We start from the raw sequence: 144179 nt of genomic DNA, 5'->3' as shown, positions 1-144179 counted from the left end.
GTGGATCAACAACTGCGCGGACGAACTCGCCCCTCTGAGAACCCCGCCCAGCAGACCCGGCAGCAGAAAAACCCCATGGTTCACCGACGAACTCAAGAGCTCCAAGAAGAACTGCCGAGCCCTCGAGAAAGTATGGAGAAGGGAACCAACTACGGACAACATGACCACCCTCAAGCTCGCCACCCGGAAACACCACCAACTGATCCGCGCCACCAGGAAAAATACATACAAGGACCGGCTGGACAACAACGCACACAACTGCAAGGAACTCTTCAACATCGTGAAAGAGCTCTCCAACCCCAACGCCGGAAACAATGACATCACCCTGTCGCAAGACCTCTGCAACTCCCTCGCGTCCTACTTCCACAACAAGATCGCGGACATACACAACAGCTTCAGCAACCAACCAACGCACGCCACAACCGCAACAACGCCACCCACTACCACCCTCCGCACCTGGACTCCGATCAGCACCGAAGACACCATCCGCACAATGAACTCCGTCCACTCCGGATCTCCGACTGACCCCTGCCCTCACCACATCTTCAACAAGGCCGACGCGGTCATCGCACCCCACCTGCGGGACATTATCAACACCTCCTTTGACACCGCCACCTTCCCGGAGAGCTGGAAGCACGCAGAGCTCAGCGCTCTTCTCAAGAAACCTACAGCAGACCCCACCGACCTCAAGAATTACCGTCCCATCTCGCTCCTCCCGTTCCCGGCCAAAGTCATCGAGAAGACCGTCAACAAACAGCTGGCCGCCTTCCTCGAGACGAATGGATCCCTCGACCCCTCACAGTCTGGCTTCCGAGCGAACCACAGCACCGAGACCGCCCTCATCGCTGCCACCGATGACATCCGAACCCTGATGGACAATGGAGAAACAGCGGCCCTCATCCTCTTGGACCTCTCCGCAGCTTTCGACACTGTCTGCCACCGCACCCTAGTACAGCGCCTCGGCAACATCGGAATCCAGGAGAAGGCACTGGAATGGATCACCTCCTTCCTCAACGGAAGAACACAGAGAGTCCGCCTACCACTGTACAAGTCAGAGGCCACCGAAGTCATCTGCGGCGTCCCTCAAGGATCCTCGCTGAGCCCCACCCTCTTCAACATCTACATGAGCCCCCTCGCGGCCATCGCACGCCAACACAACCTCAACATAATCTCCTACGCCGACGACACCCAGCTGATCCTCTCCCTGACCAACGACCCCGCCGCCGCCAGAGCCAACCTGCACGAAGGGATGAGAGATGTAGCCGAATGGATGACGACCAGCCGCCTGAAACTGAACTCAGACAAGACGGAGGTCCTCATCCTGGGCTCCTCGCCCTCCGCCTGGGACGACTCCTGGTGGCCCCCCGCCCTGGGCACCGCACCCAAACCGACGGACCACGCACGCAACCTGGGCTTCATCCTGGACTCCTCCCTCTCCATGACCAGACAAGTCAACGCCGTCTCCTCGTCATGCTTCAACATCCTACGCATGCTACGGAAGATCTTCTGGTGGATCCCCACCGAGACCAGGAAGACTGTCACCCAGGCCCTCGTCACTAGCCGACTGGACTACGGCAATGCCCTCTACGCCGGAACCACCGCCAAGCTCCAGAAGAGACTCCAGCGGATCCAGAACGCCTCAGCCAGACTCATCCTCGACATCCCACGAAACAGCCACATCTCCGGACATCTGAGAGACCTGCACTGGCTCCCCGTCAACAAAAGAATCACCTTCCGTCTCCTCACCCACGCGCACAAAGCCCTACACGACCAAGGCCCGAGCTACCTCAACAACCGGATCAACTTCGACACTCCCAAGCGCCACCTCAGATCAACCAGCCACGCCCTCGCCGCCGTCCCCCGCATCCGAAGAGCGACAACAGGAGGAAGGTCCTTCTCCTACCTGGCCGCCAAGACCTGGAACTCACTCCCGACGACCTGCGCCTGACCCAAGACCACCTCTCCTTCAGGAAGAAGCTCAAGACCTGGCTGTTCGAGCAGTAACGGCACCCCCCCCCCCCCACCTAGCGCCTTGAGACCCTACGGGTGAGTAGTGCGCTCTATAAATGACTTGATTGATTGATTGATTGAATGCGGTTCCTTACTCTCTCTTTTCTCCTTCCGTTTACTTGTTACTCCGTGAAATGGATCCAAAAACGAAAAACACATTTGCTGGAAATGTCTTTTTCGGACATTTTTCTATTCCAAAGTGCAGGCTAGGGACGTAGAGAAATAAATGGTTGGAAATGTGAAAAAATAACTAAAAAATATTGCTTTATTTTATAGGCGCTTCAAAGAGATCTTAGAGACTAAGAGCACCAAAATGTAAAATGAAGCACTGGCCAGAAAGCTAGACTTGGAGCCTGGTCGGTGCATCACTGCTGCAGGGAGAACTCTAGGTGACTTGTGGCTATGGTTTGGACTCAGTTCACCTCTCGAGGGAGTCGGGAGTTACATAGGCCAGCTCCTTTCCACTTTCTCCTTGCGCTACAGTTGCTACTGTCTGTTAAAGAGGTTCTCAGCGAGACCCCTAACATACACAGGAGAAAAACTGGCTTAGTCAGAGATAAAAGTATACATAATAACAACAATAGCAGCAATGACTACAATAATGATTATGACTATGACAAAAAAGTCCAAGTGTTACCCTAAAGTCTGCTGATGAAATACATATGCTTATTGTTGGGACTCTGCATAGGACGCTCTCACATCTGTGCGCCGTATTACACCTGATCTCCCAAACATGCATGCTTACAGGATCGGACAAAAATGGGGGGAGGAGGGTTCCTCAGTGTGTGAGCACCACTTGAAGACTAGCCTCACATCTCAGAGTAGGCGCTACACCAAACAGCTGAATGAATACATTGCAGGTTTTATAAGGAGGCTCTACTATTTCAAGAACACTGAGGTCAGGAAAAGTGAAGCATGTTTCAAAATCAGCCCAGGAAACAAATATAACAGCTTATCTCTAAGGAGTCACAGGACTCTCCCAAGACTTTAAACGGTGGCCGCCACTGTAAACGCCTGAAGTTCCTTGTTGTCCATAGCATCCTTGCTAAGGCATTTGTGATGCATGGTTGCTGCAACGGTGCAGATGTTTGGAATTTAGAATTTGTGTATCCTGTTGGTCTGAGAAATCATCAAAATACATGCCTGGAATCAGAGAAATATTCCCATATAAAACTAGTTTAAGGATAAAGATTTGTATTTTTTTTTATTTTCACAAGGAGTCATCTACAGGATTGCAAACTCACAGGATTATCGGCAAATATATTATGTTTCTAAAAGCACTTGCTGCCTCCTTCCTGCCCTCCAGCAATTTTCAGCAACAATAAAAATACCATAATAATACTGGTGATAAATGTTATTCCTAGAGAGAGATGGAGTTTTGTCAAGTGGAAGTTTTGAGTCATTGAAAAGGAGCATAGAGGTTTAATGTGCCTGCTGCAGAGACTATGTACCATGCAGATCACAAACTGAACATTATGTAAATAGGTCAGTGGATTAACATATAACAGTGAGCTATTAACTGTCATCTAGGAGCTGAATATAAACTGCAAGGAATAAATTAGAGAATTATTTTTTCCCAGTCTTTGATTGTCCTAAGGTTGCAAAAATGGTTCATTTGGATATAAATCAATTCTGGTTATTAAAGAGAAACCCCAACCATGGTGTTGCGTTCTAAATACAGAGTTTGTGTTTCTCCAGACCAGCCACTATTAAACTATACTGCCTACCAGTATAGTTGACATGGGACTCCTACACCTTGTAGTCCTTTGTCTAATGGAATATATCATATATAGTGATTTACACATGTATGATTGATTGTCTCTGTTTAATGTGTGTGATGTAAAGTCCTCTGACAACCTACACTGGTATCAGGGGTGCTGTACATCAAATTAAATGCATCTGAGAGAGAGAGTGTGGTCATGGAGACTTGAGGAGCACTGTTAAATGGTGGTAGTGAGGAAATCAGGGGCGGCTTTAGGGTGGAGCGACCGGTGCAGCGGCACTGGGTGCTGACTTGTTTGGGGGGCACTGACCTCAGGGGGGGTGCAGTGTTTAGCAACAGCTTACAATTTAAAATCATTTGCTGCAGAGTTCCTTGTGCCTCCAGCTTTCAGGCACAATGAAAATGTCATGATAACTCTTGTAATTAATGTTCCTGCTAGAGAGACTGAGATGGAGTTTTGTCTAGTGGCAGTTTTGACTCGTCTTAAAGTAGCAAAGCAGGTTTATATGCCTGCTGAAAGAACAAATCTATAGTTTATGTGGATAGGTGAGTGGATTAGTAAAGCCAGCCTTCACCAGCACTTTAAAACAAATGAATTGTATGTGAGACAGGGTCTATGGAGAGATAAAGGCATTTTGGCCAGATAGTAGTGAGAGAATCCAAGGAGGAGTTCATGGGGAAGAGGGGCACCAAAACAGATTGTTGCACAGCAGGGTGCCACCAGCGCTAAAGCCGGCACTGGAGGCAATCCATGACGGAGGTGGTCATTGGGGGCAGCATATTTTCTGATACTTTATTATTTTGATATTTCTTCACATGCTAACAGTCTCTGCGAAGATTTTGCCTTATTAAATTAGTACCAGTGGAACATACAATTGCAGTAGAGAGAAAGGTGACCAGTCAACCTTTTAAAGGGCCCTCCACTTCTCAGAAACAGAAGTCACATGTTTTAGTAACTTTTGATCCGTTTGAGCTACAAACGAATTATTGGTTAAAATTGTCAAATTATGCAGCAGATGATGCATTATGTGGCAAATATTGCATAGCCATCATTATATAGTAAACATTTGCAAACTAGGATATTTTGCCATTCATGTTTGAACTGCTCTTGTAGAAAATGGGAGAAGTGTTGAAGACAGAAACTCCATGCTTGGAGACAAATGGCTTGTGATTCCACTTCTAAGCGTATTTGGGGCATTTTGTGATTGGAACCATATCCCACTTTATGAATGTCAACAACTCATATTATACCTTAAATTGCCGTGTATTCATTGGTTGAATTAAAAAGCATAATAATCTGTAACTGGGTAGTGAAATGCCAAAAAAAATTTAGAATGATTTGCTCTTTCTGGCCACACCTCTGACTCTGCTCACTGACCCAATCCTTGGGTTATTCCCGCCCTTTAATTCTCCGCCCACAGTTCCCCTACTTTTTTTCCCCCACTTCGACCACTGGGTCGCATGCTATTGTATTGAAAGTGTTGTTATAACTAAGAGTACACAAGATTTAAATTACACCGGTGTAATTTCAGGAATTTCACGGTACACTTGCTACGTGAAATTCCAGAAACTTTCCCATTATGGCATTTTAATATTACGAGAACATCATGAACAACCAAAATTGGGGCAAATGTGTTTTTTTCTTGCTATTTTTTTGTCAAAAATTGCGACAAGCATAGATTTTGCGCTAAAATATAGCACAAGATTTGCATTTTGCTTAAATATGACTGTTTTCTTGATATTTCGCATAGTTACGCAAAAGAAAATTATGCTCACCCCTATATTCCAAGGTTGCACTAATGACTTCTCCAAATAGCCTCTTTCACCGAGGACTTGCTGCACATGACAAGGCTGAGACAGGATACTACACCCCCAGCATTCTCCATATCGCCTGATAGTAGAAAAAGTCACCCGAGTGCCGTAAAAGGATCAGATGCGTCCAGCAGTGTGAAACGAGCACGGGCCATGTTGGGCTAAGACCAGGCTCGCCTGTGCCTGTCCACAGCTGGATGTGGCTGGGCTGGCCTCCACTCTTGCTTCTTCAACGCGAAAGAATTTGGTGTAATTTGTGGTGGCAGTGTGGTCCTTACATTGGAGACAGCTTATGAAGTATGTCCCTGCCTCCTATTTTACTTTCATTTACTGTTGTCACTCAAGAGAAATGGTTGCTGCCCTTGGTACTGCTGGATATAATATCGACAGCTACACCGGCTGTGGATCCTATTCACTCTACCATTGACTACTTTTTGGCTAAAGTGGTGGTGGTCATCTTAAAAGAAATTTATCTGGCAGAAAGGCTCTTATCCTTGGGACTTGGTGGCCCATCTCTTCCATCGGCTTTGGAGGATCTGCTGGTGGTTTCCTCAACTGAACATGGAATTCCTTTGACAATTCAAGATGAAATTGCCTATCTCCGCTTGTGTGGTATCTCTCTCCAGCGCTTCCACTGGTAGGGTGTATGGGGTTTCTTTGCCTACTACCAACATGGTACATTTCCCGTGCCCCAAATTGAAATGAAAAGCTAAAAGGTCTTACGAATCTCTGGTTGTGCCAAGGGGTCTATTGGTGCCAAGCATTTGCAATCGCACTTAGGAAACTGAGGACTTTTTGGTTCCGGTTTTATAGAAGCTAACAGATATTTTCACTGCTCTGTGACCCCTCTTAGGCAGTAACTTGACAAACTGGTAGTAGACACTAGTGAAAGTTAAGCAGATTTGAGGGACTATTGGCTCCTGTTGTTAATGACCCTTCACCCTTGATACCCTCGGCTACCAAGACAGGTACTATCTCCAGTGTTGACCTAAGGCCCAACCTGTCTCGTACCTGTACATCCACATTACCAGGTTCAATGGGTTTAGTTGCTGATGGTCAGTATCAAAGAGAAGAAACAGGGAAACCCTACTCACTAAGGAACCAGGGTAATAGTTATATAGGAAAAACAGTGGTTCCTGTGGAATAATATACTGTATACCTATAATACAAAAGCACAATCACAATATAGAGGGTTAAGAAATGACAGAGGGCGAAGGAACCACTAACACAATAGATTCAGTGTAACATTTTGTAGATTTAAAAAAAAAATAGCTATAAAGATTGTTGTCAATCAAAGAAACATTTGTGCATTGTGTCCCAAGTGAGAATGGAAACCTAAACCTAAGTGAAAATGTGAGTCTTATATACAAGGGTTCCACAATTTGTACAAGTCGTCCATTATCAAAAACGATTCTATGTGAACAGCAGCCATATACAGTGATACGCGTTGGGAAATGGTTCGCTTCTTCTGTTTGTCGACGACGTTTTGACCCTCTAATCAATGTGGGGTCTCTTCAGGACTATTGAGGAAGGGACATCTGAAAATGTAACTGCGCAGCCTCGCGAAAATGATGTGCCACACGTGAAGACTAAAGGAAAAGAGGTTACCCGGACCCGTCCGGGTACTCAGTGTGAGGGAAGACTGCCAATATGATAATGTAGGTCGGCCAAGGAGGCTCTGTGAATATTACGCTACAGCCGTAGTGGTGGGAGATCCCTTTGTGGGTGATCAGTTGCAATGCACTGGGGGTTTCAGGATCGATGATAGGGAAACGCGGGACAGTGCCCCGTGTATGTGTTCTACAAAGCCGCTTCAGTCAGCTTTGTCGGGTACAATGGTCAGTATCAAGGCAATTCTTCTAGCTGTGAATCTGCCCCTTGAACATTGTGCCCCCCTATTTCTGTCCCTGTTTCAGTGGATCGCACTTCCCGCAATGCTGATAATGGTTCCTTGCTACCAGTGTTTGATCTTGTTCCTGCTTGCTGCCCCAGTACTGAGGTTCTGGCTGGGGTTCCCCATACTTTCCACTCCTAATTCTGAGAGGGATATAAAACCTTTTTCTGTCCCGCAGTAGAGTCATCTTCGGGGAGGGCTAAGAGAGGTTTAATTATCTTTGTTGCTTTGGAGCTTTGTGGCTCCATTAAAGATCTTAAGTGGGACTCTTGTTTTCCAGGGTCTTAAGATGCATTTTGTGAGATCTACCTCTCTCGCCTTGATCAACTATCATAATGCAAAATGGGGGATTTGAGGGATCTCTAATCCCACAGCTTTAAATAGTGCTATTGACTTATTGTTGGGGGTGCCCTTTAAGAGGAGAAGCTTGTTTTAGTAGGGGACTTTAACTGCTATCTGTGTTTTAACCCTCTAACATCTACTCATATTAACTCAAGATTCAAGATTATGGATGGTCTTCACATGAAACACGCTCTTGAAGGTTCTGTATTAAACAGTTTCTTACATATCCATAATCTGGTTTTTACCTTTGATGATCTGAAAAAACTCGTCAAACCTGCAGTTCCCACTCACATTCTAGGGGAGGGGCAGGGCTACTATAATTGATTTTATTTTTAGTTTCAGCTCTCCTGAATGTGTCCACTGTGATCTTTAACATTATTCACAGTCCTTTCAATGACCATAATCCCTTGTCCCTTGTAGTTGAGGGGATGAAGAGTGGGCTTGGGTCCTCCCATAAGATGCTAAGCCCACTCACCCTATCTGACCAGGGGGGGCAGTTGAGGTGGTTGCAGATAGATACTAAGGCCTTTAACCATTCACCTTTTTCAGCTTGCCAGCAGGAGATAATTACCTGCCTAGATCTCTCAGTTACGGGGAGAGATATTCTAAGTTCTGTTGCAACAATCTCACAGAAGGTTTCAGCCTTGCTAATTGTTCAGAGGGTAGGGGGACACTCAGACAGCCCCTATCAATGGTTTGATAGTGAGTGCTCAAGGGCCCTTTCCCTTGTGAAGTCAGCTCTTAAGCAGTCTCATTGTGACAAGGTGCTTGTGGCTACTTGTCGTACGCATTTTAAGCGGGCACCTAGGAAACGGAAGCAAACTCTTCAGATGCTGGCCTGCGAAGATCTTATCCAAGGTAATGAGCTGAGGGATAGCGTGCTTTTTTGGCAGGTTATAAATAGGCCTTGCTTTTTAGAGCCTTTAGAGCCAGCCTTATGCCACCATATCACCGCGCAGCTATGGATAGAACATGTTATGGGTATGTATCATTTTGGACTCACCAAAGGGACGGAGAAGGAGGCAGACCTGCTTTGAGGAGAGCTAATGTTACTTTTTCTCTTGAGGAAGTTTGTCAGGGAATCCAGGTTCTATCCCACAACAAGGCTCCAGGCCCTTATGGTATTCCACCGGAATCTTTTGAGACAACATTGAGGTTTGGGGTCCAGATTGATCCTGGGTCTAAATAAAGAAGTAAGGGAGGATGTTCATTTATTGTACTCTTCTGCCAGTATAGTTATGATTTTCAATAAAGGAGACAAAGATAATCCACAGTGGTATTGTACCATTTATCTAATTTATGCTGTCATTAAGGTCCTTGGTAGGGTTCTATTAGATAGACTGTTGCTATGGGTAGACATTAAAAAAATATTAACAGAGGCACAGTATGATTTCTGACCAGGTAACTCAAACATTGATCAGTGTCTAAACCTCTACCTAATAGTTAATAAATATACTGCGGCCCAGCTTGGCTCTTTGTTTTTAGCATTTATGGACCTTACCTCCGCTTTTGATAGGGTTAATTGGAAGAAGTTATGGGAGTTGCTCCTTTCATTGGGTGCTGACCTGATATTGTAATTCTACTGAAGAACATCTACGCTCACAACACAGCAGTGGTTAGATACTCACAGGGGGTGGGCCTTACAGAACAGTTTAAATGTGTCAGGGGCATTCATCAAGGGTGCATACTTGCACCCTTCCTATTCAGCTTGTACATTAACAGCTTAGAACATGCTCTTCTATCGGTACAGGCCAACTGCCCTAGAGGAGGTGCAAAATCACTGCCAGTTTTACTGTATGCAGACAATGTGATGCTTATGGCCTGTACAGCAGTGGATTTGAAAGCTTTAATAGACAGGTTTACCTCTTTTATGGACAGTTTGGATCTGATGGGCAACTTCACAAAATCATATGTTTTGGTAGTTGGCCCTCGGTCAACTAGTTCTAAAACGTTTTAGGCAGGGAGCCATAAGCTGGCTTAGGTCCTGGTTTTCTCTTGTCTGGGAATGTTTTTTGAGGTTAACTTGAATTTGACAACTTTGGTAGAGGGAATGTTGTGTGATATAAACAAGACAATGGGGGCCATAGCAAGCTATGCCCGAAGTCTGAATTCTTGTTCGCCAAGTGTTCTAATAAGGCATTATCACTCCAAATGGCTTTCCAAGGTCCTATATAGCAGTGAAGTGTGGGGATACACTTGTGTGCATAAGATTAAACTTGCACAAGTTTTTACAGCAGACCCAGAGGGTTCCCCAAAGCACTCCGTTCTTCTCTGTCCATGAAGAGCTTGGCGTCAAGTATATTTCTGACTTGGTGGCCTTAAAGCCTCTACTGTGTTGGATCGTGATATGGTCCAGGGATGGCTCCCAGGTAAGTTGTTTGTTCCTGACTATTTGTCACTTGACAATGCGCATAAAATTCCCTGGATATCTTATGTAAAAGTGTCTTTCACTAGTTTAGGCAGGACGGATATTTTTTACAATATTGATTCCCAGCATTCTTGAGAGCTTAGGCCTGTGAGGGACTTGTTTTTTAAAGCACGCCCTTTCTCATCGTGAATAAGTAGAGCTTGTGAAGCCTGCAGTGCATGGGCATTTATTGTTGAAAACTCTGTAAGGAATGGAAACTTACATTTCTCTTCTAAGTAGCGAAAAGAATAGGTTTCTGGTGACTCATTTCAGGTTTAACCAGCTAAACCATCTTCTGACCCCTCCATCTGGCTGGTTTCAATCAAGTATGTTAGGGCTCTGTGGCAGCGACCGGAGATCTCCACAGGATACACTGCATTTTGTGCTCCTTTGTTAATATTTTTTCCGGCCTAAGAAGCAGTTTCTGTGGCCTCTCCAAAAAGCCCTGAATTTTACCCAAGCCTGTGTGGCGCTCATGCATTTGAAGCTTCTGTCAAATGAGCCCACCCTTTTTGCAGTATTCTCCTGTCTTCGGGCAGCTTTGAGGTCAAGACAATTGAAACCCCACTGATATTATGTGATTGTATACATTTACTGTAAATTGTTTTAAATGTGATTTTATATTATTTTTATTGGTATTTATCTATGATACTTTATTTAATGTATCGGCTCTGTGAGTTTATCTTTTATAGTTGTGTTTGCAACCAAATAAAGACTGATTTGATTTCACTGCTCCACATAAATTTGTAAGAATATCCTTTAAACTCTCTGGCAAAGTGAAGTAGAATTTCGCAGAAAGGCTAGCTCCCACAATCTATATTGTAACAGCTTCTGTTTTTTTGCATTCAGCTTCATCCCTCAAGTAAAACTTGGTCACTCGTTTATAGGGGTGAAGGTTTTTTTTTTCTTGTAAACTACACAACATTCCACGAAAACTTTATTGACTTCCTAATTTTTTAAACTGTATCACAACTGAATGAGAATTGTGACTTCTGCACAAATTTACCTCGCAAAAGGTAATTTGCAGAGAAAAAACAGCACACATTTTACATCTTGGATTCACTCCATCAGAGCAAAATAATTTCAAAATGAGATGACAAAATCCTTCCAAGGCACTGAAAAATGTTTGCAGGGCTAACGCGAACGTACATATTTTATTATTGTATTAAATGTACATTTCATTAATTTAAAATTCATGAAAACTCATTCCAATCTCAGTACATACTTACTGTACTTAATACTAATTTTATGGTTTATATTGTACAGTGCCCTGACGCCTCTTCAGAGCTGGCTTGTGCTAAACAAACCCCTAAAGAAATAACGAGCTCTCTTCTCTGTTACCAGAGCATGAAATGGCTTCCTACCTGCGTTGGGGGATCCATTCCCGCTTTCACTTTTATCACTTTTGTTGAATGTCTGTCACTTGTAAAGCACTTGTCTTTTTTCCTGCCAAACTTTCTCCTTCCCTGCTGGTAAGAGAAATTATAACAGCAAATAAGCAGATATTCCGTCTCGTAAAAAGACCGGCGTTTTATTTCTTGCACCAATAGGATGTACGAAGCATTTATTGTTCTCATGAGAGTCTGTCACTGCTAGATAATCTATATTTTTGTCCTCCATGTTAACATGACTGATAAGCCAGAAGCTGAAACTATGTTTTTTAGATAAAAATGTCTTGTTAGTTTAAAGAAAATCAAAATGAAAATAATAACAATTCAGGCAAATTTGGCTCTATGACTGGGAATGAAAAAACTCATAAACATGTTTGGCGCGGCGGGGGTCTGGGAGGGGGGGCACGGGGAAGGGACGGGGCCTGGTTGGGGGCGGGCGGATGGGGTGGCATGGGGGGCTGGGACTGGGAGGGTGGGTAGGGCGTGGGGGGCGGAGGGGTTCCCTCGAGGCGCGGCGGCCACTCAGCAGGGTGGGGGTGGGGGGCGACGCTGGGATGGGGGAGTGGGGGAGTGGGGGAGTGGGGGGTGGGGGGGTGCGTGGGGGGGAGACAGTGGGTTTTTCCACCCCGGTATGCTGAACTCCACCTTCTTTCTCTGGCAGGAGCTGTTTGCGAGGCGCTCGGGTGAGCAGCTTGCGGCTCCACACCACAGAAAGGATGGGCCGACTCTGTCTGGTGCGGGCGGCCGCGATCCAGCGAGGGACCTGGCAAATGAGCGCGGCAACTGGCGGCGGGAGTCATTCCCGCCGGCCCCCCCCGAAGGGTTGTCACGGCTGCCGGGGGCAGGGGAATGAGGATGGACGCACATGATTCCGAGTTTGATACGGGTGTGACTGAATGGCGTGGGAGTGTGGATTTGGGTTACTTGATGCGGGTGTGTCGGGAGAGAGCGGGTTTGAGCTGGATGGACCCCCCAGTGGGGGGCCGGGAAGGTGTGGAGGTGGCGGATGGTGAGTCCGCAGAGGAAGGGGAGATTCGGGAGGAAGGGGGGGCGAGTAATGTTGTTGGCAGTATCTTACAGGTGCCGGTGAGGCGGGAAGTGCCCAGAGTGACGGCCCCCTCAGCTCCACTGGTTAGGCGGCGGGTTCCGGCAAGGACGCCGACCTTGACGCCAGTTAAGACGGGAGACGGAGCGGGGAGTGGCAAGCGGCGCTGCATGCAGGTCTCAGTAGGGACTGGGGGCGAGGGGGAGGATGGCTGGCGGCTGGTGCAGGGGCGGTACGTGCTGGACGCGGGGGTAGGCACGGACGGCGCGATTGAAGGCGGGACAGGCGCGCGGAGCGGGTCAGCGGCGGTTGCCGGCACGGACTCGGCCGGTGGGGGAAAGGGGAGCTGCGTGGTGCCGGTGCGTAAGTTGCCGTACATGGGGCTAACGAAGCCGCTAGGGGCGCACCTGTCGTTGGCAACAAAAGAAAAGATATGGAAGGGGGAGTACATTGACATCTTGAAGCTTCTCCACAGGGAGTTGACGTCGAAGGAAGGGTCAAAGGAGGAGGAGCAGGAGTTGGCCAGGCGCCCGAAGGTGCCGCTGACGCTGGACAATTGGTCGGCGGCTTTCCTCATATACACGAGTGTGTATTGCGAGAAGTTTCCGGACCGTTCAGTGGTGCTTTTCAAATACATGGATGTGGTGCGGAGAGCGCAGGTGACGTACGGCGATTTCGCGTGGTCGCACTATGACGAGGAGTTCCGGGCGCGCATGGCGGCTGACCCGGAGGCGCTATGGGGGAGCTGGATGCGGACTTAAATCAGCAGACGATGGGCGGGGCCAAGTTCGGCCGCACCATTTACACGGCCAGCGGTTTGCCGCATGGGCCGCCCCCCTTTGCCGTGCGCCCCACCCGGGGGGGGGGGTGGGGGGAGACCAGCGGCCAGGCCACGGTCGGGCCTGTTGGGACTTCAACAGAGGAGCGAGCGGGCAGGCGGCATGCCGTTTTAGGCATGAGTGCTCGACATGCGGAAGGCGGCACCCAGCGCTGCGGTGCTGGGGGCTCGGGGGCCCACCAGGCCAGCAGCCCGTGCAAGGAGATCCCCAAAGCGGGGGGCAGGGTGGTGGGAAGGGTGGGGTCAGAGGGGGAGGAGCCGGATAGAGAAGATGGAGCCCTGGTTGGTGGCGTATCCGTGGGCAGAGGATGCTCCGGTGCTGTGTCGAGGTTTTCGGGAGGGGTTTCGGCTGGGCTATGAGGGCCCCCGGATTGCCCACTGGGCGGACAATCTGAAGTCGGTGAACGCGCACAAAGGTATTGTGCGGGAGAAGTTGTTCATGGAGGTCAGAGAAGGGAGAATGGTGGGCCGGTTCACTGAGCCGCCGATGCCTGGCTTGATCATCTCCCCCATTGGGGTGGTGCCCAAGAAGGAGGAGGGGCAGTTCCGTTTGATACAACATCTGTCGTGGCCAGAGGGGGAGTCCGTTAATGCCTACATCTCAGCGGATCTGGCGTCGGTGACATACTCGTCGGTGGACATGGCGCGGAGGCTCATTACGGCGGCGGGGAGGGGCGCACTGATGGCGAAATGCGCTGTCAAGTCGGTGTTCCGGCTCCTTCCGGTCCACCCGGCGGATCACCAGCTGCTGGGGATTCAGTTCGAGGGACTCATATTTGTGGATAAGGCGCTGCCGATGGGGTGTTCCATCTCATGCTCGCTGTTTGAGCGTTTCAGTTAATTCCTGCAGTGGGTTTTTTCCAGGCGCACAGGCTCGGAGTCAGTGACGCACTACCTGGATGACTTTTTCCTGGTGGGACGGCCCGGGGCGGCGGACTGCCAGCGGCAGCTGGATGGTTTGGCCGGGTTGATGGGGGACTTTGGTGTTCCCCTGGCGCCAGAGAAGACGTACGGTCCCAGTACGGTGTTGTACTTTCTCGGTATTGAGCTCGACTCGGTCGCCATGGAAGCACGCCTACCGGACGACAAGAAGTCGGCGATGCTGGCGCTGGTGGATGAAATGCTGGCGAAAAGGAAGGTGACGGTGCAGGAGGTACAGGTGCTGTTGGGGCACTTGAAGTTTGCCTGTCGCGTGGTGCGGGCGGGTCGAATTTTCTGCCGGCGTTTGGGGTTGGCATTGTCCGGGTTGTCTTTGCCTCACCACCATGTGCGAATGTCGGTGGGAATGAAGGAGGATCTGTGCATGTGGAGGGCGTTCTTGGAACGGTTCAACGGAGTGCCCATGGCGCCGGCGGAGGATTGGGAGTGGGATGTCACCATGTACTCTGATGCGGCGGGTGTCGGCGGCTTCGGTCTGTACTGGGATGGAAGGTGGTGCGCGGAGCAGTGGCCGGAGCATTGGCAGGCAGGGGGGCGGAGCATTGCATTTTTGGAATTGTTCCCGTTAGTGGTGGCGGTCACGGTTTGGGCCGGGGAGTTGGCGCACAAGCGGGTGTTGTTTCGGGTGGACAACATGGCGGTAGTGCAGGTGGTAAACAGGCAGTCAGCCAGAGACCCGCAGGTGTTGAAGTTGATGAGGGTTTTCGTGCTGCGCTGCCTAGAGAATGACATCCTGTTTCAGGCGCGCCACATCCCAGGTGTGGACAATGACATTGCGGATGCTTTGTCTCGTTCACAGTGGGAGAAGTTCCATGGGCTAGCCACGGCGGCGGCGGAACTCAGGACGCCGGTTCCGGGAGAGATGTGGTCGGTCGGCGAGCCCGGGTCCTTCAGCTGGTGAGGACATCAGTAGCGGTGTCCACGTGGAAATCGTACGAGCAGGCCTGGGAGGAATTCCTGCTGTCTGGCGCGGTAAGGCGGGGGGACCGGTGGCGGCGCGAGGAGCAGGTGGTGCGGTTTATGTTGGCGCTCATGGACAAGGGGTTGTCGTGGGTCACAATCGTGGGCAAGTTGTTGGCAGTGGCGTTCATGGGGAAGTTGTGGTGGGGTTACTCCCCGTCGGCGGGGGAGCTGGGGTCCCGGTTGCTGGAGGGGTGGGCAAGAGAGTGGGGCGCTTCGGTGCGTTTGCGGCGGCCCATCACGGTGGTTTTGTTGGAAGGAATCATTGGCGCGCTGCCAGCGGTGTGCAGGGATGGGGGCGAGGCGGTGCGGTTTTCGGCCCTGATGTCTTGGCTGTTTTATGGAGCGTTTCGGGTGTCGGAGCTGCTGGGCACGAAGGGGGTGCCAGGGGTGGTGTGGGAGGATGTGGACTTGAGAGCACAAGAAGTGGCGGTGCGGCTGCGTTGCTTGAAAACTGACCAGAGGGGGATCGGGACGTGGGTGGTCCTGGGCCCGAGTGTGAGGGGGGGTGTGTGTCCCGCGGCGTGGGGTAGAAGGCTGAAGGCGGCACAGCGCGAGGAAGAGGGGGAGGTGTTTGGGTAGGGGTGCCGGAGTAACAGCGGCACAGGCGTTGTGGGTTCTGCGGCATGCCCTGCGGTGCATGGGGGAGGACCCTCTAGCTTTCAGGACGCATTCCTTCCGGATCGGGGCGGCAACGGAGGCGGCGCGTAGAGGCTGGGGGAAAGAGGAGATACAGAGGCTGGGAAGGTGGAAGTCGGATTGCTACCGGACGTACGTGAGGCTGCAGGAGGTGGATGGGATGTCCTTACTTTGAGTCCGAATTCTGATATGTGTTTTTTTGCAGGTGCTGTGGCGGGGCCTGAGGTGGCGGTGTTGAATGTGTATATGGTGGGACACTCATTTGTCAAGCGGGCGGAGCAGGCGGAGTGGGAAAGGCATTGTGCACTCAATTTGGGATTGGATACAGGATTATATCGTTGTCACTGGAGGGGCAAAGGGGGTATGCGTTGGCATGAACTGTTGCCTTTGTTGAATACGGTAGTCGGGGGGGGGGGTGCCCGGATGTAGTGGTGATTCACCTGGGTGAAAACGACTTGGTGCAGTGCAAGGGGCTGGCATTGGTCAAGCAAATGAAGAGGGATCTGAGGGAAATCAAGCGGCAATGGGCGGGCTGTCATGTGATCTGGTCTGAGTTTATCCCCTGGGGGGTGTGGAGGGGGGCGGAGCGCCCAGGAGCTATAGACAGGGCCCGGAGGAAGATTAACCGGGAGATGAGGGATTTCTGTGTCAGAGAAGGGGTGGGGAGAATGGAACACCCGGAATTCTGCTATGGGGCGGTGTATTTTTTCAGGGAGGATGGGGTACACCTCTCAAGGTATGGCATGGAACTGTACATAGTGCAGTTGAAGAAGGCGCTGGATGGAGCTTTGGGGGTGCTCAGGTATCCCAGGGGGCAGGAGTCCTAGTGGGGGGGTCGGAAGTTGTAAGCGGCTTCCGAGTGGCGTTTTCCTAAGAGAAAAGGGGGGTATTTGCAGGAGGCCTGGGGCTGTATGGGCAGAGGGGGAGCGGAGGTCGGGAAGGTCAACGAGGACATGACAGCGGGGTAGGTTGCTGAACGGAGGAGGACACTTGGCTGCATTGTTGGGAACGGATGTGGATACTTTGTTGCATTGTTGGGGATACATTTAGGGGTGGGGGCGCTGTCAGGCAGTTGCTATTTAGCGTGCATAAGTTTTGTTCGGCACAGGCCAGGTGGGTGTTGTGTAGGTGCACCTGATTCCAATAAAGCGGCCTTTATCACACTAATTTGGTGTTTGTGTCAGTGCTTCCCCCCCACCTACTGGTGTGCCCCAATGGGGATTTGGGGGGGCAGCCGACCATCCGGAGGCTTGCCCACCCGGGGAAATTTGGGGCAGCAGGGGGGGGATGGATAGCGCTGTGGGGCTTCCATAGTTGGGCTGGCTTTGGGATGTTTTGGGCTGGTTGGGCTCCCTTTGGGCTTCTTTTGGGCTCCTTGGGCTTGTCGGGTTTAAAACCGGACATTTTGTGTGACTGATCACCATTTGAGGTGCAGTGACACGGCAGCCAGGGTGGTCCAGTAAAATTTTGTCCCGCCCTCCCTCCCTTTGTCTGATGGGGTGGGGGGTCTGTTTTCGCTGTGGCAGGTCTGGGTAGGGTCTTGGGTTCTGGAGGGGCATTGTTGGTTGAGGGTGCACCAAGAGGTTAGGGCTCAAGAGTTGTGTTGTCGCTGGAACAGGTGCTGGGACGGGTGGCGTTTTCCTAAGAGAAAAGGGGGGTATTCGCAGGAGGCCTGGGGCTGTATGGGCAGAGGGGGAGCAGAGGTCAGGAAGGTCAATGAGGGCATGACAGCGGGGTAGGTTGCTGAATGGAGGTGGATACTTGGTTGCATTGTTGGGAACGTATGTGGATACTTTGTGGCATTGTTGGGGATACATTTAGGGGTGGGGGTGGGGGGGCTGTCAGGCAGTTGCTATTTAGCGAGCATTAGTTTTGTTCGGCACAGGCCAGGTGGGTGTTGTGTAGGTGCACCTGATTCCAATAAAGCGGCATTTATCACACTAATTTGGTGTCTGTGTCAGTGCTTCCCCCCCACCTACTGGTGTGCCCCAAATTCCAAAGAACGAAGCAATTCCCCAAGTAAAATGTGCGTTCAAAACTGTGGTGGAAAAGCAATGAAATCAAACAAATTATGGACAGGTCTAGGAGCATAAGACCAGTTTGTGTGCATGCATGCTCTTACAATGACTTACCAAGGCTAAAGTTTTCTAGTACGTTAAATTCGGAAAGGCAGTGCAGCTGACTTGCGAAGTTACTCAAAATACCAATTTGCAATGTAAATTCCAAACTGTCATTGCAAATTTAAATGTACACGTTTTGATCCCTGAAGCGTAGCAAGAAGGGGGCTGCAAAATGCTCTGTGACTGCTCCTGTGGCAAAGCATTTGGAGCTATATTTATAATTTTTCATGTAACTCAAAGCAGCAAGACATCTTGTTGCTGAGTGCTACGTGAAAGGGAGAGGGCAGGCAAGCGCAAAATCTATAATGATTTATGGTGCATACCTGTTCTCTGCCGGCGCTTGCTGCCTAGCACCAACGCAGGCACCCTTGCTTCATGGTGCAAGGGTGCCTGCCTGCATTTTAGGCAGGATTTTTTTTGTGCAGGAAAGCACACCTTTCGGGCCAATAACAACCCTATGAAGGAATTTCCTCTTTTTTGTGTGTGCTGAAAAATGCAACACACGTACAAAGAGGAAAGAACGAGAAAGAAAGAAACATATTTTTTCTTGTTATGTCTTCCCTGGGGAGGCGTAGCATTTTGATGCATTCCCAGGTCTTAAACTAATGGTAAATTTGGGAATGCAGCAAAATCCATTAGTGGATGCATGGGAACACCGAAATCCACCCATGGGATGCCTCCCTGGGGCAGAGTTATGCAAGGCAGAGGCTTGTTCTGCCTTGCGATAATCCACTTTTTTTTAAGCCATGCAAAGCCATGGAAGGTGGCCTTGCATGGTTTGGTAAATTTCATTCTAGGTTTTGCATCACCTTGCGCTATCTTGCGCGATGCATGCGTGACGCAAAACCATAAAAAATGTGACCCTTAATTGGTACCTCTAGCTGTGGGTAGGTGGAAATATTACAAAGTGCAAGCAATCAATTCCTAACATCATGCATCCTGTGGTGGACGCTTCACACATCAGGGGCGGAGAACAGTCCTGTGGACTGCACCATGCTCTCCCTAAAGTCCAATGGTGGTAGGTGTTTGAAATGTAACACACTGTAGAGGGGGGACTGAGAGCTTATAGAAAGGATAGGTCCAGTGACAGTGCTCCCGAAGTAAATGTAGTAATCACTAGGGGGTAACTGTTCTTAATAGGAAAAGGAAGAGAAGCAGACCTATTTGGTAGCTAAAAGAGACTTGTGAGTCAACACTGCTCACAGTAAAGGTTGGATTCTGATTAAGATTGGGGGCTTCCTCCTTTAGTAAAAAGTGCCCTCACACAGCCATGCGGGTGTCATGCTTCAAAATCGGACGTTTGCTCCTCGTGGGGGTGGCGCTGCTGTCCCCAAGGGCCCCACAAGAGGTCTCTTTGTTGGAGATCTTTTAAGGAGTGACGCCGCAGTTGTGAGTGCAGGTGTGGGTTTTTGTATAATAGACTGCTACACTCACCATGGCACTCAAGCCTTAATTTGACACACAAGAGAGGCATGTCCTCTTTCATAGTAGATCAATGACAAGAATGAGAGGCATTGAAACACCGGGTTATCCACGACGCTTTGGTTTTATTTTGAAGTGCCACTTCCTCCTGTGACAAACAAATCTGAACAGGTCATACATGTGCAGCGGTAATTTCACGCACTGCATGACGATCATTGGTGACAGGCATGTGTTTGATGAAGCATGCCTCCATGTGCACGACTCATTCTCTATTCAACCACAAGTGAATGAGCACTGTCATCCTATTATCAGAATATTCTCTTTTTTGTCACTAGGTTGGAACCAGGAATGCCTACAAGACGTTCAAATAGGCACATTGATGCCTAATCACCTGAATCTAGGTACCATAGGAATATAGAGTGTCACTGTCTCTGATTCCTATTTTTCCTGTTTTACACCTCCGCCACGGTCCTGATGAAGTGCAACGGGATACACTAGGGACCCAACCCGAAGCGGCAAACATGTTGACCTAATGTACTCACTATCACCTGCACTTACACTCACAGACAAGAGAACAGCAAGAAAATACTCACTCCTCTGCAATATTTTCAAAGAGGTCTTCCTTGTCTATTGTTTTTAATCTTACCACTCAGACCGTCAAAGAAAGCTCTGTTTCTGGGTACCGAGGGGGTAACTTTAATTCACTCGCTCATTTTCTTTCCTACACACCCACACTCACAACTGCAGTGTCACTCCTTTAAAGATCTCCGACAAAGAGCCCTCTCGTGGGGCCCATGGGAACAGCAGCACCACCCCTACGAGGAGCAAATGCCCTATGATGAAGTATAACAACCGCATGGGTGTTTGAGGGCACTTTTTCCTAAAGGAGAAATTAACACATCTTCATCAGATTCCAACCTTTGCTGTGAGCAGTGTTGACTCACAAGTCTCTTTTAGCTACCAAATAGGTCTGCTTCTCTTCCTTTTCCTATTAGGAACAGTTACCCCCTAGTGATTACTAGGTGTAAGAAATGCTAATAATGCTTACAAAAATTGTCAACCGAAAAATACATTTTCAGACATGAAAAGTTATATATTATGCCAAACACAGTGAAATATTATCAGAAATTAATTTTCCTTTCAAAGGACTAAAATATGGATCGTTAAAAATAGTTACAGCTGTGTCGTTGAAATACCCTTTGAATATTTTTTCAATTAAGCTGTCCTTTACACAGTTGGGCAATTATTTTTTTTTGTAGCTCAGAGAACATAAATGGTAGAAAATTATTTTAAATGCAGTAAAGCAGCAATTGTAAAGCAGGCAATGAAATGGTATTCAGTTTTGGTCTAATCTAATTTAGCTGATACTCGAACAAATTCACATGAACAGCGCTAACTTCTTGAAAGCTTCAAAGCAAACCTTGGAAAATCACAGCGCTGCAACTCTGTCCATCACTTCTCAGGTCAAAGAAGTTTTGTTATAAATTGGGCTACATTTTTCTTTTATTCAGGGAAAAATGGATAGTGGTGTGTATCTCACACATTGCATGTGATCCCTGTTTACATAGGAATTTCCCCAGCATGGTGTACAATTGTGTTTGCATCTGAGATCCTGGTTTTTGGTTTTGGCCCCAGCCTCACACTAATCTAGTGTGCACACAGAGGCTTAGGCCTGTGCCTTGTCATGAGTGGGGTTCTGCCCCCTGAAGCTGTACACCAATTATCCTCTCATTTTCTGACAGTGGGCTACTATCCCTGTTGTGAGTTTAGTATGCCAAGTGGTGATGGCAGCATTCATTATTTTGAGAATCCATAGTTGTGATCAGACCTTTCTACCCATGTCACTGGAGTGGAGGCCTACTTGCTTACTCATATAAAGTTCTGCTTCGATGTGCCAAGCCACATCCTAGTGCTAACATCCCATGTGTGTTTAAATGTGGCCTATGTGGTACTTGCATGGTGTTTTGGTGAGAGTCAGAGTAATGGAAGCCTGGAAGTTTCATTTTGGAAGCTCTTGGCCTGTTCTTGTGCATAAGCTGGAGATACAGTTGTTTTTCCTGACAGTGGATGTTTTTTCCACAATTGTGGTAATGTTGGAGACTGAGACACTGACTTGAGAACAAAGGAGAGATGGCTCCTATAGATATTCATGTTTATACCTTGATGGGACAAGCAGTTCTAAACCCAGGTTGCTACGATATAGAACTCCATCCCCAGGGCTCACCATACCGCCTCAGTCTTGGTAGGCTTCATTAAATCATTTAAAGGACCATCTGGTGAATGTTGTCACTGCAGGACTCAAAGAAGCCTCATGAAACAATATACAATTCTGAACAGCATATATTTGGTGGATGGTAGAGATTTAGGGCTTGGTAAAAATGGGTGTTTCTTTACAATAGATAGCCCCATTAATGAAAGTCCTCTTCTAATCGGGTTGCGGGTTCAATGACTCCTAGAACCTACAGATTCCTTCCAGGTAATCTGTACTAAATAAATATGGTCAGTAGTAAAAATGATGACTGAACTGACTATCACATGAAGACCCTTACTGTAGCACCACAGTCCCAGTTGAGGCCATGACAGGAAAAGATTATTTATTGTTGTGTATTTAGCCAGATTCATTATACTAAGGGAAGGGCTTGGGCAGGTGTCACAGCACAGGCAACCCTCATAACTACATGTAAGCCATACATATTAGTTTCATGCCACTCTTACATACAATACACATGGAACCATCTAGGCAAGTGAGTCCGATAATAGTGACTCAAAGAGTAGGCTTCCAGTATCTGTATATCCAACTCACTAATTCCCCCTAATCCATATGTCATAACAAAAGCTGCAGCTTTGAAATTTACACACATTAATATATATATATAAAATCGCTAATTGAAGATTAGCCAAGCCTTTATATATATATATATATATATATATATATTCACTGAAAAAACCATAGGTTTCACACCAGTTATAGTTAGAAATTAGCATTTAAAAAACCTATTAAATTCACTGAAAAAACCATAGGTGTTACACCAGTTATAGTTAGCTGGAAGTTTTACTCGCATAAAACCATTGAAATTCCCACGTTATAGTTAGTTGGACTCACTATAACTTGCGCGTGCAATGCACTGCTGATGACGTCACATATTACATCACTCATGACATGGTCAGTGACATCACTCATGACATCACTGATGACACCATCCAGTGAATGTGTGTCTTTCTGAAAAATAAATATATGTTATATATGTATATGTTATTGAATATATTAGTGAATACATATATTAGTGAGTAATGTTTAAATATTTAAATATATGTATTAGTGTTTCAGTTTGTTTTAAAGTGGCTGCATGGGTTGGTGAGTAGCTAAATTTGTATGTATATGGGTTATTAGATTTTTTTAATATCAGTATGAGTGTCTATATGGTTTGGTGGGGGTATTACTTAGCACATAGATGCATGAATGACTGACTCTCTCTTTGTATGTGTTTTGAAGACAGCATATGTGCAGGACTGTATGGGTGGATGAGTGTGTATGTGTGTGTGTTAGTGAGTGAATGACTGTCTCACTAGTGTCTTTATCAATAACTACATATGTTTTAATCTACTATATGTGAATATTAATATATATAAGTGAGTATATGTGAGACTGAGGCATTGTAAGAGTTCCTGTTTAAATAAGTATGTTTTTCTATAAGTGATTGTTTAACAGAGTAACTATATATATGTTTTCTCAGAAGTAAGGTGGTAGTGTGTGTATAGCTGTATATGGAAATAAATGGATGTTCAATAGTTTATTTGCATGTGTGAGTATGTGTGTGAGTAACTTTTGGATGACTGTTGGTGTGTAACAGGATATATAGGTGTATCACTACATATGATGAGTGAGTATATGTATGAGTGACTAGTTAGAACTGTTGGTGAATGAGTGGATGTGTATATAGATAGTGGAATTACTTAATTGGTTGTTGTAACTGATATGGCTATCTCCATTGTTTTGAAAAATTTAGTTTCTATTTTATAATATATGTTCAAGGGTTACATTACAGTGAAAGGAGATGGGTCACTCTGTCACTAGGATAGTGTCATTAGTGATGTCATGAGTGATGTCACTGACCATGTCATGAGTGATGTAATATGTGACGTCATCAGCAGTGCATTGCACGCGCAAGTTATAGTGAGTCCAACTAACTATAACGTGGGAATTTCAATGGTTTTATGCGAGTAAAACTTCCAGCTAACTATAACTGGTGTAAAAGCTATGGTTTTTTCTTTGAATTTAATAGGTTTTTTAAATGCTAATTCCTAACTATCACTGGTGTGAAACCTATGGTTTTTTCAATGAATTTCATAGGTTTTTTAATAGCAAATATCTATAGGTATGAAAGTAATAATTTTTATAACAAATTTTAAATTGTGTGAATAGTTTTTATATTTTTTATTGTTTGCCTTGGTACGCACCCCAGGGCGCTCCCGGGGCGCGTACCGGTGAACGTACGGGTGAGCGCAATGCTACGGAGCGCCCCGGGGTGCGTACCGGGGAGCGTCCCGAGAGCGCTATTCCCGTGAACGCAAACAACATCATGACGTTTCGCGTAGTCGCGTGATGCGTCATATGACGCACTGCGTAAGCGCACCCGGAAGCACGCGATCGCATACGATCGAGCAACGTCTCGATTCGCTTACGCGACGCGCCCCGGGGCGCATAGCGTAAGCGCGTCGGGTCATGTGATCTGAAAATAACACTTTTCATTGGTGCAGATTAGTTTTGGTTTCCAAATGATGAAAGCTTGGATCATGTGACTTGAAAATAACACTTTTCATTGGTCCAGAACACTTTTGTTTTCCAAATGATGAAAGCCCCCTCCTTTTTTCCTTATTCTGACTTTGTCCTCTGACTGAGGAAGACCTGTGTGGAGATCTGTCTCTAATCTTTTCCACTTTAAAATGGCTACAGTAGCAGCAGCAGCTGGAGCATCTGCCCCACCACCACCATCAAAAAGACCACCAGAAGATTATATTGGTGGTGAACAGGAAGAGGAGGAGGATGAGGAAGAAGAGGCACAAACAAGGGAGTTCCTGCCAGAAGATAAACAGCCCTACAAACCCAAAGAGCACTTTGTATGGCAGTTCTACAAACTCCCAAGGGGTTTTTAAAAAGTCAACGCAGCAAAGGTGACTTGCTTAATTTGTGGTGCTGAGCTATCCAGGGGAAACCCTCACAAAAAGTATTCCTTCGGGTATCATACGATGATTTGCCACATGATGCGTTGGCATCCAAACAACCTCTGAAGTAAACTACCCCCATCAACGTCTCGACGCTCAACATCAAAAGAACCCACTCCATCGGGTTCGGGGGCAAGAGACACATTGGCTACTATCCAACCAAAGTTTAATGATTACAAGATTTTATGCAAATATTGTAACAAGTTACTTGCTTATGGTGAGCAAAGCATTGAGCTTATCATGGTTTCTGGTGATAACCATAAGTGTCCAAAAAAAACAAATTTTTCCTGATTTTTTTCATGCTCCAGTTGAGCCATTTACAATTCCCTGTTTTTTGTTTCTCCCCATAACAAATACAAAAAATATATAAAAGTGTTCAGAAAAGCCAAAAAAGTACAAAATGTTAAAAAAAACATTAAAAAAATATAAAATAACAAAAAGAAGAAAAAACAGTTCTTTTTAGAACTACCTTTACTTTATAAAAATAAACCTATATTTTTAAAGAATCTGTGTCAATCTTTTTTCTGCAGGGTACGCGTACCGGTACGTGCACCGGGGCGCGCACCGGGGAGCGCACCAAAAAAGAAAAAAAAATTAATGAAGGAGTTAGCATGAGGGAAGAACACAAAGAGAGTAATGTTAAGATAAAGAGAGCTAGAGGGAGAAACACAGAGGGATTGTTTACTACATAGTTAAAAACAGACAAAGTGTAATAGGGTGAAAATTAGAAAAGTAAAATCACTAAAGGAGCAAAAGAAGGGAAGAGAGAGGAAGAACACTAAACTAGAGATAGTGGGAGAATGTGAGTGGGTGTTGAAAGAAAAAGATAGGACAGAAAAAAATTGAGAATGAACGGTAATGGCGTAACTGGGATAAATGAAGAACGGCGAGGGAGGGTAAGAAAAGACGAGTTAGTATAAGTAAAGAGGGGTGAAAGAGAGTGAAAAATTGAATTAGGATAAGAGATGGGGAGTGACAAACGCAAAGGACAGAGAAAATAAAGGTAACAGTACCTGAATGGGTTTGAGTGAAATAGCAAACAAAGATAAATAATGCAGTTTGTGTGAGTTATAGGGAGTCAGTGGGTGTAGGTCGGGGTGTCGGTGTGTAAGGTGTTTCTGTGGTTGTGGCTGTGTGGGGTGTTTCGGTGTGGGTAGAGGTGAGGGTGTGTGAGATATGTGTCAGGGGTGTGTGGGTGTGGGGGTATATGTGTGGGATGTATGTGTGTGTATGGAATGTGTGTGTGTTTTTGAGGAGTGTGTGTGGGAGGTTTTTTTGTGTGTATGAGGTGTGTGTGTGGTGTGTGTGTGGGATGTATGTTAGAGGTGTGTGTATGTGTTGGGAGGGGGATGAGGTGTATGTGTAGGAGTAAGGTAAATAATTAAGAAAAAGAGAATGAGTGAAGAAGCAAAGGAAGGGAACAGAGGGTAAGTGAAGTAAAGAATAGGGATCGAATGAAGTTGAATATGAGATGGGAAATCGGAAAAGGGGAGTAAACATGTAGAATAAGAATAAGTGAGTGAAGCAGAGTAAAGACACGGGAGTGTGGTAGATTAAGAAAATGTTAGTGAGCTTAAAGCAAAGGGTGATCACAAACTAAATTTTTTTAGTCATACTTACCATATAATAAATACATTTTTTAACTACACTTTGTATCTGTGAAAGAGAGAAGAAAAAATAAGTTATAATTAGTAAAATATGTATTTTAAATTAAAAGATCCAAATGAAGAGGTTAAAAACTCATAACGCTCTATTTAGAAATAAAGTTAGAGTGAAGAACACAGAAAGGGAAATAAACTAAGGTAGAAGGACAAAAAGAGGGAAAAAGAAATAGAAGGAGAGCAAATTACAAAGAGTAAGGCATATAGATTCACTGAGAAAAAGAGAGAGAAGAACAGAGAAATGAATTGAAGGTAAGAAAGATACTTAAACAATGTGAGTTACCCAAACTAAATCAGGAAACAGTAGTAAGTAAAAAGATAATGACTGAGACAGAATACAGTCTAATTAAGGATGCATTTAGAAGAATGAGGAATAGAAGATAACTGAGAGTAAGTGAAGAACACTCATAGAATGAAAGGATGAAGGGAGAGATGATAATATACAACGATTGAGGGAAATGGAGTGAGGAAGTCAGTAGAGAGACACACTAAGAGAAAAACTGAGTGAGGTGGAGTACAATGAGTGAGAAAAGGAAATGAGTAAGGGAACAAAAAAAGGAAAGAGAGGAGAAGACGACTAAAACAGTGGTACTGAGAGAAAATAGTTTGGTGATGACAGTAAAGAGAAGGACATTGAAAGAAAGGAAATGAGGGATAGTAATGGAACTAGAGTAAAAGAAATGGGATGAAGAACGATGAGAGAGGAGCAGTGAAGTTGTCGTAAAAGAAATGATAGAAGGTAGATAAACACAAGTGAACATAACACAAGGAGAGTGAGGCTCTGAGGACATAGAAGTAGTGAACGAAAAATAGATAGAAAAGGTCAAAAGTAAGGAGCAAACAAGGATAAGCGAGGGAGAGTGGGTGATTTATAGTGATAGAGTGCGATAATACTGCTGAGTGAGTAAACAGGAATTACTAAAAGAGCAAAGGAGGAAAATACGGAAAAGGGAAGTAAAGCAGAGAGACTGAAAGCTGAAAAGTTATGCAAGGGAGAGAGGGGATGCAGACAGTTGAAATGAGAATGAGGGCTTGTCAAAGAAGTGGAGTAAAAGAACAGGGGTTACAGAGAGTGAGAGAAATACATTACAAGTGAGTTAAAAGAGCTCAAAGAGGATGGAAAAACAAAAGTGAGTGTCAGAGAATGGGAATACAATTTAATTTACACAATCCAAAGTATAGAATAACTTGTACAACATGTTACATAGTTTATTTTTGCTGTTCTCAGAATAGACCTATCCCTCCTGAGGCGAAAAGCCGGGAGTCGCTCTACCCTTTTTAAAATTGTATTATTGTGCTCACTTGTGTGTGTTGTGTCCGGTTTTTAAAACACTTCACTCGCCACCACTCGCTTCGCGTTGCAGCCAGCACCCCGCACAGCTGATTGGAAGCTGTCGCGGAGGGAGACACGCCCACTCAATAGGCCACGCCCCCTCCGACCACTACAAAAGCGCGCGCTGACTGGAAGCGGCGCTTAGACAGACCTATCCCTCCTGAGGCGAAAAGCCGGGAGTCGCTCTACCCTTTTTAAAATTGTATTATTGTGCTCACTTGTGTGTGTTGTGTCCGATTTTAAAACACTTCACTCGCCACCACTCACTTCGCGTTGCAGCCAGCACCCCGCACAGCTGATTGGAAGCTGTCGCGGAGGGAGACACGCCCACTCAATAGGCCACGCCCCCTCCGACCACTACAAAAGCGCGCGCTGACTGGAAGCGGCGCTTAGACAGACCTATCCCTCCTGAGGCGAAAAGCCGGGAGTCGGTCTACCCTTTTTAAAATTGTATTATTGTGCTCACTTGTGTGCGTTGTGTCCGATTTTAAAACACTTCACTCGCCACCACTCGCTTCGCGTTGCAGCCAGCACCCCGCACAGCTGATTGGAAGCTGTCGCGGAGGGAGACACGCCCACTCAATAGGCCACGCCCCCTCCGACCACTACAAAAGCGCGCGCTGACTGGAAGCGGCGCTTAGACAGACCTATCCCTCCTGAGGCGAAAAGCCGGGAGTCGCTCTACCCTTTTTAAAATTGTAATATTGTGCTCACTTGTGTGTGTTGTGTCCGATTTTAAAACACTTCACTCGCCACCACTCGTTTCGCGTTGCAGCCAGCACCCCGCACAGCTGATTGGAAGCTGTCGCGGAGGGAGACACGCCCACTCAATAGGCCACGCCCCCTCCGACCACTACAAAAGCGCGCGCTGACTGGAAGCGGCGCTTAGACAGACCTATCCCTCCTGAGGCGAAAAGCCGGGAGTCGCTCTACCCTTTTTAAAATTGTATTATTGTGCTCACTTGTGTGTGTTGTGTCCGATTTTAAAACACTTCACTCGCCACCACTCGCTTCGCGTTGCAGCCAGCACCCCGCACAGCTGATTGGAAGCTGTCGCGGAGGGAGACACGCCCACTCAATAGGCCACGCCCCCTCCGACCACTACAAAAGCGCGCGCTGACTGGAAGCGGCGCTTAGACAGACCTATCCCTCCTGAGGCGAAAAGCCGGGAGTCGCTCTACCCTTTTTAAAATTGTATTATTGTGCTCACTTGTGTGTGTTGTGTCCGATTTTAAAACACTTCACTCGCCACCACTCGCTTCGCGTTGCAGCCAGCACCCCGCACAGCTGATTGGAAGCTGTCGCGGAGGGAGACACGCCCACTCAATAGGCCACGCCCCCTTCTACTCCTCCTTTCCCTTATAGCCATGTGCAACCATAGGACGCGCAGCGGACGAGCGCAGCGGGCGCGCCGATTGCGCGCCGAAGGCGCGCTTAAGGCTAGCTCGTCTGCGCTCGTCCGCGCCCGGCCGGGCCCAAGGGCCACGTCCCCTGGCTCCCCCAGAGGCGACAGACTGGTATACAGCTCAGACCTTCTATGCCAGTTACGGCCACCTATCTCTCCTAAATGCGGCATCCCGATACACCCCTTGGAGATTCCTCGACGCTGTAAGTACTGCAATTTAGACCTATGCATTTCAAACATCAAACCAACAGGCGAGTTAATGAACTACTCCATGCTTCTTTTAAACTGTAGGTCCCTCGTAAAACACTGCCTAGAGATCTCCCTATTGCTAGAGGAACACTCCCCAGATGCAATGTTCCTGACTGAGACCTGGCTGAACCAAGACTCTCAGCCAGACCTAGCACAAGCTATCATCCCAGGGTATCAGATAGCACGAGCAGACCGACCACAGGGCAGAGGTGGCGGCCTCGCGATCATATATAAAGAAAGCTACATCTGTCGTCACTTATCGGAAGACATTGAGGACTGCGAAAACCTCTCTTTTGCCATCGAATTTTCTCCCAATGCCTGCTTCACCGGCATTCTCATCTACCGCTCTCCCGGTCCCATAGGACAATTCAATACTTCCTTGCTCTCTGTGACCTCTCAGTCAGTTGTCTCCCCCTCCAACTTCTCCCTACTTGGAGATTTTAACATTCATTTTGACAACCACTAGACCTTTCGGCACAAGAGGCCCAGTTAAGCTTGGCCGCATATCAACTCGAGCAACGAGTTCCATCTGCCACACACGAAAAGGGACATCTGCTGGACCCTATTTTCAGCAACTGCGACCAGCTTAAAGTGGGAAACATAACCAGACTTCCCTGGTCAGACCACTTCTTAATAGCCTTCAACTGGACCACAAGTAAACCACCCTCTTCCTCATTTACTATTAGGAAAACTCGTAACTGGTCCAAACTCCCCATTGACAACTGGGCACGAGCTCTATGCACCATGAGACCCTCCCTCTCCCAAGACCCAACTGTTAACAACAAAAAATATGAAGAATGGATAACCACCTCTCTGGACCAGGTCCTCCCAGAACACGCACCAAAATCTAAGAGACACAGCAAAACAGCTCCCTGGTACACAGAAGAGCTCAGGAACCACAAATGTCTCTGTAAAAAACAGGAGAGAAAGTGGCGCACTTCATACAATCCTGAAGAAAAAGCCACCTACAGGGAAATGATCAGGAACTATAAATTGGCTATTAAATCTTCGCAAGCTGCCTTCTACAATATTAAAATAACCACGTCAAAATCCAAATCCAAAGAAATCTACCGCATAGTCAACTCCCTGATCAAACCCCCGCCTCCGGTCATAGATAACAACAACTCACCGACTAAATGCAATGATCTGGCGGAATTCTTCTTCCAAAAAATTAATAAAATTTATCTCTCTTTCCCCAATCCTCCCTCTGACTCCCCTAGTCAGAATCCACACCTGACTTCAAATTCGACCAAGTGCCTGGAGTCTTTTCCCCTGATAACACTGGAAATCGTACAGACACTGACACAACAAATAAAATCCGGCTCCCCGTGCGACCCTGCCCCCCCCAGGCTCACTAAACCTTGTCAGTACTGCTATTTTTCCCACGCTCCTGGAGCTCATGAACTCCTCCATAACCAGTCGGACGGTCCCCTCAACATGGAAGCATGCTATGGTGCGGGCCCTGCTGAAAAAACCTTCCCTAGACCCGGCCAACCCCAGTAATTATCGTCCGATCTCGTTACTCCCCTGGGCATCGAAAATTCTGGAGAAACATGTCAATACCACTCTGACAACGTTTTTTGAGGAAAACCACCTCCTCGACTCCTCCCAAACAGGTTTTCGTACCAAACATGGGACAGAGACGGCTTTACTGGCTGTGACTGAGGAGGCAAGACGGCTCCTGGATCGAGGAGGATCAGTGGCAGTGATCCTCCTCGATCTAAGTGCCGCATTTGATACGGTACATCATAAAATCTTGCTAACCCGCCTTGCCGACTTAGGAGTGACCGGAGATGCCCTGACATAGTTCAATTATTTTTTGTCCGACATAACCTTTCAGGTCTTCGATGGCACATCACGCTCATCCACTCGTCCCCTGGGATGCGGAGTCCCCCAGGGCTCCTCCTTAAGCCCTACGCTCTTCAACGCTTACATGAGGCCACTGGCTGAGGTTGTTCGTCCGCATGGTGTAAAGATCATCTCCTATGCGGACGACACCCAGCTGGTGGTCTCCCTGGCAGAGAAGAGCGGCCTCCAGGCGCCACCAGACCTAGCGGCTTGTCTGGAGGACGTAAAGAAGTGGATGATGAGCTCATGCCTAAAGTTGAACGATGATAAAACTGAGCTGATGATCCTGGGCACAGCCTCCCCCGTCTCCATAGAGCCGATCTGGCCATCAAGCATGGGAGTGGCCCTACCCCCCAGAGACAACATCAAAAGCTTAGGCGTCTGGCTTGACAAGTCTCTGAGCCTTAACACACAGGCCACTAAGATCTCAGCCACCTGCTTTGGCCTCCTTAGAGTGATCAAGAAAGTCCTTCCCCTCCTCTGCTTCGAGGCCAAACAGATAATTATACCGGGCCTTATCCAATCCCGTTTGGATTTTAATAACGCCCTATACCTGGGAGCCCCGGATTACACCCTACAGAAGCTCCAACGCACACAGAATTGTGCTGCCAGAGCGCTGCTGGGCATCCCCCGGAGGACCTCAGTGAGAACCAGCTTAAAGACCCTGCACTGGTTACCTGTCAGGGACAGAGTAAAATTCAAATCGCTCTGCATTGCCCACCAGACTTTCTGGGAAACGGGCCCAGACATCAACCGGCCCCTGATTTCTCCCTACAGGCCTAATAAATCCCTCCGCTCTTCTACAGCATCCCTGGCCGAGATCCCCAGAATTCGCAGAGCCAGAGCGGGAGGACGCTCCTTTTCGTATAATGTTTCCAAACTCTGGAACTCCCTCCCTCTGCAGCTGAGGAACAACCCCAATCTGACTACTTTTCGCAAACAGCTAAAAACCCTGCTGTTTAATGCCTAATAAAGTAACCTCAAGAGGGCTCCATCTGTTTTTAGCGCCTGGACGCCTCAGGGCAACTGTAGCGCTCTACAAGTCACATTTTCATTTCATTTCATTTCACTTAAAACAGTGAGTTCAAATTACTCATCATATGACAGCGGGAAAAAAAAACACAATCTAAAAGATTGTGTTTTTAAAAAAAACTTAAATACTGACAAATGACAAATGTACACTAATCTTTGATTGACTTACTTTTCCTTGAGGCCAAATAGTATATCATGGAGGTCCTTTTCTCATTGCAAAGTACTTTGCTGTTCAGTAAAAAATCCATGTCATCGACTTTCTAAAAGAAAAACTCCAGGAACATCTGAAATATTTTCAATATTTTCATATACTCCTTTTTTTCAGTCATGACTCTTTACTCATTCCTGCACCTTTCCATTTGGCCAATTAGTGTCAGATGTATGAGTATATATCAGTACTCCTCCCGTCTTCATAGGCCAATTACCTTTACCTAAATTTTGGCTGTAAAAACACTAGGTATGAATTTATAAAGCTAAAAGGCAAACGTTGTTTGAAAGTCAAATGAGTGTCGTTACATTGGGTCCAACCTTTAGAAGTTTTTTAATAGCATGTGTAATGCCCTGATGTTGTAGAAGGACCGTCATGAAAAATAATAGCTACAGTTGCAAAGGTTCTTCCTGATATCGATAACTGAGAAGCCACGAAATTTTTAATAGAAGTTGTCAATTTAGTTCCATCAGGTCTACATCGTTGGAACATTAAAATAACATAGTGACCATAATTTTGTAGAAATAATGTGGACAGCATTGCAGACTTACATTGGGTACACACCATATTGTGATCCGCTGATTTAACTAGATTATTAAAAGGCACTGATTTGCAGTCTGGTAAAGTCAAATATATAAATCTTTCAGAGTCTATTCTAGTAGTACTTGATGAAGCACAGTTATCACAGTCATGTTGCCATTGATAGGAAAGGTTAAAAAGATTTTTTATATCTACTCCTTCATCTTGCAATACATCAAACATATACAATAAAAATTCCTGACAATCCTGCTGAATATTCTATGAAAATTGATTTTGACCTGAACATATGTCTAGAAGATTTCTAATTTCTGAAATACTTTCTATTTTTGCTCTATCACTACTACATTTCTCTAACACAGAATTCAATAAACAGCACAATGTTTGTTCCCGATTTTCGACAATCTGTTTTTGTAAATTTTGAAGAAAAAAAACAACATTAACTACTACATTAGCATAGCAGTTGACACCAGAACTGTTGTCAAACTGAAATCCAACAACATCCTCAACAGAATCCTTTTTCCTTCTCCTTACAATTACAGTTTCATCTACTTTTTGTCTTTTTGCTACTACCTCACTGCAATTACTCTCATTTCTTCTTTTTCGGCCTACCACACGTTTTTCAATCAGAGGATATTGAGGCAAATGTGGAGCATACTCTCTTCTTAACCTATTGTATTCTTTAACACAATCTAGATCAGCACAAATCTTTGTTTCATCACACTCAATCAAGTACAATCTAAACACAGAACTTCCAATGTTCACCAAAGCACTATCTACACTTAAACCTTGAGATTTATGAATTGTCACCGCATATGCCAAACAAATAGGAAACTGTTTTCGGCGAACATATAAGTCTTTCACGAGCAAAAATCTAGCTGAACAACGACAAATTTGTTCTATTTCATCAATGCCATCAAATTTAATTTTTAAAATTTCAATTCCATCTCTATTTTTGTAATTCACAAAAACAACAACATGACCCATTGCTCCATTTATCAGACCTCTTTCAACATTTAAATTCCTTCTCAAAATGACACTACAATTCAAACACAGATTCAGAGTCTTTTCAAAACCAGCAGTTTTAGATATACTCTTCTCTAATGAATCCAATTTTGATTTCAAATTTTCAGACAAAACAATTGTTGCTTCCATATGCTCTATTTTATCTGTAGCTTCCAGTTTCACTATCTCTTCATTTTCTAAATTTAACATTTTGTTGTTGAACATGGAGCATTCTTTCAGAGTTGGCATATGGCAGATTTCCTCTCGATAATTTTCTTAAAAATATTCTCTGGAAGAATGTTTTCATTTGGGTACAAATTTGAAATTAACCGTCCATGTAAAGCTTCTTTCCCTTGCTGACTTACTTTTCCAATCCTTACATCTTGTAAAATATTTTTATAATCTTCATCCTTTGCCTTCCGCATATTTTGAAGCAGTTCTGCATATTTGAAGTTTAACCATATATTAACGTTTCCAATGCTTCCTAAGCACTTCCTGGTATCTTCATGTGTGAGCATTTTGAACACAGGTTGTCCTTTCACTGGAGTCAACTGCAGAAAATCTCCAAAAACAATAATATGTTTTCCTCCAAATAAGACATCATAGTCTGTTCTAAGAATTTCTTGCATTCTCAAATGCACAAAAGCAAGCATTATATTTGACACCTTGCTTCCTTCATCAATGATAAGAAGTTTCATTTTCTTCAGGACTCTCGAAACTTCGGAACACGCATCTCCAGATAGCTTGTGATACTCCAATTTGTTATCATGCTCCACTGGCAGCATCAGTAAACGATGTAAAGTAATCCCTTTAATGTTATGTGCTGCCAGCCCAGTTGGAGCGGTAATAACACAAGACAGCGGTGATTCAGTCCTTTTCTGCAAATAAGTTGCAATTGCTTTAATCAGAAAACTTTTTCCAGTTCCTGCTTCTCCACTCATGTACAGTTGGACAGGCTTAAATGATGTACATGAGCACTCTTTTTTCTCATGACTGAATCCATGTTCAATCTGTTCTGTGACTTCGTTATATATCTGTTTCTGCTCAAGGTTTAGTTGTTTTACCAAATCTTCTAAGTTAACTTCATCATCTTGAGCTTGTTCCATAGCTCTTTCCACCTCATCCATGGCAGTGGCAGCTTCATTTTGGATAATTGGTCCTCCAAGTGGATCCTGACTCAATGAAGCAGAACTCTGACTGTCTTGGGAACTGTCTCTAGCAATCTCTGCAGCAATTGTGGCTTCTTGCTCTATTTCTTCGTTCAACATTTGCAGATAATTTGGAAAAACAGGACATTCTATGGTATCCTTGGTTGCATTCAAAGAATCTTCGTAACAGAGAAAATCTCCAAGTAGTTCCTCTTCTGTACGCCATGGCTTAAAGAGTTGCAAAAGAGCCAAATAGTAAAATTCCCTTTTCTCTGCTTTTTTGCAACTCAATTTTCGATGATTAATCAAATGGCATTTTTTCTGTCTCACTAGACATCCTTCACACCCAATGATAGCATATATTCCATTATTAATATCTTCTCTGATGGTTCTCTTATAAATATAGTTTTGCAGAACTTCATACAAACAAACTTTCTCAAGATGACTACTTCTATTTGGATAGTATGTATCCAACATGTTGGTCTTCAAAATATCTGTACTTTCTGGTTCTTTCTCCGCCAAATACTCTATTTCTTGTACAGATTTCAAAACTCGATTTCGTGTTGCAGCAAGACCTAGACTCACCCAAATGGTGGTTCTAGATTTGGCATAGAGTTTTGCTGATGACAATCGATCAGAACATTCAGATGCTCCAATTTCTCGATGCAACAACATCTTCAGACTGTAACTGTATAATTTCTTGCTTAGACTCTTTTCATGTGAAATGTCCTCCCACATTTCCTTCAGTTCTGTCTTTTCTTTTTTTGTGATGTAAGACGTCACATATAGAGCCACAGCAATAGAGTTGTCAGCAACAAATTGAATATCCATGTTAGCATTCCACATGGACAAAATCACTGGGTTGTAGTCGTTGATGTACTTGGACTTTTTGTTTCTTTTTAAATTGTATGTATTTTTTGGTGATTTCCTCATAACACTATGTCGCAGAGAAGACATCAAATTATTTACTCTTCCTTTAGAAATCACTGGTCGTGGAAAGGCGAAACGACATTTTGTGTAGAACTTGTCTTTGTTTCTGAATTTTCAACGACAGTACTTTCCACAACGATGGGATTGAAAGCGTAAAACTTGTTGCCTTAAACTATTTTCTTCGGTAGTTTTCGGAACAGCACATGTTGAATACTCTTCAATGAAGCTCATCACTGTCTCATCCGAATCTGTTCCAAATTTGGGTGCATCTTTAATCCACAACAACATATGTAAATGAGGAGCACCTCTCGCTTGATACTCCTTTCTCCAAAAGAAATCCAAAACCTCTCCAAGGGGAGGATTTTTTTTGTTGGTAATAAAAGACATCATAGCTTCAAATCTATGATTGAAATATCTGCATACATTCACTGGATCCAAAGAACACAGTTCTCCAGGTGTTTTGAATTCTATATTTTGTATATTTGCATTTGCCTCTTGTAGAAATTGGAGTAAGTCATCCCATGCATACTCGGCACAGCTAAGAGTGAGGAACCATGTAGGAGTTCCTAAGTTTCTTAGCATAATTTTCAATTCCCCATGACGATGGTACCAATACTCGTTTGTACCACGCTGACATGCCATGAGATTGATTAGATGAGATTCCAAAATATTATCTTGCAGATTCACTTTCTCCATAAAGTCCCTCGCCGAAACATTTTGCAGATGTGCTCCACTTTTCAGTATATCGTTTACTGCATAAGAAAGCCCAGACAAGTCACTTTCATACAGTAGATGAAACAAATAGGGAATGCATTGACGAAACCTTGGATCTTCAGCATATAATCTTACAGTTCGATATTCAGATGCAGGAATTTGAAGTGGTCGATCGTCATATCGTCCACCTCGACCTGTTGGAAATAGCTGTGGAAAACAACGAGCTTCCAAACTTTCTTCCCATACACTAACGGACTTCCTTTTGCTGCTTTCATTTGAAACAATTCAATTGCATTCCCCATTACTTCTTTGGAATGCAAAGGATGAACAGTATAATGTTCATATATTTCTTCACTTCTAGAGACATCAACTTTTTCAATTTGGCCACCTGAACAATCACTGTCTTCATCTGCAGCTGTTTCCTCTGCTGCAACATAAACATGTTTGTAATACTCATTGTTTTTGACTAAATACAACGTTGCCTTTTTGACCTTCCTAACATCCACTAAATCTTGCCAGATTTTTTTACTCTTTGTCGGAACCCCATTAACTAGAATAACTAAAGGTTCCTCTTCTACTTTTTCTATACCAATTGTATCAATATTTTTTTTGAAATCTAGAGGCAAATAAACAAATCTTCCATTTAATCCTCTCTGCAAATCTGTAGGAGGCAATTTCCCTATCTTAGGCTCCATGCGAACAATTGCCTGAAAAGGGTGGACACATTGAATCAAAATAGACTCATATGTATTTAAATCCATCAATTCAGGGGGAATGTCTACCAACTCCAGATTATTATGAACAGCTCTAGCAGGCATTCTGTTTTGATTTAATTTATCATAACAATATTTACAAATGCGCTGATCAGAACTCAAATCAAAACAATTCTCCACCCACAAATAAGTTGCAAAATCTTTCCACTCATAATTATTCACCTTTTCACTTTTTACGTATAAATCAAATAATCTAGTTTGATGCTTATAATGACTTTGTCGACAACACACACAAGTAAAATTCGGCCTTTCACTTGATTTCACCTTAAACCTGGTAATTTCCTGCTCAAACTTTTCTGTACTTGAAATCTGTACATTGTCTTCCACATTACCTTGAATTGCTGTGTCAATTTCTACACTATCCTCTTTTTTATCAAAATAACAAATCTAAATTTCTTCACAAATCTTCTTCACATCTAATTCAGTTCCATGCAAAAGAGCACTGTTTAATTGTTTAAGCTTAAGTGCTGGACTTTTTGCATAATACAACATTCTCACTAATTTCCTCATTTTGGTATGATGCACTGCTAACATCCTAAAATGATGAAAAACACTCTGACAGACTTTTCTAGAAAGACAAGCCAGTGAATGGCCTTGCAAACCTGTCTTTTCTCTCACTCTGCAAGGATCTAAGTCTTGCAACAACTTCATTTTCTGCTTTAGACTTTTCTTACTATATGTACGTAAGAAATTACAAAACAAATCAATTGATTCCTGTCGCACACTACAAATACGACTACACTTCCAAGTGTACACTGGACCCTTAGTACGTCTCCCTTAAACTCCATCAGATAACACCTCTTCTGGTTCTCTAGGCACAAGTTTCTCTTTTTCAATCGGACAACCGTCTTTCACTTCATACCCTCGACCACTGGTGTCAACTGCATGCACTAAATCATTCTCCTGGAAGTAACTCTCCTCATTAAAAAATGGCTCACAACTTGAACTGTGCATCCATTCTCCAGAAAAAACTTTACAAAAATTAGTCCGATTAATTACTCTTTTCCATCTACTGTTTGATTTGAAAACATCAATTGTCTTGTTAAGTGTCCTAATTCTATTGATTATTAAAATAAATAATTTTTCCTTAACTTCAAAAGCCTGATCAACAATCTTCTCTACACTTTTCTTTTTCTTATAAAAAGCAGCTCTCTGTTTACCTTTCCTAATGTTTTTTAACAAATTTAAAACCACTCTAATGCGAAACATTCGTCTACGAATGTCTCTAAACTGATTCTGCCTTCTATTCCTATACATATTATTCTCTCCTGCTCCAGTTTTAGGATTCTTTGAAGTTCTCTCCTTCCTTTTCAATTTTACTCTCGCATTTTCTTTTTCTACATGCTGTCCATCATTTTTTTGGGATGTACATATGTTACGTAAAAAAGACTTAGTTGTCTTACCAGGAGCTTGGTTCCTGTTTTTTGAAGTATTTGTTGTGGAAGAGTGCTGTAATTCCGTTGCTGTTTTTGATTTTTCCCGGTTACGTTGTTTTCTTGTCCTTTCCCTCGTGGGCATCTTTGCTTACTCTTGAAATAACGATTTCAATCTGTGTAAAAGAAAAAAGTAGCACCTTATAGACCACTATTACCAAACAACAAAGCAATGACAAAAAGCAAACGATCTATTCAGGGTTACAGATCAGGTGAGGATTCTCCAGGGATGCACAAAACGTGAGGCCTGTATTGAAGATTATAGTGGAAGACAGCTCTGTCCACAAGTACAAAGAAGATGAGACCTGTGTATAAGTCCACTGCACTCTTATACACACGCTTCACCACCTATGCTTCCCGAGAAAGGCCTCTCTCCCAATACAGTCTTGATCATAAACCTTACCTCCTCTGTCCCTCTGGACATGTCTCACCTCATCTGCACAATCTACTTCCTAATCTCAGGTAACACAGATGACATAATTGATCCTCATTTATAAAGCCATGCGTCAGTTTTGCGCTACTGAAGCGCCACTTTTTGTGACGCATTGGCGTCATAAAACATGGGCCTTGTTGCACCATATTTAAAAAGTGACACATGTAGGTAGATGCGTCATTTTTAAAACCTTTTGCACCACATTATACCTCTGTCAAGTGTAATGTACAGAGAGGGGTCATTTCTCCACAAAAAGCCTCGTAATAATGACGCAGTAAAATCTATGAGATTTCACTGCGTCACTTTTAGGACACTGTTACATCAAAATCTTGCACCTGCCTCACAACAGGGATAAGACTGAGGCAAAAGCTTTCACATGGAGCTTCACAATTTTACAAAATGCAATTCCTCTATGCAAACAAACTCAATATGCTTCCTACACTGAGTTAACATAGGTAACATCATTGTAAAGAGTCAAATTGACACCTGTGTCTATGAGTGCAGACAGGGATAGGCTTCATGGAGCCTAGTCCACTGCACTCTTAGACACAAGCCTCACCACCTACGCTCCCCAGGAAAGCCCAAACATGTACCTTTTTGCACCACATTTAAAAAGTGACACATGTAGTTAGATGCGTCACTTTTTAAACCTCTGCGCCACATTATACTCAAAAATGTAAAAACCAGGGATAAGACTGAGGCAAAAACTTTCACATAGAGCTTCACAATTTTACAAAATACAATTCCTCTATGCAAACAAACTCAATATGCTTCCTACACTAAGTTAACACAGGTAACATCATTGTAAAGAGTCAAATTGACACCTGTGTCTATGAGTGCAGACAGGGATAGGCTTCATGGAGCCTAGTCCACTGCACTCTTAGATACAAGCCTCACATCCTACGCTCCCCAGGAAAGCCCAAACATGTACCTTTTTGCATCATATTTAAAAAGTGACGCATGTAGTTAGATGAGTCACTTTGTAAACCTCTGCGCCACAATATACTCAAAGATGTAAAAACCATTCATTTCCCCCAAAATAGCACATATCCTATGTACAAGCATCTGCCTCACAGCAGGGATAAGACTGAGGCAAACGCTTTCACATGGAGCTTCACAATTTTACAAAATACAATTCCTCTATGCAAACAAACTCAATATGCTTCCTACACTCAGTTAACACAGGTAACATCATTGTAAAGAGTCAAATTGACACCTGTGTCTAAGAGTGCAGTCGGGGATAGGATTCATGAAGCCTAGTCCACTGCACTCTTAGACACAAGCCTCACCACCTACGCTCCCCAGGAAAGCCCAAACATGTACCTTTTTGCACCATATTTAAAAAGTGACACATGTAGTTAGATGCGTCACTTTTTAAACCTCTGCGCCACATTATACTCAAAAATGTAAAAAACATTCATTTTCCCCAAAATAGCACAGATCCTTTGTACAAACATCTGCCTCACAGCAGGGATAAGACTAAGGCAAAAGCTTTCACATAGAGCTTCACAATTTTACGAAATGCAATTCCTCTATGCAAACAAACTCAATATGCTTCCTACACTGAGTTAACACAGGTAACATCATTGTAAAGAGTCAAATTGACACCTGTGTCTAAGAATGCAGACGGGGATAGGCTTCATGTAGTCTTGTCCACTGCACTCTTAGATACAAGCCTCACCACCTACGCTCCCGAGGAAAGCCCAAACATGTACCTTTTTGCACCATATTTAAAAATTGACGCATGTAGTTAGATGCGTCACTTGTTAAACGTCTGCGCCACATTATACTAAAAAATGTAAAAACCATTCATTTTCCCCAAAATAGCACAGATCCCATGTACAAACATCTGCCTCACAGCAGGGATAAGACTAAGGGAAAATGCTTTCACATGGAGCTTCACAATTTTCCAAAATACAATTCCTCTATGCAAACAAACTCAATATGCTTCCTACACTGAGTTAACACAGGTAACATCATTGTAAAGAGTCAAATTGACACCTGTGTCTAAGAGTGCAGTTGGGGATAGGCTTCATGAAGCCTAGTCCACTGCACTCTTAGACACAAGCCTCACCACCTACGCTCCCCAGGAAAGCCCAAACATGTACCTTTTTGCACCATATTTAAAAAGTGACACATGTAGTTAGATGCGTCACTTTTTAAACCTCTGCGCCACATTATACTCAAAAATGTAAAAACCAGGGATAAGACTGAGGCAAAAGCTTTTACATAGAGCTTCACAATTTTACAAAATACAATTCCTCTATGCAAACAAACTCAATATGCTTCCTACACTGAGTTAACACAGGTAACATCATTGTAAAGAGTCAAATTGACACCTGTGTCTAAGAGTGCAGTTGGGGATAGGCTTCATGAAGCCTAGTCCACTGCACTCTTAGACACAAGCCTCACCACCTACGCTCCCCAGGAAAGCCCAAACATGTACCTTTATGCACCATATTTAAAAAGTGACGCATGTAGTTAGATGCGTCACTTTTAAACCTCTGCGCCACATTATACTCAAAAATGTAAAAACCAGGGATAAGACTGAGGCAAAAGCTTTCACATGAAGCTTCACAATTTTACAAAATACAATTCCTCTATGCAAACAAACTCAATATGCTTCCTACACTGAGTTAACACAGGTAACATCATTGTAAAGAGTCAAATGTATTCCTTTAAACATGCACACATTCTTTATTCCTTTTAAAAAATGTAAAAGCCATTCATTTTTCCCAAAATCGTTTTTGACATCCCATTTAAAAAACACAGCACAGGTCCTATGTAGAAGCATTCCATGTCACTACTAAAACTTCACAATTTTACAAAATACAATTACTCTATGCAGTAAAAACTTTTTACCAAGCATTATCAAAAAGCATGACACAAAGCAACATTAAAAAACCACAATTTTCTTCCAAATATTCTCCATAGAGTATACAAGTCTCTATGTATATTAAATAAATCATAACTCACCTTTACAAATATTTTAGGAGATTCAGAGCAGTGTCAGATACACACACCAATATTTCTGTAGCAGAGCAAAAGGTATGTTCTCCAGGCACTGCAAACCATAAAGGCACAGAAACCCTCTAATTCTACACACATATTGCTCATGGTAACCAATCAAATCTCTTCCCTCTGTATTTTCATACCAACACCCTTCCCCCCCTCAGCCCTTTCTACCTGTTACCAAAGCAACTCCCTCCTCACTGAGCTCCCAGGGTTAAACGTTTATTCTACAATGTTGCAAATCACCTCAGCAAGGATGTTTGACCTGCGAATACACCAGCTTTTCTGGTGCAAGGTTTCTTTAAATGACTTTTTTTTAACCATTCAAATTACTTCTTACACAGAACACAACCATGCAGCCTAACTTTCAGTTTTCAACTATTTCATTCTACCAAGCACTGAAACTCCACAGGTTTTTTTTTTGCAAACTCCTATTGTTCCAACTGCCATTTCTTTTCCACACTTCATCTGACTGCATCAGAATCTCCTCTCACCATGTATTCTGTCTGGATTATTGGACATAGCTATATCCACTGGGCTCAAAGGTATGCAGCTACCAGAAATTTTCACAACCTTGACTTACCAAATGTGAAGATTAAATGGATTGGCCAGAGAGGATTGAAATGTCACCAATTGATACCATTGGTGAAAACCTTTTTGCATTTGCCACACCCTGACCTTTCAATTGTGCACTGTGTAGGAAATGACTTGGGCACTTTGACTGGGGTAGGTCTGGAAATGCTTTTAAAGGACACCTTTGATCAATTTATGGCATTTTTTCCTCAAACTGCCTTGGTATATTCCAATATATGCCAAAGGCAGAAATGGAAGTGGTCCAATCAATTTTGTCCACAATTTGAGAAAGCACGGAAACATGTGAATAAATCTGTTTCTGCTTACATGAGAGACTATGGAATGGGTTCAATATACAATAATAACTTGCGTTACAACATGCAAGATATCTACAGAGGAGATGGTGTGCACTTTTCAGATGAGGGGAATAGAATATTCCTCCTGAATTTAGGACTGTGCATTGGTACCTACTTGTAGGTACCTAAATCAGCCACAGAACCCAAAAGCCGTTTTCAGGGCTACCCTATCTCTGATCATTCTAAATGATTATCTTTTTCTAACTTTTTTTCACTATTTTTCACCAAAGTACGCTCCCCGGTACGCTTCCCGGTGCGCGTACCGGGCGCTCCCCCCGCGAAAATTTGAAAATAATGTGTTTTTTTTTTGGTCTATATGGGCCTCCTAACACCCCCTCAGAAAACCTAGGGGGTCAGGGAGTGCCTACCGTGCCCCCTTATACCCATTCCCAACGTTGTTTGTCCTCCATTTTCTGTCTCAAATCTACCGAAACACAAAATGGAGGACTCCCGTAGCGCTGCCGGTACGCGTACCGGGGCGCGCACCGGGAAGCGCTCCCAAAAATGTTAAAAGTTAATTTACATAAAAACCACTGGAGACACTTTCACCAAATATAGAATAGTTCATACTACATACCAGTCCCTACCATTTTCCCAAATTTGGTGGAATTCCATTGAGCCATTTGAGCTGTAGCACTGTCTAAATATCCTGAGGTAAATTACATGACTAAAACACATATGAAAGTGTTAGAATTTGCAACCAATGAAAATGTTACTTTCATTTTGTATTTTTATGTGCTGACATTTCATTGGTTATGAACATGAATATATATGAAAAATGAGAGGGAAACACGGCCATTTTGAGTACTACTACCTGAGGTACATTTATAAAGGATTTCCTCTGAAAACATCAACTCCTTTCTGAAAGGTAATTTGTTAATTTTTAAGGGGAACTATGTTCTGCACTTTAAGTTAAATTGGAAAAACGTTTTATGATAGTTTTTTACTGTCCCTCTGTTATAGTTATAGATTCAGATAGGGTTCTCTGTTATAGTTATGGATTGATTTAGGCTTCTCCAGTATATTTATGAATTTACTTAAGCTTCTTCACAAGCACTTTTTTATATTTCTACTTCCTGCCTGATACCATACACTGCCCAAAGATAACTTCACTGTTAAAAACTCAAAAGTACCTCTCTGAACTTAAACCCAACAGTGCCCTATCTCTACTGATATATTTATTTTTTATGCAATTTACAGCAACATAATGGAAGGAGATCAAAATAAATGTAATATTTCATTCGAACTTGATCTTCGGGACAACCCAGAGGAAGAGAATAACGATTCAGATTTTTTGGATCAGTCTCTCGATGAAGAGTTTCTCAAATATGTGGAAGAAATGGAATCATGTAATCCAAATGAGGACATTCCCGACGACATAATGTTGGAAGTCTTATTAAATTTTGAAAAATCAGAGCAATACATTTATATTTAATAATTAAAAATTGTTCCAGACATTATTCCTTTTTATATGTAATCAATGAAATAGTACCAAAATGAATATAATATAATGTGAGACTTATAGTATACTGTGCACATTTTTTTTGTGATACATAGTAAGTTTGCTCATAGTTACTTCCTTTCTCCCACTATATTATCTCCAAAGTGTATTTGACATCTGTTTTTCATCTCCTGCCTCCTTTCTCTCACAGTCTCTAATGCACGATATCACCGCCAATTTTCTATACATATAGAAGAGATTAAATGTAATACTGGAAAACATCATAAGGGAGCAGGATAGACTACCTCTGATCCCCTAGACCTTCTCAGGGTGTGCTTAAAGGATCTGTTTCTACTTTCCTGACAGACTATGCTATGGATTCCATATACCACAATAACTTCTGTAACAACATACAAATTATCTACAAAGGAGACGGTCTACATTGAATTTAAAACTCTGCATTGGTACCTACATGTTGGTACTTAAATACGCCACACAACACAACAACTCTATTCAGAGCTACCCTACCTCTAAGCACTTTAAATTATTATTTTACTGTTTCACTGAGTTTTCCCCATGTGTGGAGGGGAGGAGGTGTGTGTGGGGGATGTGTGGGGTGTGTCTGTGAGGTGTGTGTGTCTGGGGGGGTGAGGTGTATTGGTGTGTGTAAGTGTGTGGGGTATGTGGGTGTGGGTGGGGGTGTGGCTGTGTAAGCTGTGTGTGTGGGTGTGGGTGTGTGGGGTGTTTGGGTGTAGGTGGAGGTGTGAGTGTGTGCGGTGTGTGTGGGGGGTGTGTGTGTGTGGGGGATATGTGTGTAGGATGTGTGTGTATGTGTGGGATGTGTGGGTGTGTCTGTGAGGTGTGTGTGTGTCTGTGGGGGGGAGGGAGGTGTGTGTGTGGGATGTGTGGGGTGTGTCTGTGAGGTATCTGTGTGTGCGTGTGTGTGTGTTGGGGGGGTGAGGTGTGTGTGTGGGTGTGTGGGGTGTGTGGGTGTGGGTGTGGATGTGTAAGGTGTCGGTGTGGGGGTGTGGGGTGTTTGGGTGTGGGTGGAGGTGTGCGTGTGTGAGGTATGTGTGGGGAGTGTGTGACTGTGGGGGTGTGGGGTTGTGTGCATGTGGGTGTGGGTGTGTGTGGGACGTACTTGTAGGTACCTAAAACAGCCACAGAACCCAAAAGCTCTTTTCAGAGCTACCCTACCTCTAATCACTCAAAATGATTATTTTTCACTACTATTTTCACTATTTTTCACCAAAGTACGCTCCCTGGTACGCTCCCCGGTACGCGTACCGTGCGCTCCCCACGCGAAAATCGAAAAAAAAAAAAATAATAATGTTGTCCCGCGGGACCCTTTTATGTCCCCCACATCAAACCTAGGGGGTCAGGGGGGTCTACCCTGCCCCCTTTTGGTTATTTCCCCCTTTGTTTTTGCCACCTCTTGTGTCTCGATCCTGCCGAGACACAAGATGGCGGCCGCTCCAAACAGTTTGGAATGTTTACAGACACCCGAGAGCCAATCATCTTTCCGTGCGCAAGTCGCGTGGCGCGCCCGGAGCACGCCCCGGTGCGCGTACCGGGGCGCGCTTACAGATATATACATTTTTTTTAACCTAAATTACTCAAAATCCTCTGGAGCACATATCTTGAGACATAGCAAAGGCACATCGGGCTACCAGTCCCTACAAATTCGCCAAGTTTGGTGAAAATCCATTCAGCCGTTCGAGCTAAAAGTGCGACAGACCGCCCTATGGAAATTAACATGGGGAAAACACGTTTTGGGACCCCCCCTTTATCTCGGCCCCCGCTTGACGGATCCCCCCCAAACTTTGAGAGAAGGAGCGGAGAGCCGCGAGGCAAAGTTGCTGAAAAAGTCAGGCAGATTCCTCAACCGGTGCCAAAGTTATTCCCAATAACTTGTTGCGATTTCCCTATGGAAATCAATCCTAACTATAACTACCTACTGGCGACCGCCAGTAGGTAATATGTATATATATATATATATATATATATATTTTTTTTTTTTTTCACTGGAAAAAAACATAAGTTTCACACACTTTATAGTTAAAAATTTGCATTTAAAAAACCTTAGAAATTCACTGAAAAAACCATAGGTTTCCCACGTGTTATAGTTAGCTGGACATTTCACTCATACAAAACCATTGAAATTCCCCATTATAGTTAACTATAACTCACGCGCCCGCAATGCACTGCTGATGACGTCACATATTACGTCACTCATGAAATGGTCAGTGACATCACTCATGACATCACTGAAGACATCTCAAATGACATCACTGATTTTTTAAATGCTAATTTTTAATTATAACGCGGGAGAAACCTATGGGTTTTTCAATGAATTTGAAAGGCTTTGTAAATGATAATTTTTAAATGTATTAATTATTAAAATAAAACTGTTTTCATTAAATTTCCTCATTTTTATAATACAAATATTTACATATTATTTTGTTTTATTTATATTTCATATTATAATGTAACATACTAACAAAACTAAATACAAAAATATTTTTTTATTAATAATTTTTTTTTACAAATATAAAAATAAAATTTTATATTATTCCTTTTTATTTTAGAAAGTCGCACCGTACGCGTACCGTAAACACACCGTTATTTGTACTGTAAATTGTACTCAGCACGCACGCACACGTCACAAGTGCGTTTTGACGTTACGCGGCGCATCAGCGCTTCCGTGTGACGTCATCTATGTTTGTACGAGCCCCCGTACACGCACCTTCGAAAGTTTTATAATGTTAAAAACAATATATTTATGTATTTCTTGTAAATTTTAAAGGTAGACATTATCTGGGATAATCAAGAAAATGTTTTTTGTTAACTTTTAAGAACTGTATATTACTTTTTAAATTACGAACATCGCGATCGTACGTCCAGCGTACACGCACAGCAAGAGCATCGGAAGCGCAGCGTAAGAGCTCCGTAAGTGCACCGGAAGAGTACGTACAGTCATGTGACATTAAAAGAAGAGATTTCATTGGTTCATAATACATCCAAGTGCAATTGTTGAAAGACCCCTCCCATTTTGTTCATTCTACTTGGACTTTCAGACAAACAGGATCTTTTCTTTGAAGGTGAACTTTTGTGCAACTGTTCCTTATTATCATGGCTGCTCGGTCTTCATCTCCATCGGATCACTCATCAGATGAAAACACTTATCTTCCAGAGCCTCCTCAGAAGAAAAAAAAGGAGACTTTTATTTGGAAATGTTTCACTTTTCCAGAGGGGGAGAAGAAAGTAAAAGCTCCAAAGGTCACTTGTAACATCTGTCAAGTGACACTGTCCCGTGGTGACCCAAACAAAAAAAATTATTTTGGGACTGCAAGCATGCATCGGCGTGTAAAAATCTTGCATCCCAATAACTATGCAAGAGAAGCCACATGCAACCGACAAGATGATGTACCACCTGCAGTAGCGAGCACCTCCACTGCATCCCCTTCAGGAACCACTCCTACAGATGTGATTGTTCCCCAGTTTGCTGAAATTAAGTTCCTATGCAAACACTGCAATGAACTGCTTTGCTATGGGGAACAGTCAGTGAACCTCATTGTAAGGAGGCAGGAACATCACCAATGCCCCAAAAAGTATTTTTTTCTTTTTTTTATAGAGGTCCACAGTTTTTTGTTTGGAGAAGTTCTATTTTTCTAGTTTTTGTTTAGAAATTTTTTTTTTTTAAACTACAAAAAAAATACAAAATAACAAAGAAAAAAACCAGTGCTTTTTAGAACTACGTCTTCTGGTCAAAAAAGAACTATATTTCTATGTTTGTCTGTAAAAGTTTGTCAGAAAGAATGTGTAGTTCATAAATTAATGAATGAATGAATATGAAAGTGCAAAACTATAAGGATGTGCTACAGCATAAATCTATAGGGTGTTTACATATAGTATACTGTAGTACCTCCGAAGCACTTGAATGTAACATATGTTTATAAATATGTTACAAATCTATGCTTCAATTTGCACTATTGGTGAAAGTGTGTGGATGAATTTGTACGTATTAAGGACGATTTTACAACCCCCTTGTGCCTCTTTTACGCAACCGTTGTATAACATTTGTCATGCAGCGGTGCTGCAAAAGATGTACCATGATATATGCTATTTACAATCTGACGTAATTGGAAGGTGCGTCACATTGTAAAGCCGTGCGCCAAAAGGAGGCTTTCTTGCATAGATAGGGGATGTTCTGGTGCACGAACACCTCCTAAAAGTAACTAAGTGAAATGTATAAGATTTCATTCCGTCACTTTTGACCTTATACTGCGTCAAAACCCTGCACTTATTTCAAGCAGGTGTAAGGATTGTTACAGCATTATGAGCATAGGGCCCAAACAGCATTGCTGCAGATGCATTTTGCTTTCAATGCAAATGAAACAATACACCATCTTCACAGCACAGATACATCACATATCTGCGCCACTTTTGCCTCATAGTGCACAACATTGTAAATATAGTGCTTCCATGGTGGTGATGTCACAGTAAACAATAACTGTCATATCATTGGGGATCTACCACTTATTCTACATGTACTAATTACTGTTTTAATGTAGTGAATGCATTAGTACACATTCTTCAATGAGTCAATGGAAAAGTATACAAAGAGTAACAGAGTGTTTACTGCAAGTGAAAAGATAGAAACAGCAAAATTAAACATAAAAAGGAAAATGTACAGGTGCATACAAAAACGTATGCACCGTCTGTAGGAGTTTGAAGCACTCTATACCCTTAGGCCTACTTTGCACCATCAGTAATCCTACTTTGCACCATCAGTAATTCACTACTCACATAGGCCTCATTTATGAGATTTTGCCGTAGTACAGTGCAGCAGGCCTTCCTGCGATACTTCCCTATGGCAAAAGAAAAAGACAGGAATGTACCATATCTATAAGATGCAGCATATTTCTATCCTTTTTCCTTTGCGCTAGTGCACAATGATTTGCCTGCACCAATGAACAAAGCTTAGCATAATGGAGCAAAGGTGTCTATGTTGCAAGGATGATTATTTTTGTAGAGATAGGCAAACCTTTCTCTACAAAAAATCTCAATAGACTTTTCCTTTTTCAACATATGATGCAGAAAGCAGCACACATAGAGAAAAGAAAAACACGGGGAGAAATAAAACTATTTTTTCCCCATTGCACCTTCTTTATACCTCTCCTGGGGAGGCATAGGTTTTTTGCAGTGCCTCAGATTTACAATTTCTTGTAAATGTAGAGCAGTCTCAAAAGGCCATGGGTGTTGCTGAAAACACCACCAGCAACACCCATTGTACACCCTTTTAACACAGAATACTACATTAAAAGGTCTCATATTTAACAAGCAACAGTACACCAAAAAAGTGCATTAGTGCTGCCTGATAAATATTACGCTGACAGTTGTGCCACAGAACATCACAAAAAGTGACTAGAAACTTTCCTCAGAAAATAATAAGTACAATCATACATATATCTATAGAAGTTTACCGTACTCTATACTGTACTCTGTACAGTATGCGTACACTACGCGTACCTTCCCGAGTACAAGCTGCATGCTGATTGAATATCAACTGTCTGGTTGAATATATAGCATCTTCACTTTTACAATATAGCCTTATAGCTCACCATAAAGGGCTATACCGGCTATTAAAGACTCTCTCCAGCATTAAAGGCCCAAGTCGAAGGTGAGGGCCTTTAACAAGGGAAAGGAACTTTAATAGCCAGTATAGCCCAGCTACAAAAGGGCTGTAAGAGTATTAGAACATTCTACCATTAGAAGACAGAATGTAATAACAAAAAAGAACAAAGCCTTCAGGGAGGGCAAGAGGATTGGATTCCCCTCAGGCTCCCTGAAGCCTTTATTCACAGCCAGAGCAGTGAACAAAGTAACATTGGAATGTTGGAGCTCCATGCTTATACCAGTCATTATAAGCCAAGAGCACTCCATTGCTATCAGTGGAGCTCCCAACATTCCAATGTTGTAATAGTTTATAGATAAGCACATAGTGCTGTATGGCTCAAAACAATACTGAAACAGTAGAGTGAGAGTGATTGATGAAAATGTAATAATACTGACTGGAGAATTCAATATAGAAAACACTAGTTTGTAGGTACATAGAAGACTGTAAGGATAGTCTATGGAGGTTTAAAGCAGTCCACAGCCTAAGACGTACTGTCATCCATGAATATTTGGATACTGACTAGATGATTACAGTTCTGTAATCAGACTGCCTACTGCATTTTAAATAACTTCATTTTTAGCACAGTGCATACTGAAGGATATTCTGTTGAATAGCTCTGTACAATACGGAATCACCAATCAACGAGACTTTGCTGTAAGTCAAAGGATATACACCTGGAAATAAAAATTATAAAACACAAATTTGCTGGCACATAGAACAGTACATACATAATCTATAAAGATTTGAAGCAGTCCATGCCCTAAGACCCAGTTTGTACCATGAGAACTTAAATACTAGCTGAATGATTACAATTCGGCAAGAAGAGTCTCTCAAACCATTTTTATTTTTTAATCATAAATTTATTTTTGTAAGATTTCATAATTTAATAGAACTTCCAGCATGATTTTGTCAGAAATTTCGTTCTCTTCATCATGAATTTCAAAAGTCATTTCTTGAAAATCAATGTCGTTTAATGCTTTAAGAAAGTTCTCGTCTGAAGTTTCATCTAAAAAATCGCAGATAATATCTCCTGCACCAATACTTTCTTCTTCATTCTCACTCTCCATTAAAGGTATATTTAACTCTTCCCTCAGAGAGTTAGTAATTTCAAAACTCTGTTCCATATTCTTCTGTTCGTCTTCCATAGTTAATTTTATTATGTTTTTGTTCCTTGCAGAAAAACAAAACACTTCTTTTATCATTTTCCCTAATACATAATACAAAATTAGCTTTATCAACTATTTTGCTCTTTAAAAAATACTATGCAAAAACCATTCTCAACTATTTTATATGATTATATCTATAACATTTGCTTATATGGATTTTTAGTTATAAAATCTCCTTACATTTCCAAACCAGTCACTCTTTATCAGTATAAAAAAAACTAAGGCTATTATAATAAAATGCAGTACTAAAAAAAGTAAAAAATATCTATTCAGCTTACCAGTTCCAAAGCAGATGATGGGTTGTGGTAAAATACAAAGTACTCAGGTACACTCAGTATATATATATATTTTAAATCTTCAAATGTGTTTCAAAGATATAAACCATCTTTACAAACTTTTGTACACCATGGACGTTCTCTTACTTCACCTCTGTAGAAGTACATTCCATCGATTATTTTTGACAGTTAGTTATACTTACCTTCAAAATAACAAATTAAAAAAAATAATAATTATTACAAATTTAGCTTCTGTAGAAGACAAAAAAAATAGAGTTACAATTTATTTTTTACAACACAAAATAATTTCTAAAGCATTTAATTTTCCTTTTTTGCTGTTCTCAGAATATATTGAATTTCACTACAAACAGTGAGTTCTATAGTACTCATCACATACCAGCGGGCAAAAAGAAGACAATCAAGAAGATTATCTTAAAAAAAAACAACAACAATCTCATTAAGAATCTAAAAAATAGAAATAAAACATATCTTAAATGTTTTTTTCTAAGACCAATTTCTTACATAACTATGAGGTATGTCAAACAATCCTGAAATAACAAAACACCATCATTAATTTTATTCCATGACAAAACTTGAAAAAAAGTTATTAAAGGTTTCACAAACATTTCCTCACGGCCAAATAGTATGTGTGAAATTCTTACTTTGAAAATTGTTCAATAGTAACTCTGAACATTTGCTTTACAGTGTTTTGATCTAAAACCATTGATATCATTTGCAACGTCCCCCAGTACTGTTCCGTCATCCCAACGCTATTCAACATCTTCATAGCCCCCCTCACATAACTGGCCCACCATCTCAACCACAACATTATCTCTTACGTCGACGATACCCAGCTCATCCTCTTCCTCACCAGGAAACCACATGCCATAAAAAACAACCTCCACAACGTAATTAAAGATGTTACCAAGTGTATAAGGAGTAGCTCTCTAAATCTGAACTTGCACAACATGAAGATACACGACCTCAAACCCACCTACTCAGCTTGAGATGTCTTCTGCTGGCCAACTACACTATAAACAATTCCAACACTTACTGACCATGTACACAACCTATGATTCATCCGTAACTCCTCTCTCTGCATGTGTAAGCAAGTCTACAGCATCTCCTCATATTGCTATAACACCCACCACATGCTCTGCAAGATTTATAAGTGCAGAGTAACTAAAAGAATAAGAACAGTGACACAGGCCTTCATTAACAACACACTACACAGTGGCAACACACTCTACATAGGAATATCAAGCAAACACCTACAACAACTACAACAAATCCAAAACACCTCTACCTGACTGATCTTCAATATCCTCTGCTGCTGCCACATCACCCACAACCTCAAACACCTACACTGCTTCAACATCAACATGAAGATTATCCTTCAAACTCGTCACCCTACATTACAAAATACTCTACAACACCAAACTAATCTACCTTAACAACAGTAATCATGAAAGGCTAAATTTGAGCTCTTAAAATTTTGGCTTTAAAAATATTAGGTAAGAATTTGGTAACTCTTTAGGCAAACGTTGCTTAAAAACTAATTGAGTATCATTACAAAGCGTCCAACCTTTCAGACATCTTAAATAAACAGTGTAGTGTCCAGATGTTGTAGAAGGTCCATCATGAAAAATAATTGCAACAGCTACAAAAGTTCTTCCTGATATTGATACTTGAGTAGCTACAAAATTTGTAATTAAAGTTTCCAATTTTCTTCCATCAGCTCTACAACGTTGCAGCATTAAAATAACATACTGTCCATAACTCTGTATAAATAATGTTGATGACATTTCTGATTTACATTTGCTACACTCCATGTTTTGATTTGCTCCTAAAAACTACATTATTAAAAGACACGGATTCACACTCTGGTAAAATCAAATATATAAATCTTTCAGTGTCTATGTCAGTGATACATGTAGACAAACAATTTTGACACTCATGTTCCCATTTATAAGAAAGGCCAAAAAGGGTTTCAATATCTATACCTTCATCTTCCAATACATCAAGCATAAACATTAAAAATTCCTGACAATCTTGCTGTATATTTTGCATAAATTGAGTAGAACCAGAACATATGTCCAAAAGATTTTGAATATCAGAAACACTTTGTATTTTAGTTCTATCACTACTACATTTCTCATAAATAGAATACAACAATAAAGAGAATCTTTTCTCCCGATTTTCAGCAATTTGCTGTTGCATACTTTGAAGAAGAAAAACCACATTAACAACTACATTAGCATAGCAGTTGACACCACAACTATTTTCAAACCGATATCCAACATTTTCTTCAACACAATCCTTTTTCTTTTTCTTGCAGGCGCAACTTCATCTTGTTTTTTCCTTCCTCTACAGTTTCACTAAAGATATTCTTTAATCTTCTTTTTCTACCTATCACACACTTTTCAAACACTGGATATTGACCTAAATTGGGTGCATATTCTCTTCTTAATCTATTATACTCACAATTTGCATCTGCACTAACCTTTGTCTCATCAAAATCAATCAAATACAATCCAGATAAAGTTCTCACTCGGACAAAGCAACATATGCCATACCCTCTTTAAACAAGGTACTTCCAATATTCACTAAAGCACTATCTACACTTAAACCTTGAGATTTATGAATGGTCACCGCTTATGCCAAACAAATAGGAAACTGATTTCTGCGTACATACAAATCTTTTACAAGCAAAAAACGAGCTGGACAACGACTAAATTATTGTACTTCAGAAAATTCATCAAATTTGATTTTCAAAAATTCAATCCCATCTCTATTTACATAGTTAACAAAATCAACAATTTTACCCATTGTTCCATTTACTAAACCTTTTTTCACATTCAAATTACGTCGTAAAATTACCCTACAGTTTTTACATACAGATACATTCTTTTCTAACCCAGCAGTTTTACTTATTGATTTCTCTAAAGAATCTAATTTCCTCTTCAATTTTTCAGTCGAAATATTAGTAATCCCTTCATGTTCTATTAGCTTCCAATTTTATAATTTGTTCATTTTCCAATTTTAACATTTCTTCATTGAATATAGAACATTCACGTAGCGTTGGCATTAAACAGATTACAGAGTTGTTTTCTGAAATTTTCATATATATTTTCTCAGGAAAAATATTTTCATTTGGAAACAAATTGGGAAGTAATCGTCTCTGTAAAGCTTGTTTGCCATATTCTGTCAGTTTTGCAAACCTTACATCTTGAAGAATTTTTTCCATAATCTGCATCATTTGCCTGACGCATCTTTGTAATAAGTTCCTTATATTGAAAATATGACCAAATGTTAACGTTTCAATACTCTCCAAAGACTTTCTTGTATCTTCATGTGCCAGTGTTTTAAACACTGGTTGTCCTTTCACAGGAGTAAGTTGTAGTAGATCTCCAAAAACCATGACGTGTTTTCTTCCAAATAATACGTCATACTCTGTTTTAAGAAATTGCTGCATTCTTAAATGCACAAAGGCAAGCATTAAGTTTGATACCATGCTTACCTCAACAAAATGAGAACTTTTATTTTCTTCAAGACTCTTGAAACTTCAAAACAAGCTTCTCCAGATAGCTTGTGCTATTCCAATTTGTTTTCAGGCTCTACTGGTAGCATTAATAAACAATGTAAAGTAATTCCTTTAATATTGTGTGCCGCCAACCCAGTTGGAGCAGTGACAACACAAGACAAATACGAGTCAGTTGTTTTGTGTAGATAAGTTGAAATTATTTTTATTTAAAAACTTTTTCCTGTTCCAGCTTGTCCACTCACGTACAATCGGATAGGTTCAAATGATGAGCAAGAGCACTCTTTCTTTTCATGAAGTAATCCATGGTTAATCTGTTCTTTCACTTGCTCATATATTTCTTTCTGCTCAACATTTAGTTGTTCTTCCAAACTTCCTAAGTTTCTTACATCTTCTAGAGCTTGATACATTGCTGTTTCCACCTCTTCCATAGCAGTTGCTGCTTCATTTTGAATAATTGGTTCTCCTAATGGATCCTGACTTAATGAAGCAGACATTTGACTATCCTGAGAACTGTCTCTAGCAATCTCAGCTGCAATTGCAGCTTCTTGCTCAATTTCAAGATTCAACATCTTCACGTAATTAGCAAAAACAGGATATTCTATAGTGTCTTTAGTAGCATTGAAGGAATCTTCAAAGCTCTCGAAATCTCCAAGTAATTCTAATTCTGAACGCAATGGCTTGAAAAGTTGCAAAATAGCTAAATAGTAAAATTCCCTTTTGTCAGGTGTTTCGCACCTCAGTTTACGATGATTAATTTTCTTTGTTTCACCAGACATCCTTCAGAACCAATCACGGCATATAAACTATTATTGATGTTTTCTGTAATATTCCGTTTAAAAATATAGTTTTGCAACACTTCATACAGACAAATGTTCTCAAGATGATGACTTCTATTTGGATAATATGTATCCAACATATTTGTTTTCACAATATCTGTACTTTCTGGCTCCTTTTCAGCTAAATATTCAATTTCTTGTACAGATTTAAGTACTCGGTTTCGTGTTGCAGAAAGACCAAGACTCACCCAAATGATTCTTCTAGATTTGGAGTAAAGACTTGCAGATGATAAGCGATCCGAACATTCATACACTCCAATTTCTTGATGAGATAAGTTCTTCAAACTGTAAGTATATAATTTATTACTTAGACTCTCCTCGTGAGAAATCTCTTCCTACATTTCCTTCAATTCTGTCTTTTCTGATTTGGTTATGTAAGATGTTACATATCGAGCAACAGCTATGGAATTGTCCGCAACGTATTGAATATCCATGTTAGCATTCCACATGGACAAAATTACTGGGTTGTAACCATTTATATATTTTGACTCTTCATTTCTTCTTAAGTTGTAGGTATTTTTTGGAGACTTTCTTTGGATACTATGTCGCAGAGATGACATGAAATTGTTCACTCTTCCTTTCGATATTACAGGACGTGGGAATCCAAAACGACATTTGGTATAGGATTTATCCTTTGATTTGTACTTTCGTCTACAGTATTTGCCACAATGATGACTTTGAAATCGTAAGACTTTTTCTCTTAAGTCCTTATCTTTTGTACTTTTCGGTATATCACATGTTACATATTCCTCAATGAAAGACAATACAGTGTCATCTGAGTCTGCTCCACATTTGGGAGCATCTTTAATCCATATTAACATATGTATGTGAGGATCACCTCTTGTTTGATACTCATTTCTCCAAAAGAAATCCAAAACCTCTCCTAGAGGTGGATTTTTTTTATTGGTGATAAAAGACATCTAGCTTCAAATCTATGATTGAAATACCTGCATACATTAACTGGATCCAAAGAACACAATTCTCCAGGTGTCTTGTATTCAATATTTACTATATTTGCATTTGCCTCTCGAAGAAATTGAAGTAAATCATCCCAAGCATATTCAGCACAGCTTAAAGTAAGGAACCATGTAGGAGTTCCTAAGTTCCTTAGCATACATTTAAGTTCTCCATGACGACGGTACCAGTACTCATTAGTACCACGCTGACATGCCATGAGATTAATCAGATGAGATTCCAAAACATTATCTTTCAAGTGTACTTTATCCATAAATTCCTGAGGTGAAACATTTTGCAGATGTACACCTGTTTTCAATATATGATTTACTGCATAAGAAAGTCCAGACAAGTCACTCTCAAATAACAGATGAAACAAATATGGAATACATTGTCAAAATCTTGGATCTTCAGCATACAATCTTGATGTCCGGTATTCAGATGCAGGAATCTGCACAGGTCGGTCATCATATCGTCCACCTTTTCCTGTTGGAAACAACTGAGGAAAGCAGCGACCTTCCAAGCTTTTTTCCCATACACTAATGGGATTTCCCTTTGCTTCTTTCATTTGGAACAACTCTATGGTATCCCCCATCACTTCTTTAGGACGAAGTGGATGAACACTATAATGTTCGTAGACTTCTTCTGTTCTGGACACATCCACTTATTCAATTTGTATAGATGGCAAGTCACTGTCTTCTCCTACAGTTATTTCTTCTTCTGTCTCAGAAACACATTTTCATAATATTGATTGTTTTTTATCAGATACAATGTTGCCTTTTTAACTTTCCTAACATCCACTAATTCCTGCCAGATTTTCTTACTCTTAGTAGGAACACCATTAACTAAAATAACTAAAGGTTCATCTTCTACATTTTCTACACCAATTGTTTCAACATTTTTCTTTAAATCTAGAGGCAAATATACAACTCTACCCTTTAACCCTCTCTGTAAATCTGAAGGAGGCAATTTCCTTGTCTTGGGCTCCATACGAACAATAGCTTGAAATGGATGAACACATTGAATAAGAATAGACTCATAAATATTTAAATCCATCAATTCATAAGGAATATTTACCAACTCAAGATCATTATACACAGCTCTAGCAGGCATTTTATTCTCATCTAATTTATTATAACAATATTTACAAATACGCTGATCAGAACCCAAATAAAAACAATTCTCTACCAACAAATAAGTTGCAAAATCCTTCTACTCATTATTATTTTCTTTTTCACTTTTTACATACAGATCAACAGTCCTAGTCTGATTTTCATAATGAGTACATTGACAACAGATACAAGAATAATTTGGCCTTTCACCAGAAATTACCTTAAATTTAGAAATTTCTTGCTAACATTTTTCTGTACTACAATGCTGTACATTCTCTTCTACATTTCCATCTATTAATGGATCAATTTCTGTACAGTGTTCTTGAGGACCAAAATAACTAACCTCAATTTCATCACAAACCTTAATTACGTCTGATGCAGATCCATGCAAAAGAACACTGTTCAACTTTTTTTAACATTAATGCTGGACTTTTTGCATTATACAACCTTCTCACTAATTTCCTCATTTTAGTATGATGAACTGCTAACATCCTGAAATGGTGAAAAACACTTCGACACACTTTTTTAGAAAGACAAGCTAAAGAATTTCCTTGCAATCCAGTAATTTGTCTCACTCTGCAAGGGTCTAATCCTTACAACATCTTAAATCTTTTGTTTAACACTTTTCTTAGTATAGTTACGTAAGAAATTGGGTAAAAAATCAATAGACACTACAAATACTACTGCAATTCCAAGTGTACACTGGAGCTTTAGGACTTCTCCCTAAAACGTCATCAGCTTACAACTGTTCCTCATTTCTAGGAACAATTTTCTCTTTCTCAATAGGACAACCATTTCTAACCTCATAAGCACGCCCACTTGTGTCAACTGCATGCAACAAATCATTACTCTGAATGTAACTTTCTTCATTAAAAAAAGGCTCAGAACTTGAACTATATTTCCATTCACCTTGACCTCTGAAAAATTACTTTTGTTAATTAATCTTTTCCACTTACTTTTGCCTTCATTAAATGGATTGTCTTATCTAATGATCGAATTCTATTTTTTACTAAAATAAAAAGTCTTATTTTCAATTCAAAAGCTTTCTGAACTACATTCTCAATATATTTCTTTTTTTTTCTAAAAAGCTCTTTTTGTTTTACAATTCTTTACAATCTTAGTCAAATTTAATACAACTCGATTATAGTACATCTTCTTCCTTATCTCCGTGTATACATTTTTCCTCCTTGTATTACACTTATTTCTTTCAGAACATAATACTACACGGTTCTTGTCTTTTCTGTTGCTTGCAGAAACACTGATCTTTTTTTCTTTGTACACTCTACTCTTACTGTTTACCAATCTTCATAGAAAACTTTTAGTTTTCTTACCAGGACATTTTTGGGTCTTCTTTATACATTTTTCTTGAGGTACATCTTGTAGATGACTTCTCTTTAAATAACTTGCTTTCTTTCGTTGTTTTGTCTGCTTAGCCTTACTAGGCATGATGACTTTTGTAAGTATTGATGAAAAAATCTGGTATAAAAAAGAGATATCACTTTTGAAAAATGAATGTATAAGACACACTATTATATTACTCTTAAGAAGAGAGCAGAGATTAGACTACACTAAAACGTTTAAGAGACAGAACACAGTCCATGTATATGAGCACTACATTACAGTGCAGAAACCTGACTCATTTTCAAAATACATTTCCAATATGCAGCATTAGCTCTTTGCCAGTATTACATCCAAAAATTGAGACACAATACAAGAAGAAAGAGGCCCAAGGTGCTTGTAAATCTGCCCAAGAGTGTATGCAGCACTCTATCTATATTGCGTGGTGCTAAGAGGAGGTATGATAAAACAGAGAGAATTAAGAGGGCAGAGTAGGGAGTATAAAAAGAAGGGGGAACATTAGGGGACAGGAAAGACCATGACAACAGAGGGAGACTAAGAACACAGGATGCAGTTTGAAAACAAACAGCACTATCAAGAAAGACAAGTGAAAATAAGGACAGAGTGGAAATATCAGAAAAGAGAGGACAGTATAAGCAGAGAGAGGTAGACTGTGAGGAGAGACAGGGTAGATTATAGAAAGAGGTGCCAATATAATTCTTTCATTTACACAGACACTCAGTGTGATCCTGGACAAATATTTTAAAACCATACATTTTACCAAAACACATTTACCACACTAAAACGTTTAAGAGACAGAACACAGCCTATGTATATGAGCACTACATTACAGTGCAGAAACCTGACTCATTTTCAAAATACATTTCCAATATGCAGCATTAGTTCTTTGCCAGCATTACATCCAAACATTGAGACACAATAAAAGAAGAAAGAGGCCCAAGGTGCTTGTAAATCTGCCCACGAGTGTATGCAGCACTCTATCTATATTGAGTGGGGCATTGCTAAGAGGAGGGATGATATAACAGGGAGAATTAAGAGGGCAGTGGAGGGAGTATAAAAAGAAGGGGGAACATTAGGGGACAGGAAAGACCATGACAACAGAGGGAGACTAAGAACACAGGATGCAGTTTGAAAACAAACAGCACTATCAAGAAAGACAAGTGAAAATAAGGACAGAGTGGAATTATCAGAAAAGAGAGGACAGTATAAACAGAGAGAGGTAGACTGTGAGGAGAGACAGGGGAGATTATAGAAAGAGGTGCAAATATTATTCTTTTATTTACACAGACACTCAGTGTGATCCTGGACAAATATTTTAGAGCCATACATTTTACCAAAACACATTTACCACACTAAAACGTTTAAGAGACAGAACACAGCCCATGTATATGAGCACTACATTACAGTGCAGAAACCTGACTCATTTTCAAAATACATTTCCAATATGCAGCATTAGTTTTTTGCCAGCATTACATCCAAAAATTGAGACACAATACAAGAAGAAAGAGGCCCAAGGTGCTTGTAAATCTGCTCGAGTGTATGCAGCACTCTATCTATATTGAGTGGGGCATTGCTAAGAGGGGGTATGATAAAACAGAGAGAATCAAGAGGGCAGAGGAGGGAGTATAAAAAGAAGGGGGAACATTAGGGGACAGGAAAGACCATGACGACTGAGGGAGACTAAGAACACAGGAGACAGTTTGAAAAGAAACAGAACTGTCAAGAAAGACAAGTGAAAATAAGGAAAGAGTGGAAATATCAGAAAAGAGAGGACAATATAAGCAGAGAAAGGTAGACTGTGAGGACAGACAGGTGAGAGTATAGAAAAAGGTGCAAATATAATTCTTTAATTTACACAGACACTCAGTGTGATCCTGGACAACATTTTTAAAACCATACATTTTACCAAAACACATTTACCACACTAAAACGTTTAAGAGACAGAACACAGTTCATGTATATGAGCACTACATTACAGTGCAGAAACCTGACTCATTTTCAAAATACATTTCCAATATGCAGCATTACTTTTTTGCCAGCATTACATCCAAACATGAGACACAATACAAAAAGAAAGAGGCCCAAAGTGCTTGTAAATCTGCTCTAGAGTGTATGCAGCACTCTATCTATATTGAGTGGGGCATTGCTAAGAGGGGGTATGATAAAACAGAGAGAATCAAGAGGGCAGAGGAGGGAGTATTAAAAGAAGGGGGAACATTAGGGGACAGGAAAGACCATGACGACAGAGGGAGACTAAGAACACAGGATGCAGTTTGAAAAGAAACAGCACTATCAAGAAAGACAAGTGAAAGTAAGGAAAGAGTGGAAATATCAGAAAAGAGAGGACAGTATAAGCAGCGAGAGGTAGACTGTGAGGAGAGAGAAGGGAGATTATAGAAAAAGGTGCAACTATAATTCTTTAATTTACACAGACAGTCAGTGTGATTCTGGACAAAAAGTTTAACACCATACATTTTACCAAAACACATTTACCACACTAAAACGTTTAAGAGGCAGGACACAGCCCAAGTATATGAGCACTACATTACAGTGCAGAAACCTGACTCATTTTCAAAATACATTTCCAATATGCAGCATTACTTTTTTGCCAGCATTACATCCAAACATGAGACACAATACAAGCAGAAAGAGGACAGTATAAGCAGAGAGAGGTAGACTGTGAGGAGAGACAGATAAGATTATAGAAAAAGGTGCAAATATAATTCTTTCATTTACACAGAAACTCAGTGTGATCCTGGACAAAAATTTTAAAACCATACTTTTTACCAAAACATATTTACCACACTAAAACGTTTAAGAGACAGAACACAGCCCATGTATATGAGCACTACATTACAGTGCAGAAACCTGAGTCATTTTCAAAATACATTTCCAATTTGCAGCATTACTTTTTTGCCAGCATTACATCCAAACATGAGACACAATATCAGAAGAAAGAGGACAGTATAAGCAGAGAGAGGTAGACTGTGAGGAGAGACAGGTGAGATTATAGAAAAAGGTGCAAATATATTTCTTTCATTTACACAAGACTGTATGCAGAGGTCTATGTATACTGACTGAGGCATTATGTAAGTGACTGCACACATTCTACATTTTTTAGTACTGCACTTTATTCCACAAAGCTCACTAACTAAACACATTAACTTACCAAATGATTTTACCACAATAGTTATCCAAAAGCAGACAAACTCAGAATATGATTCTACAAACTTTACAAGGATAAACACATTACTCTAACTAAAAATGAAATGCACCACATACAATCCCTTTGAAGTCATCAACTCACCTTTCAAATTGTTTGGAAGATTAAGAAGAATGCCACTCACACAGCAAATAGTCCCGCACAGAATCTCTCTGCTTTAGTGCTTGCAGCAGGAACCAACAAATGGCACATTTTCCCTCTCAATTTACACATATATACACATTATTAACAAATCAAATTCCGTCACACAATAATTCAAAACCAAACACACATTTCTATTGGTTTAAAAATTCAAACCTTTCGAAGTGACATAACTTTCCACCCTACCCCCAACAGATAATGCAAAAGTCAACTGTCAACAGAGGTCAAAAGTTCAGCACACTGTAAAACACTGCTCCTCAAAAACTTTAGACTATGGTTAAGTATTTACTTACAAGTACTAATAAACAGGAAAGATTTCATTACAATCAACCAAAACATAAACATATAAAATTGAAAGATATCTGTAAAATGTATTTTTTAAATTGATTTTTACTTGGTTAGGTAAGCTTACGGGACGACTTATGGACTTTGCACCGTACGTCGTACATAATATGCACCGTAGGCGCACGGTAAATCTATTGTAAAAAAAAATAGCGTCTATTACAAATTTTTTATAATCCCCGGGGACCCCATCCCCTGGGGCTAATAAAAAACATTGGGGGCCGTGGGGGGAGCCCAAATGCCCCCACGGTCCCAGCCGGCTCCCCATGTCCTTTGGGAGCCGGCATTGCTGTTCGTCAGAGAGACCAGCTAATATGCTGGTCTCTCTGACGAATAGCATTTTGCTGTGGTAGGGTGGGAGCCGCGAGGCTCTGCCCTACCACAGCAAACAACAGTGTACCGGGATTGGGTACTCCGGGACACTGCAGGAGCCGGCCCTGGGGGGTGGCAGTCCCCAGGGCCATCAAGGGCTCCTGGAGGGGGGCCGCGCGGCCCCCCTCCCAACAATTAAAAAAGCCCCGGGGGTGGTGGTCCCCGGGGCTGGGGGGTCCATCATGTACCCCCCTTTTTTCAATATTAGAGCCCCGGGGGGTGGCGGTCCCCAGGGCTAAGGGGGGCCATCATCCCCCCAAACATAAAGGTAAAGCCCCGGGGGATGGGGTCCCCGGGGATTATTAAAAATGAGTAATAGAGGCTATTTTTTTACAATAGATTTACCGTACGCGTACGGTGCAAATTCTGTAAGTCGTCCCGGAAGCTTACCTAAGCAAGGAAAGAAAAAAAAGAAAAAAAAAGATTTTGACATTGAGGATCATTGAAAAACTCCCTAATCAACCCTAGGAGATAAACAAAGTACTATACCAAACAGCAAACTTTTCCTATCAATCTACACACTCAATCTACACACATACACAAATTAATTACAAATCACATTTATTCCCACATTAAATTCAAAATGAAACACACTTTTCTATTGCTTGAACTTTTGAACCCTTTCCAACTGACAAAACGTTCAACTCTTCCCCATTCCACATTCTGCCAGTTACAATAGAAACACTTCAGGGAACACCTAACTGAGCACACAGGTAAAAAGTTCATCATACATTGTTGCAAATCAAAACAGCAAGTGTGCTTGACTTCTCAATATACTAGCTTATCTAAAGTACTGTACTTTTCTATCACTTTTACTTAACCAATAAATAACAGGCTTTTAAAAAACAGAAAATTGCACCCTAGTTTTTTAGCTAATAATATTTCAAATAACCAATCAGTTCATTGATTTTTCCAGAAGTCCACTTATCTACCATTTTAGAAAAAAAACTTCAAACTGTCCTTTCATTTACAGAGACCATCTGAGTGCATCCAGACCTCTCTTCAAGATGTTTAAAGTGTGGATTGTGGGACACAGCTATATTTTCTGGAGTGAAAGGTATGCACAACAGAAAGGAACACACAAAGACCTAGATTTATCAAATGTAGACATTAAATGGATTGGACAGAGAGGGTTAAAGTGGCATCAATTGATGCCAATGGTGAAATCCTTTATGCATCTCTAACACCCTGACCTCATAATTGTGCACTGCGGTGGCAATGACCTAGGCACTTTGACAGGGGTAGGACTGGAAATGTTTATGAAGAACACCTTTACAGAACTGATGTCACTTTTCCCCCAAACTGCCTTTGTCTATTCTAATATATGTCAAAGGCAGAAATGGAACTGGTCCAATCAATTTTGTCCACAAATTGAGAAAGCTAGAAAGCATGTGAATAAATCGGTTTCTGCGTTTCTCAGAGACTATAGAATGGGGTCCATTTACCATAACAATCTGCGCTTCAATATGCATGACATCTATAGGCGAGATGGAGTACATTTTACAGATGAGGGGAACAGAGTCTTCCTCTTGAACCTTAGAATCTGCATCGGTACTTACTTGTAGGTAGTAAAATCTCCCAATAAACACAAGGGCTCTTTTTAGAGCCACCAAACATCTAAACACATACACTTTATAAATATCTAAAAGTATTTTACTTTTTCTTGCTTAGGTAATCTTACGGGACGACTCACGGACTTCGCACCGTACGCACACGGTAAATCTATCGTAAAAAAAAAATAGCGTCTATTACACATTTTTTATAACCCCTGGGGACCCCATCCCCCGAGGCTAAAAAAAACATTGGGGACCATGGGGGGAACCCCAAAGCCCCCACGGTCCCAGCCGGCTCCCCACGTACTTTGGGAGCCGGCATTGCTTTTCGTCAGAGAGAGCAGCTGACATGCTGCTCTCTCTGATGAAAAGCAGTTTGCTGTGGTAGGCTTGGAGCCGCTAGGCTCCAACCCTACCATAGCAAACAGCAGTGTCCCGGGGGTAGGCACCCTGGGACACTGCAGGAGCCGCCCCTGGGGAGGTGGCGGTCCCCAGGGCCATCAAGGGCTTCAGGAGGGGGGCCGCGCAGCCCCCTTCTCAACATAAAAAAGCCCCAGGGGGTGGTGGTCCCTGGAGCTGGGGGGTCCGTCACGGACCCCCCTTTTTTCAATATTAGAGCCCCGGGGGGTGACGGTCCCCGGGGCAAGTGGGGGGGAAAACAGCACTCCCCACACAATTTATTATTATTTTTGTTTTAAAAAGGAAGCCCCGGGGGTGGCGGTCCCCGGGGCAGTGTGGGGAGGTTTGAAATGCCCCACACCCTCCCAACATAAAAAATCCCCAGCGGGTGGTGGTCCCCGGGGCTGGGGGGACCCCCCTATTTTCAATATTAGAGCCCCAGGTGTGGTGGTCCCTGGGGCGAGTGGGGGGGCAAACAGCACCCCCCCCCCACATGATTTTTTCTTTTTTTTTAAAAGGAAGCCCCGGGGGGTGGCGGTCCCCAGGGCAGTGTGGGGGGGTTTAAACCCCCCCCACACTTTCTTTCCAAATTTTGCCCCCGGGATTTGTTCCCCCTGGGGGCTAATTTAAAAAAAACCAGACCAAGTCTTTTTTTTCACGGGGTACGCGTACGTACGTGTACACCACGATTTTTTAAAAATAATTAACATAAATGTAGGCCTTGGGGGTCCTTGTGGGACACCCTGAGCAGGCCTAGGGGGTCAGGGTGTGATTAACCAGCCCCCTTTGCGTGTTTTGCGCATTTGTTTCTCTGTTTTCTTGTGCCTCAGCTCTACCGAGGCACAAGATGGCTGCCAACACTTCCTAGTTTGGAGTGTTGACAGACAGTTGACATCCAATCAGCATGCAGCTCGTGCTCGGGAAGGTAAGCGTACTGTCCGTGGACGGGTACGCGTACCGTAACACCTACAATATATATCTATGATTTTACTTTTGATTTACTCAGGAACTACTGAACAGATTTACACCATTTAACAAAAAGGCCCATCTGCGAACAGAACTCTACCTTTTTGCCAAATTTGGTGTAATTCCGTTCAGCCGTTCGGGCTGTAGCCCCGGCTAAAGGTCCTAAGGGAAATTGCATGGGAAAAACATGTTTTGGGACCCCCCTTTTTTCTCGGCCCCCGCTTCACAAATCACCCCCAAGCTTTCGGGGAAGAAGCGGAGCGGAGCAGGCCATCTTTTTCAAGAAATTCACGATGATTCGTCCACCGACGCCAGAGTTATTCCAAATAGAATGTTGCGGATTTCCTATGGAAACTAGGTTTTAACTATAACTATCTACTGGCGACGCCGGTAGGTAATATATATTCACTGAAAAAAACATAGGTTTCACACACGTTATAGTTAGTAATTAGTATTTAAAAAACCATAGAAATTCACTGAAAAAACCATAGGTTTCACTCATGTTATAGTTAGCTGGATATTACACTCATACAAAACCATTGAAATTCCCCCGTTATAGTTAGTTCAGCTAACTATAACTCGCGTGCCCGCAATGCACTGCTGATGACATCATATATAACATCACTCATTACATGGTCAGTGACATCACTCATGACATCACTCATGACATCTCAAATGACATCACTCATGACATCCCTGATGACATCATCCAGTCAATGTTTTTTTCTGAAATTTAAATACGTTTTCTATATGTGTATCGCAAGGTCGATGGAAGAATAAATGGATAAAAAAATGTCTCAATGGATTTTTTTTGTAAAATGATTGCATAACTGACTTATTAAGTGTATCTTAGTGAATACATGTATTAGCGAGTAATGTTTAAATATATAAATATCTGTATCAGTGTCTCACTTTGTCTATAATTGGCTGCATGGGTTGGTGAGTAGCTCCATGAGTGTCTATATGAGTAATTAGTTGGCTTTTTGAGTATCAGTATGATTGTCTGTATGGTTTGGTGGGGAGTATTACTTAGTGCATAGATGCATGAATGAGTGACTCACTGCATGTGTTTTGAAGACAGCATATATGCAGGACTGTATGGGTGCATGAGTGTTTGTATGGGTTTGTTAGTGAGAGATTGACTGTCTCAATAGTATCTTTATGAGTAACTACATATGTTTTAATCTACTATATATGACTATTGATGTATATAAGTGATTATACGTGAGAGTAAGAGATTGGAAGAGTTCCTGTATAAATAAATATGTTTCTGTAAGTGATTGTTTAAGAGAGTAAGTATATGTACGTTTCTGTAAAAGTAGGTGTAGTGCTGTGTGTATATCCTGGATATGCAAAAAACGGATGTTTGATAGTTTATTTGCTTGTGTGAGTATGTGTGTGAGTAAGTCTATGGATGAGTGTCGGTGTGTAACAGGATGTATAAGTGTATGAGTACATATGATCAGTGAGTACATGTATAAGTGGACTATATAGAACTGTTGGTGATTGAGCGGATGTGTATTTAGATGGTGGAATTACTGAATAGTTTCTTTGTAAGTGGTATCGGTATCTCAATTTTTTTTTAAATGTTAGTTTCTATATTTGAAGGTGTGTATCAAAGGTTATATTACGCTGAGTGGAGGTCTGCCACTTTTTCACAAGGATGATATCATCAGTGATGTCATTTGAGATGTCATCAGTGATGTCATGAGTGATGTCACTGACCATGTCATGAGTGATGTTATATGTGACGTCATCGGCAGTGCATTGCGGGCACACGAGTTATAGTTAGCTGAACTAACTATAACGGGGGAATTTCAATGGTTTTGTATGAGTGTAATGTCCAGCTAACTATAACATGTGTGAAACCTATGTTTTTTCAGTGAATTTCTAAGGTTTTAAATGCTAATTCGTAACTATAACGTGTTTGAAACCTATGGTTTTTTCAGTGAATTTCTAAGGTTTTTTAAATGCTAATTCCTAACTATAACGTGTGTGAAACCTATGGTTTTTTCAGTGAATTTCTAAGGTTTTTTAAATGCTAATTCCTAACTATAACGTGTGTGAAACCTATGGTTTTTTCAGTGAATTTCTAAGGTTTTTTAAATGCTAATTCCTAACTAGAACGTGTGTGAAACCTATGGTTTTTTCAGTGAATTTCTAAGGTTTTGTAAATGCTAATTCCGAACTATAACGTGTGTGAAACCTATGGTTTTTTCAGTGAATATATATATATATATATATATATATATATATATATATATATATATATATATATATATATATATATATTACCTACTGGCGGTCGCCAGTAGGTATATATAGTTAGGACCTAGTTACCATAGGAAATGGCGAACATTCTATTGGGAATAACTTTGACGCTGATTGAGGGATGTGCCTGTAATTTTCATTAAATTTGCCTCGCTGCGCTCCGCTCCTTTCCTGAAAGTTTCGGGGGGATTCGTCAAGCGGGGGCCGAGAAAAAAGGGGGGTCCCAAAACGTGTTTTCCCCATGTTAATTTCCATAGGGACATTCTGACAAGGCTACAGGTCGAACGGCTGAACGGAATTACACCAAACTTGGCAAAATGGTAGAGCCTGGTATGGAGCAGTGCCTTTTGTATGTTTGGTGTAAATCCGTCCAGTAGTTTTTGAGAAAATTGAATGTGAAAATGAGTCCAATGCAATTTTGCATTGGACCTTTTGACACAGCTACAGCCCGAACGGCTGAATGGAATTACGGCAAACTTGACAAAATTGTAAAGACTGATATGCAATAATTTATTTTGTATATTTGTTAAAAAATCCCTCCAGTAATTGTTGAGAAAATAGACTTTTTTCAAATTATATATCTATATGCGGGACACGGTGCGCGCACAGGCATGCTCCGTCCGTGCACGTGCGCGGACCTTAGCGTGCGCGCGCGGAATTCTGATTGGCTGTTGGACGTCTGTCAACATTCCATTCAGTCGAAATGAGGAAGTGTTGTCCGCATCTTGTTTTTGTGGCAGATGATAGTGGTTGTAAACTGAAGTGTAATAGTTGAAAAGGAGGCAGGGTAGAGATTCCTGAGCCCCCTAGGTTTTGTCATGGTGTCTGTAAAGGACCCCGAAGTTTGAAAAAAACATTTAAAAATTTTTTTTTAAATCGCGGGGTCCGCGCACCGTGCGCGGACCGCGGCTCAAAAAGACAAAAAGAAATACATTAAAATAACAAGTTTCAGTGTTTAGATGTTGGTTGAGTGCAACATTGAGTGATGACTCTTTCACCTTTGGGTTTAGGTAGGTGTTTTGTGGAGAGTTAGTATGGTAATTAGTAGAGAGCATTGGGGGTAGGTTGAAGATTATGTGAGTTTCAATGTGTTGATAACTTGAACCAATTAAAATGTTTCTTTGGTTTTGATTTTGTGTGTGATGAAATGTGATTGGCTGGGTATTTGAATATGTATGAAAAATGAGAGGGAAACACAGCCATTTTGAGATTTTAATGTTTGAGGTATACTTCTGAGGTGTGAGATTGAGACAGAATTTACTGTACAACAGTTTTCTAGAAGGTGAGTTGTTAATTTGTAAGGAGAACTCTGTTGTTCACTTTAAGTTAATAGGAAAAATGTTTTCTGTTAGTTATTTAATGTTTTTCTGTTATACTTATGGATTGAGTAGGGCAACATCAGATGTAGTGCTTTATATTTCTAATTCTTGCTTGATACTATACATTGTCCAGGGAAACACGGCCATTTTGTGACTATAGTGTCTGAGGTACTTTTGTGTGGACATTTTGGTGTTCAATTTCTGGTGTGAGATTTACACAGTAGTAACTCTTCTTATAGAATTTAATAGTTTTTCTCTGCTCTATCTCACTCTTACCCTGCAACATCTCACTGTCTTTTTCTTTCTTTTAATAGTACACTTACATCAATAATGGTTGAAAATGAAGAGTCATTTGACATCGTTATAGAACTTTTTGTGACTGTTATTGAGGATGTTCCTGTTGATGAGGGTAATCCTGAAGGAGAGCTTTATGATGGAGGAGATGGCATGGACGATTTCTATGATGAATCCTTGGATTCAGATTTAATGGAAGCTTTGGAGTTCATTGAGTTTGAGGATTCTTTTTGGGAGATTTTCAATATTGACATTGCTGATGATGCAATCTTAGACGATCATTCCCAACAATAAATTTAAATTTAGTAAATAAATATTGTATGCGAATTTATACTTAACTAAATGTAATTTATGAGGTAGTAGTAAACTGATAATTTTTTGTGTTACATAGTAGTTTACTCATAAATACTTCCGTTCTTCCCCAAAACTTTCTTAAATGTGTATTTGACATCTCTTCTTCATGTCCTGCATCCTTTCTCTCACTGTCTGTCTCTGATGCAGAAGATTGCAACATAAGTAAGTTTAAAGAACAGCAAGTGTGTCTCACCAGAGCAGGAAATCATGCAGTAAGCGCTGTTTCTCTTTTAATAGTACACTAACATAAAATGATGTATGAAAATAAGGAGACTACCAACATCTTCTTTGAAATAACAGCAACGTTTACTGAGGCACCTTATTCTGAGGTGTATATTGATCCTATAGATGAAACAAATCAAGAAGAACATGAAGCAGATACCATGGCAGATTTTTTTGATGAAACACTAGATATGGAATTAATGGAATGTGTAGATGTTGTCGAGCTTGACGAATCATTTTCAGACACTTTGATGGATGAAATGTCTGATGAAGAAATCCTACAAGTTCTTTTAAATTTTGAAAATTCTGATAAATAAATTTTAATTTAGTAAATAATTTTTTTTTTGAAAATTATACTTATTTAAATGTAATTTATGAGGTAGTAGCAAAGTGATACAATTTTGTGTTCTTCATGTCCTGTATCCTTTCTGTCACTGACTGTCTCTGATGCACTAGTTTACAACATAAGTAAGTAGATAGAACAGAAAGTGTGTTTCACCAGAGTAGGAACTCACCAGAGTAGTACGCCAATTGTGACCACACATTGAGAAAGGAAGGAATCATGTGAACAAATCTGTTTCTGCTTTCCTGAAAGACTATAGTATGGATTCAATACACCACAATAACTTGCATTACAACATACAAGGTATCTACAGAGGAGACGATGTCCATTTCCATTTAGTTTTATTATTTTATTTTTTTTAAATTGCACTAGGTCCGCGCACCGTGAGTGCTCGGTAAATGCACGGTGTGCGAACCCTATCGCCGCCATTTTGTGGTTTCAGAAGAGAGTGAAAAATATAACTTAAAAACGTGGGAAGGGGGTAGGGTAGAGTGTCCCTGACACCTTATGCCTTCTCAGGGGGTAGTTCAAGGACTCCTAAGGCTAAAAATAATGTTTGTTTTTTTAAATAACAGAAAACACGATAGGTCCACGCACGGGGAGTGCTCGGTGAGTGCTCGGTGCGCGGACCTCGGTTAAAATTTATACAAAAAATAAAGTTAAAAATTATATTTGAGTGTTTACATGTTAGTTGGCTCTAAAAAGAGCCGTTGTGTTCATTGTTTTTTTTTGGGTACCTACAAGTAAGTACCAATGCAGAGTCTGATGTTACAGAGATAGACTCTGTTCCCTTCATCAGTGAAATGTACACCATCTGTCCTATAGATGCCTTGCATGTTGTAACGCAAGTTGTTGTGGTATATAAAACCAATTCCATAGTCTCTCATGTATGCAGAAACATATTTATGTACATGTTTCCTTGCTTTCTCAATCTGTGGACAAAATTGATTGGACCAATTCCATTTTTGTCTTTGGCATATATTGGAATAGACAAAGGCAGTTTGAGGAAAAAGTGACATCAATTGTCCAAAGATGTCCTTCAATAGCATTTCCAGGCCAACCCCAGTCAAAGTGCATAAGTCATTTCCACCACAGTGCACAATTATAAGGTCAGGATGTGGGAGATGCATGAAGGATTTCACCAATGGTATCAATTGGTGACATCTCAATCCTCTCTGGCCAATCCATGAAATATCCACATTTGGTAGATCAAGGTTTGAAATTCCTCTGTTTGTTGCATACCTTTTAGACCAGAATACAAACCTGTGTCCCAAAAACCATACTGGAGGCAACTTCAAGGCAGGTCTAGTTGTACTCAAATGAGGGCTGTAAATGAAATGGCAGTTGGAAAGCTTGCATTGTAGAAAAAAAAGAGGAGGACATTCACTGCACTTGAAGCTTAAGAAATGATTGGTGCTTTCTCAAAATGGAAAAGAGCATATTAGGGTGCATAGTTTTGTTTTTTAAAAGAAGCAATTCTATTGGTTCAGAAAAGGTAATTGAAAGGAACATTGCAGATGATTAGCTGTTATTTTGAAAGCTCTAAAAACCTTGGTGGATTCATTTGCAACAAAGTATAATGAACTTTTAAACTCTTTTCTTCCTTAGGTGGGAGTTACCATGGTGACAGGTTGAATGAGCACTAGGGGGATGGGTGAATATTATGTGAGTTTGAAATTGTGGGAATGTAAAACCAATTGAAATGTTAGTTTAGTTTTGAAATAGTGTGGGAAGAGATTTCATTGGTTAAGACCTAAAATATGTGTGAAGAATGAGTGGGAAAGTGTGCCATTTCAGGTTTCAGTGTCTGATGTGCATTTCAGAGATTCTGCTTAAGAAAATCTGCTGTGTGTTTGACACTGTTCTATATTTTCAAAAGCCCACACAGCTCTCACAGCCTACACAGCTCTCACAGCCCACACAGCTCTCATAGCCCGCACAGCTCTCACAGCTCTTACAGCCCACACAGCCCACACTCTCACAGCCAACACAGCTCTCACAGCCCACACAGCTCTCACATCCCACACAGCTCTCACAGCCCACACAGCTCTCACAGCTCACACAGCCCTCACAGCCCACACAGCTCACATCCCACACAGCTCTCACAGCCCACACAGCCCTCACAGCCCACACAACTCTCACAGCCCACACAGCTCTCACAGCCCACACAGCCCACACAGCTCTCACAGTCCACACAGCTCTCACAGCCCACACAGCCCTCACAGCCCACACAACTCTCACAGCCCACACAGCTCTCAGAGCCCACACAGCTCTCACAGCCCACACAGCTCTCACAGCCCACAGAGCCCTCACAGCCCACACAGCTCTCACAGCCCACACAGCTCTCACAGCCTACACAGCTCTCACAACCCCAACAGCTCTCACAGCCCACACAGCTCTCACAACCCACACAGCCCTCACAGCCCACACAGCTCTCACAGACCACACAGCTCTCACAGCCCACACAGCCCTCACAGCTCAAACAGCCCTCACAGCCCACACAGCTCATATCCCACAGAGCTCTCATATCTCTCAGAGCCCATACAGCTCTCACAGCCCTCACAGCCCACACAGCTCTCACAGCACACATAGCTCTCACAGCCCACACAGCTCTCACAGGCCTCATAGCCCTCACAGCCCACACAGCCTTCACAGCCCACAAAACTCTCATGGCCCACACAGCTCTCACAGCCCTCACAGCCCTCACAGCCCACAAAACTCTCACAGCCCACACAGCCCTCACAGCCCACAAAACTCTCACAGACCACACAGCTCACAGCCCACACAGCTCTCACAGCCCACACAGTTCTCACAGCTCACATCCCACACAGCTCTCACAGACCACACAGCTCTCACAGACCACACAGCTCTCACAGGTCTCACAGCCCACACAGCTCTCACAGCCCACACAGCTCTCACAGCTCACACAGCCCTCACAGCCCACACAGCTCACATCCCACACAGCTCTCACAGCTCTCACAGCTCTCACAGCCCATACAGCTCTCACAGCCCGCACAGCTCTCACAGCCCACACAGCTCTCACAGCCCACACAGCACTCACAGCCCACACAGCTCTCACAGCTCACACAGCCCTCACAGCCCACACAGCTCACATCCCACACAGCTCTCACAGCCCACACAGCTCTCACGATTCAGAAAAGGGGGTGGTGATGAACAGAGTGTCTGAATTAAGCAGACCACTCTTACCCAGTCCAAAGATCAGGGCTTGATCCATAACCGTTATTTAGCTCACTGCCCCATCCCAGCTCAGAACCTGGCTATATGCAAATTAGTCTGTCCCTGGCCCAGTGCATCATGGGAACAGGGCAGACCAAACTACCAAGCCAATTCTTCACCAGAAAGGAGACAAGCTACCGGGGACCGGTTTCTGGCATTTCAGCCTCGTCGGCCCGGCTTGCTTGAATCCTGATGGAGCAGTGAGCAAGGGACTCATGTCTGAGTATACCCTGCCACACCTATAGTGGCCAAAAACGATTCAGAAAAGGGGGTGGTGATGAACAGAGTGTCTGAATTAAGCAGACCACTCTTACCCAGTCCAAAGATCAGGGCTTGATCCATCACCGTTATTTAGCTCACTGCCCCATCCCAGCTCAGAACCTGGCTATATGCAAATTAGTCTGTCCCTGGCCCAGTGCATCATGGGAACAGGGCAGACCAAACTACCAAGCCAATTCTTCACCAGAAAGGAGACAAGCTACCGGGGACCGGTTTCTGGCATTTCAGCCTCGTCGGCCCGGCTTGCTTGAATCCTGATGGAGCAGTGAGCAAGGGACTCATGTCTGAGTATACCCTGCCACACCTATAGTGGCCAAAAACGATTCAGAAAACAGCTCTCACAGCTCTCACAGCCCACAAAGCTCTCACAGCCCACACAGCTCTCACGGCTCATACAGCCCTCACAGCTCTCACAGCCCACACAGCTCTCAGAGCCCACAGAGCCCTCACAGCCCACACAGCTCTCACAGCCCACACAGCTCTCACAGCACACACAGCTCTCACAGCCCACACAGCCCTCACAGCCCACACAGCTCTCACAGCCCACACAGCTCTCACAGCCCACACAGCCCTCACAGCTCACACAGCTCTCACAGCACACACAGCTCTCACAGCCCACACAGCCCACACAGTTCTCACTGGCCTCACAGCCCTCACAGCCCACACAGCCCTCACAGCTCTCACAGCCCACAAAACTCTCTCAGCCCACACAGCTCTCACAGCCCACACAGCCCACACAGCTCTCACAGCCCATACAGCTCTCACAGCTCTCACAGCCCACACACCCCACACTCTCACAGCCCACACAGCTCTCACATCCCGCACAGCTCTCACAGCCCACACAGCCCACACAGCTCTCACAACCCACACAGCTCTCACAGCTCACACAGCCCTCACAGCCCACACAGCTCATATCCCACACAGCTCTCACAGCTCTCACAGCCCATACAGCTCTCACAGCCCACACAGCTCTCACAGCCCACACAGCTCTCACAGCCCACAGAGCTCTCACAGCTCTCACAGCCCACACAGCTCACAGCCCACACAGCTCACACCCCACACAGCTCTCACAGCCCACACAGCTCTCACACCTCACACAGCTCACATCCCACGCAGCTCTCACAGCTCTCACAGCCCATACAGCTTTCACAGCCCACACAGCTCTCACAGCCCACACAGCTCTCGCAGCTCTCACAGCCCACACAGCCCACACTCTCACAGCCCACACAGCTCTCACAGCCCACACAGCTCTCACAGCCCACGCAGCTCTCACAGCGCCCACGCAGCCCTCACAGCCCACACAGCTCACATCCCACAGAGCTCTCACAGCTCTCACAGCCCATACAGCTCTCACAGCTCTCACAGCCCACACAGCTCTCACAGCACACACAGATCTCACAGCCCACACAGCTCTCACAGGCCTCACAGCCCTCACAGCTCACACAGCCCTCACAGCCCTCACAGCTCTCACAGCCCTCACAGCCCACAAAACTTTCACAGCCCACACAGCTCTCACAGCCCACACAGCCAACACAGCTCTCACAGCCCACACAGCTCTCACAGCCCACACAGCTCTCACAGCTCTCACAGCCCACACAGCCCACACTCTCACAGCCCACACAGCTCTCACAGCCCACACAGCTCTCACAGCCCACACAGCTGTCACAGCTCTCACAGCCCACACAGCCCACACAGCTCTCACAACCCACACAGCTCTCACAGCTCACACAGCCCTCACAGCCCACACAGCTCACATCCCACACAGCTCTCACAGCTCTCACAGCCCATACAGCTCTCACAGCCCACATAGCTCTCACAGCCCACACAGCTCTCACAGCCCACATAGCTCTCACAGGCCTCACAGCCCTCACAGCCCACACAGCTCTCACAGCCCACACAGCTCTCACAGCCCACATAGCTCTCACAGCACACACAGCTTTCACAGCCCACATAGCTCTCACAGCCCTCACAGCCCACACAGCTCTCACAGCCCACACAGCTCACATCCCACACAGCTCTCATAGCTCTCACAGCCCATACAGCTCTCACAGCCCACAAAGCTCTCACAGCCCACACAGCTCTCACAGCCCACATAGCTCTCACAGGCCTCACAGCCCTCACAGCCCACACAGCTCTCACAGCCCACACAGCTCTCACAGCCCACACAGCTCTCACAGCCCACACAGCCCACACAGCTCTCACAGCCCACACAGCTCTCACAGCCCGCAGAGCTCTCACAGCTCTCACAGCCCACACAGCTCACAGCCCACACAGCTCACAGCCCACACAGCTCTCACAGCCCACACAGCTCTCAGAGCTCACATAGCCCACACAGCTCTCACAGCTCTCACAGCCCACACAACTCACAGCCCACACAGCTCTCACAGCCCACACAGCTCTCACACCTCACACAGCTCACATCCCACGCAGCTCTCACAGCTCTCACAGCCCATACAGCTTTCACAGCCCACACAGCTCTCACAGCCCACACAGCTCTCGCAGCTCTCACAGCCCACACAGCCCACACTCTCACAGCCCACACAGCTCTCACAGCCCACACAGCTCTCACAGCCCACACAGCTCTCACAGCTCACACATCCCTCACAGCCCACACAGCTCACATCCCACAGAGCTCTCACAGCTCTCACAGCCCATACAGCTCTCACAGCTCTCACAGCCCACACAGCTCTCACAGCACACACAGCTCTCACAGCCCACACAGCTCTCACAGGCCTCACAGCCCTCACAGCCCACACAGCCCTCACAGCCGTCACAGCCCTCACAGCCCTCACAGCCCACAAAACTTTCACAGCCCACACAGCTCTCACAGCCCACACAGCCCACACAGCTCTCACAGCCCACACAGCTCTCACAGCCCACACAGCTCTCACAGCTCTCACAGCCCACACAGCCCACACTCTCACAGCCCACACAGCTCTCACAGCCCACACAGCTCTCACAGCCCACACAGCTGTCACAGCTCTCACAGCCCACACAGCCCACACAGCTCTCACAACCCACACAGCTCTCACAGCTCACACAGCCCTCACGGCCCACACAGCTCACATCCCACACAGCTCTCACAGCTCTCACAGCCCATACAGCTCTCACAGCCCACATAGCTCTCACAGCCCACACAGCTCTCACAGCCCACATAGCTCTCACAGGACTCACAGCCCTCACAGCCCACACAGCTCTCACAGCCCACACAGCTCTCACAGCCCACATAGCTCTCACAGCCCACACAGCTTTCACAGCCCACATAGCTCTCACAGCCCTCACAGCCCACACAGCTCTCACAGCCCACACAGCTCACATCCCACACAGCTCTCATAGCTCTGACACACCATACAGCTCTCACAGCTCACATAGCTCTCACAGCCCACACAGCTCTCACAGCCTACATAGCTCTCACAGGCCTCACAGCCCTCACAGCCCACACAGCTCTCACAGCCCACACAGCTCTCACAGCCCACACAGCTCTCACAGCCCACACAGCCCACACAGCTCTCACAGCCCACACAGCTCTCCCAGCCCACAGAGCTCTCACAGCTCTCACAGCCCACACAGCTCTCACAGCCCACAGAGCTCTCACAGCTCTCACAGCCCACACAGCTCACAGCCCACACAGCTCACACAGCCCACACAGCTCTCACAGCCCACACAGCTCTCACAGCCCACACAGCTCTCTCAGCCCACACAGCCCACACTCTCACAGCCGACACAGCTCTCACAGCCGACACAGCTCTCACAGCCCACACAGCTCTCACAGCCCACACAGCTCTCACAGCCCACACAGCCCTCACAGCCCACACAGCCCTCATAGCTCACACAGCCCTCACAGCCCACACAGTTCGCACAGCCCACACAGCTCGCACAGCCCACACAGCTCTCACAGCCCACACAGCCCTCACAGCCCTCACAGCCTACACAGCTCACATCCCACACAGCTCTCACAGCCCATACAGCTCTCGCAGCCCACACAGCTCTCACAGCCCACGCAGCTCACAGTCCACACAGCTCTCACAGCCCTCACAGCCCACACTCTCGCAGCCCACACAGTTCTCACAGCTCTCACAGCCCACACAGCCCACAATCCCACATCCCACACAGCTCTCACTGCTCTCACAGCACATATAGCTCTCACAGCTCTCACAGCCATACAGCTCTCACAGCCCATACAGCTCTCACAGCCCACACAGCTCTCACAGCCCACACAGCGCGCACAGCTCTCACAGCCCACACAGCTCTCACAGCCTGTACAGCTTCCACAGCTCACACAGCTCACATCCCACACAGGTCTCACAGCTCTCACAGCACATATAGCTCTCACAGCCCATACAGCTCTCACAGCCCATACAGCTGTCACAGCCCACACAGCTCTCACAGCCCACACAGCTCTCATTGCGCACACAGCTCTCACAGCTCTCACAGCCCACACAGCCCACACTCTCACAGCCCACACAGCTCTCAGAGCCCGCACAGCTCTCACAGCCCACACAGCTCTCACAACCCACACAGCTCCCACAGCTCACACAGCCCTCACGGCCCTCACGGCCCACACAGCTCACATCCCACACAGCTCTCACAGCTCTCACAGCCCATACAGCTCTCACAGCCCACATAGCTCTCACAGCCCACACAGCTCTCACAGCCCACATAGCTCTCACAGGACTCACAGCCCTCACAGCCCACACAGCTCTCACAGCCCACACAGCTCTCACAGCCCACATAGCTCTCACAGCCCACACAGCTTTTACAGCCCACATAGCTCTCACAGCCCTCACAGCCCACACAGCTCTCACAGCCCACACAGCTCACATCCCACACAGCTCTCATAGCTCTGACACACCATACAGCTCTCACAGCTCACATAGCTCTCACAGCCCACACAGCTCTCACAGCCCACATAGCTCTCACAGGCCTCACAGCCCTCACAGCCCACACAGCTCTCACAGCCTACACAGCTCTCACAGCCCACACAGCTCTCACAGCCCACACAGCCCACACAGCTCTCACAGCCCACACAGCTCTCACAGCCCACAGAGCTCTCACAGCTCTCACAGCCCACACAGCTCTCACAGCCCACAGAGCTCTCACAGCTCTCACAGCCCACACAGCTCACAGCCCACACAGCTCACACAGCCCACACAGCTCTCACAGCCCACACAGCTCTCACAGCCCACACAGCTCTCTCAGCCCACACAGCCCACACTCTCACAGCCGACACAGCTCTCACAGCCGACACAGCTCTCACAGCCCACACAGCTCTCACAGCCCACACAGCTCTCACAGCCCACACAGCCCTCACAGCCCACACAGCCCTCATAGCTCACACAGCCCTCACAGCCCACACAGTTCGCACAGCCCACACAGCTCGCACAGCCCACACAGCTCTCACAGCCCACACAGCCCTCACAGCCCTCACAGCCTACACAGCTCACATCCCACACAGCTCTCACAGCCCATACAGCTTTTGCAGCCCACACAGCTCTCACAGCCCACGCAGCTCACAGTCCACACAGCTCTCACAGCCCTCACAGCCCACACTCTCGCAGCCCACACAGTTCTCACAGCTCTCACAGCCCACACAGCCCACACTCCCACATCCCACACAGCTCTCACTGCTCTCACAGCACATATAGCTCTCACAGCTCTCACAGCCATACAGCTCTCACAGCCCATACAGCTCTCACAGCCCACACAGCTCTCACAGCCCACACAGCGCGCACAGCTCTCACAGCCCACACAGCTCTCACAGCCTGTACAGCTCTCACAGCTCACACAGCTCACATCCCACACAGGTCTCACAGCTCTCACAGCACATATAGCTCTCACAGCCCATACAGCTCTCACAGCCCATACAGCTGTCACAGCCCACACAGCTCTCACAGCCCACACAGCTCTCATTGCGCACACAGCTCTCACAGCTCTCACAGACCACACAGCCCACACTCTCACAGCCCACACAGCTCTCAGAGCCCGCACAGCTCTCACAGCCCACACAGCTCTCACAGCCCACACAGCCCTCACAGCCCACACAAGCCCAATGAAACTATTAGTACTATCTCTATACCAGCATTGAATTCAAGCATGAGAAATACTTTAAAAAGAAGTCTACCATATAAGGTAAAAGATACAAACTGTAAGCACACACAGCTAACATTAAGGAAAAAGATGAAAATATAATTACTTAATTCACATACACACTCAGTGTGATGCTTGTCAAAAATCTTAAAGCCAGTCATTTCAGCAAAACAAATTTAGCTTGTTAAATCGTTTTAGGCACAGAGAGTGAGATGACACACACATAAACAGACAGATGGTGTAGGCAGAGATTGAGATGACACACACATACATACAGAGAGATGGTGGAAGGAGAGAGTGAGATGAGGCATGCAAAGAGGGAGATAGTGCAGGCAAAGAGTGATATGAGATACACAAAGAGAGATGTGAACTAGTGTTTATAAAGTTTAGTTAATGTGTTTGCTATGTGTTATGTTAGTAGTGGTCTATAATATGTCACATTTTTCTTTTCAACAGATTGTAAATATCTACAGAGTCATAATAGATTATGCCTACGAAAGACCACCAAAAGAGACTTTATAAGAAAGTTTTATCGACCAAGAGGACTCAATTAGAAGATTCATGCAAAGGACAATCTTCAGAGAAAAGAAAAAATGCTCCTGGTAAGCAAACGAAGGAATTTTTAAGGAAATTGTTAAAATGCTGAAAAAGTCAAGAAAGTGTTTCTACGGAAAAAAAACAAGTTGTAACTAGAAAGAAAAAGCAGAGGTCACCAAAAAATGGTATAATGGTACAAGGAGATCATAGTGTGTCTGGTAATCGTAGGAGAAGTCAGTTTATTGACATTGGTAGACGAATGTTTCGTAACAGAGTAGTTTTGAATTTATTAAAAAATCTTAAGAAATATAATAGGAAAACAACTTTTTACAAGAAAAAGGAAAGAATAGAAAAGTTTGTTGATCAGGCTTTTGAAGTGAAGAGAAAGCTGTATATTTTAGTAATCAATAGAGTTTGTACACTGGATAAGGCAATCAATGATTTGAAATCAAAATGTAAGTGGAAAAGCGTAATCAATCAAACTAATTTTTGTGATGTTTTTTCGGGAGAATGGAAGCATAGTTCAAGTAGTGAGCCATTTTTTTATGAAGAGAGTTACTTTCAGGATAATGATTTGGTGCATGCAGTTGACACCAGTGGTCGAGCATATGAGGTGAAGGACGGTTGTCCAGTTGAAAAAGAAAAAATTGTGCCTAGAAATGCAGATGAGGTGTTAGCTGATGAAGTTTTAGGGAGACGTTCTAAGGGTCCGATGTATACTTTGAATTGTAGTAGTATTTGTAGTGTGCGACAGGATTCTATTAATTTGTTTTGCAATTTCTTACGTACATATAGTAAGAAAAGTCTAAAACAAAAGTTTAAGATGTTACAAGACTTAGATCCTTGCAGAGTGAGAGAAAAAACAGGTTTGCATGGTCATTTATTGGCTTGTCTTTTTATAAAAGTATGTCAGAGTACTTTTCACCATTTAAGGATGTTAAGAGTGCATCAAACTAAAGTGAGGAAAATAGTGAGAAGGTTGTATTATGCAAAAAGTCCAGCACTTAGACTAAAAAAGTTAAACAGTGCTCTTTTGCATGGATCTGAAGTAGATGTGAAGAAGATGTGTGAAGAGATAGAGTTTTGTTACTTTGGTGAAAAAGAGGACACTGCCGTAAATGATACAGTAATAGAAAGTAATGTGGAAGAGAATGTACAGATTGTAAGTACTCAAAATTTTGATCATGAAATTACAAAGTTTAAGATCATTTCAAGTGAAAGGCGAAATTTTTCTTGTGTGTGTTGTCGACGAACTCATTATAAGAATCAGACTCGGTTAGTCGATTTATATGTTAAAAGTGAAAAGGAAAATGATAATGAATGGAAGGATTTTGCAACTTATTTGTTGGTTGAGAATTGTTTTGATTTGGGTTCTGATCTGCGTATTTGTAAATATTGTTATAATAAATTAAATGAAAACAGAATGCCTGCTAGAGCTGTACATAATAATCTTGAGTTATTAAAGATTCCGTCTGAATTGATGGGTTTAAATACCTATGAGTGTATTCTGATTCAATGTGTGCATCCTTTTCAGGCTATTGTTCGCTTGGAGCCTAAGACAGGGAAATTGCCTCCTTCAGATTTACAGAGAGGATTAAAGGGAAGAGTTGTTTATTTGCCTTTAGATTTAAAGAAAAATATTGACACCATTGGCGTAGAAAAAGTGGAAGAGGAGCCTCTAGTTATTCTAGTTAATGGCGTTCCTACAAAGAGTAAGAAAATCTGGCAAGAACTAGTGGATGTTAGGAAAGTCAAAAAGGCAACGTTGTATTTAGTAAAAAACAATCAGTACTACAAAAATGTATATGTAGGAGAAGAGGAAACAGCTGTAGAAGAGGACAGTGATTCATCAGCTGGACAGATTGAAAAAGTAGATGTGTCTAGAAGTGAACAGATGTATGAGCATTATAGTGTTCATCCTTTGCATACCAAAGAAGTAATGGGGAATGCTATTGAGTTGTTCCAAATGAAAGAAGCCAAAGGAAGTCCCATAAGTGTATGGGAAGAAAGCTTGGAAGCTCGTTGTTTTCCTCAATTGTTTCCAACAGGTCAAGGTGGAAGATATGATGACCGACCTGTTCGAATTCCTGCGTCGGAATACCGGACTTTAAGATTATATGCAGAAGATCCAAGATTTCGTCAATGCATTCCATATTTGTTTCATCTTCTGTTTGAGAGTGACTTCTCTGGACTATCTTATGCTGTGAACCATATACTGAAATCTGGAGTACATCTTCAAAATGTTTCGGCAAGGGACTTTATGGATAAAGTCCAAGTGGAAGACAGTATATTGAAATCTCACCTAATCAATCTCATGGCATATCAGCGTGGTACGAATGAGTATTGGTACCATCGTCATGGGGAATTGAAATGTATGCTAAGAAACTTAGGAACTCCTAAATGGTTCCTCACTCTTAGCTGTGTTGAGTATGCCTGGGAAGACTTACTTGAATTTCTTCGAGAGGCAAATGGAAACATAGAAAATATAGAATTCAAGACACCTGGAGAACTGTGCTCTTTGGATCCAGTTAATGTTTGTAGGTATTTTAATCATCGATTTGAAGCTATGATGTCTTTCATCACAAACAAAAAAAATCCTCCACTTGGAGAGGTTTTGGATTTCTTTTGGAGAAAGGAGTATCAAGCAAGAGGTGCTCCTCACATACATATGCTGTTATGGATCAAAGATGCTCCCAAATTTGGAACAGATTCAGATGACACAGTGATGAGTTTCATTGAACAATATTCCACATGTGTTGTTCCGAAAAGTACAGAAAAAGACAATTTACGACATCAAGTCTTACGCTTTCAAACCCATTGCTGTGGAAAGTACGAAAGTTCAAATCCAAGGAGAAGTTCTACACAAAATGTCATTTTGGATTTCCACGACCAATAATATGTAAAGGAAGAGTGAACAATTTTATGTCTTCACTGCGACATACTGTGACAAGAAAATCACCGAAAAATACGTGCAACTTGAAAAGAAATGAAGAGTCCAAATACATAAATGACTACAACCCAGTCATTTTGTCCATGTGGAATGCTAACATGGATATTCAATATGTTGCTGATAACTCTATTGCTGTGGCTCGATATGTAACGTCTTACATCACAAAATCAGAAAAGACGGAACTGAAGGAAATGTGGGAGGATATTTCGCATGAAAAGAGCCTAAGTAAGAAATTATACAGTTACAGTCTGAAGATGTTGTCGCATCGAGAAATTGGAGCATATGAATGTTCAGATCGGTTATCATCAGCAAGTCTGTACGCCAAATCGAGATCCATCATTTGGGTAAGTCTAGGTCTTGCTGCAACACAAAACCGAGTTTTGAAGTGTGCACAAGAAATTGAATATTTGGCGGAGTTTCAACCAAATAGTACAGATATTTTGAAGACAAACATGTTGGATACATACTATCCAAATAGAAGTACTCACCTTGAGAACGTTTGTCTCTATGAAGTTCTGCAAACCTATACGTTTAAGAGGAACATCACAGAAGATATCAATAAAGGAGTATATACTTTAACTGGATGTGCAGGATGTCTGGTGAAACAAAGAAAAGGACACTTGATTAATCATCGTAAATTGAGTTGCGAATCTCCTGATAAAAGGGAATTTTACTATTTTGCTCTTTTGCAACTCTTTAAGCCATGGCCTTCAGAAGAGGAACTACTTGGAGATTTTCTCAGTTTTGAAGATTCTTTCAATGCAACCAAGGATACCATAGAATGTTCTGTTTTTTCAAATTATCTGCAAATGTTGAACGATGAAATACAGCAAGAAGCTATCATTGCAGCATAGATTGCTAGAGACAGTTCTCAAGACAGTCAGAGTTCTGCTTCGTTGAGTCAGGATCCACTAGCAGGACCAATTATCCAAAATGTAGCTGCCACTGCCATGGAAGAGGTGGAAAGAGCCATGGAACAAGCACCGGAGGATGTAGGTAATTTAGAAGATTTGGAAAATCAACTAAACGTGGAGCAGAAAAAAATATATGATGAAGTCACAGAACAGATTGAGCATGGTTTACGTCATGATAAAAAAGAGTGCTCATGTATGTCATTTGAACCTGTCCGACTGTATGTGAGTGGAGAAGCCGGAACTGGGAAAAGTTTTCTGATTAAATCAATTGCAAGTTATCTGCAGAAAACAACAGAGTCATCACGGTCTTGTGTTGTTACTGCTCCAACTGGGTTGGCAGCACATAACATTAAAGGGATTACTTTACATCGTTTATTGATGCTGCCAGTAGAGCATGATAATAAATTACAATACCACAAGCTATCTGGAGAAGCTTGTTGTGAAGTTGGTAGAGTCCTGAATAAAATGAAACTTCTTATCATTGATGAGGTAAGCATGGTTTCAAATGTGATGCTTGCTTTTGTGCATTTAAGAATGCAACAAATTCTTAAAACAAAGTATGATGTGTTATTTGGAGGCAAACACATCATTGTCTTTGGAGATCTACTGCCGCTAACTCCAGTGAAAGGACAACCAGTGTTTAAGATGCTTACGCATGAAGATACAAGAAAGTGCCTAGGAAGCATTGGAAATGTGAATATCTGGTTATATTTTAAATATGCAGAACTGCTTCAAAACATGCGACCGGCAAAGGATGAAGATTATAAAAATATTCTACAAGATGTAAGATTTGGAAAAGTAACTGAACATGGCAAAGAAGCTTTACAGTCACGATTAATTTCAAATTTGTTTCAAAAGGAAAATATTCTCCCAGAGATTAATTATCAGAAAGTTGCTGAAAACAAAACTGTAATATGCTTGATGCCAACTCTTCGAGAATGTTCAGTCTTCAACAACAAAATGTTAGAGTTAGAACATCAAGAGATTGTAAAACTGGAAGCTATTGATAAAATAGAGCACGAAGGAGTTACTATTATTGTATCAGAAAAGTTGAAATCAAAGTTGGATTCTTTAGAGAAGGCAATTTCTAAAACTGCTGGTTTTGAAAAGACTCTATATGTATGTTTAAATTGTCGTATAGTTTTACGACAGAATTTAAATGTGGAAAGAGGTTTAGTAAATGGAGCAATGGGTCATGTTGTTGATTTTGTGAATTACCGAAATAGAGATGGAATTGAATTCATAAAAATCAAATTTGATGGTATTGAAGAAGTACAACAAATCAGTCGTTGTTCTGCCTGATTTTTGCTTGTGAAAGATTTATATGTCCGCAGAAAACAGTTTCCTGTTTCTTTGGCATATGCAGTGACTATTCATAAATCTCAAGGTTTAAGTGTAGATAGTGCTTTGGTGAATATTGGAAGTTCTGTCTTCAAGGAGGGTATGGCATATGTTGCTTTATCTCGAGTCAGAACTTTATCTGGATTGTACTTGATTGATTTTGATGAGACAAAGATTAGTGCAGATCTAAATTGTGTAAAGGAATATAATAGGTTAAGAAGAGAGTATGCTCCAAATTTACCTCAATATCCTCTATTTGAAAAGCGTGTAGTAGGCCGAAAAAGAAGAAATGAGAAAAATTGTAGCAAGGCTGTAGCAAAAAAAAGAAAACTAGATGAACCAGTAATTGTAAGCAGAAACAAAGAGGATTCTGTTGAAGATATTGTTGGATTTCAGTTTGAGAACAGTTCTGGTGTCAACTGCTATGCTAATGTAATGGTTAATGTTGTTTTTTCTCTCCAAAGTTTGCAAGAACAGATTGTTGAAAATCGGGATCAAAGTTTTTGTTGTTTGTTGAATACTGTGTTTGAGAAATGTAGCAGTGATAGAACAAATATAGAAATTGTTTCTGATATTCGAAATGATTCAGACATATGTTCTGGTATAACTCAATTTTCTCAGGATATTCAGCAAGATTGTCAGGAATTTCTAATGTACATGCTTGTTGTATTGCAAAAGGAAGGTATAGATGTTGAAAATATTTTTGGCCTTTCTTATAAATGGCAACATGTCTGCGATAATTGTTCCTTTTCAAGTAGTACAACAGTAGATACCGAAAGATTTATATTTTTGACTTTACCAGACTGCAAATCAGTGTCTTTTAATAATCCAGTTAGAGCAGCTGATAAAAACTTAGGGGCCGATTAGGATGGCGGACGGACGAAAGTGGAGGGACCGTCCGCATGGGCTGCGGCGGTCCCTCCGTGCAAATTAGGATGTGACCGCCACCCTGGCGATCACATCCTGGATATTTAACATTGCGGCGGGTGCTGCTTCAAGCAGCACCCGCCGCAATGTTAAAAGTGCATGTGTAACATTTACATGCACAAAGCGGCAGGCACGGCGCGGTGCCTGCCGCTTTGTGCATGTAAATGCTGGGGGGTACCATAGGTACCCCCCATGTGCACCCCCCACCCACCTACACCCTGGGGTCCCGCAACGGGCCCCCAAAATCAAAAGTACACATGCTTTTCCACGGCGGAAAAACCGCTGCGGAAAAGCATGTTTACTAATGCTTCCTAATTTGGCTGGCGGTGTCTGATAGACACTGCCAGCCAAATGAGAGCTTTTCCGCCGCGGTTGTTATCCGACCGCGGCGGAAAAGCAGCGGACAGAAACCAAGACCCACCAGCCATCGTAATGCGGCGGTGGGTCTTTGGTGACTCCGCAGAGGATTTTCCGCCTCCTCCGGGCCGGAGGTGGCTTCCACCGGCCCGGAGGAGGCGGAAAATCCTCCATCCTAATCGGCCCCATGGTTTGTACCCAATGTAACTGTGAAATGCTATTAACATTATTTATACAACGTTATGGACAGTACGTAATTTTAATGTTTCAACAATGTAGACCTGATGGAACTAAATTAACAACTTTAATTAAAAATTTTGAGGCTTCTCAAATATCAATTTCAGGAAGAACCTTTGTAACAGTAGCAATTATTTTCCATGATGGTCCTTCAACAACATCTGGACATTATACAGCTTATTTAAAATGTCAAAACGGTTGGACTTATTGTAATGATACTGTTTTGACTTTCAAAAAACGTTTGCCTTTTGACTTAAAAAATTCTTACCAAGTGTTTTTACAACCTAAATTTTAGGAAAAGTAGTTGGCCTAGAAAGATTGGAGCAATTAATAAAAGTTAGTCATCAGGATACTATATGATGTTCAGATTCTGATAGTTTACTGGTTGTTTAAGGTTTTATGGACATGATACAGATCCTTGGGTGGAGATATAAATATTGTTAGGTGTTACGAAAGACTTTGGAGCTTTTCATGCAGAAGGTCGGGAAATGGAAGGTCAAGAGTATTATTAAGTATTTTCCAAAACAAGGAATTTTTACGTTCTATTTGGCCATGTGGGAAAGTACATCAATGAAAAATGAGTTTCTCGGGTAAATGTTGATAATATATGTTTTTACATAATTTTGTAATGATACTCAATTGATTTCCAAACAACGTTTGCCTTTTGACTTAACAAATTCTTATCTAGTGTTTTTAGAACCCAAATTTTAGTGAAAGTAATTGGACAATGAAGATTGGAGCAGTTAATAAAAGTAAGTGTGTTGTTCAAAATTAGTTTGTGAGTGAAAGTGATCAAGATAATTAGTAAACTGGTAGTTGTCACAGAGGTAGTATAAGTGTATCACATAGTGAGTGATATCAGTATTATAGGAAATGTTTATCAAGAGTAAGTCAGAGTTGTAAATATAATTTTTGTTAGATAATGAAATAGATGTTGGACTTTTCATTCCGAAAGTCGGGTAAATGGAAGTTTAAAACTACTAATAAGTAATTTCCCAAAAAATTGACTTTCTGTATACCATTTGGCCATGTGGAAAGGTATGTAAATGAAGATTACGTATTTCGGGTAAATGTGGTTAATATATGTTTCTATATCACTTTAGTTTGAGAGTATAATAATGAGATACTGTATCTTAGAAATTGCTGTTTGGAAGAAAACATTTAAGATATGTTTTTCTACGTTTTGTGGGTTTTTTAAACACAATCATTTTGATTGTGGTTTTTTTTGCCCGCTGTGATATGATGAGTAGTATTGAACTCACTGTTTTTAGTGAAAATCAATATATTCTGAGAACAGCAAAAATAAACCATATAACATGTTGTACAAGTTAATTTGCATTTTGTATTGTGAAATATATATTATAACTGATTTCTTTACTCTGTTCTACAGATATTTTATTTATAAGGTAAGTACGACTAATAAAAATACATTTTCATTACTTTTTTATTTCTGTTTCTCTCTATCCTTCCCTTACTGCCTCTCTCTTAACCTCACTGCTTTCATCCTTTCAGTGTCTCACTCCCTTTCTCTTATGTTCACTCCCTTTAACTCATCAACATTTTGTCACTGACTTTTTTTGCTCCTTCACTCAGTCCCCTTCTCTCACTCTTTCCTTCACTCCCTCTATTTCCTCACTCTTTTACTCTTCTTGTCTCATGCTCACTCACCTTTATTCATCCTCTATCACCTCTGTTTCGTCAAACTTACTGTCATTCTTTTACCCTACGTCACCCCTGTCCCTTTATTTTGCTTCCCTTACTTATCCTTATTCCCTATACTTCACTCCCCTTCTTCTTAGTCTTCTCTCCCACTCATGTTAAGTCAGTCCCTCTATTTCACTCCCCTTCACCTCTCGTTCCTTCCTTTGCTCACTCACTAATTCCCCTTCTGTCACTCACCTAACTGCACTTCAAACACACCTTCATAAAACTCCCTGTGTCCTCTTACTTTCTCTGTACTCTTCCATCACTCCCTCTCTCTTAGACTCACTGTTGTTAACACACCTGCACTAATTTCCCCTTCCCTCTTCCTCATTTCCCTTCCCTAACTCCTCTTTCCTTTTTCTCCTGTTTTGTCTCTCGTATTGTGAATAATGTATTATAACTGATTTGTTTTTTCGTTTCCACAGATATTTCATTTATAAGGTAAGTACGACTGACCCAAAAAACTTTTTTATTTCTCTTTTTGTCTATCCTTCCATCACTCCCTGTCTCTTAGCTTGACTCTCTTAATCACCTCATTCTGTCCCTCCTTTTCCCTCACCTACACTACCTCATTTTCCGTTCTTTGATCCCTCACTGAGTGTCCTTCTATCACTCCTTCATTCACTCCCTGTGTGTAGTCAATCACTCACTCCCATTGTCTCACACTCACTCAACTTTATCCACCCTCTATCATTTGTCTTTCTTCAACTTCACTGTCCTTCTCTCACTCACCTCACCCTTGTTTCATTAGGCTGCTTCCGTCAGTACCCTTTATTTCTATCCTTCACTCCCCTTCTACTTTCTTGTTTCCCTCACTTACCTTTTCTCAGTTCATCTGATTTACTCCCCTTCACCTCTCTTTCCTTCTTTTGCTCCCTTACTCATTAACCTTCCCTCACTCACCTTAGTCCACTTCACTTACTCCTTCTTTCACTCCCTTTGAACTCTGACATCCTCACTTCTCTTTCTTCACTGTCTCTCTGTTAGCCTTACTTCCTCTGTCCCTTCACTGTCTCACTGCCCTTCCCTTACACTCACTCTCTTTAACTCACCCACACTCCATCACTTGTCTTTCTTTGCTCTCGCACTCAGTCCCCTTCTCTCACTCTTTCCTTCACTCCCTCTGTGTCCTCACTCCCCTATTCTCATGCTCATTCGCCATCTCTCTTTTGACTGTGCTATGTCTTCCTTTGCTTGTTCCATGTTTCTTTGTGTGTGTGCCATCTTACCCTCTGTCTGCACAATATATGCATGTGCGTGTGTCATCTTACCCTTTGCTTGCACCATCTCACCCTCTACTTGTTCTATTTCACTCTCTGCTTGCACCATCTTACTCTCTACCTGTGGCATGTGTCCCTCTGCATGTGCCATCTATCTTTCTTGACTCTTAATCTCCTTCCTTCTCTCTTGTATTGTGAAATATACATTGTATGCATTATAATTTAATTGTTTCTTTTGTTTTACAGATATTATATTTAAAAAAATAATTTCTTTAAGTTTTTTTATATCTTAGAAGGTAAGTATAAGAAATAAAAAACTTTTTTCGCATCAGTGTCGAAGTTTTTATTACTTATGTAAGTATGAGAATCAAAAATAAGTTTGTTATCACTCTCTTATTGTGACAGAATAACTGCCTCACTCTTTCTCGGTCCCTTGCTCCCTCTCTCTCTACATGTGTCTCCCTTACAGTTAATCTTCTTTGCTCTCTCTTTCTACCACTCCTCCTCTTTACCTCAGTCAGTTTCCCTCTTTCTTTATTTTGTTAGGTTTGATCTTATTCTCCTTCCTTCTCTCTGTTATCCATTTCTTACCTGTTAGTAAACCTTCATTTATTGGCACTGCACTTCCTCCAGTGCACTTCCTTCTCTCTGTCTCTCACACCTCTTCCCTTTTGTGTTCACTTTTGTTTATTTATTTATTTATTTTTTGCAGAGTTTTATATAGCGCGAACTAGACCCGAACCGAATCCGGTATCAGAGCGCTTTACATAGCACCAGTTACGTTACATGAGGATGGACACACATTCATTTTTAGGCACGGGGAGATTAAGTGATTTGCCCAGAATCACAGGAGGTTTTGGCGTCATTACCGAGACTCGAACCCAGATCCCCAGGTCTGAGGTCGAGCGCCCTAGCCGTTAGGCCAACTCCTCTCCCCTCTCTTTACACTTCTTTTTTTTTAAAAACAGTGCCACAGGCCCTTAAATATTCCTTAGTTACCACCGAATACGATACGGCCTCAAGGCCCATAGGAATCAATGGCAATTACCGAATCGGTAAATACCGATTCGGTAAAATGACTGAATTATACAGATTCGGTAATTTCAAAAGACAAATTACATACATCCCATTTACCTACTCTTAAATATTGAAGTGGTATGATTTAGGACGCGATGTAGGTAGGCATTTACCGGTCGGTAATGGCTGAATTTGGCCGTTACTGACCGGTAAATGCCTTTTCCTATGTAGGAGGCCTTTATTTACAGATTTGGTATTTTTACCAATTCTGCATTTAACGAATCGGAAAAAATTACCAAATCGGTAAATACAGACTCGGTAAAAATACCAAATCTGTAAATTCTAATGTAGGTAGCACTGTTGATAGTGCTAGAGGCATCTAAGAATTCGTTATTCACCACTCAATACAATTGGGTGGTAAATAAGGAATTCCAGTGTACATGCACATCTGTGCATGTACACCTGTGCCATTTGGCACACATACATTCCCTAAGGGCTTGTATGTGTGTCACATTGCACACAAGTCAAAAACAGGGGCTACAGGGTGTCAAAGTGACACCCTGTTCCCCCGGCAGGATTCGGCATTTACCGATTCGGTAATTACCGAATCGGTATTTGCCATTGATTCCTATGGGCTTCAAGGCGCATAGGAATCAATGGCAAACACAGATTCGGTAATTATCGAATCGGTAATTACCGAATTTTACTGAATCGGTAATTAATTCGGTAAAAATACCTACATCCCCATTGCCAGTTCTTAAATACCGAATCGGTATGATTCGGTATTTAATAAGTGGTAATCTGGGATTACCTACATTGGGCCCTCGGTATTTATGAGTAGGTAAATCGAGATTACGTACATCTGGCCCACTGAGTTGTAACATAGTTATATACATATATTACATTTCAGTGCTTTGGAAGTAGTACAGTATACTATAGGTAAACACCTTATAGGTTTATGCTGTACCACATTCTTATAGTTTTTCACTTTGACATTCACTATGACAAACTTTTACATACAAACATAGAAATTTAGTTCTTTCTTTAACCAGTAGAGGTAGTTCTAAAAAGAACTGTTTTTTTTTGGTTTGGTTTTGCTTGAAAAACGTAGAAAAATGAACTTTTTACACAAATTAATTGTTCAACAGGAACAAACTATGAAATTGAAAGAAAAAAATTATTTGGTGCATCTGTGGTTCCTGTTTTTCTGTAAAATTACTTCAATGGACTGTTGTCCGAAGGCTACTAATTTACTGCAATTTATGCATTGCATCATTACATTTTTCAGTTCTGGCTGAATGTTCGCCACCATTGAAGATGGCATTGGTGGTACTCCGGTTCTTGCTGTAGATGTACTAGGAGAAGAGTCCTCCTCCTGAGATCTTTGCACCACAGCTCTACTCCAATTGTTGGGGTGCATATTTTTTACATGGCGTTCCATGGTGTGGGTTCCAAATGAATATTTCTTATTTGGATTTCCTCTTGATAACACTGTGTCACAGATCTTGCAGGTGACCAGTGGTGCATTTACCTTCTTTTGATGTTCTGGAAAACTGAAAAATTTCCAGACTATGGACTCCTTCTTCTTACTTGGGTGAGGGTCCTCTTCAACAAACTCTTCATTAGAAGAATGGTCAGACTCTGGATGTTCAGCCATTTGGAAGTATTTTTCTGTAGCTAGGAGCTGTAGAAAAAAGGTGTTGCTTCTCTGAAAGCCAAAGAAGAATGATGAACATGGGAGGGGTTTTTCAACAATTGGAGTAGGAAGTATTATAAACCAATTAAATCTTTTGGTTTAAGGTCACATGGTTGGACGTAAGCTTGCGGAGCGCTTACGTTGCATTTACGGGGCGCTTGCGTAAGCTTACGTTGCGTTTACGAGGCGCTTACGTCATCTTACGGAGCGTTTACGTAGTACGCACCCTCGCGAGATTTATAATTGCTTAAATAAAGTTATATATGGACTTTAAAAGTTTAAATTAACATGTTCTTTATATCCCAGATAATGTGTACCTTTACATTGTGCAATGAATACGTAGATATAACGATTTAAATTTTATAAAACTTTCGGGGGTAAGAGCTCGGAGCTTTTACGGTGCGCGTACGGAGCTCTTACGTTGCGTGCACGTGCGACGCACCCTCGGGAGATTTGTTACTACTTTAAACAGTAATATACTGTTGATAAAAGTTTGAAAAAACCATTTTCTACATTAAAGCAAATATTGTCTACCTTTAAAATCAACGTTAAAAATGTAGATATTATGTTTTAGAAATTTTTAAAAATTTGTCGGGGTAAGAGCTCAGAGCCTTTACGGTGTGCTTTCGGAGCGCTTACGGTGCGCGGACCCTGTAATCATATAAAAAAAAACTTGAAAATAAAAATATATATATTCACTGAAAAAACTATAGGTTTGAAGCCTTACATAGTTACGTATTAGCAATTAAAAAACCTTGCAAATTCACTGAAAAAAGCATAGGTTTCAGGTCATATATAGTTAGGTATTAGCATTTAAAAAACTTTGGAAATTCACTGAAAAAACCATAGGTTTCAGGTCATATATAGTTAGGTATTAGCATTTAAAAAACCTTGCAAATTCACTGAAAAAACCATAGGTTTCAGGTCATATATAGTTAGGTATTAGCATTTAAAAAAACATTGAAATTGCTCCTATATAGTTAGTTGGACTAACTATATTTCGCGCACCCGCAATCCACTGCTGATGATGTCACATATTACATCATTCATGACATGGTCAGTGACATCACTGATGACATCACTGATGACATCTCAAATGACATCACTGATGACATCTCAATTGACACCACTGATGACATCATTCATGTGATAATACGATGCACCTCCTCACACTCTAATCTGACCTTTGATATACCCAGTCTTAAATACAAACTACCATCTTGAAACCATTGACACACCAATACCAGTTACTACACACGCACTCACTGATTCCCAGGTCTACACACACATCCACTCATTCACCCATACAATCACTCATACATACAGTCACTCATCAATACAATACTATCATATGCACTTATACACCTATAGAGACACTCATACACTTTCACTCATCCATGGAGTTTCTCACACACCTAGTCAGTCATGCAAAGAATCAATCACACTCCCATTTCCTCATCTATACAGTTATACACACAACACCTTACTTATTCAAACATATACTAACACATACTTACTCTCTTAAACAATCACTGATACAAGTACACATTGATCTATACAGCCACTTGCACAATCACTGGCTCTCAAGTATAGTCATTTATATATACCAACTCTCACATGCACTGTGTTTTACATATGTTCTTACTTGGACATGTAGCACTGAGATATACATTCACTCACCAACACACCAATGCACACAGTAAACCACCCATACAGCTGTTTCCATATGCACTCTTGAACTCATACACCTAGTGAATCAACTGCTCATACATCTATGCACAGAGTCACACACCTCCCAAACACCCACACACACACACTCAGTCTCACAGACAAATACTTGGACAACCAATCAATAACCCATATAGCCACTCATATAGCTACTGATCAACACATACAGCATATTACACAACAACAGACATACTGATGCACACATTCAGACAGTTTAGTCACTAACCCATGCATTCAGTAAGACACATTTAATCACTAACTCATACAGTCAGTCACACACCTACTAAATCCTTCATCCAGACACTTATACATCTACTCATTCTTCAATATGTAAAACATATTTAAACTTTACAGAAACAAACAGTCACTGGATGATGTCATCATTGATGTCAATTGAGATGTCATCAGTGATGTCATCAGTGATGTCATTTGAGATGTCATCAGTGATGTCATCAGTGATGTCACTGACCATGTCATGAATGATGTAATATGTGACATCATCAGCAGTGGATTGCGGGTGCGCGAAATATAGTTAGTCCAACTAACTATATAATATAATAGATAGAATATAATAGATAGAATATATAATAGATGGTTCTGGATCGATCTCAGCGCCAGGATGCCCTTTGGGTGACAGCTGCGCTTAACAAGCAATAAAAAATACATACAACTATATAGGAGCAATTTCAATGGTTTTTTAAATGCTAATACATTGATTGAAAAAGCTTTATTCGAGTTATACACTCATAAAAGCACACACATATAAATGTATACATTTAAAACTTTAGGCAATAAATTCACAATTGAAAATACATGATAATACACACACATAAAAATGATCGCCAAGAGAGGTTAAAATAAGCTTTCTCATAAAGTGCAGAAACTAAATGCATGTTGAGATGTAGAATCCTCCGCCTTGCGGACCATTCCCAAATTTATACAATCAAAGCTCTTAACATACATATTAGCAGCATTTTTATAGTTAAAATTCATGCCTTACTCCCAGTAGGTGCTAACAAGGATAAATCAAACAAGCGGAAGAAATAAAATTCAAGGCACATTAGAGGATAAAGCCCTCCTCCTAATGGACCATGCCCACCCCAGGTATTTTGCCGTTCCAACTACAATGGACAATTCAGTGGAGGAACAAATAATTCTCAACCCCTCAACTCCACTTAGCACACCAAGGTTCCTACAAACAGGTGCCAACCAAGATTTTCTGGGATTTACATAGGCCTCGCATAAAAATAAGAAATGTGCGATACTTTCTTTGGGGGCCCCACATGACGGGCAGGACGAACTACTGCTAGTTCTCCAACTGGACGTCAAACACCTCAAGGGGAGAGAACCTGCCCTTAACTGGAAAAATAATTTCCTGTCTAGTGGAACAGTTATAATGTCCCAAAACTTTTCTAGGGCTGGTCTTGTTTTGATTTCCATAAATCTACCCCCCATGGATTCCGAGGTTACGCTCCTCCAAAGCTTCTGATCAATGTAATCCCAGTATATTTCTTTAATACTGGTTTTACTAGGGAACACTTCCCCAAGGGGATTTTCCCAGAGTTTGGAGAGGCCAAGCTCAGCAAGGACATCCCTTAGCACTTTTAGCCATGTAATTTTACGAAACACATCTAATTTGGCTAGTGCTAGGAAGCCCTCAGCATAGTGTCTTATTTCCATGGTTGTCCATAGCCGTCTCCAATAAAGGATAGGCCTCAGACGGGCACAATCACTAAGCGATCTTCTGCCTAAATCAAAGCCAAGCGGTATTAATGGGGTGCTTTGGGGGAGACCAGTTATCCCTCTCACAAACCTGTTCTCGGATCTTTGAAGAGTGGTAAGACTCTCAAAGCCCCAGACTTCAGCCCCATAGAGGGTTGCGCCCAAGGCTTTTGCGTCATATACCATGAGAACAGGTTTTATAGGCCTAGTTTTCGATTTTATTTGCTCTACCCTGAGCGCTCCTGAAATCTGCTGGTGTTTCAGCACCGCCTTCTCAATGTGTCTCGACCAACCAAGTTTACTTGAAATCTCCACCCCAAGGTATGTAAAAGCATTTACTAACTCTAATTTGTTGTTGTTCAAGAATACCCTCGGTTGGGATTGGCGCTTTTGCCCAAAGGCCATCAACTTGGTTTTATGTACATTAACCTCGAGACCCCGTTCTTTGCAAAACATGTCAAATATGTTCAGGGCTCGCTGGAGACCCGACGGGGTCTTGGACACGATCAAGGTATCGTCAGCGAACATCAGGATTGGGACCCTGATGCCCGCTAGCGAAGGTGCGTCTACCATTACATCCAACATCCTATCCACAATGCCATTGATGAACAGGGAGAACAGCAGGGGTGCCATAGCACATCCCTGCCGTACCCCCCGCTCAACTGGGAAGTTGGTGGTAGATTCCCCATTCCTCCCCCACTGTACCTTGGCATAGTTGCTTTCATGGAGGCGCATTATCAATGTGAGCAAATCACGTGGAACCCCTATCTTGGACAAAACTACCCACAGCTTGCTCCTAGGCACCAGATCAAAGGCCGCCCTTAGATCTACAAATGCTACATAAAGGCTGCCTTTACCCAGGAGTACAGTCCCCCACCGTAGCATGGTGAAGCGAAAAATTTGATCGACCGTACTGGTTGCCCGTCTAACACCTGCCTGGTAGGGGGATAAAGCATTATTGTCATCTACCCAGGCCATAAGTTTGTCAACCACCATCTTCCCCACTACTTTTTGCATAGTGGCCAGCAAACTTATCGGTCTATAATTTGCCGGGAGTGACCGGTCACCTTTCTTGAAGATCGGTATTATTATTGCCCCCTTCCATATGTTGGGGATTTTTGCCCCCTTGGCGAGGCCATTTCCCAGCAAGGTCGCATATTTTGCCCACCGAACCTTGTCGTACTTAAAAATGTCTGAGGGGATTCCATCTAGCCCAGGGGCTTTCCCCCCCTGCAGGGTTGAAATTACAAGTTCCGCATCCTTAGTTGAAAACAAATCACCCTTGCTAATACCTAACTATAGCTGACCTAAGACCTGTGGTTTTTTCAGTGAATATATATATGTGTGAACAAGAGCATTCGTTGCTCGAAACGCGTCGCCTGAGAGGTCAATAAATCTACCTTGCCGACAGCCTGGGGTCCGTGTCTTCATTTCGCCGTGTTACGGAAGTGGTAAAGGTTCGTGGTTTATATATATATATATATATATATATATATATATATATATATATATATATATATATATATATATATATATATATATATATATATTACCTACTGGCGGTCGCCAGTAGGTAGGTATAGTTAGGATTGTTTTACATAGGGAAATCGCAACATTCTATTGGGATTAACTTTGGCGCCGGTTGAGGAATCTGCCTGAAATTTTCCTCACCTTTGCCTCGCGGCGCTCCGCTCCTTCCCTGAAAGTTTGGGGGGCATTCGTCAAGCGGGGGCCGAGATAAAAGGGGGGTCCCAAAACATGTTTTCCCCATGTTAATTTCCATAGGGCGGTCGAACTCACTTTCAGCCCGAACGGCTGAATGGATTTTCACCAAACTTGGCAAAATTATAGGGACTGGTAGCCCGATGTGCCTTTGCTATGTCTCAAGATATGTGCTCCAGAAGATTTTGAGTAATTTAGGTTAAAAAAAATATATATATCTATAGCCGCGCCCCGGTACGCGCACCGGGGAGCGCTCCGGGCGCGCCACGCCACTTGCGCACGGAAAGCTGATTGGCTCTCGGGTGTTTGTAAACATTCCAAACAGTCCGGAGCGGCCGCCATCTTGTGTCTCGGTAGGATCGAGACACAAGAGGTGGCAAAAACAAAGGGGGAAATTACCAAAAGGGGGCAGGGTAGACCCCCCCTGACCCCCTAGGTTTGATGTGGGGGCCACAAAAGGGTCCCGCGGGTGAAAAAATGTTTAACATTTTTTTTCGATTTTCGCGGGGGGAGCGCCCGGTACGCGCACCGGGGAGCGTACCAGGGAGCGTACTTTGGTGAAAAATAGTGAAAATAATAGTGTAAAATAATCATTTTGAGTGATTACAGGTAGGGTAGCTCTGAAAAGAGCTTTTGGGTTCTGTGGCTGTTTTAGGTACCTACAAGTACGTTCCACACACACCCACACGCACACAACCCCACACCCCCACACCCACACACTCCCTACACATACCTCACACACGCACACCTCCACACACACCCAAACACCCCACACCCCCACACCGATACCTTACACATCCACACCCACACCCACACATCCCACACACCCACAGTCACACACACACCTCACCCCCAACACACACATGCACACACAGATACCTCACAGACACACCCCACACATCCCACACACACACCTCCCCCCAGACGCACACACACACACCTCACAGACACACTCACACATCCCACACATACACACACATCCTACACACATACCCCCACACCCACACACCCCCACACACACCTCACACACCCACACCCCCACCTACACCCAAACACCCCACACACCCACACACACACCTTACATACCCACACCCCCACCCACACCCACATACCCCACACACCTACACACACCTATACACCTCATCCCCCCCAGACACACACACACACACACCTCACAGACACACCCCACACATCCCCCACACACCCCCCCCACACATGGGGAAAACTCAGTGAAACAGGAAAATAATAATTTGAAGTGATTAGAGGTGGGTAGCTCTGCATAGAGTTGTTGTGTTGTTTGGTTGTTTTAAGTACCAACATGTAGGTACCAATGCTGAGTCTTAAATTTAATGTACACCGTTTCCTCTGTAGATATCTTGCATGTTGTTACAGAAGTTATTGTGGTATATGGAATCCATATCATAGTCTGTCAGGAAGGCAGAAAGAACATGGAGGCAGGAGATGAAAAAGAGATGTCAAATACACATTGGAGATAATATAGTGGGAGAAAGGAAGTAACTATGAGCAAAATTACTATGTAACATAAAAAAGTTGCACAGTATACTATAAGTCTGAATTTACATTATAATCAATTTGGTACTAGTTTATGAATTACATATAAAAATGAATAATGTCTCGAACAATTTTTGGTTATTAAATATAAATTAATTTTTCTGATTCTTTTTCCAAATTTAACAGAACTTCTAACAACACATTGTCGGAAATGTCCTCATTTTCAATCAGCAAATCTACTGCTTCTACACATTGAACTAATTCATAGTTTTGTGATTCATCCATGAAATCTAAGTCTTCATTATCTACAAAAAAAATGTCACCGTTGTTCTCCAGAAACATTTTGAAGGAAATATTCTGCTCTCCTTCCATTTTCTTGCTGTAATTTGCATAAAAAATAACTATATCAGTAGAGATAGGGCACTGTTGGGTTTAAGTTCGGACAGGTAGTTTTGATTTTTTAACAGTGAAGTTATCTTTGGGCAGTGTATGGTATCAGGCTGGAAGTAGAAATATAAAAAAGTGTATATCATAAAGCCTAAGTAAATTCATAATTATACAAGACAAGCCTACGTCCATCCATAACTATAACAGAGAAGCCTATCTCAATCTATAACTATTACAGAGGGATAGTATATAACTATCAGAAAATGTTTTCCAAATTAACTTAAAGTGCACAACATACTTCAGTTTTCAAAATAACATCTTACCTTTGAAAAAGAAGTTTAAGTTCTCAGTGAAAATCCTTTTGAAATGTACTTTAGGAAGTATTATTCAAAATGGCTGTGTTTCCCTCTCTTTCTTTATATATATTCATGTGCATAACCAATCAAATGTCATTAAATAATAGTATAAAATGAAAGTAACATTTTAATTGGTTGTAAATTCTAACACTTCAGATGTGTTTTTGTCAAGTAATTCACCTCAGGATATTTAGAGAGGGCTACAGGCCAAATGGCTCAATGGAATTCCACCAAATTTGGGAAAATGGTAGGGACTGGTATGTAGTATGGCCTATTCTATATTTGGTGAAAGTGTCTCCAGTGGTTTTTATGTAAATTAACTTTTTAAATTTTTGGGAGTGCTTCCCGGTGCGCGACCCGGTACGCTTTCCGGCAGCGCTACGGGAGTCCTCCATTTTGTGTTTTGGTAGATTTGAGACAGAAAACAACGTTGGGAATGGGTATAAGGGGGCATGGTAGGCAGTCCCTGACCCTCTAGGTTTTCTGAGGGGGTCTTAGGAGGCCCATATAGGCGAGAACTTTTTTTTAAAAAATTTTAGCGAGGGGAGCGCCCGGTACGCGCACCGGGGAGCGTACCGGGGAACGTACTTTGGTGAAAAATAGTGAAAAAAGTTAGAAAAAGAATATCATTTAGAGTGATCAGAGGTAGGGTAGCCCTGAAAAGAGCTTTTGGGTTCTGTGGCTGATTTAGGTACCTCCAAGTAGGTACCAATGCACAGTCTTAAATTCAGGAGGAATATTCTATTCCCCTCATCTGAGGGTGTGCACACCATCTGCTCTGTAGATATCTTGCATGTTGTAACGCTAGTTGTTGTTGTATATTGAACCCATTCCATAGTCTCTCATGTAAGCAGAAACAGATTTATTCACATGTTTCCGTGCTTTCTCAAATTGTGGACAAAATTGGTTGGACCACTTCCATTTCTGTCTTTGGCATATATTGGAATATACCATGGCAGTTTGTGGAAAAATTGTCATCAATTGCCCAAAGGTGTCCTTTAAAAGCATCTCCAGACCTACCCCAGTCAAAGTGCCTAGGTCATTTCCACCACAGTGCAAAATTATGAGGTCAGGGTGTGGCATATGGTAAAAGGTTTTCACCAATGGTATCAATTGATGACATCTCAATCCTCTTTGGCCAATCCATTTTATGTGCAGATTTGGTAAATCAAGGTTGTGAACATTTCTGGTAGCTGCATACCTTTGAGCCCAGTGAATGTAGCTATGTCCAATGATCCAGACAGAGTACATGGTGAGAGGAGGTTCTGGTGCAGTCAGATGAAGTGTAGGAATGAAATGGCAGTTGGAACAGTAGGAGTTTGCAACAAAAAAAACTGTGGAGTTTCAGTGTTCTTGAATCACAAGCAATGATTGGTGGATTCAGATAGTTGAAAACTGAAAGTTAGGGTGCATGGTTCTGTTATGTGAAAGAAGTAAATTGAATGATTAAGAAAAAGTCATTTAAAGAAATATTGCAGTGGATAAGCTGGTGTATTGAGAGGTCAAACATGCTTGCTGATTTGATTTGCAACATTGTAGAATACACTTTTAACCCTGGGAGCTCAGTGAGGAGGGAGTTGCTATGGTAACAGGTAGAAAGGGGTGAGGGGGGAAGGGTGTTGATTTGAAAATAGAGAGGGAAGAGTTTTGATTGGTTACCATGAGGAATATGTGTGTAGAATTAGAGGTTTTCTGTGCCATTAATGGTTGCAGTGCCTGAGGAACATACCTTTTGCTCTGCTAAAGAAATATTGGTGTGTGTATCTGACACTGTTCTGAATCTCCTAAAGCATTTGTAAAGGTGAGTTATGATTCATGTAGATAGAGAGTTCAGATTAAGAAGCACATTGTTTTTCTTTGCTATTGGTTTGTGTGATGCTTTTTGAAAATGCATGGTTTCTATATTTGTAAAATAGAGGATTTGTATTTTGTGAAATAGTGATGTTTCAGTAGTGAAGTTGAATGGTTGTACATAGGACTTGCACTCTGTATCTAAAATGTTATTTTAAAAATCAATTTTAGGGTAAATAAATGTGTTTCAGTAGTGAAAATGAATGCATATACATAGGACCTGTGTTCTGTTCCTAAAATGGTAATTGAAAAACGATTTTAGTGCAAATCAATGGGTTTCAGTAGTGAAAATGAATGCTTGTATATAGGATCTGTGCTGTGTTTCTAAAATGTTAATTGAAAAACGATTTTAGTGCAAAACAATGGGTTTTAGTAGTGAAAATGAATGCTTGTAAATAGGATCTGTGCTCTGTTCATAAAATATTAAATAAAAAACGATTTTAGGGCAAATTAATGGCTTTCAGTAGTGAAAATGAATGCTTGTACATAGGACCTGTGTTCTGTTCCTAAAATGGTAATTGAAAAACGATTTTAATGCAAATCCATGGCTTTAACATTTTTAAGAAGGAATAAATAGTGTGTGCATAATTATATAAAAATATTTGATTCTTGTACAAACATGTTACCTGTTTTACCTCATATTGGGAATCAGACTGAGTTTCTTTGCTGTTGGTTTGTTTAATTTTTTGGGTAATGCTTGGTAGGAATGTTTGCAAGAGATAGGAAATGTATTTTGTAAAATAGTGACTTTTCAGTACTGAAATGGAATGATTGTACATAGGACCTGCACTGTGTTTCTAAAATGTTATTGAAAAATCGATTTTGGGGCAAATTAATAGCTTTTACATTTTTGAGAAAGAATAAAAAGTGTGTGCATGATTACATAAAATAATTTGAAGCTTTCACAATCATGTCACCTGTGTTACCTCAGATTAGGAAGCACACTGAGAGCGTTATTTATGAAAACAGCAATGTGTCACTTTTAACTGTGCACTCCTTGTGACACCAATGATGCATTATATTTAATGTATGACACATCATGTTTCTAGCACTTACAGATAAGTCAGTATTTCTGATGTATCTGTAAGCGCAAAAGTGACGAATTGCTGGAGTGTGTCACAAAAATGACGCAACTCCAGCAATGCATCCTTTCACATGGGGAAAGCCCCATGTGAAAGCGTTTGCCTCAGTCTTACGCCTGCTGTGAGGCAGGTGCAAGATTTTGACATAACAGTGTCCTAAAAGTGACGCAGTGAAATCTCATAGATTTCGCTGCGTCACTATTATGAGGCTTTTTGCGGAGAAATGAGCTCTCTGTGTACATTACACCTGACAGAGGTATAATGTGGCGCAGAGGTTTAAAAAATGACGCATCTACCTACATGCATCACTTTTTAAATATGATGCAACAAGGCACATGTTTTTATGCCGCCAATGTGTCACAAAAAATGACGCATCAGTAGCACAAAACTGACGCAGGGCTTTATAAATGAGGCTCATCTTTTTTTGCACACTACTCCAGTTTAGTCCTGTCCACTGCACTCTTGGACACAAGCCTCACGTTTTGTGCTCCCCTGGACAGGGTTCATCACGTGAGCACTCCTGCTTAGGCCTTATAATCTTTTTTTAGAATAACATTTGAGAAAAAGAGAAAAGGTCATATGTATAAGCTTTTCATTACACTACTAAAATATGTTTGGGGCAAATTAATGAGTTTTACATTTTTGAGAAAGAATAAATAGTAGGACCTGCACTGTGTTTCTTAAATGTTATTGAAAAATCGATTTTGGGACAATCAATGGCTTCTACATTTTTGAGAAAGAATAAATAGTGTGTGCATGATTACATAATTTTTTTTAAAATTTTCACAATCATGTCACCTGTGTTACTTCAGATTAGGAAGCACACTGAGCTTCTTTGCTGTTGGTTTGTGTTATTTTTTTGGTAATGCTTGGTAGGATTGTTTGCAAGAGAGAGGAAATGTATTTTGTAAAATAGTGAGTTTTCAGTACTGAAATGGAATGCTTGTACTCCAGCAATGCATCCTTTCACATGGGGAAAGCTGCATGTGAAAGCGTTTGCCTCAGTCTTATATCTGCTGTAAGGCAGGCGCAAGATTTTGACATAAAAGTGTCCTAAAAGTGACACAGTGAAATCTCATAGATTTCACTGTGTCACTATTACGAGGCTTTTTGCGGAGAAATGACTTCTCTGTGTACATTACAGCTGAAAGAGGTATAATGTGGCGCAGAGGTTTAAAAAGTGACGCATCTACCTACATGCGTCACTTTTTAAATATGGCGCAAAAAGGCACATTTTTTATGCCGCCGATGCGTCACAAAAAGTGACGCATCAGTAGCGCAAAACTGACGCAGGGCTTTATAAATGAGGCTCATCTATTTTTTTGCACACTACTCCAGTTTAGTCCTGTCCACTGCACTCTTGGACACAAGCCTCACCTTTTGTGCTCCCCTGGACAGGCTTCATCACATCTGCACTCCTGCTTAGGCCTCATAATCTTTTTTTAGAATAAAATTTGAAAAACAGAGAAAAGGTCATATGTATAAGCTTTTCATTGCACTACTGAAACATTTTTGGGGCCAATTAATGTCTTTTACATTTTTGAGAAAGAATAAATAGTGTGTGCATGATTACATAAAAAAATGTGACCTTTTCACAATCATGTCACCTGTGTAACCTCAGAGTAGGAAGCACACTGAGCTTCTTTGGTGTTGGTTTGTGTCATTTTTTTGGTAATGATTGGTAGGATTGTTTGCAAGAGAGAGGAAATGTATTTTGTAAAATAGTGAGTTTTCAGTACTGAAATGGAATGCTTGTACTCCAGCAATGTATCCTTTCACATGGGGAAAGCTCCATGTGAAAGCGTTTGCCTCAGTCTTATGTCTGCTGTGAGGAAGGCGCAATATTTTGACGTAACAGTGTCTTAAAAGTGACGCAGTGAAATCTGATAGATTTCACTGCGTCACTATTACAAGGCTTTCTGCGGAGAAATGACCCCTCTGTGTACATTACACCTGACAGAGGTATAATGTGGTGCAGAGGTTTAAAAAGTGACGCATCTACGTACATGCGTCACTTTTTAAATATGGCGCAACAAGGCACATGTTTTATGCCGCTGATGTGTCACAAAAAGTGACGCATCAGCAGTGGAAAACTGATGCAGGGCTTTATAAATGAGGCTCATCTTCTTTTTGCACACTACTCCAGTTTAGTCCTGTCCACTGCACTCTTGGACACAAGCCTCACCTTTTGTGCTCCCCTGGACAGGCTTCATCACATCTGCACTCTTGCTTAGGCCTCATAATCTTTTTTTAGAATAAAATTTGAAAAACAGAGAAAAGGTCATATGTATAAGCTTTTCATTGCACTACTGAAACATTTTTGGGGCAAATTAATGTCTTTTACATTTCTGAGAAAGAATAAATAGTGTGTGCATGATTACATAAAAAAAATTGACCTTTTCACAATAATGTCACCTGTGTTACCTTAGATTAGGAAGTAGATTGTGTAGATGAGGTGAGGCATGTCCAAAGGGACAGACGAGGTGAGGCCTGTCTTCAAGACTGTACTGGGAGAGAGGCCTTTCCTGGAGAGCATAGGTGGTGAAGTCTGTGTGTAAGAGTGCAGTGGACTAGACTTCATGAAGCTTATCTCCTACTGCACTCTTAGACACAGGTCTCACTTTCTTTGTACCTGTGGACATACCTCTCTTCCACTACACTCTTCAATACAGGTCTCACCTCTTCTGCACCCTTGGAGAATCCTCACAGAGGGCCTCATTAGGATGGCGGTTTTTCCGCATCCTCCGGGCCGGCGGAAGTGTCCGCCGGCCTGGAGGATGCGGAAAAACCGCGGCGGAGACTCCAAAGACCCACCGCCAAATTAGGATGGCTGGTGGGTCTGGAATTCCGTCCGCCGCTTTTCCGCCGCGGTCGGCTTCCGACCGCGGCGGAAAAGCTATAACATGGCAGGCGGTGTCTATGAGACACCGTCCGCCATATTATGATGTTGGTGTAAATATGCTTTTCCACGGCGGCTTTTCCGCCATGGAAAAGCATACGGACATTCACTTTGGGGGCCCGTTGCGGGCACCCTGGGTGAATGGGGGGTGGGGGGTGCACATGGGGGGTACCTATGGTACCCCCCTGCATTTGCGTACACAAAGCAGCAGGCACCGTGCGGTGCCTGCCGCCTTGTGCATGTAAATGCAACACATGCATTTTTAACATTGCGGCGGGTGCAGCTTGAAGCTGCACCCGCCGCAATGCTAAAAATAGAGGATGTGACCGCCACCCTGGCGGTCACATCCTAATCAGCATGGAGGGAACGCCGCAGCCCCTGCGGACGTTCCCTCCTCCTCAAGGGTGGCGGACGGACGCAAGTCCGTCCACCATCCTAATGAGCCCCTTGATCTGTAACCCTGAATAAACCTTTTACTTTTTGTCATTGCTTTGTTGTTTGATAATAGTGGTCTATAATGTGCTATTTTTTTCTTTAACACAGATTGAAATCAAGATTTCCAGAGTAAGGAAAGATGCCCTCAAGGCAAAGAAGAAGGAAAAATGAAATACGGTTACAAACAAAAACAGCAACGGAATTACAGCACTCTTCAACAACAAATACTTCAAAAAACAGGAACAAAGCTCCTGGTAAGACAACTAAGTCCTTCTTACGGAACATATGTAGATCAAAAAAAATGTTGGACAGCATGTAGAAAAAGAGAATGAGACAGTAAATTTGAAAAGGAAGGAGAGACCCTCAAAGAATCCTACAACTGGAGCAGGAGAGAATAATATGTATAGGAATAGAAGGCAGAATCAGTTTAGAGACATTCGTAAACGAATGTTTCGCAATAGGGTGGTTTTAAATTTGTTAAAAAACATTGGGAAAGGTAAACAGAGAGCTGCTTTTTATAACAAAAAGAAAAGTGTAGAGAAGATTGTTGATCAGGCTTTTGAAGTTAAGAAAAAATTATTTATTTTAATAATCAATAGAATTAGGACACTTAACAAGACAATTGATGTTTTCAAATCAAACAGTAGATGGAAAAGAGTAATTAATCGGACTAATTTTTGTAAAGTTTTTTCAGGAGAATGGATGCACAGTTCAAGTTGTGAGCCATTTTTTAAGGAGGAGAGTTACTTCCAGGAGAATGATTTAGTGCATGCAGTTGACACCAGTGGTCGAGCGTATGAAGTGAAAGACGGTTGTCCGATTGAAAAAGAGAAACTTGTGCCTAGAGAACCAGAAGAGGTGTTAACTGATGAAGTTTTAGGGAGACGTATTAAGGGTCCAGTGTACACTTGGAAGTGTAGTCGTATTTGTAGTGTGCGACAGGAATCAATTGATTTGTTTTGTAATTTCTTACGTACATATAGTAAGAAAAGTCTAAAGCAGAAAGTGAAGTTGTTGCAAGATTTAGATCCTTGCAGAGTGAGAGAAAACACAGGTTTGCAAGGGCATTCACTGGCTTGTCTTTCTAGAAAAGTCTGTCAGAGTGTTTTTCATCATTTTAGGATGTTAGCAGTGCATCATACCAAAATGAGAAAATTCGTGAGAATGTTGTATTATGCAAAAAGTCCAGCACTTAAGCTTAAACAATTAAACAGTGCTCTTTTGCATGGAACAGAATTAGATGTGAAGAAGATTTGTGGAGAAATTGAGATTTGTTATTTTGGTGAAAAAGAGGACAGTGTAGAAATTGACACAGCAATTCAAGGTAATGTGGAAGAGAATGTACAGATTTCAAGTACAGAAAAGTTTGAGCAGGAAATTACTAGGTTTAAGGTGAAATCAAGTGAAAGGCCGAATTTTACTTGTGTGTGTTGTCGACGAAGTCATTATAAACATCAAACTAGATTAGTTGATTTATACGTAAAAAGTGAAAAGATGAATAATTATGAGTGGAAGGATTTTGCAACTTATTTGTGGGTGGAGAATTGTTTTGATTTGAGTTCTGATCAGCGTATTTGTAAATATTGTTATGATAAATTAAATCAAAACAGAATGCCTGCTAGAGCTGTTCATAATAATCTGGAGTTGGTAGACATTCCCCGTGAATTGATGGATTTAAATACATATGCGTCTATTTTGATTCAATGTGTCCATCCTTTTCAGGCAATTGTTCGCATGGAGCCTAAGATAGGGAAATTGCCTCCTACAGATTTGCAGAGAGGATTAAAGGGAAGAGTTGTTTATTTGCCTCTAGATTTAAAAAAAAAATATTGATACAATTGGTATAGAAAAAGTAGAAGAGGAACCTTTAGTTATTCTAGTTAATGGGGTTCCGACAAAGAGTAAGAAAATCTGGCAAGATTTAGTGGATGTTAGGAAAGTCAAAAAGGCAACGTTGTATTTAGTAAAAAACAATGAGTATTACAAAGATGTATGTGTTGCAGAAGAGGAAACAGCTGCAGATGAAGACAGTGATTGTTCAGGCGGCCAAATTGAAAAAGTTGATGTGTCTAGAAGTGAAGAAATATATGAACATTCTACTGTTCATCCTTTGCATTCCAAAGAAGTAATGGGGAATGCAATTGAATTGTTTCAAATGAAAGCAGCAAAAGGAAGTCCCATTAGTGTGTGGGAAGAAAGTTTGGAAGCTCGTTGTTTTCCGCAGCTATTTCCAACAGGTCGAGGTGGACGATATGACGATCGACCACTTCAAATTCCTGCATCTGAATATCGAACTGTAAGATTATATGCTGAAGATCCAAGGTTTCGTCAATGCATTCCCTATTTGTTTCATTTACTGTATGAAAGTGACTTGTCTGGGCTTTCTTATGCAGTAAACCATATACTGAAAAGTGGAGCACCTCTGCAAAATGTTTCGGCGAGGGACTTTATGGAGAAAGTGAATCTGCAAGATAATATTTTGGAATCTCATTTAATCAACATCATGGCATGTCAGCGTGGTACAAATGAGTATTGGTACCGTCGTCATGGGGAATTGAAATGTATGCTAAGAAACTTAGGAACTCCTACATGGTTCCTCACTCTTAGCTGTGCCGAGTATGCATGGGACGACTTACTTCAATTTCTACGAGAGGCAAATGCAAATATACAAAATATAGAATTTAAAACACCTGGAGAACTGTGTTCTTTGGATCCAGTGAATGTATGCAGATATTTCAATCATAGATTTGAAGCTATGATGTCTTTTATTACCAACAAAAAAAATCCTCCCCTTGGAGAGGTTTTGGATTTCTTTTAGAGAAAGGAGTATCAAGCGAGAGGTGCTCCTCACATACATATGTTGTTGTGGATTAAAGATGCACCCAAATTTGGAACAGATTCGGATGAGACAGTGATGAGCTTCATTGAAGAGTATTCAACATGTGCTGTTCCGAAAACTACCCAAGAAAACAGTTTAAGGCGACAAGTTTTACGCTTTCAATCCCATCGTTGTGGAAAGTACTGTCGTCGAAAATTCAGAAACAAGGACAAGTTCTACACAAAATGTCGTTTCAGCTTTCCACGACCAGTGATTTCTAAAGGAAGAGTAAATAATTTGATGTCTTCTCTGCGACATACTGTGACGAGGAAATCACCAAAAAATGCATACAATTTAAAAAGAAAAGAAGAGTCCAAGTACATCAACGACTACAACCCAGTGATTTTGTCCATGTCGAATGCTAACATGGATATTCAATTCGTTGCTGACAACTCTATTGCTGTGGCTCGATATGTGACGTCTTACATCACAAAAAAAGAAAAGACAGAACTGAAGGAAATGTGGGAGGACATTTCACATGAAAAGAGTCTAAGCAAGAAATTATGCAGTTATAGTCTGAAGATGTTGTCGCATCGAGAAATTGGAGCATATGAATGTTCTGATCGATTGTCATCAGCAAGTCTCTATGCCAAATCTAGAACCATCATTTGGGTGAGTCTAGGTCTTGCTGCAACACGAAATCGAGTTTTGAAATCTGTACAAGAAATAGAGTATTTGGCGGAGAAAGAACCAGAAAGTACAGATATTTTAAAGACAAACATGTTGGATACATACTATCCAAATAGAAGTAGTCATCTTGAGAACAGTTGTCTGTATGAAGTTCTGCAAAACTATATTTATAAGAGAACCATCTGAGAAGATATCAACAATGGAATATATGCTATCATTGGGTGTGAAGGATGTCTAGTGAGACAGAAAAAAGGCCATTTGATTAATCATCGAAAATTAAGTTGCGAAAATCCAGAGAAAAGGGAATTTTACTATTTAGCTCTTTTGCAACTCTTTAAGCCATGGCGTACAGAAGAGGAACTACTTGGTGATTTTCTCTGTTACGAAGATTCTTTTAATGCAACCAAGGATACCATAGAATGTCCTGTTTTTCCAAATTATCTGCAAATGTTGCACGACGAAATAGAGCAAGAAGCCACAATTGCTGCAGAGATTGCTAGAGACAGTTCTCAAGACAGTCAGAGTTCTGCTTCATTGAGTCAGGATCTACTTGGAGGACCAATTATTCAAAATGAAGCTGCCACTGCCATGGATGAGGTGGAAAGAGCTATGGAACAAGCTCAAGATGATGTAGTTAACTTAGAAGATTTGGTAAAACAACTAAACCTTGAGCAGAAACAGATATATGACGAAGTCAGAGATCAGATTGAACATGGATTCACTCATGAGAAAAAAGAGTGCTCATGTACATCATTTAAACCAGTCCAACTGTACGTAAGTGGAGAAGCAGGAACTGGAAAAAGTTCTGATTAAAGCAATTGCAACTTATATGCAGAAAAGGACTGAATCACCGCTATCTTGTGTTGTTACCGCTCCAACTGGGCTGGCAGCACATAATATTAAAGGGATTACTTTACATCGTTTACTGATGCTGCCAGTGGAGTATGATAACAAATTGCAATATCACAAGCTATCTGGAGATGCGTGTTCCGAAGTTTCGAGAGTCCTGAAGAAAATGAAACTTCTTATCATTGATGAAGTAAGCATGGTGTCAAATATAATGCTTGCTTTTGGGCATTTGAGAATGCAAGAGATTCTTAGAACAGACTATGATGTCTTATTTGGAGGAAAACATATTATTGTTTTTGGAGATCTACTGCAGTTGACTCCAGTGAAAGGACAACCTGTGTTCAAAATGCTCACGCATGAAGATACCAGGAAGTGCCTAGGAAGCATTGGAAACGTTAATATATGGTTAAACTTCAAATATGCAGAACTGCTTCAAAATATGCGACAGGCAAAGGATGAAGATTATAAAAATATTCTACAAGATGTAAGAATCGGAAAAGTAAGTCAGCAAGGGAAAGAAGCTTTACATGGACGATTAATTTCAAATTTGTACCCAAATGAAAACATTCTTCCAGAGAATATTTTTAAGAAAATTAACGAGAAGAAATCTGGCATATGTTTGATGCCAACTCTGAAAGAATGTTCCATGTTCAACAACAAAATGTTAAAGTTAGAAAATGAAGAGATAGTGAAACTGGAAGCTATAGATAAAATTGAACATATGGGAGCAACAATTATTTTGTCTGAAAATTTGAAATCAAAATTGGATTCATTAGAGAAGACTATATCTAAAACTGCTGGTTTTGAAAAGACTCTGAATGTGTGTTTAAATTGTCGTATCATTTTGAGAAGGAATTTAAATGTTGAAAGAGGTCTGGTAAATGGAGAAATGGGTCATGTTGTTGGTTTTGTGAATTACAAAAATAGAGATGGAATTGAAATTTAAAAAATTTGATTTGATGGCATTGATGAAATAGAACAAATTTGTCGTTGTTCAGCTAGGTTTTTGCTTGTGAAAGACTTATATGTTCGCCGAAAACAGTTTCCTATTTGTTTGGCATATGCGGTGACAATTCATAAATCTCAAGGTTTAAGTGTAGATAGCGCTTTGGTGAACATTGGAAGTTCTGTGTTTAAAGAGGGTATGGCATATGTGGCATTATCACGAGACAGAACTTTATCAGGATTGTATTTGATTGAGTGTGATGAAACAAAGATTTGTGCAGATCTACATTGTGTTAAAGAATACAATAGGTTAAGAAGAGAGTATGCTCCACATTTGCCTCAATATCCTCTGTTTGAAAAATGTGTGGTAGGCCGAAAAAGAAGAAATGAGAATAATTGCAGTGAGGTAGTAGCAAAAAGACAACAAGTAGATGAAACTGTAATTGTAAGGAGAAAGAAAAAGGATTCTGTTGAAGATGTTGGATTTCAGTTTGAAAACAGTTCTGGTGTCAACTGCTATGCTAATGTAGTGGTTAATGTTGTTTTTTTTCTTCAAAATATACAAGAACAGATTGTTGAAAATCGGGATCAAAGATTCTGTTGTTTGTTAAATTCTGTGTTTGAGAAATGTAGCAGTGATAGAGCAAAAATAGAAAGTGTTTCAGAAATTCGAAATCTTCTAGACATATGTTCTGGTCAAAATCAATTTTTACAGAATATTCAGCAGGATTGTCATGAATTTTTAATGTATATGTTTGATGTATTGGAAGATGAAGGTGTACATATAAAAAAATCTTTTTAGCCTTTCTTATCAATGGCAGCATGACTGCGACAACTGTACTTTATCAAGTACTACTAGAATAGGCACTGAACGATTTATATATTTGACTTTACCAGACTGCAAATCAGTGCCTTTTAATAATCTAGTTAAAGCAGCGGATCACAATATGGTGTGTACCCAATGTAAGTCAACAATGCTGTCCACATTATTTCCACAAAATTATGGTCAGTATGTGATTTTAATGTTCCAACGATGTAGACCTGATGGAACTAAATTGACAACTTATAATAAAAATGTTGTGGCTTCTCAGTTATCAATATCAGGAAGAACCGTTGCAACTGTAGCTATTATTTATCATGACGGTCCTTCTACAACATCAGGGCATTACCCATGCTATTTAAAAAGTTGTAAAGGTTGGACCCACTGTAACGACACTCATTTGACTTTCAAACAACGTTTGCCTTTTGGCTTAAAAAATTCATACCGAGTGTTTTTACAACCAAAATTTAAGTAAAGGTAATTGGCCTATGAAGACGGGAGCAGTTAATAAAGGTTATTTTGCTGTTTAAAAATATATTCTGAGTAAAAGTGATCCAGGTAATATAAAGAATTGACTTGTCATATAGGTACTGTAAGTGGATCTCATAGTAAGTGATATTATTATTATACAAAATGATGAACATGAGTAAGTCAGAGATGGTTTTACAAATACTTAAATATTTTGAAAATGTTGTATGAGACTTTCTTTCAGAACGTCGGAAAAAAGGTAATTTCAGAGTTTCTTAGAATTAATTTGAAAATATACTCATACATCTGACACTATTTGGCCAAAAGGAAAGGTACAAGAATGAGTAAAGAGTCATGACTGAAAAAAAGGAGTATATGAAAATATTTCAGATGTTCTTGGAGCTTTTCTTCTAGAAAGTCGATGAAATGGATTTTTTAGTGAACAGCAGAGTACTTTGCAACGAGAAAAGGACCTCCATGATATACTATTTGGCCTCAAGGAAAAGTAAGTCAATCAAAGATTAGTGTATATTTGTCATTTGTCAGTATCTAAGTTTTTTTTTAAAACACAATCTTTTAGATTGTGTTTTTTTTTCCCGCTGTCATATGATGAGTAATTTGAACTCACTGTTTTAAGTGAAATTCAATATATTCTGAGAACAGCAAAAATAAACTATGTAACATGTTGTACAAGTTATTCTATACTTTGGATTGTGTAAATTAAATTGTATTCCCATTCTCTGACACTCACTTTCCTTTTTCCATCCTCTTTCAGCTCTTTTTACTCATTTATAATGTCTTTATCTCACTCTCTGTAACCCCTGTTCCTTTACTCCACTTCTTTGACAACCCCTCATTCTCATTTCAACTGTCTGCATCCCCTCTCTCCCTTGCATAACTTTTCAGCTTTCAGTCTCTCTGCTTTACTTCCCTTTTCCGTATTTTCCTCCTTTGCTCTTTTAGTAATTCCTGTTTACTCACTCAGCAGTATTATCGCTTTCTATCACTATAAATCACCCACTCTCCCTCGCTTATCTTTGTTTGCTCCTTACTTTTGACCTCTTCTCTCTATTTTTCGTTCACTACCTCTATGTCCTCAGTGCCTCACTCTCCTTGTGTTATGTTCACTTGAGTTTATCTACCTTCTATCATTTCTTTTACAGCAACTTCACTGCTCCTCTCTCATCGTTCTTCATCCCATTTCTTTTACTCTGGTTACATTACTATCCCTCATTTCCTTTCTTTCAATGTCCTTCTCTTTACTTTCATCACCAAAATATTTTCTCTCAGTTCCACTGTTTTAGTCGTCTTTTCTTCTCTTTCCTTTTTTTGCTCCCTTACTCATTTCCTTTGCTCACTCATTGTACCCCACCTCACTCAGTTTTTCTCTTGGTGTGTCTGTCTACTAACTTCCTCACTCCATTTCCCTCAATCGTTGTATATTATCCTCTCTCCCTTCATCTCTTCACTCTATGACTGTTCTTCACTTACTCTCAGTTATCTTCTATTCCTCATTCTTCTAAATACATCCTTAATTAGACTCTTTTCTGTCTCAGTCATTATCTTTTTACTTACTACTGTTTCCTGATTTAGTTTTGCTAACTCACATTGTTTTAGTATCTTTCTTACCTTCATGTCATTTCTCTGTTCTTCTCTTCCTCTCTGTCAGTGAATCTATATTCCTTACTCTTAGTAATTTGCTCTCCTTCTATTTATTTTTCTCTCTTTTTGTCCTTCTACCTTACTTTATTTCCCTTTCTGTGTCCTTCACTCTTACTTTATTTCTAAATACACTGTTATGATTTTTAACCTCTTCATTTGTATCTTTTAATTTAAAATACATATTTTACTAATTATAACTTATTTTTTCTTCTGTCTTTCACAGATACAAAGTGTAGTAAAAACATGTAATTAAGTTTACATTAATTATATGGTAAGTGTGACTAAAAAAATGTAGTTTGTCATCACCCTTTGCTTTAACCTCACTAATATTTTCTCAACGAACCTCACTCCTGTTTATTTACTCTGCTTCCCTCACTTATTCTCCATGTTTACTCCCCTTTCCCTATTTCCCCTCTCATATTCAACTTCTTTCAGTTCCCATTCTTTACTTCACTTACCATCTGTTCCCTTCCTTTACTTCTTCACTCATTCTCTTTTTCTTAATTATTTACTTCACTACTACACACACACCTCATCCCCCTCCCAACACATAGACACACGTCTGACATACACCCCACACACACAGCACACACACACCTCATACACACACCCCCCCACACACACACACTCTTCACACACACACACACATTCCATATACACATATACATCCCACACACATACCCGCCACACCCACATACCCCTCACAGATATCTCACACACCCTCACCTCCACCCACACCGAAACACCCCACACACCCACACCCACAGACACACCTTACACACCCATACCCTGAACCAAAACCCACTGACTCCCTATAAGTCACACACACTGCATTACTTACCTTTCTTTGCTGTTTCACTCAAACCCATTCAGGCAGTGTTTCCTTTACTCTCATTGTCCTTTCTCTTTGTCATTCCCCATGTGTTATCCTAATTCAATTTTTTACCCTCTTTCACACCTCTTTACTTACACTAACTGGTCTTTTCTCACCCTCCTTCACCGTTCTTCATTTATCTCGGTTCTGGCCACTACCCTTCATTCTCCATTTTTTACTGTTCTTTTTTTTTTCTTTCAACACCCACTCACATTCTCCCACTATCTCTACTATAGTCTTCTTCCTCTCTCTTCCTTTCTTTCGCTCCTTGAGTTATTTTACTTTTCTCACTTTCACCCTATTACACCTTCTCTGTTTTTTACTATGTAATACACAATCCCTCTGTGTTTCTCCCTGTAGCTCTCTTTCTCTTAACATTACTCTCTTTGTGTTCTTCCCTCATGCTAACTCCTTCATTCATTGTTTTTTCTTTTTTTTGGGTGCGTGCCCGGTACGCGTACCCTAAGGAAAATAAATTGACAGAGATTCTTTAAAAATATAGGTTTATTTTTATAAATTAAAGGTAGTTCTAAAAAGAACTGGTTTTTTTCTTCTTTTGTTGTTTTATATTTTTTTTATTGTTTTTTGAACATTTTGTACTTTTTTTGGCTTTGCAAAATAGTTTTATATTTTTTTGTATTTTTTATGGGGAGAAACAAAAAAAAGGGAATTGAAAATGGCTCAACTGGAGCAAAAAACAAAAAATGGAAAAAATTAGCCTTTTTTGGGGCAATTGTGGTTGTCACCAGCAAAGACGATGAGCTTTACGCTCTTTTCACCATACGACATGAGCTTACCACAGTAAATACATGTTACTCTAAAATCTGCAAATCGTTGTTGTATGCAAGGCATCGTCTCTGTTGTTTCTGGTCCCGATGGAGTGGGTTGCTTTCTTTTGGAGGTGGTCCTTGAAGACTGGGGGAGGTTTCTGGCCAGTTCCCTCATCTCTGCAAGAGAATAGTTGTTTGGATGCTTGCGGGTCATATGTCTAATCATGGTATTATTACCAAAGGAATATTTTTTGTTTGGGTTGCCCCTTGAGAGTTCTTCGCCACAGATTAGGCAAGTTACCTTGGCTGCATTCACTTTTTTCTTGCCCTCTGGGATTGAAAAAAACTCCCATACAATGTGTGGCCTTGGCTGGTATGGGGTATTGTCTTCAGCCAGCCATCTTCTCCTCTCCTCCTCTTCCTCTTCCTCCTCCTCCTCTTCTTGACCACCAATGCACTGTTGTGGTGGTCCTCTTGGTGGTGGTGGTGGTGGTGCAGATGTTCCAGCTGCTGCTGCTACTGTAGCCATTTTAAAGTACAAAATTATTCTCTTTGTTGTTGTAACAGGTCTTCCTCAGTCAAAGGACAAAATCAGAATAAGGAAAAAAGGTGGAGTCTTTTATCATTTGGAAAACAGAACTGTTCTTGACCAATGAAAAGTGTTATTTTCAAGTCACATGATCCGGGCTTACATCATTTGGAAACCAAAACTGATCTGCACCAATGAAAAGTGTTATTTTCAGATCACATGACCCGACGCGCTTACGCTACGCGCCACGGGCGCGCCCGTGGTCGCGCTCCGGGGCGCGCCCGGGGGAGCGTAGCGTAAGCGCGTCAGGATGTTGCGCGATCGTATGCGCTCGCGTGCTTCCGGGTGCGCTTACACAGTGCGTCATGTGACGCATCACGCGGCTACGCCAAACGTCACAATGTTGTTTTCGTTCGCGAGAATAGCGCTAACGGGAAGCTCCTCGGTACGCGACCCGGGGCGCGCCATAACATTGCCCTTACCCGTGCGTTCACCGGTACGCACCCCGGGAGCGCCCCAAGGCACTGTCACTGACCATGTCATGAGTGATGTAATATGTGACGTCATCAGCAGTGCATTGCACGTGCAAGTTATAGTGAGTCCAACTAACTATAACGAGGGAATTTCAATGGTTTTATGCGAGTAAAATTTCCAGCTAATTATAACTGGAGTGAAACCTATGGTTTTTTCAGTGAATATATATATATATATGTATGCACTGGAAAACTAAACAGCCACTTCCCTTACAAAGAAGTACAAAGTTTTCACCTTATTCATCTTCCGCTCAATCAACACATCATCCACACATACACGCACCTACTTGCTGCCTTTCCTGGCTGGGGTTTTCAATTATTCTTCTTTAATTCAAATTCAAAGTGCAGGCCCTTTATCGAGGCTTTTTATTATAACAACTACCCCGGCCAAAGGCACTATGAAATGTGCACACTTGCTCCCTTTCTTGGCTGCACTTATCAATTATTCTTCAATTTCATATTTTGATTCAAACTCAAGGCCCTTTATTGAGCCTTTTTGTTGTAACTACTGTTGCAGTGATTCTGCTCCTACACACAACTGTGCATAAAGACTTACGACCTCAATGAATTACGGTGTTCCAAACCCCACCTTAGTACCCAAACCCCCTAACGGGCTAGCAATCAGTGACTCATTGGTTCTTCGTCCTATAGCAAAAACACCAATTATTAGTCAACCCAGAACATGCCACTTAGGTTACCTCAGGTAAGGTGGATAACAAGAGCACTCTTCGTTACAGTCTTACACCCGCCCAAAACAAGCACTAAATAAAGACACCTGCAACTTTGAAATGTTTATTTCTAACACCGTAATCTAATGCCCAGTACCTTAGAGAATACAAGCAAACATATTATCAGAAACAAAGTTGTCAGCATTGTTACTATTCCATAAAATACAAAGGGAGAAAGCATCCTATAATGCAAAAGGGAAACAGATTTAAAATTTACCTAGATTTCCCCCTCCCTACCTAGCAGGTTAGTTTATAACTTCAGAAGATCTCATACGACTACATAGGCAGACCCATACCTCTGGTACTCAGCAGTAGTGGATCACATTGAGTTCTACACAAACTGTCAGGATACGAATGTTCTCCAACTGTGTGTAATCATGCCTGCACAGTGCATTATTAAACGCGCCAGTATCAGAGGTGCCACAGCTGCATATGTCTTTTGGCTCGAATGTGCAAGGATCATTCCGAATAACAGACACAGTATCCAAGATAACCTTTATGTTTCATGCTCTCACTATACACACTAGAGTAGTGAGGCAGTCTACAAATGTAGTATAACAAATTATTCTCATATGAAGCAAAATACTCAGCCTTCTCTAAACAATATTGCAAGTGCGTGTTGTGTGCAAAGCAGAGCAGGAAAACAAAAATGGCGTTTAAGCTTAATAAGCCCATACTAACTTAACACAGTGTGAGTGCAAGGCTCAGCCCATGACACCTTTCCTTGACCAAAGCACATAATATAAACGTGGGCAAATTACGAATGCAGAGTCCAAGCCTAAAAAGCAGATTCAAGTTCAATTTTGCAAAAAAAATGATTTGATCTTTGATAGAAAGCAGTAACTAAATAATAAAGAATAGGTAGAAAAATCAAACAGTCTTATTCCACCAGCGTATAAGCACAGTATGTAGCAACAGCCTCCAAGAGGAAGTCATTGTTCTCATCTGAAAACATTTCAGCTATCCAATTCAATAGTGGGAATGAACAGACATGTTCCTCAATGACCAGAGCCTCTATCAAAATCGGAGGAAAACTCGGGTCATCTTCAATGTAACTGTGTGCCAAGAAGTCATGCGCCGCTGCAAAAACATTCCAACGTCCCATTATTCCATGTATCGCTGCTAAGGCCATAATCCCGCCGCCAGAACAGAGCAAGTCATGAACCACTAAGGGGCTCCTCAGCTGGTCATAATCCGCGTTGGGAGACACCGTACTGCAGAGACACAAATCCAGGGCCCAGTGAAAATCGCAGCTTAGGCAATGGAAGACAGGTTGCATGCATGTTAAAAAGGATAATCGAAACGATAATCCATAAGCTGCGCTCAATTTAGCCAGATGCAGCGCTCCATAATAACTAAGCATTCAGTTGCGCAGCAGCAAAATCCGGGACATATTGTCGGTTGCTGCATGATGTGCATCCATTTTTGAGTAAACAAATTATTAGAAGCACACCGGCAACTAATGCGAGCATTAAGGAGAATCCACCAAAGATGCTGGAAAAAATCGAATGAAAAAACACCGACAAGACACCAAATATGGGGCTCATTAGGATGGCGGACGGACTTGCGTCCGTCCGCCACCCTAGAGTAGGAGGGACCGTCCGCATGGGCTGCGGCGGTCCCTCCGTGCAAATTAGGATGTGACCGCCACCCTGGCGGTCACATCCTGGATATTTAACATTGCGGCGGGTGCAGCTTCAAGCTGCACCCGCCGCAATGTTAAAAAAGCATACATTGCATATGTATGCAGCAAGCAGCAGGCACCGCGCGGTGCCTGCCGATTGCTGCATACATATGCAGGGGGGTACCATAGGTACCCCCCCCGTGCACCCCCCACCTCCCCTTTACCCAGGGGGCCCGCAACGGGCCCCCGCAGTGAAGCACCGTATGCTTTTACACGGCGGAATATCCGCCGTGTAAAAGCATTTCTTTCTGTGCATCCTAATATGGTGGACGGTGTCTGAGAGACACCGTCACCATATTACAGCTTTTCCGCCGCGGTTGTAAGCCAACCGCGGCGGAAAAGCTGCGGACGGAAAACAGGGCCCACCAGCCATCCTAATGTGGCGGTGGGTCTTTGGTTGGTCCGCTGCGGTTTTTCCGCATCCTCCGGGCCGGCGGTGGATTCCGCCGGCCCAGAGGATGCGGAAAAACCGCTATCCTAATGAGCCCCTAGTTTCTACAGAAGTCACTAGGCCACTGCTTATAACTTAAAAAAAGTAAGCTAACCCCCCACTCGAGGACACATTAAAGATAGTCTAAATTAACTTCCTAAAATTCAGGGGCACGCCTGTATTTAATAAAGCATGCACTTCTGTGCGGGTGTTTGCTACATGAAGGACAAATGTTTCTCTAGTAGATGTAAGAGCAACCTCTTTTTGAGACAATAGCCCTCTTATACGGCTCATTTGGTTGACTCTGCTTTCTAGGTCGGAAACGATGGCCAGAGGGAAACATCCAGCTTCCCATGCAGAGGAGTAAAAACAACTTTTTATAGCAAACCACATGCTCAATTACCGTAATCATGTAAGCGATGCCTGCTAACATCGCACAACAATCTGCAATATTTCAAAGTAAATAACTCCCGTTTGCCAGTAAACTGAACATTGGTATGATAGCAGGTGTCGGAGTGCCTTTAAAAACTCAGGCCAAATTAGCCGCATCTTGATTACAAGAGCCATACAATTGTATGTGTCTACAAATTAAGGAGTGATCTGGTACTATTGTGCAATCCTCACCATTCTGATAAACTTCTTTTCCCTCCCACAAACATGAAGCACTTTTGCATATTACTTTGTGTGTCGGCGTCATACCTTTATTCTCTAGTTTAACTGAATTACTCGTGTATTTCAGCAGTTCATAATGTATCTTTTTTCAATCGTCAGTGTAAGGGGTATCAAAACCTCCGTAGAAAAAGAAGAATCTCTGTGACTGGGGGGGGGAGTATCTGAAAAGTTTCAGCGCTCCGTCCATCATCTCCTTGTGTTTACTTCGACCCCCAACAAAAAGTGTACCAGGAGGTGTGTTTGCAGAGTGGTGGAGAAAGGGGGCAAGGCCTGCTATGACAACTTAGCAATTTTTCTGTGTGGGAATTACTGGATGCAATAGGAGGTGTAGTTGGCCCCCAAGGATGTCCTTGGGGGCCAACTACCCTTCATGTTCCCTCATGTAAGTCCCACACAGTGAGATTGCTAAGAGGTCTTCGTTGGCCAAGCACCGCTTTCTCCACCACTCTGCAAAGGCACCTTCTGGCACACTAATGGTTGGGGGATGAAGTCCACTTTACTCCTGAGCAACTTTGGGGGCCAAGAAGCCCTCCTGGTACCTCCGGTAAGTCCTATGCAGCGGAATTCCTGAGCACTGATCAGAGGCCCAGCCTCCTTTCTCCACCACTCTGCAGATGTGACTACTAGTTAAAGAAGCATTTGCAATGTAATAGGTCTCGCATTCACGAGAATTAGAGCTATTGGTGTTGTAAATGTTTAAAGTTTTCAACTAATGTTTTATGGAGTGGAGTGGAGTGGAGTGAATGTATGTTGTGTGTAGCGAAAATATGTGGTATGTGTGCAGTGAAATTATTTGGGTAGAAAGTATGTGGTATTTAGTGTATAGGAATTATGTAGAGTGGGATTATGTGTTATGGAGAGTAATTATGTGGAATAGTAGAGTATGTTGTGGAGTGGTAACCTAAGGTTTAGTTTTCCTCATTTCCAGAGAAGCTTAACTATAAACTCAATGTGACAAAAGAAAGAAAGAAAACTGAGGAGCACTTCTGGACCTAGTCAGAGGTATGAGCAGGGCCATTGGATTTATGTGACTGTTTGGCTGCACCGACTTCCACACTATTACATATTTGCCACATAATCCATCATCTGCTGCATAATTAAGGTTCCCGGTTTTCCGTTTAATTGGATTTTAACATATAAATATAGACAGAAAAATATATTTCTTCTGTCTGCATTCATAAATAGAAATGGAATAATATGACCAAAATTGGATTCTTGTATTCTGAGAATTGTTCGACAATCCGTGCTCCAGCCCAGGGTTCCCTCTCCATGCCCCTCTTCCTAATTGCCCTGTATGCCTGCCGTCATTAACACCTGTGGAGCAATTAATATTTGGTAGGCACTGGAAATGATTTCCTCGGAGCGTCTTGCATTGACCTCTGACCTGCCCACCGCAGCCCTGCTGATGTGCCTGTTACATCCTTTTAGCCAATCAGCTGATCATTCAACATCTCTGGAGATCAGGCTCTGTAGTGAGCGCTGCGCTAGCACAGCAGTCAGTTTTAGGTCACAGTTAAGTGAAAAGGTTGGGGTGGAGGTGGACTTGTATTTCACTGTTTGCACCACAGTTCAACTTTGAGGCGGCAGGGGATGGTGTTAGTAGCGCGAGTACTTGGCACTAACGTAGGACTGGCAGAATTGAGTGTGACCCCAAAAAGTCAGAAAGTCCAGCGGCATAAAAATATTAGGGAAATTAGGTCTCATTCGCTTTGGGATACTTTCAGCCTTAAAGTGAAACTTTTACCCATGACTTGGCACTGCACGAAGAAACATAAACATTCCTGAGAGACAGAGTTGGCCGCGGCATATCTGTAAGCTTTTTTTAAAGAAAAATCATTTTTTTCTCCACTGTGCGAGGAAGAACTGTGGCGACAGCTATTGAGTGGGGTTACAGTACATTGTTTTATATCCTTTAATTTATTTCTGAAATGAGAGCTCCCTGCTTTTGAGGAGGCCGTTTGCTCCCTCAGCTGTGGATAGTCAGCATGCACCACAGAGAGGAGCATGGAACTGACAATAAGGGGATCGAGGCATCCAATATCTGTAATTTATCACGAAAGTAGACAGCTCACTCATGCCGTCTTTGGCCAAGTCACTGAAAGTGCACAGGTGCACTCATCTAAATTCTAAATGTGTTTATCGTGGCTAGTGACCGTGTTTTCAATATTGTAACACAGCAGAATCTCACTAATATTACTGCAACTAATCTCTCTGACACAACTTCCCTTTTCTCATATGTGAGGTCCTTTTTTGATCTAACAGAAAGGTTTTTGTGGATGTTGCATGAAACATACACATCATGTCTCTTCCAAATGTCTGTAATAGACTCTCACACATTGTATTGTGTTAACCTAATTTGGTACATATTTACATATAGCTAAATCTATAACAACCGTGTGCACTGTCTATTTAAATAAATGTGGAAAAATACTAGCTGCAGCGTCTTTTTTTGAATGCACCAGAAATAAATGTGGATATCTACAGATAAAATGGCGTAAAAATAAATATGGATAAATACTGACGGAAATGTTAAAAAAGTAAATACCATAAAACAGGGAGCGCTATGCATAATCTGCTTATTTGAAAAAAAACATGTTTCTAGCCCAAACTGCTCAAATGTTACCATGCAGCTGCAAGTGTTATAGCGTGGTGGTAGGCCCTTTGCAAACCTAGAATGGACACCTCTTACTTATTGCTAAATGTGGGTGTTAAATTGGTACTAATGGTGTACACACCTATTTTTCTGGTTTTTGCCCTTCTCTTGCCTCTTTCTGCATTTCTCTTGCTTCTTTCTGCACCTTTCTCCCTTTTCTGCACTGCTCTTGCTTCTTTCTGCACATTTCTTCTTCTTTCTGCACCTCCCTTCTTTCTGTATCTCTCTTGCCACTTTATGTACCTCTCTTGCCTCTTTCTGCACCCTTCTCACCTCTTTCTGTACTCCTCTTGCTTCTTTCTGTACCCTCTTTCCTTGTTCTGCACCTCTCTTGTCTCTGTCTGCACCCTCTTGCCTCTTTCTGTACATCTTTTTCTTCTTTCTGCACTTCTCTTGCTTCTTTCTGTGCCTCTCTTGCTTCTTTCTGCACTTTTTTGTCTCTTTCTGCAACTCCGTTGCTTCTATCTGTACTTCACTTGCTTATTTATGCACCTCTCTTGAAAATGTCTGCATCTCGTGCCTCTTTGTGTACCTCTCATGTATCTTTCTGTTCCTCTCTTGTATCTTTCTATACTCCATTTGTCTTTTTTGCATCGCTTTTGCTTCTTTCTGCACTTCTGCTTCTTTCTATACCCCTCTTGCCTCTTTCTGCACCTCTGTTGTTGCTTCTGTCTGCAACCGTCTTGCAAATTTCTGCAACTCACTTGCCTCTTTCTGCACTTTCCTTGCCTCTTTCTGTACCCCTCTTGTCTCCTTCTGCACCATTCTTACCTCTGTGTGCACCTTTCTTGCCTCTTTCTATACCTTCTTGCCTCTTTCTATACCTCTCTTGCCTTTTTCTCCACCCCTGCTACCTCTTTATGCACCTCTTTTGCCTGTTTCTGCAACTCTCTTGCTTTTTTATGCACCACTCTTGCCTCTTTCTACACCTCTCTTGCTTCTTTCTGCAATTCTCTTGCTTATTTCTGTATCTCTCTTGCTTCTTTCTGCACCTCGTACCTCTTTCTGCACCTCTGTTGCTTCTGTCTGCACTTCTCTTGCCTCTTTCTGCATCCCTCTCACCTCTTTCTGCAACTCTGTTGCTTTTTTCTGCACTTCTGTTGTAAATTTCTGCACCCCTCTTGCCTCTTTCTGTACCTATCTTGCCTCTTTCTGCACCCCTCTTGCCTCTTTTGCTTCTTTCTGAAACCCTGTTCCATTTGTCTGCACCTCTTTTATTTTCATATTGACATTGAATACTTTTGCTACCTGTTGAACATGATAATAAATTGGAGTATCAGGAGCTATCTGGAGAAGCGTGTTATGAAGTTTCAAGAGTACTGAAGAAAATGAAACTTTTAATCATTGATGAGGTGATCATGGTCTCAAACTCAATGCTTGCCTTTGTACATTTGAGAAAGCAACAGATTTAAAAAACAGATTATGATGTTCTGCTTGGAGGAAAGCATTTAATTGTATTTGGAGACCTACTACAACTTACTCCTGTTAAAGAACAAGCACAGGACGGATATTAGAGGCAAAATATTTAGAGAAAAATTAGGTAACGTAGCATTTGTAAATTGCAAAAACAATGAATAAACGATGTTGTTGTTTCAAGGAGAAACCGTATTCATAGTGTCTTGCCTCAGTGAGAGGGATAAGAAGCTACAAATACAGTTTCTCCTAATGAGGCAGCACCCAGCTCACAAACCTTTGTACACTGAGGACATGTTCAGGTACAACCACAGCCCTGGCCTTGTTACCCCCATATGGACATTTAGGTGGGCTCCTCACACTGAGGCCATCTGCCAACCAACATGTCCAGGCACGGACAGTCAGCATTGATGAAACTTCTCTTATGTATTTAACAAAATATCAGCAATTTTATTTATGCCCTGAAGAAGCCCATGTTTGGGCGAAACGTGTTGGCTGTTTAAATCTGAAAACCTAGTAAAATTGAAATAAAGAAACAGACAAGTCACAACAACAACGTTTATTCATTGTTTTTGCAATTTACATATGCTACGTTACCTACTTTTTCTCAAAATATATTGCCTCTCATATCCCGCCTGTGCATGTTTGATTTTGTGCTCGAGTGACAGCTGGCCATTTGAGGCAGGCAGTATCCTGAATTGACGTGACTTGGCTAGCCAGTGCAGTCCTCACTAACCAGGCTGCCTTCTTTTCATTTGATTACTGTTAAATAACAATCTGTTTTTAAAACAATTATCCATGATGACACAAGGAAATATTTGGAAAATATTTGAAATGTAAATATTTGGTTAAACATTGAATATGAAGAACTTGTAAAGACTCTGCGGCCTCGTTGCGGATGAAGGACAGTGGCAGTGTTCCTAAGTATGTATGTATGTATGTATAGATATTCTTATATAGCGCATTTGCTGTCACCCTACGGGCATCCTGGCGCTTAGACAGTCATGACATACAAGATGTTACCAGCATCCGAAAGCTCTATTACAACATCCTGGGGAACAAGTGGGTTTTCAAGTTTTTCTTAAAGGAAGGGAGATCTTTCATACCCCTCAGGTCCAGAGGGAGAGAATTCCACAGTCTTGCTGCGGTGAACCTGAAAGCCCGACCTCCCACTGAAGGACTGGACTTTTAAGTACCAGCGGTGCCAGGGGACAACACCTGAAACCTTCGTAGGATACCTGTTCGGCGCACAAGTGACAGAGACACGGGACACTTCCTTCGGCGTCAAAGATCAGCGTTTATTACTGCAGGGATGCAAAAGTCATGGGAAGTACAACCGAGTGTAGGTTCCAAGAGCCTGCTTCAAATTGCAAATGTGCGTCTCTCCTTTTATACACATTTTCAGCATTCAATAACGTAACGAACAAAAGGTTACAACTCAGTTCCCACAATAAACTTAAAAGGCTTCATTCATGGTGTCGGAAACCCGGAACATAATCACAGTAACATTTGTCGGTTCCCAACTGTAAAAGCACATTATCCTGCTAATATGCACATTCCACTCTAGTTGTAAAAGGACGAGAGTAAGAGACAGGAACAGGTGCAAGGAAGTCAGACAACAGAAGGAGAAGGAGTGTGGAGGTTGTATCGGAAGCGTAATCCCAGGATCAAAGGATTCGAGCCGAGCGCATGCAAGGCTGAAACAATAGGCCAACGTGGGAAGATTACCCAGCTGCGGAGACATCTGTCTCTGCCGTGTCATCCCCCAGTCTCGGGAATCACAGGGTCATGAGGCGGACATTTGTCTGTTCGCTGACTACGTGAGGGCAAGAGACAAAATGGATGCCGTATCTAAAATGGAACCCGAGGGTAAAAATGAAGAAACCTGTAAATAAGACAAACCCTTCTAAGTAGCGTAGCGAAAATGCGTACACCTATTAATCTTGTTATTTACGGTTCATAGATACCACCCTCGCTAGCATCGTAACGGTTCTCATTGCTCCTCAGACGCTCCTTTTGCCCTCATGTAGGCAAGCACTAGTCGGAATCATAATCAATGTCGCTATTCATCAGATCATTCAAGTGTTGCTGGAACATCATCTTATTCATCAATGTCTCGCCGGTAACAGATGGCCTTCTTATACACGTTGTAGCACAAAGGCCACATAAGGCAGGACCACACTGCACACAAAGACAACACGTGAACAGAAACGTCACAACAACCCCTATAATCATCAGAATTTTCCAACCCCAAGTTGACATCAGACCCCAAAACCATCCTAGAAGCGTCCAATCTCCCTCGTCCACGTGTATGGACTCTGAGATTTTATGCAACTTCGAGATGGCTTGGTAAACCGTTGGAGCGTTATCAGGTATGAAAATGCAGCAGCTCGAATGGATGACCTTGCACACACCACCTCTGTCTGCTAGTACTATGTCTAGAACCATACGGTTCTGCAGCGTCATAAGCCTATCCGCTTGAAGCTCTGCTGTCAGATTGCCAAGGGCGCTTGCAGTTATGTTAGCAGTTGCTTCCACTACACGAGTTAACTATCTCAGATTCCTGCTATTGACCATAGGGCCCCAAAACGGTAGGAAACCCTTAAAGAAATCTCCTGCTTCTTGACCGGCAGTATCTTCTTTACGAATGACACCTCTCACAACTCTAGTTTTGTGATAATCTGAGGCAACAGTGAAAGTCGGAGGCAAAAGATTCGCGATATAGCAGGTACCCAAGAAGTCATGAGGTAACCACGTATATGCGCGATCATAACATACAAAATAGGTACCCTTGGCAGTCAGAAAGACAGGGGAAGAGAGCATTGGTAAGACGTAAGTATCAACACAAGCACTCTTCCCAAGCTGAGCTCTCGGATTGCGACCAAGCACTTGCAGACAGAAATGACCGAGATGAGGTACGATCCAGATTGGAGATGAGCTTTTAAACTGCCTATCATTCACTGATGTACTATACTCGACCTCACTCAGATCCTTATAAGCTCGCACCTCTTCCTCTGGGATAAGTGTTGCGTCAAAAATATCTCTATTTAAATCTGCAATGGCTATCGCCAAAGACTTGTGGTACGGGCCAGGACCAAGGTCTGCAGAGCGAGGCTCTCGATGGGGGTAGGAATCTAGTGCACTACCGAACATGGTCTGGAATGCTCGAGCTGACCCCTGGGGGCTATAAGGAAGAACAAAATACGGAATACCCTTATCCATGGTATGTGGCATTAACCCACATACCCAACAATTGGTAGTGTTCATCACTAACTGATGCTGATGTAGAAGTTGAACAAAAGAATTGTTCATAAATTCCGCACGTCTGACCTGTTCATGTTGGGGCAGAAGATGGAAGGAATGTGGGGACATAGTGGAAACAGAAGTTAAATCAAGAGAAGGAGGAGTAGGTAAAGTAGAAGGCAGCAATGATTGAAAACCAAAATATACTCCACCCACCAGCAGCATAGAAACAGTTAGGAACAACATAAAAACCTGTAACAAAAAACATTTTTTTCGAAATGTCTTGTGCAGTTTGGATCTTTGTGCCACCATTTTCTCAATTTCCAACAGTTTAGAAGGCTCCATCTTCTAAAAACCGTCCGTGACGTTCTGGACGCACTTCGTTCTGAGTAGCGATTATCAATCCCCAGGAGTTCCCAGAAATCGACAAAAGTAATCGACCTAGTGTCAGATACCTGCTAAACAGGAGGAAGTACCCGCACGGCCTTACGGTTAACCCAGATGAAAAGGTTTTTAATCAAGAGTCCGTTGAATTCAATATACGCCTCCTAGCTGTAAGGAAAAAGGTACACAATATATATATATATATATATATATGTAATGTCCACAATTTTTATGGCAACAATAGAGGTGATGTAGATTCGAAAAAAAATAAAAAAAATTATTAGTCTGTTAGCGCGGTCGAAGAAAGTATCGACTTCTTCCGGGGCGAGTCTGCTCTTCAAACAGTGGATCAGACGGCAAAGGAGTGTTCGATTGTTCACGCAATTGTTCAGAACTTGAATTTTCCAATGTTGCTGAAAAAGGGTTAACTCCGGATGGTTCAACAGGGGTGTCGGGTCTTACTGTGTTATCTCCTACGAGCTGCGCGTCACTAAACGGCACGTAATTTAGAGGGACGTAAGTTTCAGATGAGCCGAATCCTTTTCTGATCCAACTATCTGCTGGCAATGGGAGCGGAATTTTCTTGGTGTGGGTGGCATGCACCCAATGCTTTCTCTCTTCCAGCCGAACCGCAGTCCTCGTTGCCAGCAACACCTGGTAAGGTCCAACGAACCTTGGCTCAAGATTTCGTTTTCGTCCAAAGTTGCGGGTAAGAACCCAATCACCTGGTTGGAGCCGATGACCAGGACCCTCTGTTTGTGTCGGTAGAGCCTCAAAGACCTGTTGATGAATCAAACTCAATTTAGCAGTCAGATCATAGAGATAGTCAATTAACATTGGATATTCAAGTCTGTCAAATTCTTTAGGCCTCGGGACTCCCCAAATGTTCGCAGGACGGCCGAACACAATCTCATATGGGCTGAGCCCTACTCGAGAGTGCACAGTCGCTCTGGTCGATAAGAGAGCTAAAGGCAAAGCGTCGGGCCATGATAGACCAGTCGTTGCCTGGATTTTGGCAAGTTTCAGTTTCAGAGTGTCATTATACCTTTCCACTAAACCCGCAGACTGAGGATGATTAGCACTATGAAACTTCTGATTTATGCCAAGACCACGACATACACTCTTCATTACACTTCCCACAAACTCACTTCCGTTATCTGACCATACAATCCGCGGCATTCCATACCTGGGGAAATATTCTTTGAGTAGAACCTTTGCTGTGGACAGGGCAGTATTATCCTTTAGGGGGTAAGCCTCAATCCATCTGGAGAACGCACAAACTACAACCAAGACGAACTTCAAATTATTGCATCTCTCCATGTGGATAAAGTCTAACTGAATAATTTCAAAGGGACATGTGGGAGGAGCAAAATGACCACGTGGAGTGGGGGTGCCCTTGCCGGGATTATACATCAAACATACCATGCAATTTTTAACCACTCTCTCCGCACATTTAGTAATTCCATCATTCTTCCATACGGGCGACAGCAACTTACATATGCCTTTCGTATTAATGTGTGATGTACCATGAGCCATAGTAACAACAGCAAGCACGTATGCATCTGGTAACATCCATCTCTGCTTTTCCGACAAATCAACCCAACCTCCATTCTCGTCTAACTTTCCCGTACTTTCTTTCCACTGAGTCTTTTCCATCTCAGTAGCTTCATCCTGTATCTTCTTCACACTCTCAACTGTGTCCTCACACATACTAGTCTCCGCTGGCCATCTTACTGAATTCGCAACGTACATTCGATTTGTCAGATCTCTAGCCGTCTCCTTCGCAATCTCATCCGCAAACGCATTACCGCGGCCAACATCATCCGTCACCTTCCGATGCGCACTACATTTGATTATTGCCACCTCTTTAGGCAATGTAAGTGCGTCCAAAAGGTCATTCACAAGCTGTCCGTGTTGAATCTTCGTACCATGCGACGTCAAAAATCCTCTTTCTCTCCACAATCGACCAAAACTATGCGCCACACCAAAAGCATACTGGCTGTCTGTAAACACATTCACCCGCTTCCCTCTGGATAACACACACGCTCTCGTCAAGGCGATCAACTCAGCCGCTTGGGCCGAATTCTGACTCAATCTCGCAGATTCCACAACCGTACTCAATGTTACTACAGCATACGCAGTCGCCACATCACCATTTGGTAACTTAAAACATGAACCATCCACATACAAGGTACCATCGGGATCTACCAATGGAGTGTTTTTCAGGTCAATACGACCCTTCGTCTCTTCTTCAGTTCTCAAATAGCAATCATGTGGTGTTACATCACTTAATTCCATGTCGATCGGCAACAACGTTGCTGGATTCAACACATTACACCGTTTTATCCGTATGTGACTTGCCAATAACGTCAACTCATATCCAGACAACCTTGCGCTCGTCAAATGTTGAGTTTTCGTTCGGTTCAAGAGAGTGTCGACTGCATGCGGGACCATCACCGTGAGCATATTATCCATGACCAGACCTGCGGACTGTCGAATGGACGCCGCAGCTGCCGCTGTTGCTCTCAAACAACTCGGCAAGGCTCTAGCTACGGGGTCTAAGGTCGAAGAAAAATATGCGCATGGACGCTGTTTGTCGCCAAATTGTTGTGTCAGAACACTCAATGCACAACCGTCCCTCTCGTGAACATAAAGTGTGAACGGCTTATTGTAATCAGGAGTACCCAACACAGGAGCCGAACACAACGCATCACGCAATTCAGAAAAACTTTTCTGACACTCTTCAGTCCATGGCAAAGGAGATGAAACATCCTTGCACGTAAGGGCTATCAATGGTTTCGCCGACAATGAAAAATTTGGAATCCATTGTCTGCAGTATGACGTAATACCTAGAAAGGCACGTACATCTCTCTGAGTCTTTGGCACAGTCATTCGAGCAATCCCTGCAATTCTCTCTGGGGTCAACCTTCTCCCATCCTTTGACAGTAAGTGACCTAAGTAGGTTACTTCTTGACAACAATATTGTAGCTTAGAAGGTGACACCTTGTGATGTAAGTCACATAGGTGCTGCAACAATGATACTGTAGCGGTTTTGCAAATAGCCTCTGTATCAGCTGCCATTAATAGGTCGTCAACGTATTGAACTAAGGCTGCGCCTGTCGGCAACACAAATGCATCAAGCTGACTTTTAAGTGCTTGGCTATAGATCGATGGACTCTCACAGTAGCCCTGTGGTGCGCGTTTAAATCTAAAACTGCGACCACCCAGTGAAAATCCGAATAGGTCTCTGCTTTCCTCAGCGATCGGAATACTAAAGAAAGCATTCTTTAGGTCGATTACCGTGAACCAGGAGGCCGAAGCCGGAATCAGGGTCAACAAAGCCGTGATGTCAGGCACCACAGGAAACTGGGGAATCACGATTTTATTTACTTCTCGTAAATCAATTACAAAGCGGTATACAGGAGGTTTAGTTGGATCGGTGTGTTTCAAAATCGGTAACACAGGACTATTACACACATTGCCTCGAGTTTCTTCAATGACATCTTTTTCGATCAGGTCATAAATGATCGCTAATAGTGCTTGCTCACCATCAAAAGAGATACGATACTGTGGTATACGTGGGAAATGCACGTTCGATTTTAACTGGACCACATAAGGTGGGATGTTCAATAAGCCTACATCATTGGGACCCGTAGCCCATAACGACGCAGGAAGGGAACTCAATTCCGGTGGGAACTTATCAATTGATAAGTACATAGGAGAGATCGTTCTCTGACCTAATGTAATCTCCACTCCCGCAGGAGAGCAGTACAAAGTCGCATATAACCGTTTTAACAAATCCAAGCCCAAAAGATTCTCACCACAACCAGTGGATAAAATCAATGGGGCCTCTAGCTCATGAGGACCAATCGTAAGGGACAAAGGGCTAGAGACAGGATTGCTAACAGGGGCGCCAGAGAATCCAATGGAAACATTTGTTAAGCCGGACAAAGGTGCGCCAGGGAGTTTCGAATGCATGATGGAACTTTTTGTTGCACCAGTGTCTAACAGAAAAGGCTCAACTACGCCAGATGTAGCAACTGCGACGTAAGGCCCACTCTGATCAACCGGAACTGATACTACTCCCTCTCTCTGTCGGTGGCTGTCCTAGTAGTAGTTACCTGCATCAATCTCATGTTCGACGTAATAATCGTCCACATGATACTGTGCTGATTTATCGGATCTCGCATTTCGTTGGTCAAAATAATTATTCGCGTCTGATGGGGTATGAGGGCGCTCATGATTTTGATTTTGAGGGGCACAGCGGCCTCTACCTCGGGCCGACACACCGTTAAGCCGGTCACGCAAAGCTGGGCAATCATATTTTATATGGCCCTCTCTTCTACAATATGCACACTGATTATACCCAAGCGTAGATCTAAAGTCGGAGAAGTCAGATCGTGACTGCATCCTGGAAGATTGTAATTGTGGTCGATATTGCTGTTGAGAATCATTTTGATTTGAACGTGGAGGATACGCTTGCTGTAACAGAACCTTCATTTTAAGCTCCTTCGTTTTCTTGTCTGAACGATCACTTTCTTCCTTTTCCCTATTCTCATAGTATTGAGCTGTCGCTAATATTTGAGCAGTAGTTGAAACCGCCCAAGCACTTTCTGAATTTTTCAATTTGTTGCATAGCTCAGGCAACAAATTCAATACAAATTTATCAACAAATAACCGTTGGCCTCCCTCGGTGCCCATATCCTGACCACTATGATCGACAAATGCCTCTTCGAATCTGGTAAAGAAATCGGAGACACTCTCGTCCTTCTTTTGCTTACAAGCTGCTAATTTATCCCAATTTACCTTCATCGCTGGCATGAGCGTTTTCATAAGTGTAATGATTTTCTGAGGCAGCTCCGTAATTAACTGCTCAGGCTTAGCCCCACCAACTTGTCGTCCATCTGCCGCTACTAGTGTAGCCCAGTCACCACCTAACTCAACTAAATGATTCTCTTGGCGAATTTTCGCCCAAATCGGTTGTGGTACGACATTGCCAAACAGCATGTCGATGTCCGCAAGATTCATAACAGTAGCGTCTACCAGTTGAGACAACTCCTTATAATAACCTGCTGGATTCTTGCGTGGATCAGGTAAAGATTGTTTCACCTGCAAAACTTCTGATCGCTTCCATGGGAGGTGTATCCAAACTCTCTGAAAGTATGGCGGAATCACAGGATTAGCTTGCGGGTCACCTGGCATGTACACTGGCGGAACCTCTCTCATAGGATACTGACCAGAGTTCGTTTTCTGAGTATCGGAATCGTCATCAAACGACACTCGAGAAAACACCGTGCGCCGTAAGGCTAATAATCGCTCTAATGCACTTCGTACATCTCCACCTACAATCATGCCGTTCGAAAATTGACTCTGAAGTTCAGTCATATCGGGCGGTACATTATCTAAATCATCATTATACCATTCTTCTCTAAAAAAGTTACACATTTCTTCAAACACAAATCTCTGAGTGGGCTCATTAAACTGAGAAAACGTATCAAAGACCACGCGCGGCGGGTAGTTAGCAGGGTGTCTTATCCATCTACGCGCCATAGTTACCAACGTGGCACTCTCCCTTCCACCAGGGATTTGACTGCGCCTCTGAGGAGTTTCAGAGACATCGGGTCGAAATAACGATCCAGAAAGTGGGGAGTAAAGAGTAGCGACAGTATTAGGGATACGATTACGAACAGAAGGAGAAAAAAGAACAGGAGCAACAACATTAGAAGTGAACGTAGGGGCAGCAGAGGTAGCCGGGACGGCTGAGGTAACAGGAACAATTGACTGAGGGGGTACAGGCAAAGGAGCAGTAGGAATAGGACCAGGTGGTAGGACAAACGCAGGACCAACAACAGGCTGACCAGCAGCCGCTGGAACTACAGGAGGAACTACAGGAGGCGCTACAGGAGGAACTACAGGGGGAACTACAGGGGCTGTAGCACCCTGTGCATAAGGAGCTGGCGATTTCATCAAATACGCTAACAGAGGATCCTCCTTCGAGTCCTCTTCTGTCTTATCAAGACTAGTTGATAATACCGGATAACATTTGTCTATTCTCATGTGATGTAGTATAGTAGAAACTTCTATTTCTTTTTCTTCTTTATCTCGCTGACATTGTTGTACAACTTGCATTATCGGGACGATACCTTCTTTACGATTCTTTTTAAGCTATTTGATTTCTTTCTGTTTGGCCTCTTTACGCCACAAACGAAGGGACTCAAACATAGCTGGCCTAGCTTTCTTCTTAAATAATTTAGTTTCTAGATTATCTAAAATCTCCATTTCAAAACTTCCGTGTGGTGGCCAACTAAGGACACCATCCTTTCTCGTATAACGGACCCAACAGTCACTATATATAATAGGGCCCACACCATGTCGACTATAGAGCTCATATATCGGAGTTCCAGCTGGAGGTATCGGACACGAGTCCTCCAACTGGGAATCCTTGTTGCAACATTTGAAGAAACCAATGAAACCACTACGGCTAGGCATCATGCACACTAACCAAGTATCAAACTTCAAGGGTTACCAAAGTACTAAATCTTCGTGAAAGACAAAACCCTCGGTTTTTGGCAATTGCAACTGTCAAATAACAACTAAGGACCAACAACTAAGCACCACAAATGCAATGGAACCATGCAAACAACTAAGCACCAACAACTAAGGACTGGGAGCAACCCACAAATACTTAACTGAGAGCTCGATGGCGTCACCAGGAAGGCCCGCCTATCGTCTCGCCATACAAAGGACTACGCCAGGCACCAAAACAGGTCGACAGTCAGAGCATAGATCCGTTGCAGCCGTCAGGAGGCGGGAATCTTCGCGGGAAAAATCTTTGGACCACTTATTTCGACAACAGGATCGATGAAGCGGGGTGCACCTTTTCCTCGGAGATTTCACACGAAGTTCCTCGCAATCGTCAGGATTTGGACCGGTACCGCTGATGTCGCCCCACGTTGGGCGCCAACTGAAGGACTGGACTTTTAAGTACCAGCGGTGCCAGGGGACAACACCTGAAACCTTCGTAGGATACCTGTTCGGCGCACAAGTGACAGAGACACGGGACACTTTCTTCGGCGTCAAAGATCAGCGTTTATTACTGCAGGCATGCAAAAGTCATGGGAAGTACAGCCGAGTGTAGGTTCCAAGAGCCTGCTTCAAATTGCAAATGTGCGTCGCTCCTTTTATACACATTTTCAGCATTCAATAACGTAACGAACAAAAGGTTACAACTCAGTTCCCACAATAAACCTAAAAGGCTTCATTCATGGTGTCGGAAACCCGGAACATAATCACAGTAACATTTGTCGGTTCCCAACTGTAAAAGCACATTATCCTGCTGCTATGCACATTCCACTCTAGTTGTAAAAGGACGAGAGTAAGAGACAGGAACAGGTGCAAGGAAGTCAGACAACAGAAGGAGAAGGAGTGTGGAGGTTGTATCGGAAGCGTAATCCCAGGATCAAAGGATTCGAGCCGAGCGCATGCAAGGCTGAAACAATAGGCCAACGTGGGAAGATTACCCAGCTGCGGAGACATCTGTCTCTGCCGTGTCATCCCCCAGTCTCGGGAATCACAGGGTCATGAGGCGGACATTTGTTTGTTCGCTGACTACGTGAGGGCAAGAGACAAAATGGATGCCGTATCTAAAATGGAACCCGAGGGTAAAAATGAAGAAACCTGTAAATAAGACGAACCCTTCTAAGTAGCGTAGCGAAAATGCGTACACCTATTAATCTCGTTATTTACGGTTCATAGATACCACCCTCGCTAGCATCGTAACGGTTCTCATTGCTCCTCACCATCCGGGAGCGTCGGATCTTGGGTACTACTACCAGATAGGCTGAGGCTGACCGTAGTGGTCTGCCTGGGGTATACCAGGAAAAGAGGTTCTGCAGAGGGAGTGGACCTTGACCATGAAGAGCCCTGAATACCAAACACAAGGCCTTAAAATCAATTAGCTGCAGGATTGGCAGCCAGTGGAGGTCCCTGAGTGCCTCAGCAGAGGAGTCCAGACGACGACGCAACAGTGCCAATTTTGCGGCGAAATTATGCACTCGCTGCAGTTTCCCCAGTAAGGTGGCAGGTGCCCCCAGAAGCAGTGCGTTGCAATAGTCGAGTCGACTTAAAATAATGCTCCGCACTACCTCTGGCCTAGCCTGTGCAGGGAGCAGAGGTAGGATTTTACGTAGCGAGCAGAGCAGAGCCATGCAAGTGGCCACCGTTTTGTTCACCGCTACATCTAATTGCAAACTGGTACTGAACATCACACCCAGGTTCCGCACTGATTCAGCAGAAGAGTCAGTCCCTTGGAAGTCAGGAGGCTAAAAATCCAATGGGAGAGGCCTAGGAGTGCGGTCCATCGAGCAGTGTAGCACCTCGGTTTTCATGCTGTTAAATTGCAGGGAGTTGTTGCCTAGCCATGCTGCCGTGGTGCTCATGCATCGATGGAAAACCTCCTGGGGTACCGCCTTCTTGCCTTCAAACGATAAGACAAGCTGGGTGTTGTCTGCATAATTGGTGACTGTTATGCCGAAAGATGTTATCAACGAGATCAGGGGACGGAGGTAGAGATTAAATAGGATGGGACTGATGGACGACCCCTGTGGTACGCCCTGCCCCACCTTCCTGATGTCAGATTGGAAGGGTGGCAGGGCCACCATCTGGTACCTATGATCGAGATACGATACCAGCTACTGTAGGGCCAGACCGGACACTCCAACCTCCGACAATCTCCTGATCAAGATTGCATGGCTGACCGTATCGAACGCGGCCGACTTGTCAAGCAGCACTGAAAAGGCTGCTTGACCCTGGTCGGCCCGCGTCCGAAGGTCATCAAGAACAGTCACCAATGCCGACTCCGTCCCATGTGCTGGCCTGAAGCCGAATTGGGCTATGTCCAAACATTCGGTAGACTCCAGAAAGTTGGAGAGATGCTTTGTGGCCAGTTTCTCCAGGATTTTGATTGGGAAAGGCAACAGGGAAATCGGCCTGTAGTTAACTGGACACATAGGGTCCAGATTATCTTTTTTCAGCAGCGGAGAAATCACTGCCAATTTCCAACAGTCTGGCACTCGAGCGGAACCCAAGGACTGGCAACAGATCGAGAAGAGTGGGGGAAACAGCTCGACGCGGAACACTTGCGGAGCAGTGTTGAAAACAGTAATCCCTTTTTAAATTTCACTTTTAATACTGGGCATTGTTGTGTCTTTTAAACATTTCTGTGTGTGGAGTCCGAGTGGGAGTGTGACGCTTACCTGTCCTCGATAATCTGGTCTCCCTGCCTCGGTCCGACGCAGTGTTTACCGTTGCGCGGAGGGTGGGGGAGACAGACAGATACTTCCGGTTGGTGAGGGCAGCGTTCTAGTTGCTGGGAGGGCGCTCTTTAAATTAAAAATGCCTCTGCGGCCACGCAGCGGGCGCGCTGCCGGCACACCGATGGCGCGCAAAAGGCAAGCCCATCTGCGCCCGTTCGCGGCTGATCGGGGCTAGGGGCTAGAACCCCTGTTGGATTTGATCCGAGATACCACTATAGCCCTCGGAGGATCCATGCTCTTTGTCCAAGTCTAGATGATAAATGGAAGCACAGCATAAACAGAGCGGGTGAGAGTAGGCAATGTAGCCAGTGCTCGTTCAGGGCAGATTAACAAGTAGGGAGGCCCCTCACTTAGGCTATCTCTAATCAACTGTAGATCCTTGAGGAAGCACAGAATTGAGATATGTGACCTACTATCTGAAGGTCAAACAGATGTCATATTTCTCACTGAGACATGGCTGGATACTGACTCTGCGCCTGAAATCTTGGAGGCTCTCCCTAGTGGCTATGGAATGAAGAGAGTGGATAGACTGTCAAGGAGGGGAGGGGGCATTGCAATCATTTACAAACATGACATGCGATGCTCTCTTGTACCTGTTGACATAGCTGATGGTGAGGCAGGCTTCTTCACTATCAGCACAGCCACTAATTATATCGTGAAGGGGTTACTGATTTATAAACCCCCGGGACCCTTTTTGAGGTTCATACCCAGCCTTATTGACTACCTCATTCAACCTGCCCTTCATTACAGAAAGTTATTGGTGCAGGGTGATATAAACCTGCATTTTGATGATGCACTTAACTATGGGGCACTAGAGTTGTGCCAGGAATTAGAAGTGCTTCAATTATTCTTAAAATCTGAACACCCCACTCATAAGTTAGGTCATTTACTTGACCCGATTTTTACCAAGTGTGACGCGCAGGAACTGGAGCCTCCGCTTCCGGTGCTGTGGGTAGATCATTTTCTGATCACGTTCAGGATAAAGCTGCTCCTGTCTAAAATTAAAAAGAAAGCTAAATCCAGTATAAAAAGGAGGAAGTGACCTGGCTTTTCTCAGGTGACTTTTAGTCTGGCCTTTTTAAGGGATGGTCCCTATCTTGCCAGGATGCAAATGGGGTGTGTAAAGCTCTTGAGAGATGTATAATTGCTGCTCTTGACTGCACCGCACCTCCGTCAACTAAAATGTCCACTAACAGACGTAAATCAGCCCCTTGGTTTAGTGAAGAGTTACAAACCGCTAAACCTACCTGTAACCACCTAGAAAGGTGCTGGAGAAAAGATTGTTCAACCCACTTGGAAGTAGAATATAAAACCACTCGCTCATTAGCGAGGCGAAGGCAGCTTGTTTTAACACTAGGATCCAAACAGCGGAGAACTCTACCAAGGAGCTGTTTAACGTCTTTATAGAAATTTCTTCCCTAGCATCCGTTGCAGTGCCCATTGTTGGCTCTGAGGAGTCATTCAATGGAGTTGCTGAGTACTTTGGAGATAAGGTTGGGAAGATTTATTCTTCTTTTCCTGACTCCGATGGCAAGAGAGTGGAGTAGGAATCTGTGGATGCTTCCGAAATGCAGCATCTTTATGAATTTACTGTGCCCCCCCAGGACACTCGTAAAAATATTGCCACTAGCATCAAGTCGGGCTCGCCCAGGGACTCGGCCACCCCTGGGGTGCTCAGAGGAAGTATTGACACACTTGAGCCTTTTTTGAGACATCTTTTAGAGCTGTCTTTTACCTCAGGAGTGGTCCCGGAAATGTGGAAGGAGATTGTGGTACTCCCGTCACAGAAGAAACCTCATATCAGGGCTGAACAGCTGACAACCTGCGCCTCATCTCCCTGCTTCCGTATTTTGCTAAGGTTGCGGAAAATATTGTGAATACTCAACTTACAGAACATATTTGTAATAATAATCTTCTCCCTCCCTCCCAGTCTGGCTTCCGGGCTTTTCATTCCACTGAATCTGCCCTGTTGTACTCTACCGAGACCATCCGGAAGTATGTGGATGAAGGACAGACAGCGGCCTTAATTCTCTTAGACGTAAGTGCCGCTTTCAACACTGTTGCCCACCATACCTTGCTTCATGATCTAGACAGAGGAGGTGTAACTGGCGGAGCATTAAGGTCGATGGAATCCTTTTTATCTAAACGTAGCTTTCAAGTCATGCAGGGCATGTATTACTCTAGGAACATCAAGCTAACTCAGGGGGTGCCTCAGGGCTCTATTTTGAGCCCAACACTGTTCAATCTTTAGGTCGCCCCCCTGGATAAAATCTCAGATAAATTTGGGATTAATGCCTTGTTGTAGGCAGATGACACCCAGCTGGTGATCTCTCTGACCCAAGCGCGGGCTGGAGCTGCCTCCAACTTTGTATCATGCCTTCAAGAACTGGCTTTTTCGATGGCAAACAACTGCCTAAAGTTGAATGGCAGCAAACCCGTGGTGTTGGTGATAGGGAAGTCTCCCTCAGTATGGTCTTCGGCATGGTGGCCCCAGTCATTGGATCCTACTCCTACACCTTGCGAGCAAGCTAAGAACCTTGGGGTTTGGGTGGACAACAAGCTGTCCTTTGACTACCATACTAGGTGGGTGGCAGGCACCTGTTTTGGCATCTTGAGGGGACTACGGAAAACCCTTGATGCCCTACCCACTGCATCTAGAAAAATTCTTGTTCACTCTCTGTTGACCTCTCGCCTAGATTATGGCAATCTTCTGTATCTGGGTGCAACTGTCAGATGCTTGCAGCGTCTGCAGTGCATCCAGAATGCAGCTGCAAGACTGGTTCTCATGCTCCCGTAGAGGGCCTCAGCCACTGGTGAGCTGGCTTCTCTACACTGGCTCCCCATCAGGGATAGAGTAAAGTTTAAGGCCTTGTGCGTGAGTCATCGGATCTTACAAAGAAAGGGGCCCATGTATTTGCATGATTTTCTAAATCTCTATGTACCGACTAGACTGTTAAGGTCCAGCAGGAAAGGTAACGTGCATGTCCCCAAAATCAAGAGAGCCAGGATGGGTGGTCGCTCGTTTCGGTACTTAGCGGCCCAGCTGTGGAACTCGCTTCCTCAAGCACTCCAGCTGGAGTGTTCTGAATCTATCTTCCGGAAAGGTCTGAAGACTCATCTATTTCCTGCTTCTTAATTGCTCTGTTTGGTTTGGTTGTTGCTGCTTCTTCTACTGCTTTGCAGCGCGGGGACAAACTGGCCTCAGTGTAACCAGGCGCTTTATAAATGTAACTATTATTATTATTATTATTATTAAGAATACGTGACAAGCAAGTGATGAAGATTATGGAAACATTCTTAAAGACATAAGAATTGGTATCTTGACGGAACATGGTAAACAAGCTTTAAAACGTCGCCTACTAAGGAACTTGTTTACAACTGGAAAAACAGGAGCTGAAGTAATGTACAATATGCTTGTAGAAAACAAGTCTATAGTTTTCCTAATATCTACACAAGAGTGTTCTACATTTAATCATCAACTTCTTAAACTGGAAAAACAAGAAGTTGTCGACATTGAACTTATTGACAAAATCGAATACCAAGGAGTGACAATTCATCTTATTGAGAAACTACAGGCTAAATTGCATTCTTTGGAAAAGTCTGTATTTAAAACTGAAGGATTACAAAATAGTTTACATGTACATATAAACTGTCGGGTAATTTTGCTGCTTAATTTGAATGTAGAAGAAGGAGGGTAAATGGAGCAATGGGAGAAGTGGCTGATTTTGTAAATTTTCAGAATAGAGATGAAATAGAATTTTTGATTATAAAATCTGATCAGATTAATAAGGTAAGACAGATTGGGAGTCGTGTTGTTCGTTTTTTGCTTGTGAAACACTTGTATGTTTGCAGACAACAGTTTCCTCTATCTCTAGGTCTATGTATAGACAGAGCTTTTGTAAATACTTGAGGTACAGTATTCAAAAAGGGAATGGCATATTCTGCATTGTCTCAAGTAAGATTATTGTCTGGTTTGTATTTGATCGCTTTTAATGATAAAAAGTTTAGCGCTGATGCAAATTGTGTAAGAGATACAATCATTTAAGAAGATGTTATGCTCCTGAAATTACGTGACTGTCCCAAATATGAGAAACGTGTAGTGTGTCCAAAACAAAAATATGTCAACCATGCAACTGAGGTTGAAAAAGAAGAAAAGAACTGCAGAGAAAGTTTAACAGTGTCAAAAAATAATAAATAAGGAAAGTGTTGATGACATTGTAGGATACTAGTTGGAAAACAGTTCAGGTATCAACTTTTATGGTAATGTGATTCTGAATATTGTATTTCATCTCCCACATCTTCATCATGAAATCATGCAAAATCGTAAAAGAAATTCTGTTCTGCACCACATCATGTATTTCAACAGTTGGTAAGTGACAGAACTAAAAAATATACTGCTTCTGGCATTCGATATATGTACTGGTTCATTGACATTCACTCTAAACATACAACAAGATGCACAAGAATTTCTAATGCTTATGCTTGGAGTATTAGAACATGAAGGAATACACGTCGATAAATTACTTGGACTAAGTTACAAATGGGACTATAAGTGCAAAGAGTTTTCAATTAGTTCTACCACTGAAATACAATCAGAACGATTGCTATACTTAACAATACCAGACTGCACATCAGTATCTTTTAAATTGATTAAAACAGCAAAACAAGATATGACATGTTCATATTGTAGATCACAGATGTTATCTACATTAGATATAGAAAGATTTGGAAAATATCTCATTTTCATGTTACAACGTTGTAGAGCAAATGGAAGAAAATTAGAAAGAAAAATTACGGGGCATATTAGCAACAAATAGCGATAATTATTGCTAAATGTGCTCAGCGCATTTTTTTTATCGTCGGCTATCGCTGGATGTTATCGCAGAGATAACTTGCTATTAGCAACGTTTATCTCCAAAGCG

Source organism: Lissotriton helveticus, chromosome 11 (assembly GCF_964261635.1).
Source record: "Lissotriton helveticus chromosome 11, aLisHel1.1, whole genome shotgun sequence".
NCBI lineage: Eukaryota > Metazoa > Chordata > Amphibia > Caudata > Salamandridae > Lissotriton > Lissotriton helveticus.
The sequence above is the reverse complement of the archived record's forward strand: the minus strand, read 5'-3'. Positions refer to the sequence as shown.